Source organism: Pholis gunnellus (genome assembly GCF_910591455.1).
Source record: "Pholis gunnellus genome assembly, chromosome: 6".
NCBI lineage: Eukaryota > Metazoa > Chordata > Actinopteri > Perciformes > Pholidae > Pholis > Pholis gunnellus.
In genome coordinates, this window is record NC_136532.1 from 1,502,753 (window position 1) to 1,616,394 (window position 113,642).

At 42.9% G+C, this 113,642-nt stretch overlaps 1 protein-coding gene across 1 annotated transcript; it reads left to right on the forward strand.

Annotated features, from left to right (window-relative positions):
* Positions 1–24,378: 24,378 nt before the first annotated feature.
* nsmfb (NMDA receptor synaptonuclear signaling and neuronal migration factor b) lies at positions 24,379–93,965 on the forward strand (the record flags this gene model as incomplete). The annotated part of the gene is made up of 15 exons (XM_079161248.1): positions 24,379–24,461; positions 49,020–49,081; positions 49,826–50,596; positions 50,807–50,879; positions 61,282–61,350; positions 74,194–74,246; positions 75,887–75,976; positions 77,368–77,495; positions 77,605–77,688; positions 80,449–80,482; positions 80,803–80,873; positions 86,154–86,233; positions 86,534–86,636; positions 91,136–91,211; positions 93,868–93,965. Exons 1-15 carry the CDS (start codon positions 24,391–24,393, stop codon positions 93,963–93,965), a joined length of 1,863 nt encoding a protein of 620 aa, XP_079017374.1. The 5' UTR covers positions 24,379–24,390.
* Between the last annotated feature and the right edge of the window lie 19,677 nt (positions 93,966–113,642).

The following is a 113,642-nucleotide window of genomic DNA, read 5'->3' on the forward strand; positions in this document are numbered from 1 at the left end:
CTAAATCCATCTAATTCCATTTTATTGGAGAGAAGATGGACCTTTCTCTGGCCGATATCTCCAAAACTAGGCTACTGATTGATAAATAGTACTACAGGTGAGAGGACAAATATCTATTTTGGGGTGAACTGTCCCTTAAATATTCTTTCAGACAGCGATGGGCTGCCACCTGGCAACGTCAGTGTTTTGTATTTCCTACCAGCCAGTACACTACCAGTATGATGTCATCACGGATCACCATGTAGCCTAAAATAGAGGAAACGGTTAGCATGATCGACATAGCAAGGTTTGCTGACTAGCGTCATGAACGTTTTATATCTTCCAGCAGTGGCGGCTGGTGGACAATGTTCTAGGTAGGGCCATCCAACCAATTGCAGCAAACATCCCAGTATGATTTAATGCCAAAAATTAAGGTATCAAACATGCATTACTACTTTGCAGTTAAATATTTAACATTTATTCCAACACGAAAAAAAGAAGTAAATAACACTTTGATAAACATGTCAGGACATCTTATTTTAGTCACCCTCACAGGCATTTCAGTATAATATATATATATATATACACACACAGTATAATATATATCATCATATAATAATATTCAGTATAATATAAAACACACGCATACATATATACAGTGGCGGGCCGTCAGGGCCTGCAAAGCCTTCTCTGCTGGCCTAAACAGAATCACAAAGTTATAGCTATTTTATAATTTTTCTTAAATACACTACATGTATCATAATTTATAAAAATATTTTTCCCATTATCTTATGTTCTCATTGCACAGCTACTGTGCTCCTCAGTTGCTCTGCTTCAGTGCAGCTTGCTTTAAGTAGAGCTTTTATCCAATCAGATTTCACCTCTGTGTCTCTAGGTAAGAAGAGAGGCCCCAGGCCTGCAGACTCACCCAGTGCCTCCATGTGCAGTTTAAGTGAATGGGGACGATATTGTTGATTGTCAGAGTCTTCAACCAATCAGATCGTTAGTTTAACATTCTCTGACGCGCCAGAGCGGCCTGCAGGCCTACAACTACGTCAGCATTAGCAGCAGCGCTGCAGTGAGATTCTGTGCTGTGATTGGTCAGTGGGCGAGCACGTGACTGTGAAACGAAACTTAACAGCAGAGGCTTAGTCAAGTAGTAAGAGTTCATATTGAAATATATGAATGAAATTATGATATTTTTTGCATTTTGCTTGGTGTAGATTTTTAATTTTTTTTTACCTAGCTTTGTTTTTTTAACACTCAATGGCTGAAGGAGGATAAACGGATTTGTGAGTTGGGATTTCTTTGACAACATAGAAAGGAGGATGTGATCAGCATTTGGTAAGTCAACTGGTTCGTTTTTTTACATGTAATATCTAAATGGCCCTTGAGTGTGTAGCAGAATGCATGTTACTGCTGTTGTTTTCCCGTTAAGCTAGTTAGTCTAGCCTCCCAGAACACTTGCGGAGCATCAGCTGTTTTTTGTTGTGGTCCTTTTTGTTCCGGTTCACAGGTCACACAGACCGCTGTCTCCTAGTGAGCGCAGAAAACATGATATTTCCTACAATTTAAGCTTCTGTATTTTCCAAATGCACTAGTATGATTCAAACGTATTGTTCGGTTTGTAAGCCTCGTACCAAACGGTTTAATACAATTACGTAACGTTATATAGTTACAGCCCAAGAAATGAATAATAACCCTAGCTGTGGCGCCATCATGTGGTTATAAGGTGGTATTTCAGCAGTGAAGGCCCAGGTATAAAATGCACGGCCCGCCACTGCATATATATATAGATATAAGCTATGATGAGTTTTCACTGTTAATTTACCATCTTTATTAAATGTTGATACCTCCATGACCAAGTTGTCATGAAACTATGTAGAAGAAAAGATGTTCACTTTGCCTAATATGTAGCTTGACAGAGTTCTCATGTGTGCCCTAGTGTTCTCATGTTTCCTTACCTCCTCATCCCTCACTCCCGTAACTGTCTGTGCTGATCTGTCCCCGTTGTTTTAAAAAGCTAAATAAGTTAGCATCCAGCTAGCCAAACCTGTCTGGTGTACAGCTAGTAGAGAAGCTTCATGTACTGCTTCCCTTTCCCGCTAGTCTGCTGTCTGATTGTGAGGTCAGGCTGATCTGGGATCAGCTCTTTAACTGCAGAATCTCCTCAAACTTCTCCTCTCAAACGGGTCTTGGAGGAGTAGTGCTCGCGCTGGTGCTCGCGCTCGCCTGTAGAGACTTCTGCTGACGAGAACGCGCAGCTTGGGGCCACGCTGAATCTATTTGAGGACGCTGATTGGCTAAATTGTATGTCACTCTATCTTTAATCAGCAATTGGCTAAACTGCTTCATAGACCCGCCTCGGTGGGGTAAAACCAATAGCTGCGCGTTCTGAGACGTGCACACAAGCGGAGATGATGAGCAGACAGGCTGCATACAAAATCCCCTTCAAAATGAAAGCACAAGATTTTTTTTTCTTCTTTTTTGTTTTCTTCTTTTTTGGGGGGGGGGGGGGGCTTAAGGTGGGGCCAGGCCCCATGGCCCTCTATTGACCAGCCGCCACTGCTTCCCAGACCGTATCAAACTTTAACCATGGCTCAAACCAGTGAAAATGATTTATTTTTAATTTTAACTGTAAACGAAGACAGTTGAAAGCCAGAGAGATACTCATTGTTGCACATACGCCACGTCCGCTTAGAGAAATCATCGATTTAATTTGTAATAGTGGCCTACAAATTATGCTTCATCTGGCGTTGCTCATCTCCATCTCAGCACTCCTCCTCCTCTCGCTCCAGGTTTCTCAGGGCTTTCGCTGTCATCCATTTTTAACTGAAGTAAAGCGGGTCACACAGGTAAGTAGGTCATTGCACAGCTGAACTTTGCGAATCCACACGGCTGTGTGCTGCGTGTGTTGCCCCCCCCTGCTAGTCGCTCCTTTGAGACTTCAGACATGTGCAGACATGTGCACGTTCCCTCAACAGGAAACTGGATCAATGTGCCCAGTGACCTGTTCTTTCTCCAACACCATCACGTCCTGCCTTTATTCAATCATCACTAAAAAAGACACTTTTACTTTTATCCCTCACTTAATTGAGGACTTTTTACAATAAGTCATTTTTGTCATTGTATTACTCGAGTCCGGTCTGTATTAAGACCTTTTTTTTCTCGGCCATCGCTCTTGCCTCCTCCAGTCCTTGGTCTCGACCAAGTTCATTGACCATTTATTTCTGGCTGCTTTCATAGCAGACTGACAATGCTGCTCAGCATTCAGTTAGTATTTATGTCGGTTGCGTTTACTTGCCATAGTGTGTATTTGCAAAATGAGACCCGCCCACATGCTGTCTTTAAAGCCAGAGTGAAGGTACCGGTGTCATACTCTGTGAAACTAAAACGACCAAGGACCATCCGCGTCATGCTGGTTTGTTGGGAAGGGGCTGAATAACACTTTAAAGTTAAGCTACATTTTGGTGAGGGAAAACTGGCATGTTTTTTTTGGTAGTTTTAATCAATTCACAAGACCTTTTTACACTTTCACAATTTCTTTTAATTAATACATTTTTATGTTACTGGTAGTCATTTCTGTGTAACCTTTGGACAGAGCCTGGCTAAGTGTTCAACTGATTCAAGTCCTAATGCTAAAATAAGATGGTTGAAGCTTCATATTTAGCACACAGACATCAGAGTGGAGTGGATATATATATGGAAAGAAATATTTCCCAAAATGTAAAATTTTTACTGAAACATCGGCTTGTGTAAGGCCAGTTTAATTATCAACTCAAGATATCCACTTCCACCAGTTGTTTTCAATAATACTCCAATTTATAATAGCGTACAAATCCTCTGATGGTAAAGTCTGATGTATAGCAGCAACAGAGTCAGTAGAACTCTGTACGAATCCATTGGAAGCATTCAGTTCAGCCATGAAGCTAAAACATATTAAAAAAAAGAAGGAAATAATAAACTGCAGGCAGCAGTGGAATATGAAGGCCTGTGATTGGTGCAGTCTCCGGCTACACAGCACTGATGGGAACGGTAATTTGGCAGGATTTACATAGTAATGGGCCAACTTTCCCTCTCTAGAGCCCAGGGGCAGTTTAACCAAGTTATCACTTGATTGACAGGTAGATGGAAGACGAGTAAACAGTTGAGTCCCTGGTGATCGAGGTCGTGGAGCTGGATCGCATCCAATGATAGTCTTTGGAGTCTGACCATATTTGGAACAGAGCCCTACATTTTATATCCAGAGGAAGTAATGACGTGACAACTACAAACAGATGAGTTATGGATAATCTAATGCTGGCGTGTACTCTATCTCGTATACAAGAGTACATATTCTGTAAATAGCCTTGATTGTAAGAAGTTGAGTCAATGGGGTGTTAAGATATTTTTGGTTTGTCTGTGCTTGGGATTTCCTTGGCATTACAGCTGACAAGAGAATCTAGATACTATTTCCTTTTTTTGATACATGTCCAGTTTGTGTATTCCCATGATGATTTCAATCATATTTTGGCTATATTCCCACCGAAGACAGAACAAACTACTGGGTAAAATGTTGCTTTAGTTAACTGTGTCTGCATTTAATGAAAATGCACATGTAAAACTTCTGTTGTCCCTCCATTGCTGTAAACAAAGACAAACATCTGAATTAGTTATTGACACACAGCAGCATCTGCACAGATCTGAGTCTATTTTAGTTCAGCGAAGCTTGCACTATGAGTTGAGGAGTGTGTGTGTGTGTGTGTGTGTGTGTGTGGGGGGGGGGGGGCTCTTGATGTGTGTCACCGTCTCGTCAAACGTCTAAAAACAGCAACTTGCAAGCATGTGAACTGACTCCCGCAGCAGTCAACCAAGATGGAACACCTCCGCTCACATGTTGCTGCCCGGTTACCCTCAGGATGAGAGACGGATAGTGAGAGGTGTAACGAATGACCGCAGGCAGCTCTTGTGATGAATTCAAGTTTTGATTCAAGATGCTCAGCAGTGTAAACTGTGCTCCTCCCCACTGAGATGTTGTACACATCCCACAACTCATATTGATTATAAAGTGCTCTATTTATCTTGGCATTGAACTTGGAAGCTTTGGGTTCAGTGAGTCTGAGCCCGTCTGCCCTGAACACCAGTGAACTGGGTCAGCGACAGGTTCCTGCATGAACACACACCTTCGGTTATTTCACATGGCAGACTTGTGCTTTTGTGCTTTTCTCACCACGTTGAAGTCGGCAGGGCTCAGTTTGACAAAAAAGGTGATCTCAGGAACTTTTTGGATTTTAGGGGTATTTGCTCATGTTGCCAGGCGACTGGTGCTGGGGTTTGTTTTCATAATATTTTCATTTTATTGAGAAATACTTTGAGGGGCTTAAACATCTTGGAAACATAATTGTGGCACTACACAGGCATGATTTGACAGTCACGTAACACTAGGCTTCACTAATACACAGTTCGTAGCAATACCTACATAAAGTCATGTAATTCGTATATACAGTATATTCCATCAAACCAATATTTATGTAATCCACATCATTGTGAACTTACAGGAAGTATAAAGCGACACACTCGACGTAGGAAGGATGTCCAGGTGGATGGGTGGGTCCAAAATCACCGGACTTTCACCCTGTTTGTGTCCCATGTGAAACCAGAACTCAACTTATTTGTCACGTAACGTCTGTATTTAACAAAATTATTTCCTTAACCAATCCAAGGTGGCTCATTTTGAAAAGAAATTGGAAATTGAAGCTTGTCGTCGGACATTCGTAAGAGAACGCACAAGGATACGTTAAACGCTTACTCATGTCTCCAAATACAACCTAACTTCAATTCCGTGTGTTGTGCAGTAACAGACAGTGATTGGCTGCTGTTATGTTTGATGTGAGGAGTAACAGTAACTTCTTCATCTTTACAAGTGAGAAAGACAATTTATTCAGTAAAGTTCCAATCAATGTTTTTAGATCATGTAGCATCAGATCATGTGACAAGCATACAGACATTACATATTACTCTACATTTATCTGCTTTTACTCATCGCCCATCTCTTCTTTCTCATCGTGGAGAAGCAGAGGCTTCACACTCTTTTTAACCCTTTGCAGACAGAGCAAATAGAAATTGTGCTAAGTTTTCCAGCCGCTTGTTATTTGCTGTAGAACCATGATGTCACTCTGCCCCAGTTGTTTTTCCGAACAAATATTTCTATTTTCTGGCCGGCTTTTTTTTACCGAAACGTTGCAGTGTTGACAGAGGCAAGAGACTGAAAGTTCATGTATTTAGGGTTGACGCTGCGCCCCTGATGGTAAAATATTACTGTATGTTATTGTTTAAAAAGACACTTCATATTGGCTTTTATTAGGAATGATTAATACTTTTGTATCTCTCCGATAACACTGGTTTACTCGAGAAGCGAATATATTTATTAACCAAATGGTAACATCTTCATCAGAGGTTAGAAGTACAGCAGTGTAAGTAGCTGAGCATGTTGGTGTGTGATATTTGTATATAGTCTTGTGGTGCTGTTAGCTTGGTGCTGTGGTGCACTCAAACCAGTGCTGTTAAACAGGTTATTGCCGTTTTTTTAAAGTTACTACAAGTAACCTGCACGATTTTAAACACTTTAAACGGTGTTAAATGTATTTAAAAAACTCAGTTTAAAAATGGCCTACATCTAAATAAAAGCACATGATAAATGTAAACTTGTTCTTTGTAAAGTAGCCAAATAATTCTGCTGTATCTAAATAAAGTAACGCACATTTTAGTAGTCAATGAAAATTTGAACATGGAAAAAAACCTTTTCGTGTCATGATAAAGAGTCAAATCTTTTTTAAAAAGGTCACATTTTTTCTATTAGAGCTCAAAAAAATTAAAAGTCGTTCTTGCATTTTCAAGGATTAAATATGAGCACGGTGGTTACTGTAATGGTTGCCATGGTTAATGTTAATGATTCCCACACAGTGTCTCCCACTGACATTCATGGATTTTAGTACCAGCTTAACAACTGTTAAGACATGAAATCTGCTAAAGCCTATGATATGAACATGGTAAAAGCATTTAGCTCAAAGCGCTGTGTTTGAAGTTGTTTATTGTCATTCATTTTATTCGGATGGAAGCAGTCGTTGACAATAAAAATGTTAGACCTCCTTCAACAAAGAAAATCACGCAAATCTATGACATAAAATAGTGCAGAAGTTAAATATGTAAAACATATATACAATATAAAAATAAATAATACAAATTTGTACATTTCTAGTAGACAGTGACTGCAAATGAATGACGTGAATGTTCACAGTGATGGAAGTAGTAGAAGAAGTCTGTGTCTTGGTGTCTTTGTGATGTGATGGTGAGTCCAGGTCCAGTTCCAGGAGGTAGACTCTTAGTCCCATTTGGATGTCACTGACAACTGGCCTGTGTTGTCTGTAAGTATGAGGAACTTTCGTTAAAGGCTATCCAGTATTAATTAAGCTTTATTCTTGTCACAGACAACAACAAGCTGAAGTGAACAACTTCACTGTAGCTGTTTGGAGGTTGTTTAAAGTCACTGAGAAATGTAGACACCTGCTCAAGCATACACCATTAAAAGATAAATTACACTTAATCCCAACATCATTCCTGGCATGCATTCAACATCACACATCGATCATATATACAGACATTAGTACAAGAGGATCCAAGGTTGGAATATTCCTTTTAAATCAATGAAGGGCAAACAGATTTCAGGCGCTTAATCACTAAAAATACCATTATCGAAAGACTGAACGCCAAGCAACAGTAAAAAAGCACTCTGGTGTATCTCCAATTTAAAAAGCCTCCAGTGATACACAGAAAGAATCGGCACTTATTCATTCAACACTGTGTAACACTACAACCACCAGTTCATTTACTTAAATCAGGGTGTTTGGAGGCCGAACCATAGACTTTATGTAAGAAGTGGGGTCTCTAAATTCATAAGATAATTATCAGTCACATGTCTTTGAAAAGCTTGCTAATGCCCATTAGTTTTTCATTGTTCAAACTGCAAAAAATGTATTCATAAATATGAATAGTGAGTGCGAGTCGATTTTCCTCCGTAAATGACACAGCCAACCAGAGGCAGGTTGCACAAAGCCAGTCTGTCTTCACGTCTGTTCGTGGACCTAAATGGACCCCCTTTGGACAAATTTGCTCCAGTGCCTATTTTTGATAACCTGGTTTAAAGCAGAACATCGTCTCTCCTCTTCTTGGCTACCAGGACGGCAACGAGAAGAAACCGAGTCAAGTTGTCGGGTTCGAGAGTGAGCATGTGAGTCCGGTTAAAGACAGAGGCGAGTGCACTGTGTGTATACTGCTGCAGGGCGTAGTTGTTGTGTACTGAGTGGCCTTATTGTTAACGATATAAACCTCAGTGATGTGTGTGCAAAGTGTGTACAGCTTAGTTGCCTTGGCTTGCAAACATGAAATCTTGTATATTACATATTGAGTATTTGTAGGACTTCAGCCTAATACTGGAACACTTCCTACATAGGTTTACTTAGTTCTGAGGTTGACTTGGTTAGGTTAAGGCAACAAAAGTACTCTTTTAGATCGTTGTTTGGATTCAAATAAGTTTGTTACGTAAAATAATGATGCTTGTTTCATAGCTGGCTTTTGTCTGGACGTTTGAAATAGGCGGCAACCTCCGGTTCTGCCGAGTGAAGCCAATGCGGATTTGTCTTAAAACTTGCATTCTCTCCACTGACCATCAGGGTCCATTGGCAAAATGAAGTCTGATCGTATGGATCTCCATGAGAAAATGACGCTACTTCTCTCTTGATTTATTACCTCAGTAAACAATCTCTAGTTTCAAGTCTTCTTCAGTACAGCATGATGTTCATTTAGTAAATGATGGTCCATTTAGAGTCAAACAGACCATAAAGCAGGGGATGCTTTAGGGCGGGCTACTGTGATTTACAGGTCGTTGCTGTTACCAGAGACGGTTATCGCGTCTCTACGTCACTTCTCCACATTCCAAATATGGTAACTTCCTAAAGGCTGCTTCAGTGCGTCAGTATCAGATGCCGAGAGGCACTGTCAAAGCGTTAGTATTTGACGAGTTGGGAGTGATTAGCACAAACATAAATTGCATGTTTTGGCTTCATGTGCAGCCCTAGAGACCAGTACCAAATCCTTTATGGTTATTATTGACATAATGGGTTCTTCACTACTCCCTCTGACCCTGTTTTCACCTGTCAAAACCCCAATATTTGATTCTGAGCATTAAATTCAAGTACAAATCTCATCTCAAGTTTCTTGATATAACCAAGACGGGACATGCAACTGTTCTTTTGGCCGTGTCTGCTGGCAGCTATACAATATGCCTGGATATTTAGGCCAACATGATCTAGTTGGTGTCTCTTGAGAGACAAGCAGGAGGACACTCGACATTTGCTAATTGGAGGCCTGCCTAATTCTCTTGGCAAACATCAGTCAAACGGGGAGATTGACAGAGACGGCAGTTGGAAGGTTCACTGTAGAATTATTAGTCATATTGCACTAAAATTAGAGAAACTGCATTTTTCGAGACTCAGAAGTAGAACGGCCAATTAAATAAACATTTATCAAACAGATCTAACGGACCTAATTAAAATCATATCAGTATTCCTCCTCTCCCTCCACCTTCATTCCGTTACCTCCCAGTCGCCACCATTTAGAAGAAGCAAAAGTTCCCCAAAGGTACTATCCAAAGGTGCATGGGGAAGGTTTCCTGTAGACTAATAAAAGTTATGCCTACATTTCCTGTTTCTCAGCAGGCTGTGTTTATCTTTTTGAATATTTTTTAGTCACGCATTGTTGACATACTGTAACTATACATTTCACTTGTTTTAGCACTATTAGTGTTCAATCTATCCAAATACAGCAGTTTGGCATCATTTTGAGAGCTAGAATTCTCTCTAAGGCTGTAAACTATGGATCCATTCTCGTCTGACTGCAGTTTGAGTGTGTGTATGTGAGGTTTTCTCAGCCTATGATTGGTCAAATCCAGACTATGACACCTCTTTCGACATGTCAGAGTCTCAGGAATGCGGTAGGAGTAGCCTGGTGTTGATTGACAGAATCGTTAGCCAGTAAAAATCAGAAAAGAGCTGCGCATCCCCGAGCGTAAAATTCCATTCGTCTGACCCCTTCCCCCGGGGTCCCACAAGTTAGGTTGACCCCCCATTCTACAGGAAACAGATGAGAAACACACAGGACATACGTAGCAACAATGTTTAGCCGGCGTGAAGCGGTTTGTTGTTCTGCTGTTTGTTTGCTCACAGCTTTGTACTGGTTTCACGGAGAGAAATTCTGAAGATATCTCTGGATTCTGGGTCAAATTCTCACGCTCTGCGATGTATTGGTGGTCCGTGTTAATATCGAAGCGGAGTGCATAGCTCGCCGACTCGTGGCGACAAATATGTGATATTGTGGTACATCTTCTTGTTGCTTATATTAGTTGTGTATAATTGTGTTTGGAGTGTGTAAAAAATGACTTACATGGTAGTGTTGCCCAGATGTTGCTGTTTAATCTGGTATATAACATGTGTAGCATTCATTATATTCGTTTCTGAAAAGTGCATTCTACGACAGTCTTCGCTAAACTGTCTCGCTGGAACCCCACATGGTCCTCGCTCGGTATCCAAGTGTTAAACTATAGGAAAGGTGGAATGTCCTACAGTTTTATTATTTTCCTGACCAAAATGTTGCTGTTGGGATATGTAGTGTTTGTCTACGTTCAGCCAGGAATAGGTGCTACTAGACACCTAGAGGGTTTCATGTGTTAAAGAAATGCTATTTGCAATCCAAGGGTTTTAATAAAAGGTCCATTGCAAAATGAATAATATCGTGCGTGTGTATATAAAAAGTTATAGTTTAAAGTTACCATCTGGAGCCCGAAATGATCACTATTGAGTAAGATAAGCCTTTTATTGATCCCGGAGGGGAAACGGGTTGTTGCAGACTGTGAAAGTAAAGACAAATAGTGAAAGTAATATAAATACATGTTTTAAGAGCACAATATCCTTTTCCAGCGATAAAGTTAACACAATAAGGGAAACATACATTAGAAACAAGGAGATTAGAAACAACAAAATACACAGAAAGCTACCCGAGCTGCTGGGAGGCAGAGTGAGGAGCTTTGCATGTGATAAACTTTCGAGACTGAGAGGAAATGAGTGCGTGAGAGTGAAAAAGAAAGAACGAGTGAGAACTAATGTGCATGAGAGAGAGAGAGGGAGAGTGTGATTGGTGCGTTGACATTGCCAGAAGGCTTTCCCAATTATCCAGACTACACTGAACACCATCAGCACCCACTGGTAGCATCCTGCATCTCAGTTTCTATCAGTCTGTGCACGTGTTGTTCTTCAGCACACTCATGATCCCCCCACCACCACCCAGCCTTCCTCCTTGGTCCCCTCGCAGTCTTGCCGTCCCGCCCTCCAATCACATCGCTCGCCGTGGCCGTTAAAGGGCAACAAACTGTGGGTATTGGGAGTGTCGGGATAGTCAGAGGGGCCCAATCCATCACCGGGAGGCATTGGCTCAGTGGATGGTGGTGGATGAGAAGGGGGAGGGGCTTGACAAGGAAGGGGATGGGGAGGGAAGTTGTATTTAAACGGATGCTCATAATGTTCAGTCCCAAGCAGCTGAGTTATTGAGATTGGATTGGACAGTGTTGTCCTTGAGGAAGGTCGGAATAGTAATGAGCCCGAATATAAAAGTAGCTTTAATGTGCAGATGAAAAGACGGCAGGGCGGTGGAAACATGGATCCTTCAGCATTATGTGGAGACACTTTCTTCCTTCTTTTTTTTCCAGACAAATGGTGTGGCCTTAGAAAACCCTGAGAGTTGGAACTAATGAGTAATCATTTGTGACCGCAAGGTCTCCACTTTGAGTCCAACCACTGGATAGAAAAATGTAGTACAAGATAGTTCACTCAACAGAGCTTCTTAAATGATTATAAAAGCATTTCTCACATTGATATTCTTATTTGACAGTAAGAATGGATGATAAATATTAACATTAACACACTAATGAAATTAATAGATGAAAGTAAAATGATCCATCTGCAATCCGGTATCCGTAATCGCTTATCCTTTACAGGGTCACGGGGGGCAATCCTGGGGGGTACAGGTCGTCAGGCAATCACAAATGTGACACATGTAGAGCGTTTCCATCGGCACTTTTGGTCGATGGCCGACCCGTGACGACCCCCATTCGAGCATGTGTTGTGAGACTCGCTTCAGCTGTAAAGGAGTCAAGGTAAGTTACTGCTGGTGAAAACCCCAACATCTCCTGATTTAGCTGCTTCATAAGAAAAGCTTTTACTGTAAATAACAAAATGACGGAGGACTTTAATTGGGAATAATTTAAATGAAACATGTTTGTCACCGAATTAGTGGAACTTTGTTAGCGGCTATTCCTCAATAAAACAAGTCCACTTCTACTGCAGGGAAGAAGAGTAGAAGCAGAACAAACCTGAATCCTATGTATAGTGTTCAAGCTCTGATCTCTGACATATGTAATTGGTTACAGGTGTTCTGGGTGCAGGTGATTGATAGTTAAGTGTGGCATTTCAATGTATTTAGCACACAACATGCAGAGGCTTTTTAGCTTTGAATGACATGTAATGACGAGTTACAAGACCCGTAGAGAGACATGCCGAATGTGAGCTTATCAACGGAGGATGAAATAAAGCTGGAGGTTGAATCGAACAGATCCAGGAAGGGACAGGGAGTTCTTTTCAAGGTAGGACACTTTGCCTTGAACATCCTTAAATCATATTTTAACAGGTCAGGTGATGGTCTGTGTCTGAGTATTGAAGAAAAGAACTTTGCATTTGTGTTCATAGTCTATATTTACAGCATGATACAAATGAATGTCTTACGATAGTCTCGATCGTAGTGTTTTATATTTAGCACATCGGTGTGCGGTTGGCATGGAGAAAGCAAAGCACAGCAAACTTTATTTATACAGCACAGTTCATTCAAGGTGGAAGCACAATGAGCTGCATAACAGGTGAGGAACCACCGAAGTTGCAGCCCCAAACACTGTTGATAGTGTTAAGATAAAATATTAAGACACATAATAATGAGACAAATGGTTAAAACCCCACAGAACAGTAAGGGAACCAGACTGCTGAAAAAGGCCCATCTAAAAAGGAACGTTTTAAGATTAGTTTTAAAGGACGGTAGCTGCGAGGCACATCTAACATGATTAAGAAAGGATGATCCAACAGCCCGGAGCAAAACTTCTTCAGGCAGTATCCCGGAGAATAATGGCTTGTTCCAGATGACCTGAGGGGTCGACCTGGTGCTGTAGCTCAAAAGCAAAGATATTGAGGAATACATTTGCTAAGGAACGGGAGGTTAGTTACAAATAACATGTTACATAAACTCAACTATAGAGACATTAGATTACTCCATAGAATATTATTATTTAATAAATACATTTAAATAAGATAAAAATATATGTTTCAGTTTTATGTTCTTGTTTATACTAGTTTAAAGTACTGTTATCTGTTTGTCTGTGCACTATATTTTATATTTTATTGTACATTTTAATATGTTTCTATTTTGTTGCACTGTGTTGATTGTTTCATGTTATGCACTATCCACCATGTCAAATTCCTTGTATGTGCAACATACTCTCAAATAAACGGTTCTGTTTCTGATCTGATTCTGATTTGGGTATAGCTATAGCTAACTATTGTCATAAAACAGTTTCATCAAACTATTATCATTCCTGCCTCTGGCTGCAGATTTGTGGTGGAGTGTTTTCACAGGTTCACTTGTGTCCAAGACCTGCCACTTGAATGGTGGACATTTGTGCTGGCAACTTTCATTTTGGGCACACGTTTTTTATTTTTTGGGAGCAACACTGAGAGTGTTGCTGCGTCGCCTTAATGGTAGATAACAGATATCCGTGTGACAGACATTTCTATAGCGGTCTGTTTGCTTGGGGCTTGCATTGCCCGTGGTTCAGGCTTCAGCTCAGCCCTTTTGGCCCGCACTGTACACGGATCACACTCAAACATAAGTAATGGTGACACTGGGATTGTCTCCAAGACATGACTTGGCAAGGACTCAGCCAGATATTTCTTTGTTCTCGACTCAGATGGCATAGGGCACAATAAACAAAGTTCAATACAATTAAATTAATTTAACTGATAGCATCGTTATGTTATTTTTCAAGTTTTCTCTATTTATTGCGATAATATTGTTAACCTGAATTCTTTTGGCTGCAAGAATCGTGTAGTGAACGTCTGATATTGTGAAAGCACCAGTTTGTGTCAAGAATGTTACCCCACTTCTTATAGGAGGCGAATATATTTATCTAATCAATCCGATCCAGCCTCCTACAGGCCTTTGAGTTAGCTTCATTTATACATCCTGATCAAACGGCAGTTGACCCTCACAGTTTTTAAATGTTCAATGCCTAAATGTAATGTACTCAGTCAAAACATCTAACTGCTGTCATTTCTTTGGGTGCTCAGCAAGCTTTTGACCTAGTTTGTTTGCTCTTCTTAAGCACTTTGTATTGGGTGAGAAATTCATGACTGCTAAAAATGGGTTAGGGTTAACTGTAAATTCAAGTATCTGTTTCAAAATCTACCCATCTTTCTTACAGACACTTTTTTAAGAATAAAGACTCCATAATAATGCCCTTTATTTGGGCATAGAAGGCCGACTGTACTTCCAAATTTCAGCCAAACAAACCTAAAGAGGAGGGCAGCCTGGGGCTCCAAGTATTTTGTCATTATTATTATTTGGCTTGCAACGCAAGAGCTGCGATTTTTTTGCGATTTCGTTCAAAGTAGATGCGAGTGCCGTATCCCTGAAGGGACTTGTGTTTGAGGCCCAAACAAGCCTGTTTAAAAACCTACCTTGGCCCCAAAATAAATGTTAAATGGATGGATAGTAAATGGACTTACATATTCAAAGCACTTTCACACTACTTATTCACCCATTCATACACTGATGGCAGGGGCTACATACCCACCATCAGGACTAACTAACATTCACACACCGTGGGCACAGCTACGGGAGCAATTTTGGGGTTAAGTGTCTTGCCCATGGACACATCGACATGCGACCAGCAGAGCCGGGAATCAAACCGCCGATCCTTTGATTGAAGGACGACTCTGCTCTCCACTTAGCTCCAGTCGCCCCCCTTGTAAATAATTTAGTCCTGAATAACTCATTTAGGATTCTCAGACAAATCAAGAGGGTGCTGGATGTTACAGATTCTGTACACCCAACATTTTGCAATTATCATAATTTAATGCCTATTCAATCCAATGTTGTTTTCCATAGGTAAGCAGAGAAAGGCCACTAAACAATTGAAGATTTTTATGTTGACATTCATCTTGCCTCTTTTAGCCAGTTAAATAATAATTCAGTCTCACTCATAGTCATTTTTTCTTTTTCTTTTCTACAGGCGAGACATTTTTTAAGACAGGGTATAGCCTACTTTGTCATCTCACCCAGGCACCATACCTTTTATGAACATGTCTCTCTAGATCCCATCTCCAAACACAGTTGGTCATTATCTTAAAGTAGAATATCTAGTTTGAATATCTGTGTGATAGACGGGGCAAGAAAATTGGCACTGAAATACATCTTGAGCTTTGGGGAAAAGGGCTAAGTAGAATTAAGGATGGTTCTTTTAAAGCAAGACTTTGGCTCATACAATTTAAAGCTATGTACGTTAACACTATTCAAAGGTCAAGCTTAGTAAAATCTACCCCTAGTTTCCCCTAAAAGGGACAAATGTGAGTTGGAGGATGGGACTTCTCCTCTTCTGGTCATCCCCTCAAAGTGCATAAGTCTTGTTCAACGGGCCTTCATTTTTGGCATGGCTGTGGGGTGATTTTGAGGGAATGGAAATATTCATCACCTCCTAGTGTAAAATGGCTCTATGAAATTATTTTCCGTTTATGTCCTGCTGAACATTGAGTAACACGTACTTGCTCCATCTATCTACTGCTTGAGGTGTTTCTCTCTTCTTTTATTGGCGGTTCGCCTTGGTGACTGTTCTGTTTCCTCTTGCATTACATCATGGTAATGTACTTCATTTATTATGGCATAGTTTGGGTGGAGGGGCTTAGGGTTTTTGTTCTTTTTTTCTTGTATGTGTATTTTGCATATTGAGAAACTCAAAATAATCAGAAACTAATGTCAGTACCTAAAGCGAAAGCAGAGAAGGGAATATCAATGTGTTCATGTTGCCCTTAAAACTAGTTGATCTACATCAGAAACGGATGGATTTACTTTAAGAATTACCCCAATCATTGGTAAAATGACTGCATGCCGTATTTTTGCAGGACGGAATGGATCCCCAATCTTATTCCAGTATGTTCTGCCCTTATTTCCAATGTACACACAGCCTCTACATTCACAGGCGCTTTTCATTACCGTCCTCTCCCCCGAGAACATTGCATTTTACAGCCCCATGTACCTTCCATAGCAGCTTAGTATATTACAGCCATAAACTTGTTTTATCATGGGAGAGTTGTTCGTGGCCACAGAGCACAAGCATGCCATTGCTTACTCCCCTGCGCTATACACACACATTTCCATGTATATCATTATTTTGCCCTGGTTAATCCATGTTGTTATGGCCTGTATGGGATTTTTGATGAAGTCGTTTCCCATGCTGATGTTGTAATTTGTTCATAGAACATGGGCAGATTGGAAACAGGAAAACCTCCTGTTATTCCGACCTGTGATTGTTCATGCTTTATTGTGTTTTCACACAGTAGGCAAAGCTAATTTTAGAGGTGTTGGTTGCTTACAAAGTCAATGAAAAGACGGACGGAATGGTGCTAATTGCTAAACACAAGCACACAGACACACTCCCACAGACACGGGCCAGCTAGCTTACGGCTAACTTACATTTCGTGGATACCAAGTGTTTGCAGGTTGGTACTGGCCTGGATACCAGGTGTTTACAGGTTGGTACTGGCCTGGATACCAGGTGTTTACAGGTTGGTACTGGCCTGGATACCAGGTGTTTGCAGGTTGTTACTAGCCTGGATACCAGGTGTTTGCAGGTTGGTACTGGCCTGGATACCAGGTGTTTGCAGGTTGGTACTGGCCTGGATACCAGGTGTTTGCAGGTTGGTACTGGCCTGGATACCAGGTGTTTGCAGGTTGGTACTGGCCTGGATACCAGGTGTTTGCAGGTTGGTACTGGCCTGGATACCAGGTGTTTGCAGGTTGGTACTGGCCTGGATACCAGGTGTTTGCAGGTTGTTACTGGCCTGGATACCAGGTGTTTGCAGGTTGGTACTGGCCTGGATACCAGGTGTTTGCAGGTTATTACTGGCCTGGATACCAGGTGTTTGCAGGTTGGTACTGGCCTGGATACCAGGTGCCCAACTGATATGACCCATAACATCAATCCATGAATGCAACATGAACTGTGCTGTCATTCTATGCTGCTGTTGGCATTTCGGTGTACATTTCAGGTTTCTCCCAGCTTGGTAATGGCTGGCTTCTACTACTATGGGTTAGCTCATGGCCGTAGCTCTGCGCTGCTGTCATTCAGCGGTTACAGCTGATTACGCTGTCCTGACTGACTGTGTCGCTGCGGAAGCGTAGCACCCACCTTCCTGTTCCCCCTGTTAGCTCTGTCAGTACTTCCCCCAGTTTGTTCTGTCAGTGCTTTAGCTATGAGCCGCTAGCTCCCCGTCGACATATTTAGAGCCGCTGAGAGGCAATTCGAAATGCTCCCAATTTCGGATCATGCACCTTTAAGGGAGGTGGGGAACTGTCCACTCCTTCAATTATTCTGGTTCTTCCCCGACTTAATGTAAAGCTAATTTTAGCAGATTCAGACAAAAACTCTGGACCCTTTTGAGAATTCATTGCTGTCTAAACTTTTCTCAATGAGATGATTTTGAGATTGTGGTGATCATTAAAACCCTCTTCATACACATTTCCTTATATTTGAAGAGGCAAATGTTTATTATTAATAAGTAGGCATTTTTTTAATTTGTGAAGACGCTTTATTTCTCCAAGTATATATTTCTGTATTATGTGGTAAGAACATGTCTCTCAGGCTTCTTCCCAATCAGCTGAAATCCTGGGAATCAGTACCGACACATGGTTAATAAAGTATAGAGTGCATAGCTGTGATTGATTGTAAACCTCTACCGTCCATGCATGGATTTTAACCTTTTGTCAGAGGTTACTAAGCATTTTTTTACAAGTAAAAAAATATTTAGTTTCTGTTTAAAAAAACAGAAAAGCATTTTTTTGTAACATGCTTAATTTGTAAATTAATTGCTGTGTAAAATTGCATTTCAAGGCAAACAGACTATTGGTTTAAAATGCAGCAGCTCATATTTCATTGCCACACTTGGAGTAAACCAGCTCAGCAGGCAGTGAATATCAAACTCTACATAAGAGTATAGATTTTTCTAATGCATGGTAGTTCATTTAATATTTTTTGACCAACAGCATCCGTTCAAAAGTTAAAATAAAACAATTATCTGCATATTGACAGGCCTCTCTTTCCAAAACTCAATGGCATCAAGTAACGGACCCGAAAGTTGTATTTCCACATGTAAAATCTGCATCACAGCACGGCACTCTTCCTGGGAGCTCGAGGTCATAGCAGAGATGTGTTCGACAGAGAGAGGCCATATGAGGACCTTGATGAAACCTAGCTTCGGGCAACGCTGCAGCCCACCCAGGACTTACTCTGGGCTGTTTACCGCCCACAGCAACTTCTCCCGATCAGATACTCTTGGTTGTACAGCGGGTTAGGGTTTGGATGAGCATCTGCCAGTCGAGGTTGAAAGTACGCAGCTTTCCTGGCAGGCACAACCTCAGGCAAAAGGAGTGCTTGTGGTTCTTATTTCTCTCCTTTCCATCCCCGGTCACCTGTGTTGCTCTATGTAAGTTGTCTGCTGTGCCCGGTCTGTCTGCTTCAGTTCCCTCTCCTCATTACTCTACCTGAGCGTGGGTGGTCTGGAATACTTAAGTAACAGCTGATCAGCAGTTTTACGCTACCATCTATCATCCTTTGAAAAGTGCACTCCACTGCTAATTGGCACACATTAGCATCCTCCCAGACAAAAACATCCACCCCACCTTTTAATAGAGATTTGAAAAGATCGCAGTGTCCTTGTCAATTTGGACATGCGTAAGAGATGGTTCTTGTCGGCATATAAACGTGCTGCAACAGCTTCTGCAGAGTGTGGAGGATTTCAGCTGTGAATCCTTCAACCGTCTCCACGGAGTTTCTTCTGCACGATGCTCACGCCTTTTAGCAGCATATTGGATTCTGTGTGTGTGGAAGCATGCGTGCAAATCCCTGTGTGTGTGTGATTGTGTTCGCCTGGGTGGCGTAGAACTGTCACCGTGTATAGGCGTGGGAGCCGCACACAAGCAGTAAAAATAAAACTGAAAAAAACAGATGGCTGCTCAAATATTCATGCAGTCGATTTGTCGACGTGCTCCGCTCCCCGGTGTTCGGCCGGCCTCGCGTGCTGGAGGAGGAAGAGCGAGGGATGAGTGGAGAGGACAACCGAGAGATAGCAATGGGGGAGGGCAAGGAGAGTGAGGGTGGGATGGGGGGATATATCCAGGCTGCGAGGAGTTAAGGTGACCCTGCGTAATGGAGGTCAGGTCGACCATGTTCGACCTCCCTGGCTGGTTCTGTTTGCTACTGTGGGCTCATATACAATGAAAACTGTGCTATTTGAGTCATACCTTCAAAGAGAACACCATCCCTTCAAAGTCCAGCCACAAATGGGTATACGTCGTGTGCTCATCAGGCAGTATGTGCACATTTATAGGGATCCTCGCTCCCCTCTGACTTTGTGGCTTTGGGGTCTGGAACTATATTTTGTTTGCTTTCTGCCAGCAGTGTTGGTGAATAAGATGAAGAAAGCTCAAATCTGCTGCCTGCACTTTAGTGATTTATTACTCAAATAAAACATGGCCGTTACATTTGTATGCAGCAGCCAGTGAAGGTGGTCCAAACCCATGACACCAATGAAAGAGAATGTTTTCAGAGTACGTGTACAGCTTTAATTTAACTTTTATTCGTTGTCGTCCAGATTTTTAGACGTGTCTCCTCATGAAACCATCCTCATGAGGAGACAAGGGCAATGGTCTTTTTCTTTTTTTCAAATGCCTAAACCAAGTATATACATTACATTACATTAATCTGACAAGGACCTCTTGTCGCTGTGTTAAATATGACTTTTGTGACTTAAAACAGAAGATGACATTTTGTTACATTGTTTGCCCCATAAAAAGAAAACTGTGAAGACCCACTGAATGGGGTAATGAAATGTGGGCCCTATTCATTTTCTATGTATAAGACATGGGTAAATCACCTCTCAAAGCATTGTGGTATAGATGATGACGTCGGACTGACTGGAGAGGGAGGGGTTGGAAGTTTATCTTAACCTCTTGCTACCGGGGGGGGGGGGGGCAACAGAGTACACACATGTGGTTCAAATCACTTCTGAGGATGAATTAAATGATATTTTATGATATATTAAAAACCTACGTAACGAAGAAATTCTGATAAAATGGACCATGTAAGCTATTTTACTCACTCAAAAACATATATATATATATATATATATATATATATACATACACAAAGTAATACAATGTACTACCACAATTTCACCTATTTTTCGCCAGGAGACGGCAAGCTACGTTCTCCGTTAATAATCCCAGCCACGACCTACAGCACTTTCACAGACAAACCGCATATCAAAGAGCACGAGGACTCCACACTGAATCCAACAATATCTTCCAAATTCTTCTCCGTCAAACCATTAAAAAGTTACAATTCTTCTGCCACAGATATCAACACAGCCAAACAACAAAATGATTGAAACGCTTCGCACCTTGAGATGGTTTTCTGGATGAAAATCGCCCCAAAGAATAAATTAATCCTTGAAGCCATGTGTGCAGTCTGTGCCAAGAGCGGGGGAGGACGAACGCTGGCTGCAAAGAGGGGTGTCTTACCAGACCAATGGGTCATAGATCAGGAGGAGCGGATTGGATTTCAGCCAATCACTGAGCTGATACGAGACATTTCAGACACTTTTGAGGGACAAAGGGAGTGTGGATCTCCGAAAATCTTCAGACCTCTTGTGGTGGGCAGTTAACTGGACTTCGCTGGTCTGTCGGGTAGAAAACATTAGGTCTCTGTTCCATGGGAAATTTTATTATTGACCTTATAATCCCGAACGACGCCCAATTGGGCTTCGCGAGAGTGTTTTGTGAAGAAGGTGTCAATCACCTGACTGACCGGCCCACTGCATTCTACACTCATTTCCGCATTCTTAGACGTATCACATGTGCAAATCGACCAATCATAGGCTTCGAAAACTGCCAATACACACACAGGGAGCGACGAAAAAATCACATAAAACACATAAATCAGGCCCCTGAGAGATCGAAAATGGTTCAAAATGATGCCAAACTGATGTATTAGATAGATTGAACCCTATTCGTGATAAAACAAGTGAAATATATAGTTATATAGTATATAAAATTAGAATAGAACAGCTGGAAACCTGGTTCCAAAATTCGGAAAATTCAGAATTGTGGCTTGACCTGGCATGAACTCTCTGTACTCCAACCTCTATAAACTTGGCCTGCTTCACTTTATCAAAGCCAATTCTTTTTTAAAAGGTCTGCTGACATGTTGTGCTATGATTGTGGAGAGTTTTAGGCTTACTGCTGCATTATTTCAAAGACAAAAGTGCTTTCTTTTCCAGGCGAACCTGAACATTTTCAATTTGAGCTGTGTGTTATATTCATTCAGCATTTACCAGTAACATATACACTGATATGTACACATATTAACAAACTATCACAAGTGTTAGTGTTATAATTCCATTGAAATTATTCAAATCGACCTTGTAGTTAGAGAGATAAGCCCCTTTAAGTATGGGTATGACATTTTCGAGAAGAGGGCTCAAAATAGGCTGCTAACGGCTTACAGGTACGTGTAGAAAATGAGGTCTCCTTTTTGGCTATCCGCCATTTTGAGTCTTGCGCATTTCGTGGTCTGGGGAGACGTCACCACGTTCCAGATGACGTCATACGTTGCATGAAGCTGTCCCCTCGCTCCTCCCCCTACGCACACGCACACACACACACACACACACACACACACACACACACACACACACACTGCACATACACATTTCCCCCCTCTTTCCAATAGTCTGTTGATTTTAGATAGCGTGCTCATAAATGTATAGTTGTTGTTAGTTTAGATATTAGTTGACTAGATCATTAGTATTAGAACGTAATAAACTGTTATATTTTAAAGAGCAGCTGTCTGATTATTTTGTGCATGTATTGTGATAATAGCTGTATATGTGGTCTGTTGCTCGAACTTAAACCTTCACTTTCGCTCTGAATGTGTAACAGTACTCAGATTATTGACATTGTGAGTGAACACTAATTATGAGACTTATTTTGTCGTTTGGTTATTGATCCCTGTTCGCAGGGTGGTGCCCCATTATTATTAATAATTTTACTGATGGCAATAATTTAGTTTTCTGAAATGCTGATAACCCAAACATGCTCCTTTTCATTCCCAACAGTGCATTCGACTGTATAGTTTCCAATATTGTTAAAGGGCCCGGAGTAGACAATATTACTGAAGCAAATTGCATCACAGTGCCAATGATGACCAATATAAAAGCGTGGTAAATCAAACAACGTCCAGAGCTGACCTATGGCGGTGGTGGGAAAGCAGAATCATATATCCAATGTTACCTAGTAATTGGACAGGCACATGCGTGCTGGTACAACTTATTTTGCCATTTTATATTTTGCCTGCCATGAAGAAACTTATCAAAATGTCATTTCCCCACGCACACAGTTTAACAAAAGATCCAAAAGAGATACCAATAGCCCGTGAGGCTCATTTGATAGCCAAGTGTATATAGATGCCATAGGTGTACCAAGGGGGGTGCCTAATGAATATAAAGCCAGAAATCAAATATCTGCCGGTTTCGAATCTGCTTTCTTCTGGTGGGTGTCAATCAATAAAAATGTCGATTGGATCAATTACATATATTATAACCAGCAGGCTTTGTAAACTTCACCCGTGACGCCATAGCAGGACTTCACGAGCAGCTAGATAAAACTAGTTCAATGACCTGTCAGAACAGAATGGCATTAGATATGATTCTAGCGGAGAGAGGCGGAGTTTGTAAAATGTTTGGATCTGCCTGTTGTACTTTCATTCCGAACAACACAGCCCCTGATGGATCGGTGACCAAAGCTCTGGTCGTATTAACAGCTCTCAGCCATGAGCTAGCAGAGAACTCTGGTGTTGAAGTTCCGCTCACCAGCTGGTTGGACGGTATGTTTGGAAAATGGAAAAATGCATTCTTGTCCATAATAACCACTCTTTGTGTTGTCACTACATTCCTGATCCTCTGTGGATGCTGCTGCATCCCTTGCATCCGTGGCCTCCTGCAGAGATTAATTGACAGTGCGCTTAGTGAGACAAATATAAAGGGCAACCAGTTACGGTTAGAGGATGATGAAGATCTGCAGCAGCATCTGCCCCGAAAAACAAAACAGACAACATCCCTAGTTGAAGGGGTCGTGTCTACAAAAAGTGTTGTTTCCCCAGCAGAAAACAGCAGGCTCTTTCTGAAAAAGCCCAGCTGGGAGCGCTTTGGAGGCACAGCTGAGCTTTGGTTGTGTCTGGTTGCTATGATACGGAATATTTGCAAAGGGTTAAAATGTTGGCACATGGTTGAGTACTACTGCTCTGGATGAAGCACGAGAGGATGGACCTGGATGTGGCTGATGAGATGTTGTGGGCGATGAAACATCTCGGCGAGTAGGCCTACCATCGTTTTGTTCAGACTTTAATATCATGAAAATCTTTAAAGTAAAATAAAACCTTTATTTTTGTAATCAGCGCCCACGTGAATGACGGGCATTGTTTTCAGCTTGATAGCTGATGACAAACTGCAAGATTACTTGTGGACTCAAGTGTCCACACCTCCTCGCGTCCAGCGTATACACTCATATAATGAGCCCGGGCGCCGCGCAGGAGGCGGGCGGGCTTGCCTTCCCTTTTATGGTCCTTGTATCCTCCCTGGAAGCCTCAGTTGGATGAGGAGCGGAGAGCAGAGCGCAGCACATCACGCTCCGCGCTCAATCCTCCAGCAACCGCTGCGCTCCACGCTCTGCCCGCAGCTGTCTGTTAGGAACATCCAGCTCCTTTCTCCGCAGAAACGATGGTGATCAATATAAAATAATCAGACTCGCCCCTCTCGTTGGATACAGAGGATTTGTATCCCCCAAGGGGTGGTGTTTTTTATTCCCTCTAGTCTTTCTTTTTTCTTTTCTTTTTTCTCGCCAATCAGTCTGTGGAATGGTCCGCGTTTTTCTCTCCGGGGTCGTTTCCACTTCAGCATGGGTACTGCGGTGTCCAAAAGGAAGAACCTGAGGAGCGATGCGATATCTTCCGTGGCCGCAAAAGTCAGGTGAGTGTGGGTTGGTGTTCGCGGCACTTATCCGGGGAGGAGGTCAAACGCGCTCTGGAGCCGCTCTGGAGGGCAGAGTTCAGAGACTGCTGCCTCCAAACTACCAGAGTCCACACTTTAATACGACTTTAGACAAATTACACATTACACTATTACTAATAGCTTCTACTTTATAAAATATACATTGTGATAGTATTCCCACATAAAACTCCGCCATCTGTACACAGAGTCCTGGTGCCACAGTTTTCACTTTGCTTGGCTTCTTTTCCATGGGTTCTTTCAAGTACACATAAATATAATTCATTCACCTTCCCTGAAAGTACAAGACATCATCCTGACGTTGAAGCTGGTTTCAAACACAAGTTATTTGGCTCAAGCTAAGCTATTTATCGCCTCTTATATATCAGGAACATCTTTATTTTAAAACCAATAGTCTGCTTTAATATGTGACAAAACAAGACTTTGGATAAGGCACTTTTAACTCTGGGTAATTGAAAATTCCATAGATATTTTTTTCTAACCTATTTGTTCAGTTATCTGCAGATGAGTCAATAGTGTAAATAATCACGAATAGTTTGCAAAACATGATTAAGTAAATATATGTTTTACACAAGACATTAGTTTTAGACTACACACAAAAAAACAATAATGTGTAAAATATTGCATTTTATCATATCTGGATTGGAATTGAGCTCGGCTGCAAGGTGGTTAGCACTGTCACCTCTCAGCAAAAGGGGCCGGGGTTCCATTCCCGGGCTGCACGGCTCTGCTCTGTATAGTTTGCACGTTCTCACTGTGTGAGCGTGGGTTTACTTCAGCTTCTTCCAATGGTCCAAAGACATGCACCTTAGGTTAATAGATTACTCTAAATTGCCTGTTGGTGTGAATGTGAACGTGAGTGGTTGTCTGTCTCTCTGTGTCAGCACTGTTATAGTCTGGCGACCTGTCAAGGTCCCCCCTCAGACAGATTACGGATAATGGAATGGATTGAATTTAGCTCTGTTGCTCTGTATGTCCCTCTACATAAAAACTACACATTTAGGATGTTCACTGCGACGTGCATAATGATGACCTGAGGAACAACTTTATGCTGTTGTTGCATGCGGTGTATCTGTAGCCAGAGAGCATATAATCCCTTTTACTTTACACATCCATCTACTCTGCAGCCTTTCATCTGGACTCTCCGGACTTTGACTAATTCTAATGGCGTTTATGAGTCATGCCATGAAAGGACTCCGTGTCCCGGCTGTAGGGATCAGCGCGTCGTCCGTCCGAAGGCCGCGGGGCGACTAATGTTCTCTCGTGGCCACAACGCAGATGACTGAAGCACGTCTACTGTCAGTCGTACTGTATGTGCACACACCTACTTCCTGATCCTGTGCACAGCTACTCTGTAGTGAAATATGCTCTAGCGCACACACAACTCTATTCGTCTCTGTCTTCCCCTTGTGCTGTTTATCTGTTTATCACCTCCCGCTTCGCTTCGCTCTCTTTTTGTCACACCACGCGCTCAGCTCTGCATAAATATGGCCGGTCTTGTGTTTCCCGCTCTATCGGGCGATCGAAGGAGTTTAACGGCGAACAAATAGCTGCTCTCCTGATTCCAGTCCGAGCATAGCAGGGATTATCGATGTCCTGAACCTGCCGGATGATCTGAGTTCATCTGGTGCGCGGTGAATGATTTGTTTCACCTCTCTAACTGATCCGATCCCACATCTTTGTGTTTGAGTGTGAGCAGCAATGCAGTGGAGGGTGTTTAACAGGATCTTCTCTTTTTGACCTGAAGCCTACCTTAACAGCTGTCCCTTAAAGTGTCGCTCCATAAAGTGTTATCTTGATAATACTGCAAAGATATAGCTTCTGGTCGGCTGGATGCAGGTTTGATTGAAAATTCTGATGAGCAGTTTTTTAAAAGCACCTCTGAAAAGCAGGTTTTAGGTCTGCATCCAAAGTGAACTGGGTTTTTGGAAATATATATCTATATACAGCAGTGGGGGGCCGTCAGGGCCTGCAATGCCTTCTCTGCTAGCCTAGACAGAATCACAAAGTTATAGATATTTTATAATTTAATATTTTTTCATAAATACACTACATGTATTATAATTTTTGTTCCCATTATCTTATTTTCTCATTGCACAGCTACTGTCTTCCTCAGTTGCTCTGCTTCCAGTGCAGCTTGTTTTAAGTAGAGCTTTTATCCAATCAGATTTCACCTCTGTGTCTCTAGGTAGAAGAGAGCCCCCAGGCCTGCAGAAGTACCAGTGAATCCCTTTTGCAGTTTAAGTGAATGGGGACGATATTGTTGATTGTCAGATCTTAATTTGACATGTTGGGCATATTCTTTGACGTGCCAGAGCCTTCTAGCTGGCCTACGTGATTGGTTAGTGGGCTAGCGTGACATGTTGGGCGGTGACAATGCCAATATCTACTGCCTCTGTAGAGCGGACATTTTCAGCCCTCAAACGTATTCAAGAAATACAACTGGGGAGGCTCGACTGTCTTCACTGGCGTCCATGAATCCAGAAGGACTTCTTACTGGAACTAAAACGCACGGATGTACTGAACAACCGTGAGATTAAACTCTTTATGAACAAAGAAAAGAGGATGGACTTTGTCTTTAAATAGTGAACAGCAGCTTTGGTAAGTTAACTGATTTTGTTTTTACATCTGCAGTAGCTTTAATATGCTTGTTTATATATTATTATTTGTGCAACTAGTTTTTATGAAGATGGACTTTTGTTTGATTTTATATGATAGGAACTATTGTTACGTCCAATGTTGCTCTGGGGACATATTTAGCCTGCGCCAGTGTTGCCAACTCTCTCGCTAAATCTGGCGACTTTCCGAACCCTCGTGGCGACTTTTTTTGTCAAAAGCTACTAGTGACAAATCTAGCGACTTTTTCTGGTGTTGTTGTAGACTTTTCTGGTGTTTTGACGTGAAAGCACGTACGTTCTACACTGTCGTGAACGAGCAGCGCGTGCTACCGTGAGCCCCTCTGCCGCCCCCAAAGCACTCACAGGCGGGTACTCTCACAGCAGCCTCGCACAGCAGTCCCAGCTGCAGTCAGAGCAGAGAGGAGACGCACTCTCGGCGTATTCTCTGCAGTTAGTGTATCTACAGGTGTTGGCTTCATTTTTACACTAAACAAATCATAACCATAGCTGTGTTTCAGCTGCAGGACAGCAGTGAAGGCCCAGGTATAAAATGCACGGCCCGCCACTGATATACAGTGACATCCAGACTCCAGAAGATAGTTATTATGTACATGAGGTGACAACAGGGAGAGCAACCAAGCCAGATCAAATTAGAAAAATGGATCCCGGTGATACTTTTGACCAGTGGCAGCTGGTGGAAGGTAGGGCTGTACCACATCCAATCAATTTCAGCAAACATCCCAGTATGATTTATGCAAACAAATTAAGCTATAAAGCACGCATTACTACTTTGCAGTTAAATATTTAACATTTATTCCAACATGAAAAAAAGCAGTAAATAACATTTTGTCAAACACGTCAGGACATCTTATTTTTGTCACCCTCACAGGCAATTCAGAATAATATAATATATATACAGTATATATATCATATAATAATATTCTGTATAGTATAAATATATATATTTATCATATAATAATATTCACTATAATATAAAACACACACATACATATATATATATCATTATTTATTTATAACTATATATCCATTTCTCAGACAGGTGTTTCATGTCCCTCACTCACTAACTGTCCGTGCTGGATCTGTCCCCGTTGTTTTAAAAAGCTAAATAAGTTATTAGCATGACTGCATCCAGCTAGCCAAACCTGTCTGGTACAGCTAGTAGAGAATAGGGGTGGGGGAAAACAGCATAGTATCGCAATATTTTGCGTGGCGATATTGTATCGATTCACGGAAGCCAAGTATCGTTCTTTTATTATATAAACTATAAACTTTTTGGTACTAGAAAAATAAAATCGATGGCTCTGAGTTGTTTTCTGGTGAGGTCAGCTTGATTGGTAGGAAGTTGGTCAAAAGAAAGATGGCGACATTGGAGAAAGAAATAAGAAATGCGCCGTCCGCGTCGGACGTTTGCCACCGTGCTTCTGTTGAAAAAGTCAGTTATGCGCCGCACTCTCCCCATGAGCCTGGCTGCTGTTGGCAGATGTAACGCCCGTTGTGAGGCCAGATTGAGCGGGTGAGCGAAACACTTCACATGCAGGAATCCCGCTAACTGAATGGCAACGCCCATGTTAGAACCATTGTTGGTTACAACCACCAGGTTTTTGTCGGCAATCCCCCATTCTAATGCTGCATTTTTTGTACAAGTTGCATTGTTAATACCTGTAATAGTACAGCTGTCCTCACACGTTTGCATTCAGTTAAGTTGGACTATGTAGACTGTAATACAAACAGTTCAGGTTGTCAGGTGCATGCAACATTTATGACAGGTTTTTATGAGAGTGTTGGTCAGTCTGTCTGCTTGACAATCCCATTTTGCGGCAATAAAAATGATTGAAGTGAGATGAACAGACTGAAAACTTTATCTTATTAGATAAAACATAATTTGCAGTTGAAAAAAGGTAATCAATTGCAATATATTGCAATATACACTGCCTGGCCAAAAAAAAAGGTCACACACTCTAATATTTCATTGGACCGCCTTTAGCTTTGATTACGGCACACATTCGCTGTGGCATTGTTTCGATAAGCTTCTGCAATGTCACAAGATTTATTTCCATCCAGTGTTGCATTCATTTCTCACCAAGATCTTGTATTGATGATGGTAGAGTCTGACCGCTGCGCAAAGCCTTCTCCAGCACATCCCAAAGATTCTCAATGGGGTTAAGGTCTGGACTCTGTGGTGGCCAATCCATGTGTGAAAATGATGTCTCATGCTCCCTGAACCACTCTTTCACAATTTGAGCCCGATAAATCCTGGCATTGTCATCTTGGAATATGCCCGTGCCATCAGGGAAGAAAAATCCATTGCTGGAATAACCTGGTCATTCAGTATATTCAGGTAGTCAGCTGACCTCATTCTTTGAGCACATACTGTTGCTGAACCTAGGCTCGTACCTATTTGCTTATCCAGGTGGCGACTTTTTTTTTGGCCAGGCAGTGTATGTTATCGCAATACTCAGCATATCGCAGTATCGTGATATCGTATCGTGACCTAAGTATCGTGATAATATCGTATCATGGGACCTCTGGTGATTCTCACCCCTAGTAGAGAAGCTTTGCATGTACTGCTTCCCTTTACTGCTAGTCTGCTGTCTGATTATGAGGTCAGGCTGATCTGGGATCAGCTCTTTCACCTGCAGTTTCTCCGCCAAAGTTCTCCTCTCAAACGGGTCTTGGAGGAGCAGTGCTCGCCAGCGCTCACCTGTAGAGACTAGTCCGGACAAGAATGCGCAGCTTGGGGCATAATCGATTATTATTATTATTATTATTTTATTTGTTGTGGCGGTGCCCTAGCGCCCTCTATTGACCAGCCGCCACTGCTTTTGACACTGAAGAGGTAGAAAATTATGAGTCCTCTGGGAACAGGCAAGAATGAGGAGACATCACAGCCAGTGGGGAGAGCTGGAGCTGTGGGAAGAGGAGAACCAGTGGCCAACGGGTCTGGTGTCTTAAAGATCGGCCAGCATTAGAGTCGAGAGCCTGAGGATCGTATGCTTTACGGACTGTAAAACCTACTGAGGCCAATTTTGGATATATTTGGCTATATAAATATAATACTGTGGTGTTTTACTGCAGGGAGAGTGGTGGGCACAGAGTAGTAAATAGACAGTAATGACGAACACATGCGGACAGACTGTCCAGACTCACTCCCCTATGTGACGTCATTGGACTTCCTTTCCTGGTTTTTGCTCAAAACGCATACTTTTCCTCTGAATCTTGGCTTGTAAAACACAATAAATCATATATTTACTTTTTGAATCGCAATTTCCACAACACCTAAAATATAAACTCAGATGGAAATCCAACGTACAGTACATGCCACTCTTTAATCTTGTCCGTCCAGATGAAGTGTTGTTACTGGTAGTGAATAAGACGTCACAAGTGTAATTCAAACAGTCTCCTTGACAGCAGGGAACCGTCTGTCTGGAGAAAGCTGTGTGGAAGCCTTGTTCAATTGTTTCTCATGGGGTAGACTGAATCACACACCAACCAAGTTGGCAAACAGCCAGTGAACTCTGCGCAGCACGCTCCTAACACCTTTGCAGGATCTCAGGGGACTCATCAAGATAGTCAGTTTTGGATTTTTCAAAAACAAATACCTCGGGCTGTTGACAACTTTTGATGTTATGTTAACATTTTGAAACTACTCAGAAATCAGTCGTGAAGCAGGCCAACCATTCTCTCTGTTTGAATATTGTCGTCAAACCTAAATTAAACAAGGAATTCATTGGTTTCAGTGCAGTCAGGCCATCCAGCTATTTTCCATTAATGTGTGCAAAACGTCAGCAGCTGTCTGAATTTGGTTGCTCCTAAATTGGTGTTATTATGGTGAGGACGGCCTCTGAGCGAGGCGGAGGTCCTGAAACATTCATACGCTTGTTCTTTCATGTTCTCTTTGTGTCCCGTGTTCCAAGAAAGCAGAGACAAAAAACTTCTGCCTCTGAGAGGACGTTATTCCGAACACACTGCGTTACCATAGTTACAGACTGAAGGAGACAATGCCCAACTGTATCTCTAAAGGCACTGTTACGAAAAATTCACTCGAGCCGTGGTAACAATCATTAAACAGGACATTTATTCTTTGCAAAGGAGACAGAGTTGATTCACAAACAGTATACATGGATCAAGGCTGCTCGGAGATCTGTCTCCGAGCCTCGTATATTTATACCAAGTAAACAACAGTGTCACAGGCAATACCTTACGAAAGGATAACACACACGAATTGCCTTCATACAGCATATTCTAAGTTTCTGGACACTTTAACAATTCGTTCTAGTACAAAGGTCACTTTTATAATCGGAAGACGCCATGAAGTATCGATGCCGTCTACAACTTTATTTACCATTGTGTTCTTTTGGATAGACTAAACACCAGACTTTGTAAGCACACATTATAATTAGTCATTTAGATTTTAACTCTAACAGGCACATAGCATAAATGCTTGTGTTGAACCACAGGTTATGGTGAACTATTTCCTTAGTCTGCTGGGGAGAGTGATGTAAGGATGGGTGGATGAATGGAGGGGTAGACGGACGGATGGACGGGTGGATGGATGGATGGATGGATGGATGGATGAACGGATGGACGGATGTACCTAGGGTCCTCTGCAATAAAATATATGTTGCGATCTGTGTCTCAAATTACACTAGCAGTGTTTAGCATTGGTGTGGTTTGATGAGGTTGATCAAACCTTGCACAGTGAAACTTCACAAACTTTCCGAGTTTATTTGTCGTTAATTTGTGAATTTAATCTCAGAGGATTTCAGATCTTTTTTTTTCTGGCAAAATGTATGACTTTTTAAATTCAGAGAATGTTGACGTTTTTTTTCTCATAAATTAGCCACTTTAATCAATGTGTAGATTTAGTACTCCTACCTACATTGGCCCAGATGTGGTCCATCACAGTGGCGGGCCGTGCATTTTATACCTGGGCCTTCACTGCTGTCCTACAGCTGAAACACAGCTACGGTTATTATTTGTTTAGTGTAAAAATGAAGCCAACACCTGTAGATACACTAACTGCAGAGAATACGCCAAGACTGCGTCTCCTCTCTGTGAGAGTACGCGCCTGTGTGTACTTTGGGGTGGTGGAGGGGCTCACGGCAGCACCCGCTGCTCGTTCACGACAGTGCAGAACGTACGTGGTTTAACGTCAGAGTTAAAACACTAGAAAATTCTCCAATAACACCAGAAAAAGTCGCTACATTTGCCATGAGGGTTTGGAAAGTCGCCAGATTTAGCGAGAAAGTCGCCAAGTTGCCAACACTGGCACCGGCTAAATATGTCCCCAGAGCAACATTGGACATAACAATGGTTCCTATCACATATTAAACCAAACAAAAATCCATCTTCATAAAAGTTGTACAAATAATAATATATAAACAAGCATATTAAAGCTACTGCAGATGTAAAAACAAACGCATTTAACTTACCAGAACTGCTGTTCACTATTTAAAGACAAATTCTATCCTCCTTTCTTTGTTAGTAAAGAGTTTATTCCCACGGGTGTTCAGTACATCTGTGCATTTTAGTTCCAGTAAGAAGTCCTTCTCGATTCATGGACACCAGTGAAGACAGTCGAGCCTCCCCAGTTGTATTTCTTGAATACGTTTTAATGTGTTTGAGGGCTGAAAATGTCCGCTCGACAGAGGCAGCAGATATTGGGATTGTCACCGCCCAACATGTCACGCTAGCCCACTGACCAATCACGTATGGCTAGGCCAGCTAGAAGGCTCTGGCATGTCAAAGAATACGCCCAACATGTCAAACAGAGGTGAAATCTGATTGGATAAAAGCTCTACTTAAAACAAGCTGCACTGGAAGCAGAGCAACTGAGGAAGACAGAAGCTGTGCAATGAGAAAAAAAGATAATGGGAAAAATATTTTTATAAATAATAATACAAAAATTATTAAATTATAAAATAGCTATAACTTTGTGATTCTGTTTAGGCCAGCAGAGAAGGCCTTGCAGGCCCTGACGGCCCACCACTGGTCCATCATAATGCTAATGTTTGAACAGTCTCGACACTGGTTCTGTTTTAATGCAAGAGGATTGTGCAAAGGTTAAAAGGTTGATCAAAGCCTTTTACTGTGCACTTGATTGTATGTGCTTAATGTCTCTGTTTTAAGGGAAGTTGGGGGAACATGAGTTTTCTTTTATGCACTGTGCCTGAAGCACTTGGTGATGTCCCAAACCTCCTCCCTGTGCAGTTTCTGAAAAATCTTTGTAGTACAAGCAAAGACCATAACCACATAATAGGAAAGATTACAACACTTCAGAGCTACAGTCGCATTTAATATTTGCAGAATGTTTGAGTCACTTTAGAAAGGAATTGCACAGCACAACAGTTTCCGGGCATTAATAGATTCCACTTCGGTGAAAATGTGATTTCATTGCCTCTTTCACACAAGACCGTGTGACCAGCAACGACCCCGTCCCCATCACTGCGCAGATTAGCTCCAGCCATGGTCCAGTGTGGCTGTTAGCTATAAAACATCTGGGTCCCCTCTCCAGAACATAAACCTGTCACAATCACAATAATGGAAAACCATAACTGAGACTTAAATACGATTTTTAAACCCGGCAGTTCTGATGGATATTTGGTGCTTGTAATGATGTTATGGCGTGTTGGCTTTATTGCAGCACGTCTTCATTATTTGATGAGAGAGAAACCTAAAAGATGAGAGAGAGAGAGGCCTAAAGGTGTGTTCACACCAAAAGCGATAAACGCGATGAACGCGGCGAGATTACATACAAAGTCTATGTACAGACGCGATGAACGCGAACGCCGAATCGCCCCAAACGCAGAAGTTGAAATATTTGAACTTCTGCGAAAAAATCACGTGACGCTCCAGCGTGATAGCCTATCAGCGTTGAGTTGCTCCCCATGTGATCTTTGAAGTCCTGCTGTTGTTGAATCAGGAAATAAATGCTGTAGCCGCCATGTTCACCCAGAGCTCTACGATCCATCATATCAGTAGAGACCGGACCAAACTATGTGTATACGTGTGTGTGTGTAAACCATATGGTTCAAACAATGAATAGACGCTGCCGTATTTACGTCTAGATGACGTTATTGTGAGTGTTGATGGAGCTGCTATAATGTTAGCATAGCCTAGCACCGATCGATCCGAGCTCCATTGAGAAAACAAGTACAAATCGGCATCATTACGTAGTTATTTCGGAGTCCCTTTTTGTCGGTTTATTGCCGTTAAATCACAGCCAAGTCAGTTTATTTTGTGTTCATACAGCTGTAGTAAACAGCCGACGTGTGGCTTGCTAGACACAGTGAGCTCGATGAAATCCACGGAGCTCCTCCGGACTATGTTATGAACCAGACATGACGGCGTTTAGTTCCCCGTGATATCTGGGACTTCCACAACACGTACTGAGCACAAATAGAGATTATTTTTCTACGGTTGATGGCGGACAGTTGAACGGCTTTCAGGCCGATAAGCCACGCCCCCTCCCCGGCGCGTCCAGCACGCGAATGAACACAAATAGTCCCCGGCGATACCAGCGGCGCGAATGATGCAATGAACGCGATTCGCGCCGCGTTCATCGCGTTTGGTGTGAACACACCTGTTTTCACACTTCCTAGTAGGATGGTTTTCAGGGCAGTCCCAACACGTTCTCTCTCCCATACTGTCAAATACCAATGCTTATAATTATTTTTAAATGGAAACTAATAACTGATCTATTCAGTCTGGCTTAATAATTGGTAACGGTGTTAATAATTTTAAGTTTTTAAAATTATTTTTGCTTATTATTGCATCAGAATTTTTTGTGTCTTGTGTGTTTTCATGCGATGGTTTTAGTATTTATATTAGTGCTGGGCAACGATTACAATTTGTAATCGCGATTAATCGCATGATTTTTCTGAAAAATTCAATAATTAATTAAAAAGTAGTGTATTGCGCACTTTTATTTTAAAAGTACTGCTATATGAACAAAAGTGCATTTGGTTTGCAAACACTAAACAAATAAGATTATTTTTAACAGCAACCTTTACACAGTAGCAGTTAAAATACAGTTATAATGATTCTGATAATAGATATTCAGCCGGTGTTCACAACTTTACCTTCATGTGTGTAATAGATGCAATTTGAAATATACTTCTTGAAAACTGCAAACTAATCTACGTCATGTTTTTTTCTTTTTTTTGTTATGTTTGTTAAATTCTCAGTAGCGATAACTTAATGATATGCTTATTATACATATTCCAAACAAAACAACTTTAAAAACTTAAAAAAAATAATTTAAATGAATAATTTCTTTAGCTTTTTGTTATTTTGGTCAGACACATATGCAACGCTAATTATCGTGTAATATGTGTGGTATTTGTTATAAATGTACGTTAGTACATAGAGGGTGATAAGAAGCTGTACATGGAGGGACTTAGGACCCAGGGGAATGTAGGTGAAGCATGGAACCTGTAGTCTGTACCGTGACAGTAGCTTGCATGTGGAAGTTATTCTAATAAAGAGTTGCAGTTTGTTCTCACGTGCTTATGTTTATTTAAAAACACGACAATATGTATTTTGATATTGTCACGATCCTGTAATGACATCTGACATTGAATATTATTATAACACTACTTTGAGGGAAACACCTCCAAGATATCAGAGATGCTTAGTAAAGGGTCAATAAGTCATCTGCTGACCTTCGGTGATGACCAGAAGGAATTGCCTTACCAATGAAGCGTGCCCACGCCGTCCTCCTGAGCTAATGGATCCTTACCTGTTATTGACATTCTCATGAGAGAGGAGTAATCTAGTTAAATAGAGCAGAGGTCAAACAAAAATGTCTAGTGAGAAGATGATTTGGTTTCTTCGATTTCCTTCAGTTCAGGCAATTTGGGAGCATCGTGAAACTCATAACCTGCCCAGCATCCAGAGAAATATATTATAGTCATTTATTGCCAAAGGGCAACAAAGTTCTTCCGTAGTGCCCCTTAGATAAAAGCCAACTTCAGCCCACAAATGGGTCTCACCCTATCTGAACCCCAGTCCTGCTTCCTATCTCTTTACACTTGACATACAGTATGTTTGTCTGCCTCCAGCACCTTTTGATGAATCCACTTAAAGCCTCTTGGGAGATATGAGTAATTGCCTGACTCATGGCCTTTTGTTGTCGGTGGAGTGTGGCGGAGCAAGTGTCCCTTAGTCGTCAGCCTTTCACAGTGTGCTGAGAGAGAGGCAGTGATGGTGTGGACGGTGACACAGACAGATATTCTTTAGTAGTATGGTTTCACAATATACAGTTTATCCATCCGGTAAATTGTTGATGGGAAATTGACTTGATTTATTATTCAGATAATGAAATTATAGCCAATAAATACAGCCGACAAATCAAAACATACGCAGTGGTAACATTCATCTTAAAACAGCGAGGAGACATCGCTTGCCCTCCAGTCAGATAAGGAATGTAAATTGACATATAACCACTGAAAGCAGTTGAACTGTCAGACGAAGATTTAGAGATTCAGTTAGTTGAATTGTTCGTTGAGTACTGAGGTAATAGCAGTTGAAATGTCAGTTGAAGAATAAGAAATGAACCCAGTAATTAATGCAAGTTACATTTCACTTAAAGAGATAGTTGCACTATGTGCACTGTACATAGTTTAAGCGGTGGTATGTAAGCAGTGTAAGCGATTGAAATGTCATTAGTTGTCCCTTGTCTTGCGGATTTTTGAGACAAAAATAGAAAACTTAAATGTTTTTACACTGAGCAACCTTTTTATCAGTATTTAAGTTTTTTTTTTAGTCAATTCATGTAAATAAAACTCTTAAAGGGACAGTGTGTATGATTTGGTGGTAACTAGTTGGGTGGTTGCAGATTGCAACCACCTGTATACCCCTCTGCTCACTCCTCCCTTGCTGTGGTAACGTGAGCTGTTGAGTGAAAAACTCACTCAGGCTAACATTATCGGAGTTTCACAAGCGTGTCGGATAACATGAAAGCCATAGACTGTATGTAAGTAGTGGATGTAATCATCGTTACGTCATTGCGATTTTAAAGCCTTTGGCATTTTTGGGCGTCGCCATCTTTGACTTTTTTCCGTCGCCCTTGTTTTTTGCAAGTGAACCCATGAACAGAATTGACAAATTTTGGACTGAGGAGTTATGTAGAAACACCTTATATGGTTCTGGTTGTGACCTGTCAATCACAAGGTAACAACTCCCTAAAGTATACTCCGCTTTATGGTCTATTTGACTCTAAATAGACTATAATTTACTAAATGAACATCATGTTGTATTGAAGAAGACTTGAAACTAGAGAATGAGACCATAAACTCACGTTTACAATGTTTACTGAGGTAATAATTAAAGTGATAAGTAGAGTCATTTTCTCATAGACTTCTATACAACCAGACTTCTTTTTGCAACCAGAGGAGTCGCCCCCTGATGGCCATGAATGAGGATGCTAGTTTAAGGCATTTCTGCATTGGCTGCAGTCTTCAGAACCAGATATTGCCCCCTGGTAAAAACGCAAACCAAGCATTGACTCTCTAGAGTCAGTGTTTGGTTTGTCCGGGCTACCGTAGATACATTGCGGTGCAATATGGCGGACTCCGTGAAGAGGACTTGCTCTCTATGTAGATATGAGGGGATCATTTTAAGCTCATGAAAACATAACAATTCTTACTTTTAGGGGATTATACATTATCGACAACATAGTTATGAATGTTATATTCCATTCTTACTAATAGCTCCCTCGAAATGCTACACGCTGCCCCTCTCTTTGTAGTATAAGAGAAAATGATACTCCCTTTACACTTCTCCTTGTTAAAGCAGCTGTTTATTTTCCTCACAAATGTTGTTTTTTTGTCTTGACAACCTCAATGGCCAGAGGAAAACATTTTTTTTTCAATAATGCAACTTAAGATCTATAGCTTCAAGTTAAGCGAGATGTAACATATGATTCCGTGCCATATTTTAATACTTTATTTTAACTTCTGTTCAGCCATTTCTTTCCTTCTCCTCTCACTCTCCACTTTACTGATTTCTCTTTTCCTCCAGAGGCGAAGGTCAGTTTTCCTTAATAACATAACTAGGCTATAATGATTCCCTGTTAAGGAAGCAGGGAGGTGAGCAGTAAGATGGCCGTGCAGTGCCCTCATTGATCTGACCAATTATGGTCTGTATCACTGATCAGCACCCAGTGAGCGGATGGAACATGGAGGGCACAGCGGGGTCGAAACAAATGGAGCTGCTTGTGCAGGCTGCACTCATCTCAGAGCCTGTCACAGTGAGGCAATACACCCACAGTCTACATGATGACACATTATCGTTTTAAAGAAAAATAGCTGCTGTATCAGTTACAGTATATTGCTTTCACGATACATTTGGGCTGATGTCTTTTTATTGAATATCAGACCATTGGTGTCATCGACTTCTGGTATGATTGATGTTTCCGCATGCAGCTACTAAAAAAAAAAGGGTCTCGAAAACCTTTTACACATTTCTGTCACATATTCACCTGCTGAATTTTTTTCAAGTCATTGTATATTTGAAGGTTTTAGGGAAATGAACCCCAGTACATCACATTGTTTTGTTATAGCAGCTGGTAGGCTCCAGACTAACTTTTTTGACAAAACTATCAAAAATTCCAAAACCATTTTTTAGCGTTAGCTGTTTCAATTATGTATTATACGCTGCTTAAAGCTGTTAGAAAGTTAAACAGGCCATAATTCCTTCTCTGATATATATTTTGTATTGCTGTGATAACATCTCCTTCAATTAAATGCATTTATTCAAGTTTCTTGCCAAAAACGTTTTTCTTTTTACAAGATACATTTGAACACACCATGACAACCTTATAATCTACCTTCGCCCAATACTCATTTTAACTGAGTAGAGCTTGAACTCATCATTATGTCACTCAATGCAACCTCCGTTAATGTCAGCTGCTAGCAGCTAATGCTAACTAACTATCCTCCTGCCAACTATCTGCCACCAAAATGTTTTACTTTGGTTTAGTGCGGTATCATGCACCTGAGCAGCCACACGTGGATCAAACCCAGTAAGTGCAGTGATTGCATTGACATGACTTGAATATGCTTTTGGGACCAGACCTTAAAGCTAAACGCATACTTCACCTTTTTGGATACGCTGTGTATGTACTAACTGCGTCTTACCTTAAATTCATGTGGAAAACTTTGCTTTTCTCGCATGTCTCTTAAGTAAATGGGGGATGCATTAACCAACAGCAAAACTACATCAGACATCTAGGAGAGCGAGAAAACCGGTTGCTTTGTGTGTACATCAAAACCTGTCGGGTGCTCTTGGAACACATTAGAATAACGCGCTAAGATTTTTGAGTGGCTGGACTGCCTTCCTTTTCATCCTGTATCAAAAATCTAAATACAAACTCTCACAGGTGTATGCTCACAACCATTTTGTTCGTACAATCCAAACAGTGTAGATGTTGCACAACCACTTATTTACTCGCGTTCCCATCTCCAAAATGCCAACCAAACTACATGGATGCACACATGGATACACGCATGCTTGAGGCAACCATGTACTCACGGTGTCACACGGACAATAGCAAAACCACTCAGTCAAACTAGCGGAGGACGTCTTTGTATCTGTACCGCTGAGGCTCTTCTGTTTGCTCCTCCAGCTCCACCAGTGTGCAGTGAGACATGAATGTGTCCCCAGGCATCTTCACCCTGCATCATCCCTGTGGGCCTCACATATACATTCATCCCACTCCTGGCACATGACATCATCTAGTTTCTAGACCATATGTCTTCTCTCTCTGCTCCCCCCACAGCTTATTTAATACTCTTTCCTTTACTTATTATGCCTCCCTTCTTCATCCCACTTCCCACTCCCTCCGTACTTTCTATTTCGGTCTTTGTGAACACATCTCCCTCATGTCACAGGGTTTCTTCTTCTCCTTCCCCCCTTCATGTCACATGTCTGAAACAACACGGCGGGATTAAACTACCGCGGCGAGATGAGGCAAAAGCCGTACGGAGCTCAGCCGAGTCCAACTGTGACGTATAACTCACGTGGTAAAAAACTCTCCGAGACGCAAGTTTTGAGTTTTGGAAGTCTTCTAAATAAATGCGTTTAAAAACTCAGGCGACCTCGGCGATAAAGCTCATCCGATAATCGCGATGGCCCGAGGAGCATGTGGAGCCCTCGCTGTGCAGGAGCGCGCATTAGTTTAGATCTGATGGGCAGGTGGCACCTTGCACTGCAGCCTCCGGTGTATGAATGTGTGTGTGAATGTTGACATGTACGCACAGCGCTTTGAGCGGATGGAAGACTAGAAAGGCGCTGTATATTACCATTTATTTGTAGCAACCATTAAACCTTCTTTGTTGCAGCAAACATCTTGACAGCTCATAGCTGGGAAAGCACAGGTTTTACCAAGAACATTAACGATGGCTTTGTTCCAAATAGCTGCTCCAGTTTCAGGGTCCTGGTATTGTGCACTGGCACGCCTTTGACACTTAAAGTGACAGTGAGGAACTTGCAACTGCTTTTGAAACAGTCTCAATTTATTACTGGTGCCTCTTTATTACCTACATAAGTAAACGAGACAATCAGCAAGAAGATTTGCTATTTCTATAAATTTATTCTTAGTGCTGGTCGTCGGTGCTACCGGGTCAGATTTTGCGAGAGATCAGAGGGCCTCTACCAGACCAGGCACCCAGGCCAGACCCAGATCCGGCTTGCTGCCGGTCAGTAGCAGAGTTTGGCCTATAGCTGCTCCACTGGGAGCCAAAACCAACACCAATGGTGCTAGAGGCCTAGGCCGAATTGCTAGGACCGGTGGAGGGAAGGGAGGCACAGGCAAACCAGGACTATATGGAGCAGACTGTTAGACCCTGGTGCCTGGAAACACTGCCATCCACAGGGGGGAAAAAAGTCCCTTGCAGTAGCTCTAAATAGAACAAAACCATCATTAATCGTCCGGCTTGCCTTCGACATGTTGAGAGCCATTGAGAGGCAATCCTAATGCTTTCAGTCTCGGATCTTGCACCTTTCAGGAACTTCTCTATTCACTTTTCAGGGCTGATGGTCGCCTCCTGGACTTTACCTACAATACTTCATATAAATTAATTACTGATTGAATTAATTCATTCCATATTAACATATAAAATGTACAACTATTTAACATCATATTTTGTGAAAATGAATGACTCTCAGCAAGTTGCTTGTAAAACCTAGTTTTAAATAATTATTTTATACGTTTTACTTAATGAAGAGTTTGGTCTTGTGTAAAGCACAGTTTAAAGCAGCAGTGCAGTGAAATTGCAGTCTTGATGCCACTTTTTCAGTCCGTCTCTGCTCTGCAAACAGTGACGTTGTGTTTTGACATGGCTCTTACTCCCAGGTTAGCGTATGGAATATTTATTGAAGCCGATAGATGGAAGATGATTGCTGCTTCTTCCATGTGCCTTCCTCCCCAACCTCCTCTTCGTCTCTTCCATCATCTAGGCTAGGAGAGGACATTTTTTACAGGGAGCACCGCAAGTGCCGCCTAATATTTAATTACTTAAAGTGTCGTAGCAGGCAGGCATGTAGGCTACAGCAAAAACACAGCACTTCCATTTCACTGACCCCCCCCCTGAGATTCAGCCCTGTGTGCATGGAGAAAAGTGCAATGTGTGAAGCTCATTTCCTTTTTCTTTGCATGCTGCTCCACATGCACTCTGAGCATTGTGGGAGTCTGTCCATGTATCCGTGTGTGCAGATGGCAGGAATGCCAGGTCGAAGTGAGTGGGAGGAAAGTGATTACAGGCCTTACTCTTTCTCCATAGGTGTGTGTGTGTGGCCTATATCTTTCATGACGTTTACTACAAGTGTGTGGGTGTTTCAACAGGAGAAATCTGTATCTCACTATGAAACAAAGCCTTACACACTATAGTCGGACAGCTGATTGGACTGGATCTCATGCCAGCTATGGTGAACAATGAAGATTCTGGATATCACTATTCAAAGATTAGTTGGACTGAAATTCGAGTGCTCCTTAGTTTTTGTCCAAGAAAATATAAAGTACAGTATAATGATACTGCAGCTATTGTGCGTCATTTTCCCACTCTTGAAATGTAGCACCCCAACACTCTATAGAGAGTAGACCTAAGTTACCCTTTAAAACTGGAATTGTTGGGTGTTTGGGTTCGGTATCCTAAGGTAGCTACCACGAAGGTTTACCTGATTTGGGTGAAATTTATATTACTCTCCGTATAAACGAAAAAACTGTCAAACTTAGCAATAGATTAAATAACTGACCACAGATGACTTTTTTAGGATGTAAAGGAAATAAAAGTTTACTGACTGCTTTTAAAAATGTTCAAATAATATTTACCCTTTCGAGGGACAAGAAACAAAACAACAATAACACACGACAGCAGACTCGGTGTATAAACAGAATACTTAACTTTAAACACAAGTGGGCCCACAAACACTCACTCACACAAAATAAGAAAGTTGCAGGCCTGTGTAGCTCGGGTGCGGTGCTGCCTCCCGAATCCCTATCCTCAGCAGAGCAAAAACACAAAGTCTAAAACTCACAGTTCAGCGTCAGTCTTAAAGAAAAACAGTTTCTGGTCCTGAAGATGAAACACGTTGGCAAGCGGAGGTGACTGCAACTGCGGTGAAGTCCTCCTCAGAAACACACCAGAGAGACAGCGAGTACTGACAGTGGCAAGCGTGTGGCTAGTCTGTGGCAAGCGTCAGTCAGGTGTCAGGACTGTGGCACGTCAGTGACTAATCAGTGGCAAGCGTTAGTCAGGTGTCAGGACTGACGTGCCACAGTCCTGACACCTGCAAGCATCAGTCAGGTGTCACAACAGTGGAAAGCGAGCGGCACTCGTTTGGCACCCCTCAAGAAGCTGCCGAGCTGAGCGGGCAGAGCCACCTTTCCAACCCATTGTTGTTACGATAGGATTTTCTGCACACACAAAAATGATTTTGATTAAACTATATTACAAACTTTATTGCATTAAACAATCCGCAGATTAATCGAAAACTTGATTCTTGCTGTGTACATGTGTTGGCCGTGGCTCAATGGGTAGAGGGGGTTGTCCAGTAGCCTCAAGGTTGGCAGTTCGATCCTTGGCTGCTACATGTCCTATGCTGAAGTGTCCCTTAGCAAGACCCTGAACCCCTAACTGCTCCCCGGGCGCTTCTCAGTGTATATGTATATGACAATAAAAATACTAACTTTTCAATGAATATTAAATCGCATGTAGTCTATTGTTGCTAACATACTCCCATCGGCCCACGTGACTAGTCGTGGCACTCCTCTGACTACTATGTGGCACCTACTGACACCTATATATAAGCAGGGGAAGAGTGAAGATATTTTCAGCTGTCCAGTCCTCTCATCCAGCGACTCAATAACTTTAACTTTAACTAAGAACACACTTGCACAAAAACTCTCGGCTAAATTTACTGAGATCAAGCAATCAATCAAGATGGCACCGCGGATGGCTGCCTCGACGTGTTGGTGCGCGTTGTTTTTGTTGTTAATTCAGTTTTATGCTGCGATACTCGGAGCTCCTTCACCAAAGATGAGCTCATAAACATCAGGGGTACAACTCCAGCGGCCTTACTTCCAACTTTTCTGTTAACTTCTGTGGAATTACTGGACATTCTCATCAATGGTGCGCTCACCTTTACTCATGCAGTGAAACGCCGTAGGAGAGGGAAATTGTCTGGAGCGCTGGTGCGTCTTCGCACACGTGGATTTCGCACACCGCTGCCGGGCATATTTCTCTCCCAACGTCCGCTCACTGTGCAACAAACTGGACGAACTTCAGCTACTGGTGGGGAGAGACAGAGACTTTTCTTCATTTTCCGTTTTGTGTTTTACTGAGACCTGGCTCTGTGGATTGATACCGGACTTCACGTTCCAGGCTGGCTTCCAGCTGTTCAGAGTGGACCGCGACATGGAGCTCTCCGGCAAATCGAAGGGTGGAGGAATCTGTTTTTATACCAACAGTGGCTGGTGTAACGATGTGACAGTGGCTCTGCAGCACTGTTCTCCTGATCTGGAATCTTGCAAACCCTTTTACTCCCCCGGTGAGTTCGCTTCATTCATACTGGTCTGTGTTTACATTCCGCCGCTGGGCAACATGCAGGAGGCACAGTGTGCGCTCGCCAACCAGATACTGTGTGTGGAGCGGACCAACCCGGACTCTTTAGTTATTGTCCTTGGTGACTTTAACAAAGGAAACCACAGCCATGAACTTCCTAAATACAGACAGTTTATTAAATATCCAACCAGAGAGGAGAACATTCTGGACCACTGTTACACCACAATCAGCGGGGCCTATCACGCCGTCCCTCGTGCAGCACTGGGACACTCTGACCACGTCATGGTCCATCTAATTCCTGCATACAGGCAGAAATTCAAGCTCTGCAAACCCGTGGTGAGGAAATTCAAGAAGTGGACCAGTGAAGCTCTGGAGGATCTTCGGGCGTGCTTGGACCGTACAGACTGGGATGTTTTCAGGACTGCTACCAACAGTCTGGATGAGTACACAGAGGCTGTAACTTCATATATCAGATTCTGTGAGGACAGCTGTGTTCCAACAAGCACCAGGGTGAGTTATAACAATGACAAACCCTGGTTTACAGTTGAACTCAGACAGCTAAGGCTGCAAAAGGAACAGGCATTTAGGAGTGGGGACAAGGACTTGTACAAAGAGGCAAAATACAAGTTTAGCAAGGCGGTGAGAGATGCTAAACGACTGTACTCTGAGAAACTTCAACACCAGCTCTCAGCATGTGACCCTGCTTCTGTCTGGAGAGGCCTCAGACAGATCACCAACTACAAGCCTAAAACCCCCCACTCCATGAATGACCTCCGCCTGGCAGACGAGCTGAACGAGCTCTACTGTCGCTTTCACAGACAATGGGTCAGTCCTGACTCCATCCCCCACAGCTCCATCAACCAGCTCCAGACCACCAGGTCCCCCTCCCCCAGCCCAGCAGGGGCCCATGCCTCTGTACCACCCATCCCAGTGTCCCCCCCCCCACCCCCCTCCCCAGTGACAACTCTCTATTCTGGAGAGAGACGTCAACAGGCTTTTTAAAAAACAAAACCTCTGCAAAGCAGCAAAGCAGCCGGCCCGGACTCTGTCTCACCATCCACCCTGAAGCATTGTGCTGATCAGCTGTCTCCGGTGTGCACAGACATCTTCAACACCTCCCTGGAGTCATGCCACGTACCAGCCTGCTTCAAGGCCTCCACCATCATCCCCGTCCCCAAAAAACCAAGGATCACAGGACTTAATGACTACAGGCCCGTTGCCCTGACCTCTGTGGTCATGAAGTCTTTTGAACGCCTGGTCCTGTCCCACCTAAAAACCCTCACTGACCCACTGCTGGACCCCCTGCAGTTCGCCTACAGAGCAAACACTTGGTCCTTCATTTCATCCTCCAGCATCTGGACTCCCCAGGAACCTACGCCAGGATCCTGTTTGTGGACTTCAGCTCTGCCTTTAACACTATCATACTGTCTTTGCTGCATGAAAAGCTCTCCCAGCTGCACGTGCCCGACTCCACCTGCAAGTGGATCACAGACTTGCTGTCTGACAGGAAGCAGCACGTCAAAATGGGAAAACACGTCTCAGCCTCCCGGACCATCAGCACCGGTTCCCCCCAAGGCTGCGTTCTTTCCCCTCTGCTCTTCTCCCTGTATACCAACAGCTGCACCTCCAGTCACCAGTCCGTCAAGCTCCTGAAGTTCGCGGATAACACCACCCTCATTGGACTCATCTCTGGTGGGGATGAGTCCGCCTACAGGTGGGAGACTGACCATCTGGTGACCTGGTGCGGTCTGAACAAATTAGAGCTCAACGCTCTAAAGACAGTGGAGATGGTTGTGGACTTCCAGAAGAATGCAGCTCCACCAGCCCCTATCACCCTGTGTGACTCCCCCGTCGACGCAGTCGAGTCCTTCCGCTTCCTGGGCTCCATCATATCCCAGGACCTCAAGTGGGAGCTGAACATCAGCTCCATCACCAAGAAGGCTCAGCAGAGGATGTACTTCCTGAGGCAGCTGAAGAAATTCAACCTGCCAAAGACAATGATGGTGCACTTCTACACAGCCATCATTGAGTCCATCCTCTGCTCCTCCATCACGGTCTGGTACGCTGCAGCCACTGCCAAGGACAAGGGCAGGCTGCAGCGCATCATTCGCTCTGCCGAGAGGGTGATTGGCTGCAATCTGCCGTCCCTCCAGGACTTGTTCACTTCAAGGACCCTGAAGCGAGCAAGAAAGATTGTAGCCGACCCCTCTCACCCTGGACAAAAACTGTTTATGCCCCTTCCATCGATCAGGAGGCTGAGGTCCATCAGGACCAAGACCTCCCGACACATGAACAGTTTCTTCCCTTCCACAGTCGGGCTCATTAACAGAGCCCGGGTCCCCCACTGACTGTCATCCTCAGAACAATTCCCTACCGGTCACTCCCCCGCACATCCCTTCTAATTCACTCGACACTTTTACACTACACTTACATCTCACTTGTTAATAGTCCTGTTATCTGTTCGTTTGTGCACTTTATTATTTTATATTTCACTTTATTTTATATATTTTTCTGTAAATTTTAATATGTTTCTACTTTGCACTGTGTTGATTGTTGTTAATTGTTAAATGTTATGCATCTCCCGTCATGTCAAATTCCTCGTATGTTCAACATACCATGGCAATAAACGGTTCTGATTCTGATTCTGAATCTGATTCAATGTGCCGTGCTGTCCACAGCTATCAAGTTTTTTCTCTAACTTAAACATTCAACAAACTATCTACCCTCGCATTTCTCTGGCGTTTTTCCCGTTTTTTATTTACTCCGCTCTCCTCTCTCTCCTCCCTTCCCGCTACTTTTCTCTTCCCGCTTCTTCTCCGTTGTTTTTCTCCTAACCCCGCCCTCTCCTTTACCTACAACCAATTACCGCAGGTGGGGCTGAATGACACCTAAAATAACCAATCAAACAACATGGCTCAAACTGAAGGCACTATCAGTGTTTTTTTCTTTTTTTAACTCTCACTAAACCCATTGTTTGCCGTCAATATTGTTTAGAGCTGTTTATTTCAATTACTTATTCAACTTTTTACATCCTACTTTATTTAGGACTAAATTATCTTAATCACTAAGTAAACTACTTTCTTTATTAAACTAAATTACTTTCAGTTTAACTTCCTTACTAATACTTCACTTTTACACCAGGGCTACACAAAGGAGGGTAAAACAGACCCCCGCTAATTAGTGAGTCAATGGGGTCATGGGGAGTAACAGCAACATGAACTTACTGAAGGTAGAGAGACAATCATATTTAAAAGAGACAGCAGCAAGATGATAGGCTAATGAGGTCATTGTGTCGTTGTACTATTGGATAGAGAGACCATCTGATCTAGACATCTGATATGATTGACAGCCCCAAGCAATGACAGCAAGGCAATAATGAGTGAGCATGCGTGAGGAGTGATGTATGAGAAATAAACTACGGGCTTAGTCATAATGCGAGAAATTACGCCAGAGCTCCATATAGAAGAATGATATGGATATGACCTAGATCTTTTTTTACCTTATTTACTTACTGTACCATATATAAATATGACCTTGATTATTTTTACGTTATCAATTTAAAGTACAATATATGATAATGAACTCACTAATTTTTACGGTATTGGCTTATTGTACGATTCATGGATATGACCTGCATCCTTTCTGCTGACCTCGATATTGCCCGTTGTGTTTACATGCGTGTTTGTCTACAAAAGAAAGTCTCCAACATTTTTGCCAACACAAAGCCAGAATAAACAGCAGGGTTTTCCCTAACATTGTAAGATTTGGTGCAGAGAGTTTTTTTTTCACAGAATGAACAGACAAAACCATGGTGAGACATGTTTTACTGTCTCCTTTAAGAACGAGTCCAGAACGAGTCCCACAGCTACGATGTGGGAACATTTTGTCCTGAAGCCGAATGAAAGAGGAGAGCTCATTTACATGAATGAGCAAGTTGTGTGGTTTTATTTATTTATCTTTTATTTATTCAGGATATTTCATATTTTGTCACATTCCAATGTCCGAATATTTTTAAGAATTAAATGTTAATTTCTCTTTGAAAAGGTGTATTATTTTGCTGTCAAATTTTCATTATATCAGTGGCATTAACGGTTCTTAAAATGACTATAATATTGTTCATCGCAATTATTTCTGGGACAATATGTTGTCCAACAAAAGCAGTTGTGAGAGGCTTCCTTGTGGCTTTAGAAGGCTAATCACAGCTGTTCCTCCTTTCTTAGGTGGCACATTGTACCCCTATCCCCTCTTTGTGTATGTAACTTCCTGTTATGGAAGCTGAAAATGCAAGGCACTTTGGACAGACCACCCATTAAACCTCTTGTGTTTTACTCAAAAAAGGGTAATTTTGCTAAAGCCTGACAGCAGCAGTGCTGACAGATGTACCTGTGTAGCATTACACCGAAGAGTCATCTCATGATGTTTTATAATCTAGAGACAGTCTGCCACATAGGTCCTCTGCACCACATGCCAGCTCCTCGCCGTTCCTGCCAATATGTGTGCTTTTCATCAAATGTATAGGTGCTTGCGTTTATTTCCTGGCTTTATGGCTGGCACATGCAGAGTCACAGTCCCCTATGGGGCCCATCAGCTGTGCAAGGGAGGAAAGCTGTAGCTTCCAAGCTGTCTCCCAAGTGCTCCAGAACACTCCGGTACAAAGTCTGGGTTCAGGACACTCACAGAGTGGTGATGTAATCTTCTGGACTGGTAGCATATGATAGCGGCCACCCACGAAGCGGCTTTGCAGATAAAAAACAGCCGGGACGCACTGGTTATGTGGGGCTCAATGGTTAACTGCTGCACTTGTTTTGTCTCTACAGAGCAGCCCGAGCTTTTGGAGAATACCTGTCCAGTACCAATCCAGAGAACCGCAACGGAGCAGGTAGGTGATCCACTGAAATCTACACTGAAACCACCAGCCAGTACGGCCACATTGTAGCGGCAAATGTCTGCCTATTTCTCCGGTAAGTAAATATCATCCACGAAATTAGGGTTGGCTGGAGGAAAAACCTTTAAATATGCTGAATGAGCAAAACATCCTCATGAAAAGCAGCCGTTGGTAATGAAAACGTTAGATCTCAAGCTCCCTCCAACAATGCTCGTTAAATACGTAAAAATGAGAATCTACGACATTAAATAGTGCAGAAGTTAAAATATAGGGATAATGATCATTCACTTTTGATTTCACACATAACATGAACAGCAGTTTCCTGGGTGAGAGTCCTGTGTTTGACCCATCCATCCACAACAACCTCCCCCCTTCGTGGACTTTGATCAAAATATATTTCTGTCAAACTGCCTCCATGCGTGCCTCCATGCTCCTTCTCTGAGAAGGAGCATCCATCCTCTATGACTGCTACGGGCCAGAATTTTTTTTTATTTCTCAGCTCATCTATTTCCAAATCTTTCATCAGTCCTCACTTGCTTTTTATTATCAGCCACCTCTCTTTCCTTTCTCATCCTCCCGAAAGCTTTGCTGGCTCGCTAATGTTTACCGCTCTCCTGCCAAAGCTATGAATCCCAAACAAACAATCTCTCTGTTCATTATTTGAGGTGTTTATCCGTATAAATTACAGACACGATCATTTATCTCCATCTTCTAACTTTTTCTTCTATCTATCTCCAGATCACCTTTTGTCTGACACCTTCCCCAGCCAGGACTGTGACTCCCCAGGCGTCATCCGCCTGCATACCAATAATCTGACACCACAGATCCACTGCTTACCCATAGCTAAACCCAACCAGTCCAGCCAGTCCAATCCCAGTGCTCATCCACAGTCTCAGCCTCAGGGAAAAACCATCCAGGCTCAAGCACCTTTGTGCCCCTTGAAACGTCGACTCTCTTCCGGGCGCAGCCTCTCCACGGAGGACCCGCCAGGGGCCCAAGGCCCAGAGGAGAGCACGGTGGTGAAGCCGGCCAGGGTGTACACCATCTCCAGGGAAGGAGGGATGACCCTGGGGGGCCGAGGCAGTGAGGAGAGCCTGGAGCTGGAGGTGCTGAAGGGCTCCAGGGAGCAGCCTCCGTCCCAGGCCCAAGCCTCAGCCAACCACGAGCTGTCTTGCACCACCCAGCCGTCCACCACAGCCGCCCGCGGCAGCCACCACCGTAGCAGCCATCACCGCAGCAACCATCACCACGCCCACCAACATCACGGGGGCCCGCCGCCGGCGTCGCAGCCGCTGCAGAGCTCGGGGAGCGCCAGCAACATCCGGGACTGGGGGATGAGGAGAGGGGGGTCGCGGGAGGACTATACCCCAGACTGCGTGGCCTGCATTCGGGCTCCGTGTCAAAGCCAGCGCTCCCTGGACCTGGACACCTCACCGCAGGATGGAGGGAAGCCCCGCAAGAAACTGGAGAGGATGTACAGCGAGGACAGGGCGTCTACTGATGACAGGGGTAAAGAAAGACAATATGTACAATTTGTAAAGTAAGAGGTGTGAAAACCGATACCTACGCTAAATATTACAAGAAGAAAAAACAGTCAAACAAGGTCTTTTTTTGGGCCAATTCACCGTCAGATGTTTCACTTCACACAAGCCTCCTCCACTAATTGTAACGCTGTGCTCGCTGATACCACGCCTTGCTTTTTGTGTTCTGTGTTTGCAGAGGACAATCCTAATAGCTGGTTCCCCAAAGAGAATATGTTCAGCTTTCAGACAGCCACCACCACCATGCAGGCGTGAGTATGGCGTGGAATACCGCCTTCACTCCCACTCTTGCACATCACAGTGTCTTAATGCACCACCACCATGTTGGCAGGATATGGCTCTGCCTTTTCCTTCCAAGACTGGCAGCAAAAAATGTAGTCTTCCACGACAAACATTTTAATGAGCGTTCACACATTTCTCACTTGTTGGTTTCACCAATATATGAAGCCTTTTCAACTTGTTATCATTCCACTCCTGTTATTCCCCTTTTATTTTCATCTCTGAGTGATGGAAGTCATTGGTTGCTGGAAATTATAGTTTTAATTTGATTAAGTATACTATATTATTCAATAATTGAATAAGAATAATGTTGATTTTCATGTTTGAAATAGTTGTTTTTTTAAACTTCTTCTGTGTATGATAAAACAAGTTGAATTGACTTTTCATTTAAATTTAATTTATTGCATGGAAATGGAAATTTCATGGAAATGGCTCTTTTCAGGACTTTGGAAGATTTCTCAAAAGAGGTTTGGGAGAAATCCCCTTTCATGAAAATATAACTTAAAATGCGGCCTGCCAATTTGAAAATGAAATAAAATATGTAATACTTTTTTATTATAGTGATGTTATGCGTGTAGTACACAAAAGAGTGTCTGTTTTTAATTTTTTGTTATTATTATTAATGTTATTTAATGCCTGCCACAGACTTCCATACTGATCACCTTGGTCAACTTGAAAAATAGCAAGTATTGGTAGCAAAATGTCAGTGTATTTGATCCTGAACAAAACCTTCTCTCCCTTGCAGATACCACATTAGATCACACTGTTGGATTCATCAGTGCGTATCCGCTCAGGATACTGAAATATCTAACACAAATGAATGCACAGCATTATTCTACATACAAGACAGAGCAATGAGATGATTTAGTGAACCACTTAAAATTAATTTTACTCTGTGGATTCTACTGAAGGTTTTCAGATGACAGCATGAATGTTATTTCACTGGCTTTTCTAACCTTAAAAGCCTGGTCACATCAGATAGCGGTACAGCGAAATTCATCTACTCCTCTTAATTAAATATTTGGTTGTAGAGGCTCTTACTCCATGCAATTCTCCATTGCTCTTTTGTGGAGCTGTTTATTATGACGGCGTATTCAGATCAATATAGGTTAAAATAAATAGTAAATACAGAGTCGGGGGATATAATATTACGAAGAAAAAACTCAAAAACATTTCTAAAATTAGAGGCGCCAAAACTTTAAACATAAAAAGCATTTCAGTTGCCTCTCAACAGCTCTCAACGTGGTGCCAATTGAACCCGCTGTTGCAGCTAACGAAGCTAACAGAGCTAACAGCACAAAAGATGCCCACAGTGCTGACAGAGCTGACATTGTTTTCCTGTTAAAGTCGTAAATATATTTATATATATATACATATATATATATTTTTTTTTTAAACGGATATTCTCTGAGATTAAAGGGGTCAAAAAACTCAGGTTTTTTTCGATTAATTTACGAAAAATAAACATCTCTTCACTTTCCAATGTTTGATCAACCTCATCACACCGCCGTCGCTTGCACCCCTATTATCAAATCAGCCCATGCTAAAATTGCAGTACGGTCTTGGCGTAGCTAGCAAAAGGATACACGTGTGACTACGACCGTTTCTCCGTCTATCTATTCTCCGTCTATCCGTCCTCTATTCTCAAAATTGTGCTGTTTCAAACTGCTGTGACCAGTTCTTTACTTTTGACCATTTAAAGATCCAACGAAAACAATCAATGTGTCGACTTCTGTCCAAAATTTTGGAATCGACCAGATTTAAAAAGTAGAGAATGTGTGTTGGTCATGCATACACCAACTTACACAAAGACAGACACACACCCTCCGCTCCTCGTGACTAGCTAATTCTCACCTATCACCCAGATATTATAATTATGGCCTTCAAACAGACAAAGCTCACCCCCCCCCTTGTGATCTTTCCCCCTCATCTCTCCCACGCTCCCTCTTCTCTCCCCCACATGTCAGCGGCTCTCTCCTCCCTTTTTGCATCTGTTTCCATCTGTCCTCATTGGGGTCAGACTGATACATGAGCCCAACACTAGCTTTTGATTAAAACCACCGGCCGATCAGTGTCTCTCCCCTCTGATATTATGGGTGTGATGCAGTTTGATTAAGTACACATTTAGTGTAGAAATGATCAAACTATTTGTCTGTAGGCAGTCCCACATTTTGATGTGATCAGGTAGGTATGTGCATGGTCCTCATCCGTCTTGTACTGTTCCTCACTTCTTCCCACCCTTGATATCCAATGTTTGCGTTCTAATTAGACTAACAGTCATTCCGATCTTGCTCACTGATTATTTGAGTTGATAGCCAAGATTTTTTTCTGTCGGAGATGAGTTTTTTATTTTGCTCATTGGATTCTCTGTGAAAGTGAGAACTGGAACATAATGCGGCCTCTGATATGTGTGTGATTGGAATACCTGACGTGCCCTGTAGCTGACTTCTCTTTCATTTCGTCCTCTCTTCTTCTTTCTCTCCTCTCTGCGTGGCGGCTTTCCAAACCACGACCATAGAATATCGTGAGTAACTCTTTCAACTGCCACCCACTGTTCTTCCTCGTCGCTCTTCCTTTTTTTCCCCTTTACTCTGTCTGTTGGGTATCTTCAACCCTTTTTCCTTGTGTGACTTTGTGCTATTCAGTCTGCTGTGTCCTTAACCCCCCACCCCGCCGCTCCCCGACCTCAGTGCCTGCTGGACTGGGTGTTTGAATTATAGAGTCATTCAACAGTCAACCCAAGAGCAGGGAAGGTAGCGTACCGTAGAATGAAATCAGCAATACACTGATGACAAATAAGTGATCAAGTTAAAGTATCGAGGTGTTGGTGTCGCTCCTCCAAATGGTGACAGTTGCTTAAAGGTGCGAAGATCTGGCCACACGCTCCTGACAAATAGGGGGTCAGGATTTCACCTCTACTACTGGGTCCATACAATCTAAATGTACAGCCATCAGTTATATAATATATATATAAAATTCAACCAAACTGCTGAAACTCAGAGCCGGTGAAAGTAACAATGCTGCATAATCTTTTAGAATCTCCACATGTTGAGTCGGCCTGTAGTTTGGCCATCTGTGTTTTTTACTCTTTGATATATTTTGTATAAAGTTGTAGACAAAAAAGACCCGCACTTTCGTCTCAAGCTAACTGCTGACTGAGGATCTGCCGTGTCAGTCTCCTGGTGGTGGGGGAGGTACAAACTGTACACAGACCCTGTAGCTTCAGCGTGATGGACAAGCCCTTGGGGGCAGCTCTACTGCTTCGTCTTCTCATGGACTGAGGACAGACCAGACGCTTCTGGTATTATAAGACGGGACGGGCCGAGGCTAGCTAGCTAGCACGCTCATTTTGGTAGATATGTCTGCAACGCAATGTATAGGTGCATAGTAGGGCTGCACAATTATGGCCAAAATCATAATCACGATTATTTTGATCAATATTGAGATCACGATTATTTATCACGATTATTCATTAATTTTAGGGACAACATGTTTTTATTGCACTTTCACATTTAAATGAACAAGAACACTGCTTCCACTTCCATTGTTGTGCTACATTCTGGCTAATGTAGCACAACATACACAAATGCTGTTCTATTTAAATACAAAGTCAATCCTCCTGTCTTTGTTTACAAAGAGTTCAATAACGCTGCTGTGCAGTACATCCCTGCGTTTCAGTTCCAGCAAGAGGTCCCTTTCGATTGCCATGGATGCCAGTGATGACAGTCGAGCCTCCCCAGTTGTATTTCGCCGGTCGTCTTCGGCCGGTTGGTCGGTCGGTCGTCCGCCTTCGGTCGGTCGGTCCGTCGGCTGATTGGTCGGTCGGCCGTCTTCGGCCGCGGTTTGATCGTCCGTCTTCGGCCGTGGACCGGCGAAGGGCGGGCCGCGGTTGTGGAAACATCCCTGCGAACGTGGTCGTTGAGTTGTAGATCCACTCGAGTCTCTCCAAAAGTACCGACGCTCAGTTAAAATGAAACACATTCCCAGCCATAACATGTGCAACGCTTCTCCGATGCTGCATACAAATCCTTTTCCTGGCTGGGTCAGGGCTGCTAGCTGTGGGGTTGGCCGGCCATTTCTTACTATGTCCAGTTTGTCCGGAAATGTCCTTCTTGAGAAAGGCGTTCCCAGTAACTCCGCCACAGTTTCTCCTCCTCCTTTTGATGTTAAAAAATCAAAGCTAGGTAAAAAAACCCAAAAATGCCATAATTTCTTGCATATCTTTCCACTTGAACTCTGACTGCTACAACCTTAGTTCTAATAGCAAGCATAAGTTTCACTTTAGTCACGTGCTCGCCCACTGACCAATCACAGCACACTCTGCACCTTGCAGCAGAGCTGCACCTGGACTCTGAGCTGCATGTAATGCTGACGTAGTTGTAGGCCTGCAAGCCGCTCTGGCGCGTCAAAGAATGTTGCTAAAGATCTGATTGGTTGAAGACGATGAGTCATCACAACGATCGGTTGCAATTGGCTCGAGCTTTACACATAAGATGAGGGACGGGCATTGTCCTTCAACAAGGACTCCCATTGGCTATTCCAGGCTGTAGACAGGACATGGAAGCTCCTAATAGGTCAAATTAGGTGTCAATCGAAACGTCAGCATGCAGCCGCCATTGTGAGATACAGACAGCGCCTCTGTTTATATACGAACGGGAGTTACGTCGAAAAATAGATACATAGATAGTTAGGCATATCTGCCGGCTAATTTGAAATGATGCAACAGCAGTCCGTGGGTATTTATGGACTTAATAATGTGTTTTGGACTAAATATTTTACTGGATTCGATCGTCTGGACCCTTAGCAATGTAACAAGACCATTTTTGTTGGACTTTTATGGATGGGGGAAATACTATGAAGCATAATTGGTGAGTTACGTCGATATTTTAACTGCTTGTTTTGGGGTTGGTGGTCTGACAGAGGCATTGAGTGTACCTGCTGTTGTGATTGTATCTTGAAATGGTTTGCATAACTCGAATTACAAGAATCTTAGCTTTCCAAAGAGATGTCACATTAGTAACTACCTTTTACATAGCAGTTGTGTACATGACACAGATGTACAATAAACACTCCAATGGCCGCGGGCGGGCCGTCGGAGTGGTAACAGGTTAAAGACAAAGTCCATCCTCCTTTCTTTGTTAACAAAGTCAGTAACTCCCAAATCCGTTTAAGATCTGCTAGCTAGCTTTCTGTTTGACAAAAGTCACGCTGGCCCACTGACCAATCATGGCGCACGTTAATGCAGACGTACTTAGCAAGCTACCTGGGTAGCAGTGACACATCAAAGAATACGGCCAACATGTCAAACTAAAGATCTAAAGACTATGACAATCAACAATATCGTCCCCATATACTTTAATCTGCAAAGTCTACCTAGAGGACCTCGTGCCTCTCTCCTTACATAGAGAAATAGAAGCTGAATCTGATTGGATAAAAGCTCTCCTTAAAACAAGCTGTGCTGGAAGCAGCACTGCAGGCTGGAAGCAGAGCAACAGAAGAAGACAGTAGCTGTGCAATGAGAAAATAAGCTAATGGGAAAAATTATTAAATTATAAAATAGCTATAACTTTGTGATTCTGTTTAGGCCAGTAGAGAAGGTTTAGCTGGCCCTGACGGCCCACCACTGGTATATATACATATACACACACACACACTGCCTGAAGGTATCAGAATCGTTATCAGGAAGGAAAACAATGTAACAACCTTGCAGATGGCATACTTATGCACACAGTATGTAAAGCAAACATTGGACAGCAGTTACTCAGATATCACAACTTTTGCACTGTGAGAACATTTTAAATTATAAGCAATTACTGCTAACTGTGTAGAGGTATTAATATTAGTGCTGAGCATGTTAACGCATTATTAACGTGCTTTAACGCAGTTTTTTAAATTATTATTAAGCGGACATTTTTAACACAAGAACCAGGCAGCGAGCAGTGAACAGCTGTTTGTCTGGCGTCACATCCTGCTGCTGCTGCCGCCCCCCCCCCCCCGGGTGACACACCTGGTTCACCTACAGTCCCTCCATGTACAGCTTCTTATCACTCTCTATGTACCAACGTACATTTATAACAAATACCACACATATTACAGTAATCAGCGTTGCATATGTGTCTGACCAAAATACCAAAAAAAGCAAAAAAGAAATCCATCCATCCATTTTCCTCCACTTATCCGGGGTCGGGTCGCGTTGGCAGCAGGCCAAGCAGGCTGACCCAGACTCATTTCGGCCACTTGAACCCGCGACCTTGTCCTTTCGGTCATGACCCACAGTTCGCGACCATAGGTGAGGGTAGGAATGTAGACCGACCACTAAATTGAGAGCTTTGCCTTCCGGTTCAGCTCTCTCTTCACCAAGACGGTCCGGTGCAACGCCTGCTTTACTGCTGCAGCCACACCGATCCGCCTGTCGATCTCCCGCTCCATCTTACCCTCACTCGTGAACAAGACCCCGAGATACTTAAACTCCTTCGCTTGAGGTCGGCACTCCGTCCCCACCTGGAGGGAGCAATCCACCAGTTTCCGGCAGAGCACCATGGCCTCAGATTTGGAGGCGCTAACTCTCATCCCCGCCGCTTCACACTCGGCTGCAAACCGCCCCAGTGAATGCTGGAGGTCACGATCCGAGGAGGCCAACAGGACCACATCATCTGCAAACAGCAGAGAGGTGATCCCGAGACCCCCGAACCTGACATTCTCGACCCCCCGGCTGCGCCTAGAAATCCTGTACATGAAAGTCACGAACAGGACCGGTGACAAAGGGCAGCCCTGGCGGAGGCCAACACCCACCGGGAACGTGTCTGACTTATTGCCTAGAATGAGGACACAGCTCCTACTGCAGTCATACAGAAACCGGATTTCCCGTTGTAACGGGACCGGCACCCCATACTCCCGCAGCACCCCCACAAGAACCCCTGAGGGACCCGGTCGAAAGCCTTCTCCAAGTCCACAAAACACATGTAGACTGGTTGGGCAAACTCCCAGAACCTCTCCAGTAGTCTTGCGAGGGTAAAGAGCTGGTCCACTGTTCGACAAATGGTCGGAGCCTCCTTTCCAGCACCCTGGCATAAACTTTCCCCGGGAGGCTGAGTAGTGTGATACCACGATAATTCGAGCACACTCTCCGGTCCCCCTTTTTAAAAATTGGAACCACCACCACGGTCTGCCAGTCCATGGGCACTGATCCCGACCCCAATGCGACACTGAAGAGGCGTGTCAGCCAAGACAGCCCAACAGTGTCCAGCGCCTTCAGCATCTCAGGGCGGATCTCATCCACCCCCGGCGCCTTGCCACCAAGGAGCTTTTTGATTACCTTGGCGACCTCTGCCAGGGATATGGGTGAGCCCCCCCCCCAGGTCTTCATGCGCTGGCTCCTCTGCAGAGGACATGTTGGTCGGGTTTAGGAGTTCCTCAAAGTGCTCTTTCCACCGCCCGAAGATGTCCCCAGTCCAGGTCAACAGTCCCCCCCCCCTTCCCGCTGAGAACAGCCTGGTGTAGACCCTGCTTTCCCTTCCTGAGCCGTCGGATGGTTTGCCAGAACCTCCTTGAGGCCAACCGAAAGTTCTTCTCCTTGGCCTCCCCGAACTCCTCCCATGCCCGAGTTTTAGCATCCGCGACCACAGCAGCTGCCGCCCTTCTGGCCTGCCGGTACCTCTCAGCTGCTTCAGGAGACCCCTGGCCCAGCCAGGCCCTGAAGGTCTCCTTCTTCAGCTTGACGGCTTCCCTCACCTCCGTGGTCCACCACCGGGTTCTTGGGTTGCCGCCACGACAGGCACCGATGACCTTCCGGCCACAGCTCCTAGCGACCGCGGCCACAACGGAGGCTTTGAACATGGTCCAGTCGGATTCCATGTCCCCAACCTCCCTCGGGATGTGTGAGAAGTTCTTCCGGAGGTGGGAGTTAAAGACCTCCCGGACAGGGTCCTCTGGCAGACGTTCCCAGTTCATATACGTTTGGGCTTGCCGGGTCTTTCCAACCGGTTCCCCTGCCATCTGATCCAACTCACAACTAGGTGGTGATCAGTTGACAGCTCTGCTCCTCTCTTCACCCGAGTGTCCAAGACATACAGCCGCAGATCAGATGATACGATTACAAAGTCAATCATTGATCTCCGGCATAAGGTGTTCTGGTACCAGGTACACTTATGAGCCACCTTATGTTTGAACATGGTGTTCGTTATGGCCAAACCATGGCTAGCACAGAAGTCCAATAACAAGACACCACTCGGGTTCAGATCGGGCAAGCCGTTCTTCCCAATCACCCCCTGCCAGGTTTCTCCGTCATTGCCCACGTGAGCGTTGAAGTCCCCCAGGAGAACTATGGAGTCGGCAAACTGCTGTTTGGTGCATAAGCACAAACCACAGTCAGAGCCTTGCTCCCCACATGGAGGCGACCCTCTCGTTCTCCGGGGAGAACTCCAACACAGCGGCGCTCAGCCGGGGGCTCGTGAGTATCCCCACTCCCGCCCGGCACCTCTCACCTTGGGCAACTCCGGAAAAGGACAAAGTCCAACCCCTCTCCAGGAGCTTGGTTCCAGAGCCAGTGCTGTGTGTGGAGCTGAGTCCAACTACATCTAGCTGGTATCGCTCCACCTCCTGCACCAGCTCCGGCTCTTTCCCTGCTAGCGCTTACCCCAGAGCTAGTCTATGCTGCCGGCAATCAGCTCGCCCAGGCCTCCAACCTGACCTGCCGCCCGGTCTGCATTGCACCCATACCATGCGATGGTTTTAGTATTTAGCACTAGTATAAATACTAAAACCATTGCATGAAAACACATCAGACACAAAGAAATCAGATGCAATAATAAGCAAAAAGAATTTAAAAAAATTAAATTGTTATTGCACTTTTGTTTATATAGCAGTACTTTTAAAATAAAAGTGCGCAATACACTACTTTTGAATTCATTATTGATTAACAATGCAAATCATGCGATTAGTCGCGATTAAAAATGTTAATCGTTGCCCAGCACTAATTAATATAAATGACAGTTATATCTTTTGTCTTATATTCAACCCTCAGTGACGAAATATACCACTATGCAGTATCTTAATACTTTAGTAAATGTGAGTTAAACTCAGCTAGTGTTCCAATAGGGGCAACATGTTGCTGTTTATTATTAGTGAACTTCACAAACACAAAGCCCATGAGATATATAATGGCCACAAACAAAACAGGGGTCTTGACGAAATGTTAACCAGCCTTCACTGCAATGTCTTTTTTTTTCTTTTTTTCTAACCGCTTGGTTTAATTTGGAAGGCTCTCAGCTTTTAACAGTTTCTGATGATGGCAGATGGTGTAAGCAACAGGCTGAAGGAAGAGTCACTTCCAACATGTTCCTCTTCTTCAGGGAGAGGGGACAGAAAGTGACAGAGCTCACGAGTGGAGAAAAAAAACAACCTGTAACAGCAGTGCAGGCGCTAGAGCTAGAGGATAATAACAGCTGCACAGACTCCAGTGACTTGGGCCCATTGTTTTCTCGTCCCAACAGCTCATCAGCTGTCTGTCTTTTGTCAGTCACAAGTGGGCTGCACGACGGGACTTCAGTTCTGACATACGTTGTCACGGATGACTCTCATTATGTGTGACATCCTGTCAGAGCCATTCCCGGCCCCTCTGGGAAAGGCACGCCAAGGCCGACCAACTTACACCCTGACAGAATGAGAAGTAACGAGACACCAAGACATATAATATACACATGCACATAATATATAAGACAAGGGTTTAAGTATTGTGTGGGATTGATTGGCTATTCAATTAATAATTTAGTGAGCTCACGTTGGATCGGCAGGGTGGGTTTCTTGGTTACTCCTCAGTGTCTTTTCCTGTGGATCCCTATCTTGTATTGTGGTGTGTGTGTGTGTGTGTGTGTGTGTGTGTGTGTGTGTGTGTGTGTGTGTGTGTGTGTGTGTGTGTGTGTGTGTGTGTGTATGTACTTCTTGAGAATATCCACATGTCCTCGGCCTCTGGTGGACACAACATCCCTGTGCTGCTAACTCTAACCACTCTAAACCCCCCACTAACCTTAATGGACTCAAACCTCCTCACCTTTGAACTCCTCTATTGTTGCCCCAGCCCCACCTAACTGGAACCTTATATTCATGCCCGAACCCAACTGGACCCAAAGGGCTTAAATCTGGTAAATTGTTCTCAACTTCGTTGCAAAAACACCCCAAAAAAAGAACAACTGTAGCTCCAACCCAAAAGTGTTTGGACTACACGATGAATAATATCTTAGATAAATCAGTTCTCTTAAAAGAGTTTTTACCCCTTGGTTCAGTTTGGGTTCAGACAAAATTCTTTGGCGCTGCTAATAAAGAACATAGAGTTTCACTTCCCCACGAAAGCCACTTAATGCTTTGACGTCTTGGCAGGGCTTTCCGAGGCATTGCTGAGAGAAAGAGGCGGAAAAGAGAGCAGGAGGCAGCCACCATGATGGAGAGGTACCGTGTCCTGGCTGTCCTGTCCCGTCCTGTGTGACCTTTACTGTGTCCCCTCTATGTGACACAGTAAAAAGCAATACAAGAATCAGATCAGATCTAAAAATCTCTTTTTTCTCGATAGCCCGCTTGGCAGATGTTTAACCTCATCTTTATGTATAGAACCAGGCTTTCTACTTGCTTTATGTTCTAACCCTCTTAAACTACTGTCAGTGAAAGTCAACACTTCCGGCTGAGACATTACAGCGGCTTATCGTCACCTCCTGCTGCTGGTAGGCTTTTAATTTGAAACTCCCGCAGCGAGTATTGAGTTTCCTTGGCAGTAATGTGACGTTGTTGTTGTACTGATGGAATTAGTGCTGTAGAAGTGCACATTATGTTGAATTTACCCAATTTGCTACAGTATAGGTAATTCTTGACAAAATAATCTCAATCACATCTCACTGAGCCATCACCATGACAACTGAGCAAAACCCATCCGCTGAAGACTTTTTAGAGACCTTTTTTTATGAAATATAATACCTGTTTGATGGTCAAACCAGCCATCGTATGTATGAGAGTTTGATGGGAAGCCATGAGAGGATGGAGCACATTTAGTTATTACTATTGTTAGTGTTTTTCAGTGCTTCCCAGCAGTATATAACAATAATTTGTAATGCTATAATTGATTCAACTGATGCAAGCTGGACAATAAAAAATGTATCAGCCGATTGAATGGGCGTTATCAGTGGTTATTGCTACCATTCTAATGCTTCAGACTGGCAAGACCCGCCCTCTGTAGCTGGTTGAGACAGAGGTCAAGGTTAGGAATTGACCTTGAGTAGTGAGGATCAGTAAAACACGTTGGTCAGGGCATAGGATCCGAACAAATCAGGTTACCAGTATCTCCGCTGCATGGACGCCTGGCTAATCCTAGTGTTTGAATGCTGCACAGGGCGGGTCTTGCCAAGAAGAGCAGTGGGATTCATAATAACCAGTGGCAGCTGGTGGAACATTTTCTAGGTAGGGCTGTGCCACAGCCAATCAATTTCAGCAAACATCACAGTATGATTCAATGCAAAAAAAATTAAGGTATCAAACACGCATTACTACTTTGCAGTTAAATATTTAACATTTATTCCAACATTAAAACACACATATATATATATATATATATATATATATATAATTATTTATTACTATATATCCATTTCTCAGACAGGTGCTTCATGTCCCTCACTCCTGTAACTGTCCATGCTGGATCTGTCCTCGTTTTAAGGCATGACTGCATCCAGCTAGCCAAACCTATCTGATGTACAGCTACTAGAGAAGCTTTGCATGTACTGCTTCCCTTTCCCGCTAGTCTGCTGTCTGATTGTGAGGTCAGGTTGATCTGATATCAGCTCTTTCACCTGGAGTTTATCCACAAAGGTTCTCCTCTCAAACGGGTCTTGGAGGAGCAGTGCTCGCCTGTAGAGACTACTGATGACAACACGCAGCTTGGGGCAGAACGAATTCTGCCCATCGTTGAATGTATTTGAGGACGCTGATTGGCAAAATTGTATGTCACTCATTTATATCTTTAATCAGCAATTGGCTAAACTGCTTCATAGACCCGCCTCCTGTGGGCAGATTCTCCAGCGCCCCAGCTAGCTGAGACATGTAGACAGGCGGAGAGGACGTGGAGGAAAAGCATATATTTTACGCAGATATCTTTTACAAATATTACTGGGTGCATTCCATATTTCAAAAACATAAATATTGACAATTTGTATAATTTACCTTTTTTGATTTTGTGGCTCAGGGGGGGGGGCGCCCTAGCGCCCTCTATTGGCCAGCCGCCACTGATAACGCTTCTTACGGGCCAAACTGCACAAAACAACTTTACACAAGGTTTAGGCAACAGAACTACTTGGTTAGGTCTAGGAAAAGTTTGTTGTTTGGGTTGGAATAAGTACACTTGTTACGCAACTTGCCATCTGTCAAGTACATAAGATATGTAACAAAGGTATGGTAAAATAAGTCACTGTTGACTTTTGGTTTCACACGGGACAAGAACAGCGTTTTCCTGGATGAAGGTCCTGTGTTTGTTTTACTGGCCATTCACCAGACCTTATTCTCCTTGCAGGGACTATAAATAACGTCACCTGAATTCCTTTTTTTCTCCTGTCATAAGTACCATTGCCACTAGAGGTCGGAGTGTTATTCTTGTATTTATATTGGTGATCAACCATGTGAATAGATGATTAAGGCCTTCTGAACCTACAAGTAGGTGTAGCAGACCCCTTTCTAACCTTATATACTGTATATGACGCCAGGAACAGAGCAAAGGGTGTTTATTTTGAAAATTGACTGGAGGCTGTTGTCAGGATTCAGGGCTGAGCTAAGACTCATGAGCAGAGACCGACACTGGAGACGAGGTGAAGTTAGAAATAAGGTTCTTTTACTGGTCACCAAAAAGGGAATAAACAAAAACTTAAAGTGACTCCAACCAGGAGCGCGCAAAAAACAACAAAAAGGCAAAGTCATAAATCAATACGAGGGAAGAGCACGGGAGACACGAGGAGCACAAGGGGAAGAAACAATGACGATCTGACAACCGGAGCGGGGAAAGCAGGGGAGTATACATATGGGGTGATGAGAAGATTGGAGGCAGCTGGGTGGACCGGGCAGGTGAGTACAATCAGGACACACAAACACGACAGGATGTTACAGTACCCCCCCCCCCCCCCCCCCCTCTCTCTAGAGCCGGCTCCAGACGGCCCAGGTGGTGCTTGTAGAAATCCCTGATGAGGGAATGGTCCATAATGTTCTTGGGGGAGATCCAGCACCTCTCCTCTGGTCCGTATCCCTCCCAGTCGACTAGGAACTGGCGACCTCGACCTCTGGGGTGGACTGCCAGCAACCGTTTGACGGAATAGACTGGGCCGCCGTCAATGACCCGGGGGGTGGAGGGGGTTTGGAGGCGGGAACCAGTGGGCTGGTCCTTACTGGCTTAACCTTGGACATTGAAGGTAGGATGGACCTTCATGGTCCTGGGAAGTTGTAACTGGACCGCCGCAGGGTTAATCACCTTGGAGATGGAGGAAGGGACCGATGAATCTCGGGGGCCAGTTTGCGAGACTCCATACGGAGGGGAAGGTCCTTGGTGGACAGCCAGACCCTCTGTCCCACCCGGTAGCACGGGGCACATGGGACAGCAACCTCTCCATGGAGGGCTGGAAACAGGGGGGGTTGGTACCCGTAGACACACTGGAAGGGGGAGAGACCTGTGGCAGAAACAGGAAGTGAATTATGTGAGGATTTATGTGAATTACGGAGCCCCGTCTCTATCTCCTGATTGTAACGCTCCGTCTGACCGTTGGACTGGGGGTGGAACCAGGAAGAGAGGCTGGCTGTAACCCCAAGTTTTCTGCAGAATTCCTTCCAGAAGCCGGCCGTGAACTGGGGCCCTCGGTCGGAGACCACATGCTGTGGCAGACTGCAGGACTCTAGAGCGGAGGTTAGCGGGGACGAAAAGGCAGTTGGGAGGACAGCCGTTAGGAGGCTGTGCCCCGTTGGTGGCTCGTTTGACCTCACTCTCAATGCCCCAGGTCACCGCACCCACCACGCAGGAAGGAGGCAGGGTGGAAGTGGGGTCCCTCGGGGCATCCTCAGGCTCGAACTGGCGGGATAGGGCATCCTGTTTCACATTCCTAGAGCCTGGACGATATGATAAGGTGAAATTAAAGCGGTTAAAGAATAATGCCCACCTGGCCTGTCTGGAGTTCAGCCTTTTCACCGGTCTGATGTACTTCAAAATCTTATGGTCAGTCCATGATTGAAATGGTTGTCCAGCCCCCTCCAAACCAGTGTCTCTATTCTTCTAACGCCAGCTTGAGGGCCTACAGCTCCCGGTTGCCCACGTCATAATTCCTCTCTGCTGGGGACAGCCTCTTGGAGAAGAAAGCACATGGGTGGACCTTGTTATCCTTGGGAGAGCGCTGCGAGAGAACCCTTCCTACCCCCACATCGGAGGCGTCGACCTCAACGATTAACTGGAGTTCGGGGTCGGGCAAGGTGAGGATGGGAGCAGAGGTAAATCGCCTCTTGAGGGCCTGGAATGCTTCCCCAGGAACCTGGTGTCTGGAGAGGTGAGGGCATGGAGAGGGGCAGCCACAGAACTGTAGTTTCTAATAAAACGTCTATAAAAGTTAGCAAAACACAGAAATCTTTGAAGTTGCTTTCGGTCCGATAGGACTGGCCAGTCAGTAACAGTACTAACCTTGGCACCATCCATCTGCATGATCCCTGGTGACACGATGAAACCCAGGAAGAGGACGGAGCGTTTGTGGAACTCACACTTCTCCGCCTTGACAAACAGCTGATTCTCCAGCAGCCGCTGCAGAACCCTCCGGACATGCTGCTCATGTTCCTTCTCGCTTTTGGAAAGAAAATCAAGAGGTCATCCAGGTATACAAACACAAATATATTCAACATGTCCCTTAGAACATCATTGACTAGGGCCTGAAACACAGCTGTTAGTGAGACCAAATGGCATAACCCGGTACTCATAGTGGCCACTTTGAGTATTAAAAGCTGTCTTCCACTCGTCCCCCTCCCTGATTCTGACAAGGTGATAAGCATTTCTCAGATCGAGCTTAGTGAAGATGGAGGCCCCCTGCAATAGCTCAAGAAACCAGCTCCTGCTGGGGACGAGGAGGAGCGAATGATGCCAGAGTCCAGGGAGTTCTTGATGTACTGCACAGCGCCTCCCTCTCCGGGGCAGATAGAGAGTAGAAGCGTCCCTTGGGAGGGGAGGTCCCGGCGAGGAGGTCAATGGCGCAGTCGTAGGGACGGTGAGGGGGTAGGGAGGTGGCACGGGTCTTGTCGAAAACTTCCCTGAGGTCCAGGTATATGGGGGGAACCCCCAGGGATGCATGGAGTAAACCATGCGAGGAGAGAGGAAACGAGGAAACATGTTTTAAGAGACATGAGATGTCCTTTCCTCAGTTGCGTCACGTGAAGCGACATCTGTTTCTGATGACGGAGGATCAGCTGTGATCAGCTGATCAGTCGGCTTTAACAGCTGGAAAGACTTTTGAGAAGTTTGTGTCTGTTCACATGATCACTGTACTTAATAATAGTAACTAATAATACTAATAACTAATAAAGACACAGCAATCATCACTGTAGAGGTGTTGTCTCTCTGTTGCCTCTTTAACAAACTGTTCTGTTTATAAGATCAGGATCGATTTCTACCGGCGGAATGCAATCGTCTTATTTATGAATTATTTGCGTCTGTACGTTTTTAAATTGTGACTGCGACGTCATTATTAATATCACCCAGAATATGATTATTGTTTCTCTTAAATGATAAAACTCAAACACTCAGGAATGATCAGCCTCACGGGACTGAATGAAATGATAAATTATGTAAAAAGCTCTCTCTCACTTTAATTGTTACCATAATAAAAGTTATTGAGGGAAATATTAGATCATGAAAACACAAATCTTTCTAATAAATGAAGAAAGTTGTTTGAGGTCCTTTTGTTGTTCGGACTACAATGAACATCTATTTAAACCAGACAGTCAATCAGAAAACTAATCAAATATAAACTAGAGTCTAATCTGTGATCTGTCTTCACTCTGGTATGAAACTCCAGTCAGTCAGTCCGATCGGCTGCAGCGTCCAATCACATAACAGATTAACAATGAGGGGGCGTGTTGGCCGTTTAAACACTTCCTGAAAGTCTGTTCTCGTGCGTCCTCGCTCATGGCTCCTCCGAGGTCCCTCCTCCATCCTCGCTCCTCGATCCTCCGAGCTAAATAAGAGCTTTGGGACAGCCGTCAATATGGCGGTGCAGAACAACTTCCGGTTCAAGCGAGGAAATGACAATTAAGAGACTTGGGATGTACCTAGAGACACAATGAAACTAACGGATGTTACAGCTGTAGCTGTACCACTTCCTGCCTGGCTCAATCTGCTCTGTGCAACGCCCAATGCCTCTGTCAAAAATGTGAAAGAAATGTAGAAAAAATGATAAAAACTAATTAAATTAATAAAAAAAAGTGGATTCAAATACTAAAATAGACTAGGATCGTATTTTTAACAGAGCAGAGTGGAGAGTTGCATGCAGGGCTCGGCTGAAATACGAAATCGCAAGCACTGGTCGCAGACTCAGTCGGAAACTGCCCGATGGAACCCTTCGCATGAGGCTGATAACATTCAAAGCGGGATTTTATTTTATGGCTAAAATCAACACTAACTTTCTAGCTCCTGAAGCTAGCAGCTTGCCACAGCTGGGCGACTACTAGGTAGAGCAGGGTCGTCCTTCACTCAGAGGATCAGCGGTTCGATAGTGTTAAAGTGCTTTACGTGGTCGGAAGACCAGAAAGGAGCTGCACAAATACTGTCCATTTACCATTTGCTGAATGAAAGATGCCTCCTACAGCGCAATCCACTGTGAGAACCATCACACTATTCACTACTGGTAATTTGGTGCCTAACGCCTCCTGATAGCCAGCAAGGGGATACAAAACCATGTAATAACCAACAGGCACGGGAAAGACTGATAAATGACTCTTGACTTGATTTAGTTGTGATTAAAAGTGAAACAATGTCACATTTGAGGCAGGTTTCTTTCATCAAGTCCTTTCTCATCTCTATGTTTGTGCCCTGTTCCACTGCTACCACATTTTGGTGAATAGTTTCTATGCTTATACACAGGAAAAAAAACATTCATGCAGTCTTGTTCTCAACTTCTGTTGAGGGACATCACAATTCCCCTTGCAGTATTGTGTGTGTGTGTGTGTGTGCTGGTTGCAGGTCTAACCAGTGTTCTTCACTGAACATCGAAGTGTCAAAGTGGGGTCTGTCAATACGGGGCTATAGCTCACTGCTCAGTGAGCACTCCAAGTGAACAAATCAATCAATATTTGGCAAACAACCTCACATCCACCGAGGCAGAGACATGCCATTCGATGTTTGAGCCTGTGTGTGTGTGTGTGTGTGTGTTGAAAGTTCTTTAACAAGCATTTTATTTTTTTATATATTTGTGTATGTGTGTGTGTGTGTGTGTGTGTGTGTGTGTGTGTTCAGGGCTGTGTCACAGAATGCAAGGCTTTTAATAGAAAGGTACATCTCAGTTAGTTTCCCTAAATCGAATTATGCATGTTCAAATAGGCAAGACATTCAGTTTTTTTGTTTGTTTTTTTGGAAAGGTCACAGCCGGGTTGAGAGGGTTGGGTGAGATAGTTGTAGACACACTTGCGTTATCATGCACACACACCGGCTTAAATTTGACCCGGTAGTCTTGATGCGCGGGTGTTAGTGATTTTAAAAGATGTTGTCACGGTGCGAAAATACAACGCTGGCTGGCTGATGGATCCCCCTCTCCTCTGAGTCATCCCACTATTTTAGGCTCTGCCCTCACGACTCCTGCAATCCACACTGACATGTCAACGCTGTTTTGTAGAATGCCTCCAAACTGAACTGATACAAAATAGCAGGGGAAAATCCACGATGGACCTGGCTGCTGTTTGGTTAGGATTTCACCGATATCATCAGGTTGATATCGGCTTTTTGGTGATGAGACTCAGTGATGTTGTCTGTCGGAGTGGCAAAAACAACAGTGACTGCATGGGAAAAGCTAGTAATAATTGACTACAGGTGGGTCCTATTAAAAATAATGAGCTGTGGGGTTTGTGGACCAGCCATATTTGTTGTCACGAACCTCAACATAGTTTCTCACAGCTTTGTTTTGGATTAGCAAAATAGGTCATTGTTTGTTTCTTTGTCCATTAACACCCTGGCATTATTTATTCTGGTTATCCTTCTGTCTTCTTCTCCATTCTTGTGAACTTGGCTGAATGTCCATCTGGACTCAAGGATGAACTGAATTGAAATATGGTGTTCAAAGACCTGGCAATAACTCAAGGATTCATCTGCTCATGTTGACATTTTCACACAAATGTCTAATAGGATAAACCCACTGAAAATGCAAGAAGACTAAAACATGATTTAAATGTAATAGTCTTTCAAGGCCTATCATAATTTAGCATATTCATAAAAGTACAGGTTTTCCCACACAGGTGTGCGCTGTCAGTACCAGATGTTTCAACTAAAAGAGCACCAACATTCAGTTTAATAATTTAATATCACTTACAGCACTGTTCTTGCTGTTTGTGTTTGACTTCCACCTAGTATTTCAAAACAATTAGCTTCCCGAAATGCTCAAAATGTACTTGGGTCATATGGTCCATGCCTGGTGCCTTTAATAAAAATCCCCTTGCAATCTGTTAGTGTCCCAGCTTATTTTAAACATGCTGTTGTTCAGCCTCTTCTGAAAAAAGCCCCCACAAACACAAACCTTGATCCATCTCTTTCCATAACCTACAAGATCTACATATCTAAGCTGCATCTTATTTCTACGTTTCAGAGAGTTGTTGCCAAACAGCTCTCTGCTATCTTGACTGCACAAAACATTTGAGATAAATTGCAATCTGGTTTCTGCTTGAAGCATTCCACTGAAACTGGTCTTCTTAGAGTCTCCAAAGACATAATGATGTCTTCTGATGTGGGTGAATGCTTTGTTTTGTGGCTGTTGGATCTTAGTGCAGCCTTTGATACGGTAGATCACAGCATCCTGACTGAAAGGCTCAGGCAGTGGGTGAGTGCCTCTGGGATAGGAGTTTTTCTGCATCACTTGGTCTAAAAATGCTGCTCTTTCCTGTGGTGTGCCTCAGGGTTCTGTCTTGGGTCTCATATCATTTGCTTTGCATTTGCTTCCCTATCTCATATAATTAGTAAAGAAGTTTATATATATATGATATAACATGTCGGAGTAACTTCAAACACTTTATAAAGCACTATACTGGCTTCTTGAGTGTCCGGCCTGGTGTATAATCAAAGGATTGGCACCAAAACCAACTCACTATCAGTTCTGTCCTCTTTCAATGCTAACATGTTAGCACACAGTATGTAAAGTGATTATCACAGATAGACTTGAAGTTACTCCGACATGTTATATCAAACTTCTTTACTAATTATATGAGTAAGGAAAAATAGAAAATGTAAGCCAATGTAGATGAAAAATGTCATTCCACCTGCTGGCAAATACAAAATATTTTTAATCAGTTTCTCAAGTTGCATCCTGTTTTCTATCCAGGTAGCTGGAAATGTCATTGCTTGTTTGTGATCCATCCATCCATCCATTGTCCTCCGCTTATCCGGGGTCGAGTCGTAGTGGCAGCAGGCCAAGCAGGCTGACCCAGACTTCCCTCTCGCCCGCAACATTTTCCAGCTCATACTGGGGAATCCCAAGGCGTTACCAGGCCAGCTGGGAGATATAATCCCTCCAGCGTGTTCTGGGTCTTCCCCGTGGTCTCCTCCCAGTTGGACGTGCCCGGAAAACCTCCAGTGGGAGGAGTCCCGGAGGCATCCTAATTAGATGCCTGAACCACCTCAGCTGACTCCTTTCAACGCGAAGGAGTAGCGGCTCAACTCCAAGTTCCCTCCTGATGTCCGAGCTCCTTACCCTATCTCTAAGGCTGAGCCCGGCCACCCTACGGAGGAAACTCATTTCGGCCGCTTGTACCCGAGACCTTGTCCTTTCGGTCATGACCCAGAGTTCGTGACCAGAGGTGAGGGTAGGAACGTAGACCGACCAGTAAATTGAGAGCTTTGCCTTCTGACTCAGCTCTCTCTTCACCAAGACAGTCCGGTGCAGTGCCTGTTGTACTGCTGCAGCCGCACCGCTCCGCCTGTCGATCTCCCGCTCCATCTTACCCTCACTCATGAACAAGACCTCGAGATACTTGAACACCTTCGCTTGAGGTCGGCACTCCGTCCCCACCTGGAGGGAGCAATCCACCGGTTTCCGGCAGAGCACCATGACCTCAGATTTGGAGGTGCTAACTCTCATCCCCGCCGCTTCACACTCGGCTGCAAACCGCCCCAGTGAATGCTGGAGGTCACGATCCAAGGAGGCCAACAGGACCATATCATCTGCAAACAGCAGAGAGGTGATCCCGAGACCCCCAAACCTGATGTTCTCCACCCTCCCTGGCTGCGGCTAGATATCCTGTCCGTGAAAGTCACGAACAGGACTGGTGAAAAAAGGCAGCCCTGGCGGAGGCCAACACCCACTGGGAACATGTCTGACTAATTGCCGAGAATGCGGACACAGCTCCTACTGCAGTCGTACAGAGACCGGATCGCCCGTTGTAACGGGTCTGGCACCCCATACTCCAGCAGCACCCCCCACAAGAACTCGTCGAAAGCCTTCTCCAAGTCCACAAAGCACATATGCAAACTCCCAGAACCCCTCCAGTAGTCTTGCGAGGGTAAAGAGCTGGTCCACTGTTCCACGGCCGGGACGGAATCCGCACTGCTCCTCTTGAATCCGAGGTTCGACAAACGGTCGGAGCCTCCTTTCCAGTACCCTGGCATAAGCCTTCCCCGGTAGGCTGAGTAGTGTGATACCCCGATAATTCGAGCACACTCTCCGTCCCCCTTTTTGAAAATGGGAACCACCACCCCGGTCTGCCAGTCCATGGGCACTGATCCCGACCCCAATGCAACACTGAAGAGGCGTGTCAGCCAAGACAGCCCAATAGTGTCCAGCGCCTTCAGCATCTCAGGGCGGATCTCATCCACCCCCGGCGCCTTGCCACCAAGGAGCTTTTTGATTACCTTAGCGACCTCTGCCAGGGATATGGGTGAGCCCCCCCTAGGTCTTCAGGTGCTGCCTCCTCTGCAGAGGACATATTGGTCGGGTTTAGGAGTTCCTCAAAGTGCTCTGTCCCCTGTCCGGGTCAGCAGCCCCCCCCCCCCCCCCCCGCTGAGAACAGCCTGGGGGGGGCCCTGCTTTCCCTTCCTGAGCCGTCGGATGGTTTGCCAGAACCTCCTTGAGGCCAACCGAAAGTCCTTCTCCATGGCCTCCCCGAACTCCTCCCATGCCCGAGCTTTAGCATCCGGCCCTGAAGGCCTCCTTCTTCAGCTTGACGACTTCCCTCACCTCCGGTGCCACCACCGGGTTCTTGGGTTGCCGCCACGACAGGCACCGATGACCTTTCGGCCACAGCTCCTAGCGGCCGCGTCCACAACGGAGGCTTTGAACATGGTCCATTCGGATTCCATGTCCCCAACCTCCCTCGGGATGTGTGAGAAGTTCTTCCGGAAGTGGGAGTTGAAGACCTCCCGGACAGGGTCCTCCGCCAGACGTTCCTAGTCCAACCGGTTCCCCTGCCATCTGATCCAACTCACCACCAGGTGGTGATCAGTTGACAGCTCTGCTCCTCTCTTCACCCAAGTGTCCAAGACATACGGCCGCAGATCAGATGATACGATTACAAAGTTGATCATTGATCTCCGGCCTAACGTGTTCTGGTACCAGGTACACTGATGAGCCACCTTATGTTCGAACATGGTGTTTGTTATGGCCAAACCGTGGCTAGCACAGAAGTCCAATAACGAAACACCACTCGGGTTCAGATCGGGCAAGCCGTTCCTCCTAACCCCCCCCTGCCAGGTTTCTCCGTCTTTGCCCACGTGAGCGTTGAAGTCCCCCAGGAGAACTATGGAGTCGGCAGGCGGCGCCCTTTCCAGGTCCCCTCCCACCGACTCCAAGATGGCCTGATACTCCGAACTGCTATTTGGTGCATAAGCACAAACCACAGTCAGAGCCTTGCTCCCCACATGGAGGCAACCCTCTCATTCTCCGGTGAGAACTCCAACACAGCGGCGCTCAGCCGAGGGCTCGTGAGTATCCCCACTCCCGCCCGGCGCCTCTCACCTTGGGCAACTCCAGAAAAGGACAAAGTCCAACCCCTCTCCAGGAGCTTGGTTCCAGAGCCAGTACTGTGTGTGGAGGTGAGTCCAACTATATCTAGCTGGTATCGCTCCACCTCCTGCACCAGCTCCGGCTCTTTCCCCGCTAGCGAGGTGACGTTTCACGTCCCTAGAGCTAGTCTATGCTGCCGGCGATCGGCTCGTCCAGGCCTCCGGCCTGACCTGCCGCCCGGTCTGCATTGCACCCGACCCCGATGCTTGTCCCTGCGGGTGGTGTGTCCACAGGGTGGCTGCTCCATGTCGTTTCTTCGGGCTGAGCCTGACCGGGCCCCATGGGCTGAAGGCCCGGCCACCAGACGTTCGCCGACGAGCTCCCCTCCTGGGTCTGGCTCCGGGAGGGTGCCCTGGTTTCCCTGGTCCGGGCGAGGTGGCTGAAGACCGTGGGCTGCTTATCATCATGGTTATTTTGAACCGCTCTTAGTCTGGGCTCTCCGCTGAGACCTGTTTGCCTTGGGAGACCCTGCCAGGGGCTACTGCCCCGGACAACATAGCTCCCAGGATCACTGAGCCACTCAAACTCCTCCACCACGTTAAGGTGGCGATTCGTCGAGGAGAATTGTTTGTAATAAGAAAGGTAAAATACAAACGCGTTATTTTATACATTTTACTTTTTTCTGTAAAAAGTAATAGGAAGTTACAATCATGTAGACAAATATAACTGATGATAAAACTGTCAAGGTTCACATTATATAAATAAAGCAAGATGTACCTCATTTTCAGCTAACATCATTGTTTGAATCAGGAAATAGAAAGGGTAAAAACTTTTAATTGTGCAGCAGATGAAATACTTTTGTTCTGGCAAATTATTAGAGTATTGCAAAGTATTATTTATTTTTAAAAATAAATAGATACTTCATAATACATGAGGTACGCTTTAGCTTCATGTATTCTAACACATTAGCGTATGATACTGGAGACTCAGAGCTGATATTGGTACCAATGATTTTATCACTGCTCTGACTAGACTTTCCTGTTCTGTTCTGTTCCTCATTCTTGATGTCTCTGTCTTCTTCTTCTCTTCCCTAAAATGGTAGAAATTTTCGCAAGCAGCTCAGGATGGTGGGCAGCCGCAGGATGAAGGTCCAGAGTAAGTCTTCCAGTCGGTCAGTGTGCATGTATGTGCAGTATGCTGATGTCAGTGCATTTTCATGCATTAATTAATGCTCAACAGTGTGAACCATAACATTGGAATTTATTTGTGCTTTATGCATGGAGCAGCAGTGCTGGGCATGTTTATAAGAATATTGTGTCAAGAGTATGTTTATGAATCAGACATGCCATTGAAACATAATCCCTAAAATCCACATCGATGGTGATTTGGTCAGTCTTCACTGAAGTGTTTACACCGGTGTGTGTATGTCAGTGTGTGTCTGCCACATTTGCTTTAGAAAAAGAATTGTCTTTTTCATGATATTGATCGTGTGCTGAAATGTTCAAAGGCCATTTGATATAACAGTGGTGAATTTGAGTGCCAGAAAACATCTGCACGTGTTTGTTTTCTCTATTTCTAGCCATGACTCTATTTCAACTTTTGAAAAGTTGCAAAAAAGAAATGCAAATTAGGCTTCCAGTGAAAAAAGGCTAGACTGCATGGCTGTAATCTGCCAGTAACGAACGGAGTGGATATCAATATACAACCAGAAAGATGCTGACAGCGAAACAGCTGATCAGTCATGTGAGTTAAAAGTTCGCTACATCAGAAATTATTTGGGAAAGGCGTTTCCATATGTCATTTAGCGCATCAACTGTTTTTTGACAAAGAAAAAAACGTAATGTTTTTGCATAAATATGGTTTAGAAGTTTAGACAAGGATTCAGTCTGAACCCCTAAGCCTATTTTTAGGTCTCTGCTCGAAAATTGCATACCCATACTCAAGAGAGTGTAGATCTCTAACTACAAGGTCTATTTGAATAATTTTATTTTTTTTAATAACAGAAACACTTGTGAGATTTGTTCAGATGGGTAAATATTGTGTATATGTTACTGGTTAATAGTAAATGAAGATGGCACACAGCTCAAATTGAAAATTGTCAGGTTCGTCTTTTTTTTGTGAGGCCCTGGCTAGCCTAAAAATCATAGCACAACAGGTCAGGCGTCTCTCTGCAAATTTTTACTTTGATATAGTAAAGAATAAAACAGTTATAGAGGTTTCAGTACAGAGAATTCAGGCGAGGTCATCATTTTGGAACCAGTTGTTCCAGCGTCAGAGTCTCAGACACTGGCCGTAGACTGGTGTTGATTGATAGAATCCTTAGCCAGTAAAAATCCAAAATTCGCCGCCCTGCGCCATGCGTAAAACCGATCCGAGGAAAACTCAAATCCCTACCCCCCGGTCCCCCAGGCTTGTTTTACCCCCTTTTCACCAGGAAACAGTTAAAAAAACACCGGCTATACATAGCAACACTGTAGCTTAGCCGTGAACGGATTATTGGACCTTTTTCTTCATGATTCTTCTCAAAGTTTTAATCAAGACTTTTAATCAATTATTTGGACAAAAATATTTGATTGAAATGACAAAACAGTATTGTCATTCCAACACAATATATTTTCAATCAACTATTATTGATTTACCTTAATAAACATAAACCGCTAAGGCCAGTTAACATGGGCGTTAAACACACCGGGTCAACAAGATGGAACCCGTGATTTCTGGGGTTGATGATCATTTTGAGAGAATGTTTGTGTGTGTGTGGTAGAGTGACACTCTTCCCCCCCTAACTCCATCAGCCTTTGCCGACCGCCGAGCCAAGAGTTTCAGCCGCTCATGGAGTGACCCGACACCCGTCAAGCCTGACTCACTGCATGACTCCAGAGACAGTGAGTGGACGCTCCCTTAATCACTCATGCACACACAAACAAAATGCCGTACAATATGGGCGACTGGGGGCTAAGTAGAGAGCGGGGCCGTCCTTCAATCAGAGGATCGGCGGTTCGATCCCCGGCTCCGCTGGTCGCCAGCCGATGTGTCCTTGAGCAAGACACTTAACCCCAAAATTGCTCCCGTAGCTGTGCCTACGGTGTAGAAATGTGATAGAATCTGAATTGTAAGTCACTTTGGATAAAAGCGTCTGCTAAATGACTGTAATGTAATATATAAAATAAAGTAGTTACTTGACATAGAATATACACGCTTTTATGCTCATACTTATACACACACATAAACACATAAGCACATGACTTTGGATGCATGTATTAACTAAAAAATGCACATAGAAACACATCATAGATTATACAACTACATATACAGAACATGCAAATGATCACTGTTACAGACAAAAAACACACAGACAGATGGATAGAGGCACTCGACTATAGGTTGAATAGACAAAAAAGATGATGTCCGATGTTTTTTCTTAATCACTTTTCATTGACGTCGATGGAAAACATCATGAGGTCAAGGAAAGATGTGAATGAGAGTTCATAAGGACTTAGGAAAAGACGGCATTTACACTATGCAACGGCGGATGTTTTTTTTAAATGCAACTTTATTTATCAACTGTAGAAAATACGTACAGTGACAATCTCAATGCTGTACAATTCAAGTAAGGATTCCTGTTCAAAATAGAACCTCACCTCCTAAGAAGGATGTTTTCAGTTTATCCATAAAATTAAACCGCGACGGAGGATGTTATTGACAGCCGAATGGTGCTTTGCTTTAAACGTTGCTGCCTCAAGGAATTGTGGGATGGCATCATCTCCTTTACTTTGCTAAAGGATGGTCCAGTGTTCTCTATGCGAAAGGAGATAGGAAAGGAAGCAATGAAGCACCTTTCCAAGTGCCTTTCCTTAGCATTTAAGGCATCTGACACTTAATACATAATTTCAGTCAGTTAGGAACCCTCTGAACAAACAAGACTATTGCGCCTCTGTTATTGTAGTTTTCGACTGTCATTGTGTGTCTACAGTTTATCTGAATGTCTCCACTCTTTTCTTTTTGCCATCCATCCACTCAGCCATCCTCATCTTTCAACCCGGTTGTCCATCTGCCTGTTGCCGTGTGTCGTAGCCGTCTGGATGCATCAGGAGAGCGTTATTGTGTTGTTTTGTCTCGTCTGCTGTCTGATTAGAACTCTCCTCTCTTTGCTGGAAAAAAATGAAATAACAGGTGCAGCGCTTTTAAAATGGAGCACGCTCCTCTCTAATCTTGTTTGTGTGTTATCCTTTCATCTCACCCTTTGTTCCTGTTTATGTGTGTGTGTATGAGCCAGGTGGCGAGCTTCAGAGCTCCTCAGGGACTCTAGATGAAGGGCCAGACGAGGACGCTGACTGGGAGGAGGAGAGGGAGATGGAGAGGACGGCCTGTGATGGAGAGGACTTCATCCCACCTAAAATCATGGTGTGGATCTCCGCAATCAATTTACAAAGTTGATTTCAAAGTCAACCAAAATATATCCATCATGCAGCCAGGGGTATGAAGGTTTTTTTCTGTGTCCTATTTTCCACAGCTGGTATCCTCCAAGGTCCCAAAGGCTGAATATGTCCCGAACATCATTCGTAGGGATGACCCCTCCATCATCCCCATTCTTTATGTGAGTAGCAGCCACCCCTTTGTCTAGGTTTAAGGCATTTTCTGCTGTATTGATTCATCTAGTCCTTCATTGGTTGCAAAAAAAACGAAAGCAATATTTTTAGATGGAGGAAAAATGAAAATACCACGTGATAATCTTACATCCTTAACAATGAGGGACCAACTTGGCCTCATAGTGGTGCCAGGGAAAAGTTTGATACCTAGCCACACCCTTTAGACCAGGTGTATTCAATTAAAATTCAACAAGGTCCAGTTAAAAAATAATTTCCTAATGCAGTACATCCCAATAATGGCTAACTGACATTATGATTTAGTCCCATATAATTGAAGTAGCCTAGCAGTTGTATCAACGTCTGTATGTTGTCAACAACTGTCCAATCAAATAAAGAACGTTTTTGTCAGTTTTCAAATTGATCTGGACTAATTTCAGATAATACATACTCTAATAATAAATACATTTTCCTCTCTCATTTCTAAATTTAAAAAAATAAAATATATAACAAAAAGCTTTTGTAAAATTAATTGAACTGTATTGTCCATGCCCTGCAGCTTTAAATTGAGTTGGTAAATCCTCTCACGTGACGCTACTCACCATTCTTTGCATTATTTTCTGAAACGCCAGAGGGCATACAAACAAAATGAACTGAAGAATCACGAAGACCACTTGCGAAGCCGCCACGCAAGCCATGATTGACATCCGTACGATCTATCTGTTGCAATCATCAAACTGTAGAATGGCGTGGATACCTCAGATTTCACTGAATAGCTGAGGTGAAAGTGAATAAAAATAGCAAGAAGAGACAGCATTATTTTTTTCCAGTTTGACAATCAGAAGCGAAGACCAACTTTAGCCCAGTGAGCAGTGGCGGCTGGTGGAAAATGTTCTAGGTATCCAATCAATTTAAGCAAACATCCCAGTATGATTTAATGCAAACAAATTAAGGATTCAAACACACATTACTACTTTGCAGTTAAATATTTAACATTTATTCCAACATGAAAAAAAGCAGTAAATAACACTTCGATATGCACGTCAGGACATCTTATTTTAGTAACAAGCCGTAAATGCTGGAATAGATTCGCCGGTTAAAATAGAAGCGTTCCGTCAAAATTTCAATAATTCTCAATTATCTATCGGTTTTAGGTCCTGGGTCCAGATACAACGGCGTCTGGGTCTGGATCCGGACCGCGGTCCACCAATTGGTGACCCCTGGCATATATCTTGCGCAAATATCATATTTTACAAATATTACTGGGTACATTCCATATTTAAAAAAATGTATTATTATTATATCTTTTGTTTTTGTGGCTCAAGGAGAGGTGGTTGAGTTGGGGCCACGCCCCATGGCCCTCTATTGGCCAGCCTCCACTGCCAGTGAGTGATAAATTCATTCAGTCAAGAAGGCAGGGTTCATTTTCATCTGAGTGAAGAAGAACACTGTCAGTCACTCTCGTGAGATGGTGCCTGTCTGAAGAGATATACAGACTCATTGGCTTTGATGGTCTGCTAAGTGGCACCCTGGTCTTTGTCTGTTCAGATGGAAATATAAAGACAATCTGTTGCTAGTGTTTTTCTCCAGGAAAGAGAACAGAGCACTTGGCCTTTTTTTGAGATGGTAATGTCGGTCTCTTGGTTCAGTCCAGACTGAAATGTCTCAACAACCATTTGATGAATTGCCATCAAATTTGGTAGAGAAATTCATGGTCGCCAGATACCAATACTTTGGTTTATGATCAAATACCTAAAAAATACCTCCAAAACTAATCACAATTCCATCAGCCTCAGCTGCACTTAGAACAAATAAGCAAATGCTAGTATGTTGACAAACATAAAATAATACACCGAATATAAGATCATGAACACGGTAAACATTAAACCTGCTAAATATCTGCATGTTAGCATTTAGGTCAAAGCAGAAATGTGAGTAAGCTCAGCATCACACAGTCACTAGCATGGCTTTAGACTCTTAGGGCAACTTCCTATCCCTGAAAGATAAGAATATTAGTTTAATTGTAAAGTATAAATAATAGGTGTTAATTGCAGAGTAATCCACGGTATTGACCAGTTGAATTATTACACAAAATGATTGTACTGTAAGTCAATATTGCACAAGATATAATTTATAGGATTGTAGCTGTCGACAGGGGTAAAAAATAATAAACATATGTTGTATATGAATACTTTTCAAATCAACACATCTACCGTTTTCTAGAGTTTCTAGATATATTTGAGTTAAGTTCAGCAACCTGTACAGTATTATATACAGTATTAAATGTATTAAACAACATTTAATGCAACCAAACGGTCAGCTGGTTGTGTCTGTACCAATGTAGCCTCGCTGTTGGAGTTTTTTTTTACCCACTCCCACTCCCTGCTTATTGGTTTGGGATGGCACTTTATATGGCGGACCCTCCATGAAACCGTGCAAAACGGTGTGTAAGTGGGTAGAGCGAGAGAGTAGGGTCAGGGTGTGATTGGACGTTAGGATCCACTGTTCTAGGAAATAGGGATGTAATGTTGATGATTGAGGAAAATAAGTCAATTCTGCTGTTGTTGTAAGTCACTCTTCAAAAAGCTAATGTACTGTAATTGTGAAAGAGTAAAAACCGAACTCGTAGAATAATGTCTAAATTATATCTGATTAATGGCTGTAAATGAACAAACCTGTGTAGAAAATAAACAGGTTCATTCAATTTGATTCAGTTTCTGGTCCGTAGGGTTAAATTAAATAATAATTCAGTTTTAATCTTCCCTTTAAAGGACCATGAACATGCCACGTTTGATGACATCCTCGGTGAGTGTGACATCTACGTTTTTTTTTCTTTTTATTATTAGCTCTCAAGTGAAAATAACTCTCCCAGTGTAAAAGATGAGGGTGGAATAAGTTTCAGCTTGCTGGAGGGCAGAGATGACTCAGTGTGTGTGTGTGTGTGTGTGTGTGTGTGTGTGTGTGTGTGTGTGTGTGTGTGTGTTGTGTGTGTGTGCGTGTGCGTGTGTGTGTGTGTGTGTGTGTGTGTCTGGATAGACAGCCAATTTATGTGTCTCTTCATTACGGCTGAGTGGGAAAAGTGACACCTTTCTCTCTCTCTTTCTTTTTGCTTGTCCCTTTCCCAGAGGAGATCGAGAAGAAGCTGACTGCCTACAGGAAAGGCTGTAAAATCTGGAACATGCTCATTTTCTGTCAGGTGAGTGACAGCAAAGACGGGGCAAGATTATGACATCATTGACACGTTGTCCTATAAATTAGACTTGGCTCTCAATAAATCAGATTACTTCTGTCTAACTAGTAGTTATGGATTAAGAGATAGACTCATATCAGCTGCTAAAGATACCAATATGTTTTATGTATTAATTTGTGACAAATATTTGCATTTGGCAGCTTAAATAAGAAACAAATCCATTCCATTAGCTTTAGCTTTTAATATATCTACAGGCCAACGTATAACGTTTAGGCCTCTTGTTTTAGAGCGGTAAACTGGTAGTGAGTCAGGAGGATTGTGATTGGCTGATGTCATTGGTGAGGTGGTGGTGACAACACCACTGTCACTGAATAGTGACAAAAAAAAATATTAGTATTATTTAATTACAAAAAATGCCATTATGAAATAAATAAAACAGACTTTTGACAAAGGGAATTTTTCAAATAAAAATGCCTCTTGTGAAATCAAAATGAAAACTGTTATTGTAAAAATAAGAAATATGAAATAACATTTCATCATAATGAGCTGAGTTGTAATAATATTTTTGTTGATGTGATTCCCACCTGCATGCTGCTCTCATTCACAGTCCTGATGAATAAAGTAACACATCTCCTGCTGCCTTGATGAAATATATTAGGCATAATTGATATCAAATAACAGCCAAATGCAATCCTTATTCGTTGATACTGTCATTTCCCTATTTCTCAATTTATTTTCGCAGAATGTGACAACTCCCCTGAGTTCATTGGAGGATTTTTCAGATCACCTGTTGTGCAGGGTGTGGGGACTGGCTGCTCATTAAGAATTGACAGCAGCTTGGTGCATTTCCCCTCTAGGCCAATCAGGGTGTGACGTTGCTTTTCTTCTAAGCTGGGGGAGGAGAGGTGGGGGATTGTACACAGGATGATCTGATCCTTCCTTAATGTAATATAGAGCTTGTTTTAGTAAATCCAGCCAGAAACTTTGGTCTTTAGCAGTGGCGGCCAGTGCCCCCCCCCTTGAAAAAAAAACAAACAAATATATATATATATATATATATATATATATATATATATATATATATATATATATATATATTTTAGTTTTTGAAACGTAGAATGCACCCAGTAATATTTGTAAAATATGATATCTGCGCAAAATATATGCTTTTCCTCCACGTCCTCTCCGCCTGTCTACATGTCTCAGCTGGCTGGGGCGCTGGAGAATCCGCCCACAGGAGGCGGGTCTATGAAGCAGTTTAGCCAATTGCTGATTAAAGATATAAATGTGTGACATACAATTTAGCCGATTAGCGTCCTGAAATAGATTCAGCGATGGGCAGAATTCGTTCTGCCCCAAGCTGCGCGTTCTCGTCAGGAGTAGTCTCTACAGGCGAGCGCCAGCGCGAGCACTTCTTCTCCAAGACCCGTTTGAGAGGAGAACTTTTGTGAAGAAACTCCAGGTGAAAGAGCAGATATCAGATCAACCTGACCTCACAATCAGACAGCAGACTAGCAGTAAAGGGAAGCAGTACATGCAAAGCTTCTCTAGACAGGTTTGGCTAGTTGGATGCAGTCATGCTAATGCCTTAAAACAACGGGGACAGATCCAGCATGGACAGTTAGGGAGTGAGGGACATGAAGCACCTGTCTGAGAAATGGATATATAGTTATACATGTGGGTATCTGGAGTGCCGACCCTCACACCGGCCCGGGCCAATCATGAGTCGAGCACCTAGCTTTTAGCACTACCGAAGCTGTTTAGCTAGAAAGACACAAACAACTAACCATGACATCTCTAAAATATATTTATGATCAAAGTGACTTGTGTTCTATTCAACAGAGTTGTTAGAGAGTTAAAGTTGCATCTTCTCTCTCGTACAATATCCCGAGCCTCCGGTTCCGTCACTCAGACCAGCTGTCAATCACGATGTCTATTATTTTTTTATAGCATCACATAACTAATTAAAACCAAACTTATCAGAAAAGTGAACATTTTAACTTACATCAGAGCTACCTAAAATGACTGAAACCATCTTTGGGAAAAACGTATTCAACATGCACTTAGTTTGGCCCATGTCCCATCCGCTAACTGCAGACCTGGGCATCTTACGGCCCGCGGGCCACATCCGGCCCTTTGTGCGTCCCTGTCCGGCCCGCGTGAGGCCAATCATAAATTACAAAATAAATTAAAAAAATATCTATGTCGAGTGTGCAATACAACGGTGCTGCTTTTGTTTTGAAAAGCGTTATTTGTATTACTTCCGTGTGGACGTATGCGCGTGCGTGATTGTGAGTGAAGGTGAACAGCGGCAATCACAAATTACAAAATAAATTAAAAAAAACATCTATGTCGTGCGTGCAATACAACTGTGCTGCTTTTATTTTGAAACGTGTTATTTATGGACGTATGTCCGTGCGTAACCTGTGAGTATGGGGTCAGATCAGTCTCAATAATCGCAAATGCACACAGATAGACTCACAAATGCAAACAGAAAGATTCACAAATGCGCACAGAACAATTCACAAATATATTCGATTTACAAATGCACACAGAAGGATTTACAAATATATTCGATTTACAAATGCACACAGAAGGATTTACAAATATATTCGATTTACAAATGCACGCAGAACAATTCACAAATACATTCCAATGCACAAATAAATAAATTACGATTTATATATATGTAAAAAAAAAAATCACAAATATATTTCTGCATTTGTATGTATTTGTGTGTGGATTTGTATGTATTTGTGTGTGGATCGCACTGCATTCATTTGCAAATCGCTTCACATTCGTTTATGGATTTTTGAGACTGTTCTGCGGTCGCTGGATTCACAAATGCGTTTTTTTCAACATAGACCTGTCTGTAGCCAATCAGATGTCAGCCTCATTTTCAACCAATCACATGAGCGCAGCTTCATACATATTCATACATATTGTAGCCGTCTGTGTTCACCCAGAGCTCTACGATACCTCATATCAGTAGAGACCGGACCAAACTATGTGTGTTCATTCGCGTGAATCGGTGAATCGCGCTGGACACGCCGGTGAGGGAGCGCGGCTTAGTCCGGAGGAGCTCCGTGGAGCTCCGTGGATTTCATCGAACTGTATTCACTGTGTCTAGCAAGCCACACGTCGGCTGTTTACCACAGCTGTATGAACACAACATAAACTGATTTGGCTATGATTTAACGGCAATAAACCAACAAAAAGGAACTCCGAAATAACATTTATACACATAGTTTGGTCCGGTCTCTACTGATATGAGGAATACAGAATACAGTTCGATGAAATCCACGGAGCTCCTCCGGACTATGTTATGAACCAGACATGACGGCGTTTGGTTCCCCGTGATATCTGGGACTTCCACAACACATACTAAGCAGAAATAGAGGTTATTTTTTCCACAGTTGACGGCGGACAGTTGAACGGCTATCAGGGCGATAAGCCGCGCTCCCTCACCGGCGTGTCCAGCGCGATTCACCGATTCACGCGAATGAACACAAATAGTCCCCCGGCGAGAACGGCGGCGCGATTAACGCGGCGCGAATCGTGTTTGGTGTGAACCGCAGCATTACGCTAGCAGCCTCGTGGCCTCATTGTTTGTACCATATGGTTTACACACACATAGTTTGGTCCGGTCTCTACTGATATGAGGTATCGTAGAGCTCTGGGTGAACACAGACGGCTACAATATGTATGAATATGTATGAAGCTGCGCTCATGTGATTGGTTGAAAATGAGGCTGACATCTGATTGGCTACAGACAGGTCTATGTTGAAAAAAACGCATTTGTGAATCCAGCGAGGGCAGAACAGTCTCAAAAATCCATACACGAATGTGAAGCGATTTGCAAATGAATGCAGTGCGATCCACACACAAATACATACAAATCCACACACAAATACATACAAATCCACACACAAATACATACAAATGCAGGAATGTATTTGTGAATTGTTCTGCGTGCATTTGTAAATCGAATATATTTGTAAATCCTTCTGTGTGCATTTGTAAATCGAATATATTTGTGAATTGTTCTGTGCGCATTTGTGAATCTTTCTGTTTGCATTTGTGAGTCTATCTGTGTGCATTTGCGATTATTGAGACTGATCTGACCCCATATGTGAGTGAAGGTGCACAGCGACAAGTGATGCCCGGTTACCCCCGAGATGTCCGCTCACGCTAAAAAAAGAAAAGTTGATGACGAATGCCGTGTTTTCAACAAGACATGGACTGCCAAGTATTTCTTTACAGAAATTAAAGGTAAAGCCGTGTGCTTAATTTGTGGTACACAGGTTGCTGTGTTTAAAGATTATAATTTGAATCGCCAGTACACGACGAAGCACGAGGATAAATACCGGAATCTGTCTGATGAAGAGCACGCAAGGGAGGCTGATGCGTTGATGGTAAAACTGCAAACCCAACAAGGACTTTTTACCAAACTTCACACCCCCAGAGATAAAATAATATTAAAAATAAATTAATATTAATATTAATAAAAAAATAAATTGCAGTGATTCAATGATTGTTTTTGTTTTCTTATTTCAATTTCACATAGCCTAATATAAATATTTAAGGATTAAGAGTTTAAATAAAACCATCAAAAGCAATCTGCTTTTGTATAAAGTCAAGTTAGGTTAAATGAAATTATTATTATTTATCTTACGGTATATCAAAAATAATATTGAGCAAAATTTAATTGAAATATTGTCGATGTGGCCCTCCAGCAGTGCTCGGGTTGCTCATGCGGCCCCCGGTAAAAATTAATTGCCCACCCCTGCGCTAACAACTTCTATTAAGGAGGCGTTTCTTTCATTGTGAAGGCATTTGTGAGATTCCTTTATCCAAGTAAATATTTCTGTATTATGTGGTTGCGTCATCCAGATCAGATGAAATCTGGGGAATCAGTACCAGCTCATTCTTATGCACATGGAAGCGAAATTGCTGATGGATCTCAGTGATGAGCTGAGTCTGAATGCCATCAGTCTTATACATTTTTCAGATGAAGTTTGTCACAAGTTTGTCAATAATGGATGGAATTTTGTAACATTTTTACTCACACACTTCGGGTTCATGATATCAGTTGCTGAGAAGGCATAATAGCTCTTTCTTGTTTTTTTCTATGTTAAAGTTTTGATTTTCTGGTGTCATTTTTTAAAAACTCCTCTCTGGTCCAAAGTGTTTTGGGACAGTCAGTTCTTCAGACTATTTTAATTCTACTACACATGAAGGAATGAGGTGACTTTCATACCTAACACAATCCATACCTTTCCACAGGGAGGTCCAGGCCATCTGTACCTGCTAAAGAACAAAGTGGCCACCTTTGCAAAGGTGGAGAAGGAAGACGACATGATCCAGTAAGACTTCATTCTGTGGGTGTAACCAGAGATCTGCAGGGATTTGTCTTTATAACTATTATGATACAGAGACTCATAGTGTTAACATGCATGATTAAAAAAATCAGCTTTCCTTTTACCTTTTCACGTAAAGATACATTTGAATGATTGCAGGTGGTGTAAAAGCATTTGATGGAAATCTTTAACCAGAAGTGTGACCATCATGCGCTTACGCTCATCTCATCATTCCATTTTGACCCTAACCTTCTTACCAACTCGCCCATTAGTTGTCGTTTTCCGTAACCTCTCGTTCCCTCCCAGGTTCTGGTGTCGGCTCGGCAGGCTGATGAGCAAGCTGAACCCGAAGCCCAACCTCATCCACATCATGGGCTGCTATGTGCTGGGGAGCGCTAATGGACTAAAGGTAGTCGTCCTTTTTGTTGTTGTGACAAGCCGGGAGAACAAACGGAGACTCCCACACTCATCTATGCGAAGGTTCACTTAAATGTCTACATGCAGCACAAACTCTCAAATATGCACACACACACACACACACACACACACTCTCAAAGGCATATGCTGTGTATAGAACCTTGTAGATAAATCATTTAAACAATCTGTTTGCTTCGAGTCTAAAGCTGGGCGCACTTTTTGCAAATGCGCGGTGAAATAACTAAAGAGGGAGCAGTTTTTTGTGCATGCGAAAGATAAAGATTTTTTTTTCATTAATCATTCGAACAAGTTTATGAGTTATGCCTCAACCACGACCTTCTGCTGCCTGGCTGCAGCTCTGATCCGGCTGTCGAGCGCAGGCAAGGGGGAGGACACACAAACACACAGCACTTTGGAATGACAGGGAGAATAGACTCCTTGACACCCACTCAATTAGGCCAAAGCCACTCGGCCTCGCTGCAATTACAGGCTCACATGTTTGGCAACACACTCATGCCTCCTCCGGTGGACCAGCCACAACCCCCTTCCACCCCCACTGACACTCTTGCTATATGCAGCCACACTCGCATACAGCGTATGCACAGGAACGTGCCCACACACTGAAATATTCATACTTTCTCATTCAGCCCCGTCTTGAACAACTTGTACCTCTGCTTCCTGTGATTGCTTACCGCTGTACCAGCCCTTGTTCTGCACTCGGGTGGTCAAAATGTGCAGCTTCTTTTACCAACGTTACAAAAGCGCATGCATTTGAAAATAGTCACGAGATATCAGAGAAAGGTGCAGGGTAAAGGCCATGTCATGCATATTATATGCTTGTATGCTTGACCTTGATGCTTAGAAATGAAGTGTTTAATGCAGTGTGAAGCTGTAAGGGAGGTCAGGACACTTCCAGAGAAAAAAAACAACACAAAACTGATTTTAAAAGCCTGTCGTATGTTAGTAATAGAGAATTAGATTGATATTTATAATTTAATATGTTTAACACTACAGGGCTTTTAATTTGAAACACATACAGGACATATTGAGTTTGTATTAATAGTATAATGTTGTAACAAAATATTTACAGAGCAACTGGGAGCGCATCAGGAAACAACCTAAAGGTGGCTCAAATTCAAGCCTCTTTTAGATAAAGCTGGTTCCCCTTCACAGTTGAGCTAAACAAAGGCCACTATTAAGGTATTAAATGCTGCATGTAGCACATTTCAGCGTGGTTTCCGAAAAATTATGTTCCCAGACAACAATCAATTATGTTTCGTAGGAAAACATTTTTAGGTAACATCAACACCTTTCCAATCATAGTTCGTGGAAGTCCGCATGAAGAAGAACTATGAGTGGAGGAAATGGTCGAACAAACACTTTCACCCAGGAGACCAAGATTCAAGTTCTGTGTGACACCAGAAGTCAAGATTAAATTGTTTTAAAGGACATAACAAACAAACTTAAACTTTAACCCCGATCATGATATTTTACTTAACATAATCAAGTAATTTTGTTGCCTAAACATAACCAAGCATATCCATCCATCCATCCATTGTCCTCCGCTTATCCGGGGTCGGGTCGCGGTGGCAGCAGGCCAAGCAGGCTGACCCAGACTTCCCTCTCGCCCGCAACATGTTCCAGCTCATACTGGGGGATCCCGAGGCGTTCCCAGGCCAGCTGGGAGATATAATCCCTCCAGCGTGTTCTGGGTCTTCCCCGGGGTCTCCTCCCAGTTGGACGTGCCCGGAAAACCTTCAATGGGAGGCGTCCAGGAGGCATCCTAACTAGATGCCCGAACCACCTCAGCTGACTCCTTTCGATGCGAAGGAGTAGCGGCTCGACTCCAAGTTCCCTCCTGATGTCCGAGCTCCTTACTCTATCTCTAAGGCTGAGCCCGGCCACCCTACGGAGGAAACTCATTTCATCCGCTTGTACCCGCGACCTTGTCCTTTCGGTCACGACCCAGAGTTTGTGACCATAGGTGAGGGTAGGAACGTAGACCGACCAGTAAATTGTCTTCACCAAGACGGTCCGGTGCAGCGCCTGCTTTACTGCTGCAGCCGCACCGATCCGCCTGTCGATCTCCCGCTCCATCTTACCCTCACTCGTGAACAAGACCCCGAGATACTTAAACTCCTTCACTTGAGGTAGCCACTCCGTCCCCACCTAGAGGGAGCAATCCACCGGTTTCCGGCAGAGCACCATGGCCTCAGATTTGGAGGTGCTAACTCTCATCCCCGCCGCTTCACACTCGGCTGCAAACCGCCCCAGTGAATGCTGGAGGTCACAATCCAAGGAGGCCAACAGGACCACATCGTCTGCAAACAGCAGAGAGGTGATCCCGAGACCCCCGAACCTGACGTTCTCCAAGCATATATATTTTTTAATTAACATTGTTAACCACGCGTTTAAACTGCAACCGTTAGCCAAGAGAAAATTGTTTCCCTCGAAACAGGGTTGCACATTTCCAACAGACATTGTTTCCTCGTGCCCGGTTAAGAAGTCCCAGCAGCGCTCTGTGACATTTGGCATCTTCTCCACAGTGATTCAGTACAAGTCACATAGGGGATGAGCAGGGAGGCTGCTGCCTGTTTGCGCTGCTGCAAGCTCAGCTGGACAGCCGCTATTAATAGACGGACTGACTGGCTGCTCCACCCAGCATCAGTCCTCACAGCTCTACTAGCCATCTTACCCTGCAAATACTTACACTTACATGTAGGGATGTGTTTTCTTTAAAAAAGGATAAAAAAAATCCGCTGCAGATTATAGTGTCAATCAACCTTTTCTCACTTAAAACTCAAATCCCGCCACTTGGCCTGTGCCCTTCAACGTCTGATACCGACGTACCCTTAAACCTCTGTATGAGACACAAATTATTTTTTTCTTCCCACCTGTTTTTTGTTTTTTTTATGGCTTAAACATATTTCATCCTCCATATGGTAAGAGATACAACATTATAAAGACCAGCTGGTTGCCTGGCAACCTCTCAGTGGCGATAAGAGAAGAAATAGTCAGAGACACACCCCCATGTAAAAACCCCACAGATGAAACAGACATGACATATCGGCGCTGGAAGGCAGATTTTGTTACCTTTTAATCAGAGTTTAGCTGTTTCCAGTGTTTTATGCTAAGCTAATCAGCTTTAGCTTTACCTTCATATTTATCACACACACAAGAGTGATATCAATCTTCTCACCTCACTCTTGGCAAGAAAGAAAATAAAGTTTCCCAAAATGACACAGTGATATTATTACAAAGAGAACAAAACCTTGAAAAAAAGAAGCTGTACCGTATAGAACGAAAAAGGACAACTGAAAACAAGTGTCCATGTCCCAGCAACTGAAAATGTTCCAAGTATTAAAGGAAAGTGGGCCTCGAAATCTTCAGAAATGAGCTCAAAGTTTCTCTCAAGGAATAACTTCAATCTTGCATGTTTTAGCAAAAAGATACATTTCTTTGCAAAATATGACCAAATAGTTTTCAATATTTTCTGTCATGTAGAAAAAGATCAAATGCATCCTTCACGCAGTGAGATGATGAATTATGAAAGTAGCTACTTTTCGGTTGCAAATGCGTCTAAAGCCTTCTCCTTTCCCCTCTTTTGAACTGCCCATAAATGTAGACATGTTTATGTTGAAACTCTGACAAATGCTTTCAATAAAAGAATACCAAAAAGCATAAAAAAAGGTAAATAAAAAAAAATCATTCCACTTTGAACTTGACGGATGTACTGCATAAGCTTCTGGAGATGAAACCTGAAAATGCCGTTTGGCCGCTGGGCTCCATGTGTGATGGCACGACAGCTGTCTGTGTACCGGACCCCAGGGACTGAGGAGGGACAGGGGCGACGAGGTGGAACAAGAGGGAGGAGGAGGAGGTGTCATCAGGTCTGACAGGCCTCTAGATAAACACATAATGGAAGGATACAGTTGATGTGTCTGCTGGGTAAAACTCTCAAAGAACAAATGAGAAGTAAAAGCACATGAGTCCACTGTGAGGCTTGAGATTTGGGGATCAATTCCAATGAACACTGAAATGGAGACTAGAGAAGCTCGGTCAGTGTCCCAAAACCAGCGAGAGCTGCTGATGATGCTGCGATGAATCATCTGTCTCGTTAAGATAGTATTTTTTGAACAGGTGGAAAGCTGATATGGACAGGTAAATTGTTGACCTCCCTGTGTGATAAGTTGCTCTGCCAGGGCCCAAACAGAACCACTCTCACGGATGCCTCTATACGGACAGAAAACATTACCATGAGTGCCTTTCACTTATACTAAGCTATTGCAGTGTAAGTGGCACATTGACCTTTTTTTTTTTCACGTGCACTCCAGCTGCAGTGCCGTAATGGAATGAATCAAAGTGCTGCAGGACCTCCCCGCACCGGTTGGTTTTTGTTTTCCGTTTCAGAACGCCCAATGGCTTTTGGAATGAAGCAGTCCCTCTCTTAGTAACTCTTCCTCTCTGTCTCTCCCTCTTTCTCCCCCGCAGCTGATTGAGACTCTGAAGAGGCTGGTGAGACCCTCCTCGGTCGACTTCAAGTCCCCACTAGAGCTGTCTGCAGAGGGTAAGAGCACAACACACGCACCTGCAAAATACTTGCAAACTCACGCATGCTAGATTTCCTGCAAGACATTTCTGTTCATCTCACAAAGGGGTTGCACACACACAAACACACACACAAAACATACATGCAGCCTCACCTGTATGCCCGCTGAATGTTAATAGCGGCCATTAATCAATGGCAGTGAGCCGCTTAGCCGTGGAGAAAGCCCATTAGAGAACATGAGCAAATATACAGGTGTAAATTCGGCATCCCTCATCGCTCAATTTCCCGACATCTATCGATGCAATGCTAATTATTTTCCTATTAAAATGTCATTATCGCCCTCCGTGTGTTTTCCCATCCTCTGTTGAGCCACCATTCTTCCTGTTTCTCTCCACACGTGCAACCTGTGAAGAAGCAATCAGCACGTATTGTTTTTCATTCATATCGCTGTGCTGGATGTGATCAAGTCAAAGTTTATTATCGCTAAATATCAATATCACAAAGCCTCAAAGGGCTGCACATTAAATACAACCAGCAATGAGCAACATTAGCAACATATAGAAGTGAAATAAACAACACACAAAGCATTGCAAACAGTAAAAACAGTAGCAGCATTAGCAAAATATGTGAAGAATTACAAAAGTGTACGTTTGTTAACTGTAGTTTAGCATTTGAGGTAGATAGGGGAGGTTGAAGGCTGACACACAAGAAGTGTTTTAAATTTAATTTAGAATTAATCATTGGATCAAAGTTTATACAATTCAGCCAATAGATGTTGATATTTTTCACTTTGACCTGCTGGTGGCGCTAGAGGATCACCTCATGCAATCACCAAAGTCAGTAGGATTCATCATCTGGGAACCATGAATGTCTGGCGACCCATCATGTAGTGGAAATATTTCAGTCTGGACCAACCGGCTATTCTTCAAAAAATATTAATGTTAATTTAAAAGAAAAATCTACAATATAACACTTTCATAACATAACATTCATAACATTCACTTTTCCAGGGAAGTTGCAATTTAAAAAAAAAAGTCAACCTAAGTTTATAGCTGTACCGTTTCATGTTGGGCTCCCCACCTCCTAAAATCAGCATTAGGATGACCTCCTAAAATCAGCAAGCATGTCCTTTATTTTGAAAAAATCCAATGCTGTGACTGATGACGCCATAACAGAAAATCATCCCCAGCTCAGTGACCCAGATCTCTCACCTGCCACAATCACAGTATTGTAAGCTAAATTGATGACACGTACATTCCCATCAATAATCTAATAGTCACTGAGTACCTTTGTATTGATCTCACATACCATCATAACCTAAATAGAAAACAAGTCTAACTGGAACAACACACAGCAGACATGGTTTCCTGGGATAGATGCACGTTTCATGACAGTAACATGAGCTGTATTGAAGTGAGCGTCTTCTTAATAATAAGCAGTACACATGATTTGTGATAAATCCAATGGTGTCCAGCTGAAGAGCTACAGGCTCATCTAGGATAGTCTCCATCACCCCATTACATTGTGTTCAGATGGAAAATCATGTGTGTTTCCTCATCAGTAAATATCGTTTCTATTCCTCTGTATTTTATTGCACAGTTTATTGTTTTGTGGTGTTAGTCGTTAAAGTACCGATTAACCTACTGAGTGTATATTTAAGACCTTGTATCAAACACCACGACCTTTACCGATAACACCAAGGTGAACAGCACAACCTTAATATTTCAATGTAACCGTAACGTTACGCAGCAAATGACGTGCACTATGAGTTTGCTGACATTAGCTAGCTGTGCTAATGTCGTTAGCAAGCCAACGCCAATATTAGCACAACAGCAAGGAAAAAAATTTAATAGTTTAGGCTGCTTGTCTTTGGCAAAAATCATAGTCACGATTATTTTGGTGAATTATTGAGATCAGGATTATTTAATACCATAAACATTCTGAATTTAGAAAGACAATTTTGTAGCCTACTTTTTTTATATCTGATGCGCTTTGAGAGCAAAATGAAGAGGCTAGATTTATGAAGAACTTTGACCTCCAGTAAACCATTTTTTCCTAAACACCTGATTACATTAGGTTGAATGACCTGCCAAACCGGGCGAAAAGACATAACGTGAGAATACTACAAAAAGGAGAGTGGCACTTCGAGATCTATAGTTTCCATAATCGTTTGAAGCAAAAATCATAATTGAAATTGAGACAATTAACGTTAATGTTAGCGTGCTAACAACATTAGCGCAACTGGCTAACATTAGCTAACGTAACCTGCGTTATGTTACCTAACTCTATGAGTTAGTTAGAGTCAAATATTTAGGTTGTATTGTTTAGCTTGGTGTTATTGGTGGATGTCGTGGGGCTTATTCAAACTAATCTATTGTGTCCTGATAATAATCTCTGGCATACACAATTTCAGTCGTCACTTACTTCTCCAATTTGGGACTGGAAAGGGTCCAACGGAGGAGGTAGGCTTGAGTCTGGAGCTTCTTCCTAAATGACCAGTGCGAAAACACTGATATGGTTAAAGTAACAAACTACTAATGGACAGAAGTGTGTCTAGGACAATAATAATCACAGAATGCTATAGTGGGTTATGTTAGGTGAGCTCAGGGTCTCCCAGTAGGCTATCGTTGTGTAATCTTGAATATTTTCTCTGTGTTGTCTCACCTGGCTGCAGGCAAAGAGATGATCGAGATGTACTTTGACTTCCGTCTGTTCCGCCTGTGGAAGAGCCGCCAGCACTCCAAGCTGCTGGACTACGACGACATCTTGTGACCTGAACCGTGTTCTGTTGGCTTTCCAAGCGGTTATCTCACGTCTGAGCCTACTGTACGGTGACAGGGCATTGAAGGGGCCCACCCCAGGAGGGTCCTGGACGGGGCTCTGCGACAGAGCTGAAGCGGTTTGCATTGCGTTTGGGTCTTTTTTTCCCCACTCTGAGGCAACAGGGTGGCCTTTCGTAGTTTCAGCCAGCCGTGTACTTTTCCTCCCTTATCCATTTTCACTTTCTGCCTTTCTCTCTGAGAAAAGAGAAAGACAAGGGGATGCGAAAAAGGACGGGAAGCGAGGGACTCATCATCCTAGCCTAAATGTGTCAAAAGATGCTAACTAGAGCTAGATTCCTGAGTTCAGAGGAGGTCAGATAAAGGAGTGACAACTGAGAACAGAAAAGACTCTTCCTTTCCTTGTTTGTTTTTTTGCCTTCAGCCGACCTATCTGCTCTTTTAAGATGGAGGCTTATTCGAGGATGGAAGTAATTTCTTTGTCAGGTGTGGAAATTATTCACAAGGGGATTAGAGTTTATATGTAAATAAACAAGTGCTTTAGAGAATAGATTTCCAGCATCTCTCTCCATGCTATCATGTGAAAATCTAGACTTACTCAAATTTACAGTTGTCTGTTTAACACAGCTTTTTTTTTCCAAACAAATAAATGTACTAGTATTTCGTACAGACTGTTGTATTAACTCAGGTTAAATCCCTTGTTTGATATTAAGAATTGTACTCGCTGTTGGCAACATACTGTAGAGCAGAATCTAAGGCCTTCATAGCCACACAGAGTCATCCTCAGCGGACTGTCAGGGATGTGGTATTTTAGTGTGTGTGTCTGAAGAGCAGAGGTTTTTTTTTCTATATTTTCATATAGTCTTTCGAGTCAACTGTAGCCGAACTGAGAGATGTGTCCACGCATGTTTCATGCCATTTTCAGCATGACACTTGACGCTGCTGGAGCCGACACAAGCGGTTCTTTCTTGAGCCGTTGGCCGCTGATCCTTTTTTGCGTGTTTGTATTGCATGTGTGTTTCCACAGCGTACGAGAGGTCGCAGGCTTTTTACACCGTAAAGAACAAGTCATTTTTGAGTAATTTTGAATTTCTCATTTATGACTTGAATCACTCAAAGTAGCAACGGAGTGGTAGGTGATACGTTCCTTCGAGCTATTTTTTTTTTCTCCTCACCACCTTATTGTTGTTTGAGTTTGAATGTAAAAAAAAAGTGTTGTGGCATTTCAGTGAAGAATTCATCTCTAATATCCATTTTAAAACATCAGGATACTTTTGCTAGAGTTGAAAATACGTGTATTTTGTGTATTTTAGCATTTAAAAAAAATGAAAGGTGCACTCCAGCAATTTAGTACTGCACTTCCAGTAGGTTGCGATCTATGGGTAAAATTTCAAAAACACTTGATCATCATCTACATTTCCCATGATGCAACTGGATAGCATCTTTTTATTACCCTCCCAGCCTGGTAAATGTCCATGTCTTTCACACTCTGAACATTTATTGCACAGGCTTTTTGTAAAACAAGTCTGAAGCCAGAGCTGAGAAACCCAGATGACATCATCGGACACTATGACATCATCAGGGGTATTTTCTCGATTTTTAAAGTGGACTGAACATTATGTGTATTAAAATGAATTGGTAGAGTGCCCCTTTAAAACTTTACCAGGCTGATCCTCCATCACATGAGACTGGGACCATTGTAACCCATTTTACAACAAAGGCCAGTATTAGCCTGTTGCTGCATTATTGGCCTAACCCGCATTAATTAAAAAGTAGTTCTATTTTTTCAAAGCAAGGCCTTACCACATTGTATTGTACAGCTGTACAATATTCACACTAATGATAAATAACTACCTGCTGTGTTAAACTAACATTGAACGTTTTTGGGGGAGAATGTTGTTTTAAAGCTCATGTTAAATTTGGAACAGTAGACTTGCTGTTATCAGTACCGATTTAAGTGTATTGTCAGATAGGATGAGTGACCTTTGTGGTGCTCCATCTCAATAGTAAAACTCATTGTATGTGTGTGTCCTTGATGAGGAGTGATTCAGGGGAGGAATTTCAAGCATACAATATGTGTCATTCATCCACATATGCTTCCTAACTTTATACCCAAACTTCCTGTGAATGTGTGCATCATGACCATGGAGGGCTGAGCGCTTTCACTGCTTATGTCTACATCCATGTCTTGTGTTGTTGTTGTTGTTGTTGTTGTTGTTGTTGTTGTTGCTTCCTGAACCGTGCAAGTCAACTGAGCTGGAGGAAGAGTTCATTGCTTGGGGAATCGGGATGGGGGACTCAAGTGCCAACACTATTCATCTGAATGCATCCATGAGGACATAGGTGCTCTATAAGGAGGGATTTGGGTCCAAAATGGGACCTTTTAAGCATTTTGAACATCTCCTTATTGCCAGTGACAATGTAAACCATCCTGTTAAATATGGTTGAAGTTAGTAACTGCTGGGGATGCACCGATCCAATTTTTCAGTCCCTACATCTGGGCCTTAAATATCGACTGATACCGAGTACCGATCCAACACTATTGTTTCATTAATAAGCTGTATGCTTCGCTGTGTGCAAGTGAAATCTTGATTAAGATTGTTGGTGCACCCCTAGTAACCGTCTTAAGAACACTGTTTTATAGTATAACTGCTTCATACAAAGAGCAATAATCACTGCTTTGGAAGAGTTTGAAATGAAAGGTTGAACTGTTGTATCTGAAATGACTGAATAGGTTTCTGGACTTGAGCCCTTTAAGTGGATGAAGGACTGAGCCACTTTCTTTTTAAATTATCTGGTTCCTGTTATACGTTTTTTAAGCAATTTCTCTTCTATAAATGATTGTATTTCTGTCAAGTATGATTTAGGTCTGTGCCAGTGTTTTGCATAAAACTGCTTAAATGTTCACACTGCAGTCTACTCGTCGTAACACAAAGTAGCATGCATATCACTGCATCGCTGTCAAATGAATTGTGATCATGTTATATAATTATCGTTAGACAATAGTGATATACAGAAAGAAAATGTCTCTGCTCACTTGTTGACTTCTAAATTAAGGATATTTCCATTGCACTCTGCTTGACAGGAATACCCTTTTCTTTGATTTCCGGAGGCTTCGGAGTTTTTGTTTGTTGTAATAGTTGGGTTAAGCTGCAATCAGTGAAACTCCACACTTCCTGCACCGAAGTGTCACATCAAAAATCTCCAAGCTGCTTGCTTGTTTGCAGTATTTTTTACCAACCTCAAAATTAATGTAACGTCCATTCATGTTAAATCATAGAACTTTTTCTTTTTGCTCGTGCAAACATTCTCAAACATTATATCCTGACTGCTTGTTTCATGTGAGAGTGGACCTCATGGTTTTTGCTATCTTGTGTGCTCAAATGATCTCTTTTGCTTAAAGGTGCAGTAGGATCTCACCTTTGTAATTGTTATACATTCATGAGTTTGTTTCATGCTGATGTGTACTTGTTTAAACATCACCTACTCTCAAAAACTTTATTCTGCAGCAATATACTGTGTATGAATATTGCTGTATGGTTATTTACATCTGTAAAATGTACAAGATAGGGGACACTGTTCAAGGTATTGTCTCTAATACCTATGGATTTTAATGCCTATTGATTTGCAGCACTGTGGATGATGGACAGAAACAAAGTAAGAAGTATGTGGAGGCTGCTCACTGCTCTGCTCCTTTGTGTTCTGCTGGACCGCAGTCCACCATTCATCCTGCTCATATAGGACTCCTCTGCTTTCTCCTCTGCTATTTTAGTAAATTACATGCCTGCTCGATTGTTGTAACTGCATCTCAAATCAATGTAATTAATCCTGTTGCTGGGCTGGGTTAAATTGCAAATTGAGTTGCGCTAAAAATTGACACAAGCTTAATGGATTCCTAATGAATTTCTGATCACAATGGAAACAAAGACCTTACTTACAATACTGGAGATCCATTATCTGCTGTAGAGCTAAGCGCTGAGGCTGTGATCACATGAGACGTGCTGAAACACAAAGCATCACTAGTAAACATGAAGCGTGAGCTCAGGCAGTTTAAAATGTTTGACAGCAACTTACATAACAACTTATAATTAGCACTAGAACTGGAGTAGTACAGCCAAGCCCCAGAAAGCATGCCAGGCTTTCAAGTCAAACCATGGAATTATAACATCAAGGTCAGTGGTTCTCAACCTTTTTTCAGTGATGTACCCCCTGTGAAATATTTTTTCAGCCAAGTACCAACCAGCGCAAAGCATTTTTGGTTGAAAAAAAGATCATCAGTGTCTGATTTATTAAACTGTCAACACTGAAGATTGCATTGTTTAGGCCAGGGGTCGGCAACCTTTACTATCCAGAGACATTTTGCCCTATTTTCCACCAAATAAAATTTGTCTGGAGCCGCAAAAGCTATTTGATGTCAGTTTATAAAGTTTTATATATAGTTATATATTTACAAAAACTATAGTTTGTTGTATTTATGAAATTATAGAACAAGAATAAAGACACTTGTTGACATTTTATAGCTATTTTACGTGTTATAACAATATCAAACTCCTATGAAGAGGAGAGTTTGCTGCAGCAGTTGAGGAATCGCTCTTTGTCGCTCATCTCCAGCGTGATACTTTTCAGCAAATGCTGTGTGTTTGTTCTGAAAGCATCTTTCAACATTACATTTTTTGTTTGCAAATTTCTCTCCACATATCAAGCATACAGGTAAGCCAGCATCGTTGGCAGTGAAAGCAAATGAATACGTCCACGCAGAGTTAAACTCTATTTTCCTCCGTGACTTTTCTGTTTTTGGATTCATCCATTGATAGTTTACTGAGGGCGGCTCTGCAGATCATGATCAGCCAGCTGCAGGGAAAGGCTCTAGACAGTGACGTAATATACAAGTGTCGGATCGCGGAGCGCGGCCGTTTATCAATATATTACTATTTTGCTCGACAGGGTTCGAATCCAGGTTGATGCGATCTGTCCATAAATATATTTTCTTCAATGTATTTCTTTATACGTGGCTGTGATGTAGTGCTCACGTATACAATCATAATCCCCGCAATATGTATGAGATGTGGCTTTTAGATCTCCAGCAATATGTTTGTGAATGTGTGACGAATCTGGCAACAGAGACAGAAAACAGCTGCTGCTGTTACGGGAACACAACACACGCACGGAACGTAAACCAGTATGAAAACCAGTAGGACGTAACACCGGCACCCACTGCATGTCCAGTGTACGTGAATAGGCACGTGATATTTATTAAATAACTATTTTTCAAGGATTTTTGAATGGATGCTAATTTTAAATCTATTTAAAAAAAAATCTCACGTACCTCCTGGAGTGCCTTCACGTACCCCCATTTGAGAACCACTGAACAGCCTCTTGGACCCCCACCAGTCCGTGTTCAAAGTGGGTCACTCGACTGAGACAGCCCTCCTTGTGGTGACGGAGTCCCTTCACGCCGCAAGAGCTAACTCTCTCTCCTCTGTCCTGATTCTCCTGGACCTGTCTGCAGCGTTTGACACTGTGAACCACCAGATCCTCCTCTCCACCCTCAAGGGGATGGGCGTCTCAGGCTCTGCACTCTCCCTGTTTGCATCCTACCTGACAGGTCGCTCCTACCAGGTGACATGGAGGGGGGCCGTGTCGGAACCACGCTTGCTGACTACGGGGGTTCCACAAGGTTCAGTCCTGGGCCCCCTTCTCTTCTCGCTCTACACAACATCTCTGGGTTCTGTTATTCGCTCACATGACTTCTCTTACCATTGTTATGCTGATGACACCCAGCTGGTCTTGTAATTTCCTCCTGGTGACACTCAAGTGAAGGTACGCATAGCTGCGTGCTTGGCTGACATCTCAAAGTGGATGACGACACACCACCTCAAGCTCAACCTGGACAAAACCGAGCTACTGTTGCCCGCACCAAGACCTGTCCATCACCATGGACAATACCGTGGTGACGCCAACTCGGACTGCGAGGAACCTGGGTGTGACCCTGGATGACCAACTGTCGTTCTCAGCAAACATCTCATCGGTTCCTGTAGATTCCTGCTCTACAACATCAGGAGGATTCGCCCCTTCCTCACTGAGGAGACGGCGCAGGTGCTAATCCAGGCTCTTGTCATCTCCCGCCTGGACTACTGCAACTCTCTACTTGCCGGAGCCCCGGCGTCAGCCATCAGACCTCTGGAGCTTGTCCAGAAAGCTGCAGCTCGCCTGATGTTCGATCGCCCCAAGTTCTCCCACACAACTTCCCTTCTCCGTTCTCTACACTGGCTCCCTGTAAGAGCTTGCATCCAGTTTAAGACTCTGGTGCTAGCCTACAGGGCAGTGAAAGGAACAGCTCCTTCCTATCTCCAGGCCATGGTCAAGCCCTACACCCCCGCACTATGTTTGCTCTGGTTTATGCTCTTAGATACTTGTTTAGCAAAGGAGATGCACTTATGACTTCTGGTGACTAGTAGTTCTCTTGAATACCGATGTTGAATACACTTATTGTAAGTCGCTTTGGATAAAAGCGTCTGCTAAATGACTTTAATGTAATGTAATCTAGGTTACCTTATTTAAATCATTAGGTCCTCAAAATTGTAAAATGCTCTAATAACCAAATCCAGGGTTGTTTTCGTGCTACCATTAATGTGAACAAAGCGAGACAGAGTGTCGGGGAGGTGGGGTTAAAGGAAAAGCTTGTGCGCTTGCTCTATGCGCCTATAAATGTGATAGATCTTCAAGGGATCCAGATAATTGTATTGCTCGCCTCCAACGCTGTATCCACATCTCTTTATGTATCCATGAGTACAGCAGATAACATGCTGCAAAAAGGACAAACATAGGACTTTCACTCAGGAGACTGCTGTTTGTGTCCTGTGTCAAACCAAAACAAAATATTGACTTAATGCTTGTTACGTAACGTTACACTTCTTTCTTGAAGCTGCACAAGAAAGTCTGCTATAGGGCAGTTGTTATTTATTCACGGATGTCACATTATGTTACAATACATTATTACGTTAAACTTTAACCAAGTATTTTTGTTGCATAAAGTTTCTGCAAGCGTGAATTTAAGGCTTATATTAAAAGTAATTATGGTTCAGAAACGTCAACATTCAATATATTTGCAGAAATGTACAATGTCAACGTCTTTTCTGGCGACTGAGTGGTGCATTAACACTTATGCTGTGTTCACACCAAACGCGCCGCGTTAATCGTGACATTCGCGCCGCGTTATGGTCCCCCGCAAGTAGTGCGGCGCTGCGCGAAGGTCATTCGTGTGAAGAGCACCACTCGCACTAGACACGCCGTATAGGGGGCGTGGCTTATCGCCCTGGAAGCCGTTCAACTGTCCGCCATCAACCTTGGAAAAAATAACCTATATTTCTGCTTATTACGTGTTGTGGAAGTCCCAGATATCCTGGGAAACTAAACGCGTCATGTCTGGGTTCATAACATAGTCCGGAGGAGCTCCGTGAATTGTATCGAGCTGTATTCACTGTGTCTAGCAAGCCACACGTCGGCTGGTTTACTACAGCTGTATGAACCCCAAATAAACAGATTTGGCTGTGATTTAACTGCAATAAACCGATAAAAGGGTTGCCGAAATAACTACGTAATGACGCCGATTTGTAAAAAGTCTGAATTCATGTTTTGTTAGTTCTCTCCGACAAGCAAATAACTTTTGAAATGCTTGTTTTCTTAATGGAGCTCGGATCGATCGGTGCTAGCCTATACTAACATTGTAGCAGCTCCATCAACACTAAAAATAACATCATATAGAGGTAAATACGGCAGCGTCTTTTTCATTGTTTGTACCATATGGTTTATACACACATTTATACACATAGTTTGGTCCGGTCTCAATTGATATAAGGTATCGTAGAGCTCTGGGTGAACACAGACGGATACAGTATTTATTTCCTGATTCAACAACGGCAGGACGTCAGTGAGAGCAACATTAACAGTAATTTGAAGGTTTTGGCAAGCAGACAAATATAAGTCCAATATTAACTTCTTTTAGCTGTTTTGGTCTTCACCAACATCAACTTGAATTGAAATTTGTGTCCCCAGAAAACCAAAGTAAGGAGCTAATTTATGCAAAAAACGTCCATATAGATGAGAGGAACCACAGAGTTGGATGACAATTCTTTGTGGGTTCGGCACTACGAGAGACTTCACAATACACAGTCATACCATCCATTATTAACATGAATTGCAGCTTTAAATTTGAACTACTATACCGTATGAGCATTGGAGAAAGCAGGAGAACTAACAATGTTTTTTTGTAAAATGTAAGGAGTTGAGTAGAGAGTCATACAAGGATAGTCTTGGCAATCTTTTTTTTGGGGGGCCGGCAACTTTGAGACAGCAGACAAACCTCAGCCATTCAAGAGACTCTTCAATGAGAATTCATATTAGCACAAGTGGATTACACTGGAGTTGAGCGAGCAAGCAACACACGCAGTTTGTCTTGTCGTGCTGGCTCACTAAAGCCCCTGATTCCATTTCCTGAGAACATAATTACACAAATCAAGAGATTGAACGCAAACCTTTCACTGTTATTTTCCAAATCAAGCTGTGTGTCACCGTTGAGAAAAGAAGACATTTCCCCCCCAGTTCAAAATGTTAATAAGCATTGTTGTGCCCTCCCCGCTGCTCTTGTCGGTTCCCGTGAAGATTGCCAGGGCTCAGTTGGGAGCTTGATTGAGTTTGATGAGGATGATGGATTGATGCCGCTTTTGATTGCCCTGACACCTCCAGTCGGGCTGACATTGTATTTTGGGAAGAGTAGAAAGTAATGTGTTAATGTACCGTCTGTTTCACTTTGGATCGACTCCTAAGTCATCTAACTGCGCTACATTGTGGAATAGCTTCCTTAGACTTAACACGCAGCATTGATTTTCGGAGTGATAGATGTTACACTAAGGCTCAAAAACAGGTTTGATCATCCATGTGTCTTGTTCATTAAAGAAGGTAGCAATTACTGTGTATCTTGTGATTTTGATACTAGAAAAAGTTATGAATATATCTGGGTAGCTTTCCTGAGCTTTTGGGTTCTTCCTTAGAATAGACATTATAGATGGAACTTTAATCCAAACTAAATGTGTCTGAACTACTAACAAAGAAATGTTGTTGCATTGCACAATATTGGTAATAACCTGTGAGAAAAATGATTGTTTTTAATGCATTTTTTTCCATTAAACCTGAGCTCTACAAAGCATGTTTCATTGTATTGTTGATTGAGTGATGACATGAACACAGTAGAAAGGGTTAGGGTTCTATTCTCAATGTAACTTAGTGGGTAGCAGCCAAAAACACTAAAGTAACACTTCTAAATATGAATGGTCACATGATGCTTCAATGTGCTTTGAATGAGAGGTAATCATTAATCCAACTTATTGTTGGAATGCTGTTAAGCATTTGTTGCGCTTCTCCTCACTTGACTTACTATAACGTTTTATCATATTATTATATGTCTTTTATCAAATAATTCTTATCACAAATTCATGTCAACCAGCTCCAAACAATTAATTATATATAGATGTGACTGAAAACAAAATGGACGTGAATGATTCCATCGTTGCTAGGTTACATCTCAGCGCATCATTAATATATGATGATAATTTAAACATAAACAACGCCTCAGATGGTCAAGAACAGTGTTTTCTCAACTTTCTCCCGACGATTTGTTGCAAAGTTTCGCTTCTACAGATGATTTGGTACATCAACAACTACAGACTCATAGAGACTGAAGGAAGAAACACAACTGACACTATGGAAAACGTGAGATTTTTGAGTGGTTTTTAAGTGTTTTAGCGTTGAGACGTTTAGCTAAAGCTAACGTTTTGAGCTAGCTAAGATAACGTTTAGCTAGCTTAAAATAAGTTTTTTTAAGCTAGCTAAACTATCGGCTCTGCCATGAATACTCCCTCACTGAAACAAAAAACTAATAAAACTAATTCATATCATCATAAATATGATTAATATCATCATTATAAACATTGTAGAAGATGCTGTTTTTTACTGTAATGCTACACACTGGCTAATGGATCAGGTAGACTACAGTACTGTACTGACTCAGTTCATCTAGTCATTATGAATACATTAAAATCACTGCCTGACTTACTATAATGTTTTATCATATTATTATATGTCTTTTATCAAATAATTCTTATCACAAATTCATGTCAACCAGCTCCAAACAATTAATTAACTGTGGCTTTGTGGCACAAAGGCAGTAAAACTGCCTGTGCCAAAGCACACTGACTGTAATCCTGCGGTCTTAATTGTTGGAATGCTTTTAAGCATTCCAAGTATTGTTATCCTGTTTCTCTTTATTGTTGGAATGCTTTAAGCATTTCAACTATTGTTATCCTGTTCTTTATTCTTCCTTATATTATTATTGTTGGAATGCTTTTAAGCATTCCAAGTATTGTTCTTCAAATCTTTATTGTTGGAACGCTTTTAAGCATTCCAAGTATTGTTATCCTGTTTCTCTTTATTGTTGGAATGATTTTAAGCATCCTTTTCTGCCTTTATAATGGGTGTGTATTGCGCAGCTTAGAGTGCGTGATGTCACCGCTAGAGTGAAGAGTAGCTTCAGATTCTTGTGAAAAAAATATTTGTCTTTTGCCTTTGCCTCCACAATTTTCACTCTTCATATATATTTTAATGATCTTGAAGTAGCTAATCGTGTCGTTGTCGTACACAAGTGACTGTGGAATCCCACAGATTTACAGATTTGTAGAAAATCACTTAATTGAGAGGAAAATCAACGTTCTGCTCCATAGAGAGCAATGTTAAATCTGACCACTCATTTCTCAAAGAAAGCAGACGGTACCAGTTTTGTATATTGCGCTGGAGCTCACATTTTTAACACCACAAACATAAAAAACACATCAGCGCGTTCGGCAGAGTCTTATCTTTCTCACGGTATCCATATTTTATTGATTAGTCTCATGGTTTTGGTATAAAGGGCATATGTTCGACAGGCAATTTTGTTGAAAATCGCTGTTCACTCTAATCTCTCACACAGGTGCTGCAATCACCAACCAGTGCACCCAAGCACACAGGTGTTTCTATGAGCTCATTAGTGATGTTTATAAACATACAGAGGCACTGAGACACACACGCACACACGACTTGGGCTGATATGACTTTTCACATTTGTAATGTTTAAAACTTGAATTATTCAGCTTTTTGCAATTTTTTTTAATTGGATATCTATGGAGAAAATCTTCAAATCCTGTTAAACTTCAACTTTCAAAGCCTTCTTCTTCCTCATACTTTCAGCTACAAACACCATAGTTCAACATTTCAACTAGAAGGGTTTTCAGCAGTTTAAATGCTTTCGGACTTCAACATTTTTCAGACAGGTAGTCTCCCATTTCTGTATTTTCAGCAATTTGTAATCTTTAAACTTTTAGAATTATTAAGCTTTTTGAAATTTTTTTTAAAATTAGATATCTATTTTCAGCAATGTTTTCGCAATTAATTTCAGCTTTCAGCATTCCAACGCATTTTCAGCAGGAAATGTATTTTCTAGTTAATGTTCACTTTGTGTGCAAATTGCATGAAATTTCCCTCTGACCATTCATGCAGTGGATTACATTAAACTATTTGATTGGTTGATGTAGAATTTAGATCCTTGCAACGAAGAGATTAGTCTGGATAAGATATATATATATTCAATCTTGAATATTAATATTTAGAATACTCATTAAATACAGCTACTTACCACGGGCTGTACATATTGATGGATGACAATACAGCCCGGCAAAAGTGACGGCAAAACATATTGATCGCTCCCTGATGGCTGACTGTGATATGGGTCATAAACCCTGCCCCTCCATGTTAGCGAATGGGACATTGACCAGAGTATATCGAAGTGCATGCCACATACATTTTTCCCAAAGGTGGTTTCGGTCTTTTTAGGTAGTTCTTATCACGCTGATGTTTGTTTAAATTTCGGCAGTTCTTGGCTTACGATTGGTTTGGGGACCACGTTTCTGCGGCTCCACCGCCAGATCACTACTGCTCAGACTCTGACTCTGACAGAGTATTATATTATTATTAGTAAGGGTTACTCACCCCAAAGTGGCACGGCCAGCAACTCAGCCGGGCATCCATCTTGATTAGCCAGGACTAGGCGAGGGTGTGTGTGTGTGTGTGTGTGTGTGTGTGTGTGTGTGTGTGTTGCACTCATTAGGATGGTAATAAGACCATCATGCCACATGAGGCCTGTAAATTGGAGTAGAAGGCCCAGGAAGAACACCTGGTCAAAATGCTATAGAAACAAGGGCCACCCAGTAGAAGTGCCCTCTGTGGATGCTGCACTGTGCTGGATGCTGATTAATGCTGATGAGCGACACAAAAAAGGAGCACTGTGGTTATTTGATTGCAAACTGAGGGAAAAATATTGCAATCCTGGAGACTTTTTTTGTTTTTTACCGAGATGCCACTTCCCCTGGGCTGTTCCTCTTTGCAGTGTCTTCATGAGTGGTCTGCAAGGATGTTATTAAAGCACCATAAATGTGGGTTTACATTGGGATGCTTTCATAACCTCTGTATCAGCATCCTGCTTTGAATTAGACCTGCTTCTATGAAGGATTACTGCAGTCCCATGTGCCTGCTATGCTGGTATTTAACGTTCTGTAGAGGTAGAAATGTAAAGTATACAGTTCCATGTGTCTATGTATGAGTGAATAATTATTCTAATTTCAAATTATTATTAAGATTTTAGGGTATTACTCTATTTTATGGGTCCCAATGTTCGCCAATAGTTTCCTAGAAAGGAACTAATATGTAACTGCAATAAGCTCGTTCGAGATGAGCCAGTCCTCCGCAGAATCGATGACCGGTGATCGGCGCACAATGCATGCCAGTTAGATTTGTGTCTGACTTGATCCTGACTTGCTCTGACGTCATGAACACGTGGTCAACAATAACCTCACAAGATCGAGGCGGCCGCAGATTTTAGAGCCAGGCCCCACTGCTCTCCCCCGACTGCATGACCCAGGGCATGATGGGAAGAGTCTGGCTTTCGCCGGATCAAAGAGCTGTTTGGCCACGTTTTGTAGAAAATCCTATTTTTCTGTGTAATTGTAATACTTAACACTAGATTGTTGGCCAATAGTCTCATTTTGTGCAACAAAGGTTTAATCTAAAAACATATCTTGTGTGGTTGATAATAAAGCTTATTTATAGAAAACATCAAAACGAGCATCAAAGTGTTCCACAGACAGACATGACGGAGGTTTCCACTAGGGCTGCAACAACGAATCGATAAAATCGATAATAATCGATTATTAAAAGAGTTGGCAACGAATTTCATTATCGATTCGTTGTGTCTTGCATACCTGTAACAGTGGCGGAAGTCGGGCAAACCGGAAGCGGGACACGTGTTTGACGTCAGGGGGAGCTAAGGGAATCCCTGTCACATTTATATGATGCCCACGTACCGTGATTGGCTAGGGATGGCCTTGCAATTAAAGGGTTGACAGCAAGGCCCAGCGAGTGACAAAAGCTCCCTTCTGCTACACTGGCATGTCGAGAACTGCAAGAATTTACTGACGTTCCACAATTTGTTTAAAAAAAAAACTCTTACATGACATACTTTTACATGAACATTGGATCAATTTAGTTTTATTTGCATTCCTTAGTATGTTGACAAAAACTTAAACTTGGCAGCATTATATTTCTTTGTGTTAACCACATTGCATTGTGTGTTTCTGCAAGTGTGATATGAGGCATAAATAAAGAATTTTCCACCATAAATTGACCCCCAGATCCCCCACTTTAATTCTGAAACATAACATACACCGTTGGTGTGCTGAGTACACCCAGGAGAATGATTCTCTTCCACATCCTCTCCCTGACATTCCTTTGAGGCGACATGACACATTTTCTCAAAACTGTAGCAGTAATTAATCAAATTTTCTTCTCTTCCTGCTGCAAAGACCAAGATTAGTCTTTTTCACTATTAATTACAATGTAACATGTAATTGTTGTACAGCTATCACTTCATTGGTCAGTACAGAGGCGGGAAAACATGTCACATCCAACAATAGAAGTGTTGGTTGGTGATGATGTTTTGAAGCAACTTTATGCATTTGAAGAACATCTTTTTTTGAAGTTGAGGACATTTTGATGAGGATTTGTTTCCTACGAGAGATCATTAGGATAAACGCTTCCTTTTATGTCGCAGTAGAGAGAGCAGATATCATTTCACGTCATTCGTACATTTTATCACTGTTTGAAGAGAAGCCTGGCTTAAGATGTCAAGACTAAGGTTGTACTGAGTTTATTTCTGAATTAGTGACACCCGTGTTTTCCCAGTGACCCAGTGTCTCTGGAGTTCTCTTGTAATTATCTGTCTATGGATCAGCTCCAGGCTTTATCTCTGGATGACATCATCACCACAGTCTTAGTGTCTTGTTCAAAATTCACAAGTTAGACCTGAGCTGCACCAGATGAAAAAAAAAACATTTTATCCTCATACAACAGTTCGTATATCCTACACAATGTTACTTCTAATTTTGTATGCATTTTTCTACAAAAGCCAGCAACACGAGTGAATTACTGCTCGTTACATGCATTCCGTCTTCACAGGAAACAACTTGGTTAGGTTTCGGAAAAGATCGTCGTTTGGGTTCAAATAAACACCAAAGTACTGTTACTGAAGTACACAAGTTATGTGACAAATAAACGTTGTGTCACATGGGGAAAAAACTGCGGTCTCCTGGCTGACAGATCGCTGTTTGATTGTTGACCCATCAACCTCCCTTTAAAATCTGTACCGCCTGCACTTGATCACTGTTCGCTCACATTTCCGCTGCTGAGGTCCTCGCGCTGGAATCGAGCCATCTTCGGCGAGTGGTCAACTGATAACAAACAGCTCTGTCACAGAGGCCCAACAACAATCTGCCGCTGCTCTGCCGGCCCTGATCCATCTTCAGCCTTCCCCTATTGGAGCGCCAGTAAATCCTCAGTCCGTGGGCGCACTCCAGTTACAGAAAACAACCATAATGTACAAACCCTGTTTACACCTAAGGAGAGCTTTCCCAGAATACAGATGAAGCTCTTGTGGTGGGGGTTGGGGGAGGTGGGGGTGTCATCCGTACTACAACCTCTAGGATTGGCCGGACTCCGTCTTTGCCCTCCCTTACACTATTGTGCACTTTGTTTATACATCTCCATTAACAGCATGCCTTCAGTCAGTCATGTTCGCTTCTGCTTCCAGCTCACTTAGCACTCTGAGGGTCAGTAATTTCCAGGGAGACAAATGAAATGCGCGGGCCCTCACGAGACACCTGAGCCATTAGTTGAATGGCTGGTCTGCTGAGGGGCTCAACACCAGCATGTCGATCAGTTCCTGGACAAGCCTATCTGTCAGTTACTGGACAAACATACTTTAGGGAGTTCACGCAAATAACTCTGATAGAGCGGACAGTTTGTGATTACAGAGTGGCTGAAATGAGTTCTACAGACGGCCGCATTTGGTTAATTGGAATTACTTTTTGTTGTGATTTTAATCCATTTCTTTCTCTCCTGATCAACATTCCAAGACCCAAAGTCGGTGTATTGGCAGATACAGAGTGCAGATCTGATACCAGTATTCTTTTATAACAAAATGTAATATCTGCCAACCAACTAATTAGGACATGTGTAAGCAGTGGTGGCCCTGGGCCGTCAGGGCCTGCAAAGCCTTCTCTGCTGGCCTAAACAGAATCACAAAGTCAGAGTTATTTTATAATTTAATAATTGTTCTTAAATACACTACATGTATTATAATTTATAAAAATATTTTTCCCATTACCTTATGTTCTCATTGCACAGCTACTGTGCTCCTCAGTTGCTCTGCTTCCAGTGCAGCTTGTTTTAAGTAGAGCTTTTATCCAATCAGAGTTCACCTCTGTGTCTCTAGGTAAGAAGAGAGGCCCCAGGCCTGCAGACTCACAAGTGCCTCCATGTGCAGTTTAAGTGAATGGGGACGATATTGTTGATTGACATAGTCTTCAACCAATCAGATCTTTAGTTTGACATGTTGGGCGTATTCTTTGACGTGCCAGAGCTGCTAGCTGGCCTACAACTACGTCAGCATTACGTGCAGCTTAGAGTCCAGGTGCAGCTCTGCCGCGAGGTGCAGAGTGTGCTGTGATTGGTCAGTGGGCGAGCACGTGACTAAAGTGAAAATTATGCTTACTAGCAGAACTTAGGTTGTAGCAGTCAGAGTTCAAGTGGAAAGATATGCAAGAAATTATGGCATTTTTTGTTTTTTTTACCTAGCTTTGATTTTTTAACATCAAAAGGAGGAGGAGAAACTGATTTAGTGGCGGAGTTACTGGGAACGCCTTTCTCAAGAAGGACATTTCCGGACAAACTGGACATAGTAAGAAATGGCCGGCCAACCCCACAGCTTGAATGGCTCGTGCTCTTGTGTGGTGGAATGCGGTCTGCTGGATTGATTTGTTGCTTTGTTGTCATATGAATAAACTGCTCTTGTGAGTTTGTCATTGTGTTAATTACATTGATTTGGACTATATCGTCCGTTAATGACGCAGCGTCCCGTCATGCTCGTATTCATGTATCTGCTCTCTGCATTTCGTGTTTTGTAGGTTTTGAGCTTCATGTAACATTTTATTTCATTTGTCAAATGTTGCAGTGTAATGTGAATATGCGGCTTTTACACGAAAAATAATAACCCGTACCTGTGACGTCAATGAGGTTAGAAGTGTAGTAGAACAGCACTGAAGGCCCAGGTATAAAATCCACGGCCCGCCACTGTGTGTAAGTGATCGTGAGGCTGCAACTACAATTCACTCATACACCATTTTTTTTAAGGCTTGTGAGGATTGTATCGATATTGCTTGGACGGTTTATGAAATTGCGGACACACCCTCTGCTGTGATCATTATCAGTTAATGCTTTACTCACTTTGTGGCTTCCCTCATCTCTTTATCAACCAGACAAAAAACTGACCTGCTTTACAACGTAGCAGGTGTTCTTTAGTGGAGTTTTATTTTTTTTCACTGCCTTCACATCTGAAGCACATGCAAGAGGTTTTTTCTCTGTAGCTTATGGTCTCAAAAATTCAGGGGATGTAACGCTTCAGAGAGTCGGGCGCAGACAGACACGGGAAACAAGGTATTTTACTAGGCACCAAAACAGTCAAACACAGGGAGTCAGTCCATAAAAGCAAAACAAAAACGACAAGGCGCAGGCAAAAATCCCAACAAGACAAAGTTACAAACCAAAGAAACATACATGGGAGAATAATCCTGGGAGATGATGAACACACGGGTGGAACAAAGACAATCTGGCAACCAGAACAGGGAAAGCAGGGGATTATACTATATGTGTGGGGTTGGCATGGGAAAAACCAGGGGCAGGTGATTGAGGACAGGTGTAGTGAATGAGAGCGGGGGGGCATATTTCATCACGTTACGTTTTTTCCTCCTAATGACGAACGTTAACAGTCCACAGAGTTCCGCATGCAGTGGACGTTAACATAACCCAGCAAGTCTGAACTGTAACGGAACATAACGGAACTTAAACTTTAACGGAGGGAAAGACGCACGCTGTAGACATCTTAACGCTGATTGGCCAAGACTCGACACGTCACATCAAAGATGTTTTATTGTGAAGATCACAACATCACCTTTTCTCCTCGTCTCACTCCAATCTGAGAAACGCTGGAATATAAAAATATATATCACGTGGATGATATATTTTGATTCAAAACGGCGAATTTTGCCGAAAAGCGACAAGTTTGCAGGTATGAATAAAATTCAGCATTTCCCTTTGCGCCCCACCTGCAATACCGCTGCGCCCCACTAGAGGGGCGCGCCCCACAGTTTGAGAACCACTGGGTTAGGGTTAGAGAGAAAAAAAAGAATGTTTCTAAAAGCCAATGGAGGAATTGTTGGGATTTTATACTTCCAATCAGATTTCACATCCCTGTGGAAAAAAAAAGCACAAGAGTTTCGAGGTGTGGGACCACATGCCTCCGTTCTTGACACAATTTAAATGGATAGGGAGTTGGCTCCCATGGCGAACCGGTTTCGTGTCCAGCTGGGTTTAGGGTCACACAGAAATGCGTGCGATGCTGCCAAGTGAGCCGCCTCATCACCTGACATGACACAGATGTCCTTCCAAGATATCCCTCCTCCAAATTCAATTTGTGCTTCATTCTTCGATATGAGGTCACCTTTGATGGTCCCCTCTTCAGAGAGCAGAGTCTCCACCTGGCCTACTTCAGTCACACATACACTCACAAAACCCCTGTTTCTTTTTTTGTTTTACTTTCATGCTTATGAAAAGCTTAAGTACAGAAGAAGGACACAAACACAAGGTAGCCATCCAAACCAACATAACAAGACATTCTTATCAGCCACTGGCTTATTGATCATACGGCAAAATTGACAAAATATATATATTTTCTTTACCTCCAACTATTGATCGAAAACACTCTCTCTCAGCACACCTTCATGCTCTATTTCACATGCACCCCTATCTGACCGAATCATGCGGGCTATTCGTTGTGAATCTGTGGGGAACCGATCTGAAGCCGCGCCTGATTCCGCGTGAAAGCAAAGTGCTTTATTGAAAACCTCTGGTTGTGATGGAACTCAGACCCCCAGCTGGAAACATGCTGGCTGTGATTGTTTGATTACTGCTCTGTCTCCATAAAAGAGACTATGTACGGACTCGGATGTAGAGAAGGGTCGGCAGAGATCAGCTGGCTGCCAGAGGAGGAGAGACTCTACATTCAGAGACAGAACTGCATCTCCTCACCTCATGCCCCAAATACCAGACCCTGAGAGATGGACATTTTCCCAACATAATGAAGATACACCCAGAATTTAAAAACAGAGATAAATTCAATGAATAAAATCATATATACAATTTTGAATTATTAAAACCAAATGACATGGTTTGCACATCATTTAATAATTACATGTTGGTATTAGAACACAGTAGCTATATACATTTTGTTATTCTGTAAAGAAGAATTATAATTTTAAAGAATTATAATTTTTATTTAGTATATAAACCAAACAATAAACAAGGAATACTGATTCTCATTGTGTGATGGAGGGCTCTAATGTAGGAGTTAACACCAGCCAGACCACACACACACACACACATGCTAAACATAGACAGTTTTTGACTTTGCAAAAGGTTGGTATTGAGAAACAGCAAATGTGAAGTGAAGGCAACTGAAGGGTTTTAATACTTCATTGATGAACACATGAAAACATCAGAAAATATTCTTTAATTGATGTGGTGAAGTTGATTAGTTGTAAGTGCAGCTTTAATGCTTCTTCTTCAAAAACTTATTTTTGTTGACATTTCCTTCACATCCTTACAGCAATTATTGAATCACATGCTCTAGCAAAAGAAAAAAATATAGTATCTATGGCAAGACAAATAATTTCATTCGGCCCAAATATAATGATTGGACGGGCTACCTGCCTGTCTACCTGCATGCACTCATTGCAAGTCACCCGGATTCTTCCACAAGATGCTAGCTTAACAGCTGTGAATACCAATAATAGTCATGTTCGTTGTTTATGTTCGTCATGATCATTTTGGGAGAGTGGCTTTGGAAGGAGGCCTAAGAGAGGTGGGCTGTCAGTGTTGCTGATTCTGCGACTTTCTTGCCAGATTTAGCAGCTTTTGG